We start from the raw sequence: 116,819 nt of genomic DNA, 5'->3' as shown, positions 1-116,819 counted from the left end.
CCAATAATGTCGATTTCCGTCCACACAAACCCTAATCCGAGTTATCACTATCGAATTTAGCGCTACTCCTCTCGTCTGGGAGGAGTTCCGAAATCAATTTAAGGAGCCGTTAAACTCGATATTAATGACAACGTCGTGTGAACGGGTACAGTGTTAAATCGGTATATTGGCCATTAAACCGATTTAAAGTCGCAGTGTAGACCTGGCCTGTTATTAAAAATAGTGCCACTGCACCAGTGCTGACCAATGGAAACAAAATTTTCCAGGCCAAACAAGGCCCAGTCTTGTTCAAACTGTAAGAATGTTTGCTTTTGTGTATGAAAAAACAGTCGTGAATGTTTCACACAGATCTACTTATAGCTGTATGATAATAAAAACATAATGAAGCAATCTGTTACCTTTGGACTTGTAGTTTGTCTACTCAAAAAGTAGATTAATACCCTGCTAAGCAGATGGGCAATGATATTATTGCTTACTTGTGTTTGATAATACATATGTTTATCAAAATCACTTTAATTTCAAGGTCCTTTAGTGGTAAAAGTCAAGTTATCATCAATGCTTGTAAGTGAAGGTACAAATTGTTGGATTCAGTTTCTAACCTATCCTGACTACATTTTCCCGTCTATTACTTTACCAGATATGGACTATAATAGCAGAACTGATATCGTACTGAAATGATATTGACTGATATCTCGCTGTGCCAGGAGATGTACGCTGTATTTTTTTTATCTTTGTTAACTATTGCCTTGTGAACCTGATCTCCTTTTGAAAGAAGAAAAAAAACATTCAGCTTTATCGTCATCTGTGAATAATTCCTATACCCTGCGTAAATACTTATAAACAATTGACATCTACTGATAACATCCTTAGCTATAATATCAATAGCTAAAATATTATTATTGGACTTGTTTACCAATAATGTTTTGACCAAAATAATTGTTCTATAAGGAATTTTTTTAAAAATGAGACTTCTCTTTTCCTACATTCATCTTTGTTCAATTCTACGTATAGAAGATGTTATCAGCAATATTAAAATCATTTAATTAAATACTCCACAAAACTGTTAAGGGTATGTCGACACAGCAAATAAAAGGTGTGTTCTTAACTCAGACTAACTAAGCAGTTTTAGCTAACTTGGGTTAAAACAGCAGTGAAGACACAGAACCTCCACTTTTAACTCACATTAGCAGTTTGAGCTAATGCCTACATGGAGTTAGGGTTGAACTCAAGCTGCTAACCTGATCTAAAGGCCAGGTAGCTGTGTTTTCACTGCTATTTTAACTCCAGTTATTTGCAGCATAGACCTACCAAGAGTAAAGGTTGCTCAAGGCTATTACCAATTGAGCCAACATTAATATCTATGCCAATCTCAACTCATTCAGTCAAGACACCCTAACATTCAATGACTGCTGATTCCACAACAGCCTCCTCCTTCATTCCAGTGTGTAAGCAAGCACAATCCACATCTTCACTTACTCACTATCACACTCAGCCACATAATCCTAACAACAACCTCCAACAACGCCAGGTCATTTATGTGTTTTAATGTTCAACCAGCATGTTCTAGAATTTACCGAGACATGATTCTGTCTGTATGAGTATGGAGAATATATCTAAATCTCACGGAGGCTGGAGTTAGGCTGTGTGATTAAGTGAAATTGTGATGAATGGTGGAGGTCTGAAGGCCACTACAGTAGAAAAGATGAACGGGATTCCACCGTATTTCCTATTATCTTCTGGTTTATGGTGTTAGATAGAATTTTAAAAGCCCAAAGTGTTTTTTTCCCTTCATTGCTGACTGAAAAATTAAATGCAGACTAATCCATAGCTGTTTTCAGGCACCCTGCTGCCTAGCCCAGTGTGTCCAAGTGGCTAAAACAGTGGACTAGGACACAAGAGTTTGGATTCTACTCTGTTCTTTGTCATGGGTCTGCTGTATGACTTTGAGCCCTGTACCTCAGTTTCTCCATCTGTATAATGGAGATAATGATATTTATCTACTTTGTAAAGTTGCCATCTACTGATGAAACATACTGTAGAAGAGCTTTATTATTAATTATTAATTATTATTATTATTATTAATGAATCCCACCTGTTGTAATCCTTTTCTCCTGTAGTAACTGACTCCTAGCTTTATATCAGTTGCTCTTCTCCTCTAAGCTCCGCAGTTGCTCAATAAGCAGAAGAAAAACTAAGCACCAGTTTAAACATAAGAAACAACAGGTCTGGTTCTGCTCTCACTTACACCTGGGAGAAGTAGGAGTGACTCCACTCATGTCAGTGGAGTTGCAATGGCTGGAAGTTCTGAATCAAGCCAACCTTTTTGCAGCTCTGTCCATGCTATGGACAACTTTGTGTCCAACCATTCTTGTCCAACACTGCAAAACTAGTTAATATTTTACCCAGGGAGTGGAAGATTAGAATGATAAATTTGTAGCCCAGGTCCCTAATTAAGATACCATCTAAATTGTGCCATTAGTGAGCTGTCAGGACATATCAGCAGATATCCCATACAGCCCTTCCACTTGCTATCTGAGTTCAAGGCTAACCCTGATGCTCAGCGCAGGGGACATAGGACCAGCATGATCACGAGATACTTTTTGCACATGCTTTTTCTCCAGTGACCTTGGCAGCAATCAAGTGTAGGAAAGGGCAAGAGATGCAGCAGTCTCAGCTGGGGAGGGAGTAGGAGACTGCAAATTGAAGAAACTTGTATTACTAGACTCTAGACAATTTTTAAATTTTCTTTAAAAATATGCCGAGGGCTAAATGAAAGACTGGGAGACCAATCTGCCCCAAAGAGCAACCATGCCCTATTCTCCTAACCGCCCCTTGTTACAAGAGGAATGTTTCATTTAGCACTATGCAGCGTGGTAGCTACAAGATGGGTGAGGTAATATCTTTTATTCTTTATCTGTGAAGAAGAGCCTGTGTAAGTGCACAAGCTTGTCTCTCTCACCAATAGAAGTTGGTCCGATAAAAGATATTACCTCCCCCACCTAGTCTCTCATTTGGCTCTCACCCCACATAGGCCTGTTTTGTTCACTTGTCTATGATGGTTTATCACTCACTTGCAGAGACGAGTGAATAATTCCCAATGAGTGACGTATCGAATGCATTGCACCTCTCCATTTGCAAATTGTCCATGAGCAAATCTATTTGCTGTTTGAACTTTTTCACCAAATATGTCATTTTTATCTATGGAAAAGGGCCTTGCAGTTTTTGACTTTTTTTAAAAAAAAATCAAAACAAATAAATTAATCACTTCAGTGGCTAATTTTTTGTCTGAAGCTCATTCACTCACCTAACAGTGCTGTAGCCACATTGTCCCATCTACGGCATAAACACAAAGGGACGTTAGATCCCTATCAGCTCTGGCACCACTAGACTTATAGTGCAGCTAGGCCCTAAAACATTTTGCTCAAAAAGTACGTCATATTACAAATCCTTCTTTCCATATGAAATGAGTGAATTTCTCACCAAGGTTCTGATACCAGCCTCTCCAAGTTCTAGTGTCCAAAACGGGAATGCAAGTTAATTTTTGTACCCAATAAAGATAAGTTATCAAGCAAGAGTTAATTTGCTAATTAAGATAATATCTCAATTGCCCTATGGCACAGCTCACTGACTGTGTGGAACAGTCCAGAAAACTGAAAAAAACCCTGTCAGCCAGCAACCCAATCAGATTCTGTGCCATGCCTCTCAGGAGGTGCAGAGAAACAGAGGAGCAGGTGGAGAGAAGATGGCTGCAAACTCTCTTGGCTACTGCCTACTGCTAGGCTGCTCTCTGGGCGGCATGGCCTTTGCACAAACTAAAGCAGCCCTAGATACTACTCTCATTGAGGGCAGCCTTACCTGCTTCCCTCTGAGCTGTTCTACAGCCCTCTCCTGCTTTCAGCATACTCCTGCCTCATTCCCAGCCAGCACCCAGGGGCCGTATCCAAGAGCAGCGTAGGGCTGTCTATGTTGGCCCTGCTCCACTGGAGATATTCCCCAGAGGGTTGCTGCAGCCCCTTCATGCCACTGAAGCAGAGTAAAGTGGCTGGAGCAGAGCCTAGAATCCATCTCAAGGCCTTTTCTTCAAGGTTCATTCTTGAGAACGAGAGGGTGGCATCTGCAACAAGAATGAAAACCACTTGAAAACCATATAATAGACAGAAAACGGCCCAGCATGGGGTTCACCCCAGCTCTGCAACCCAATAGTGTGGAGCCTGTCTTCCCAAAGTCATTCTCCCTTGCAAGCAGCTAGTCTTATAGCCCTTTCCCCTGAGCATATGTGGACGGGCTGGGGGAAACTGAGCTAGAGTTAACTCCTTAGAGACCAAAACACCACTATTCCCACCTCAAACTTGGGTTCAAAGTTAACTGGAGCATCCTTACATCAGACTGGCCTGGAGAAAGCCTGGTTTTGTGGTTAAAGCTCCACACGAGGACTCAGGAATAGAACTGGTTAAAAACTGGGAACATATTTTACAAAAGAATTGGCCCTATTTTGTGTTGAAATATTTTGAAATTCAAAAAATTTCAACCCAGCTCCACCCAAGGGGAGCTCTGGGCTCAATTCCCTGCTCTGCCACAAACTTGCTGAGTGATCTTGGGAAGGTCACTTCTCTCTGGGCCGCAGCTCCTCGTCTGTAAAAGGAGGGTAACAATGCACTCCTTGTCTGCCTGGCTCTTTAGATTGCTAAACTCTGTGAGACCAGGGCTGTTTGTATAGCACCTACCACAATGGAGTTTGGATCTCATTTGAGGCCACTGCTGTAATATTAAACAATCAATGGTGATGTTGCATTCAGGATGGGGAGAGGCTGCCCAGCGCAGCACTCAGGTAAGCCCACCCTATGGCAGAGATTAGGACAGCGCTGGGTAAATATGTAATAAAATATGTAACACTAGTAACAGTGTGATAGTCTGAGCACAGGGCCAGGATAAGCACCTACAGACTCAGCAGTTACAGGGAAATCTCATTTTTTGGCCCTTGAGTGGAAGCAAGTATTAAAGTGAAAGTAGATTTAATGAGCTAATGGTGGGCTATTAGTAGGTTTCAGGGGGGCCACCAAACAGGCCCACATTAGACTTGCTGGGGCCCAGGGTAGAAAGGTGAAGCACCACTCCATGGGGCTGAAGCCCAGGGCCCTGAGCCCCACCACCTGGAGTTGAAGCCAAAGTCTGAGCAATGTAGCTTCGCGGGAGCCCCTGTGGCGTGGGGCCCCAGGCAGTTGCACTACTTGTACCCTAACAACAGCCCTGATTTTTATATGCAGAAAAGCCATTATTGTGGCACAGGTGGGCCCTGGAGTTTTTATAGCATGTTGGGGAGGAGGGGGGAGACTCAGAAAGAAAAAGGTTGAGAACCCCTGCTGTAAAGCACTTTTTGAAGAGACCTCATAATACCTTAGACAAACCTATCTAAGGAAACTAAAACACCAACCCTCTCCAATGTAGCTTGGGCAGCACCGGAGCTGTGTTATAGAGCACTAAGAATAAAGAGATGATCTGAACAGGGGAAGGCAATGGCCCAGATAGTAGGCTTCCAATTTTAATCAGACCTAACTGCAAGAGTCAGTGCTTTGGGGTAATGAATATCATAGCATTTATCCTAGCAGAAGACATACAGGGTTAGAATATCAGTGATATCTAGATGGTTGTTGTGGCTGCTTTTGCCTGCTGATTTCAGAGATTTTCTATCAAACCCACTGGAATCCCAGATTACGTGGAGCCTTTTCAGGGAGTGGCTTGACATAGTTATTTATAGGTTTAGCCAAAAGCAGATAATATAGGAGAGTTTGCTAACAAAGAAATGTGGGAAAGGCACATTTAGAAACAAGCCATCGTATCAGACCTTCTTACTGTGTCACAAAAGTAAAGCATCTTCTCTGGCTATAGATTATAAGAACAAATTCTGCACATGCTGGAGTCATTCTCCCTGATTGTTTTACAAGCAAGCATTTAAGTAGAACTTATCCTAAGTCCTGCATAGCTACGTGAAGCTCTCATTGTCGTTAGCCTAGGCACAATATGAATACCATATTTTACATGAGTGAATAACAAATAAGAATTGCATTTATCAGGAACTACTTCAACTTGGTGTATATCACACCCTTGACACTCAAACTAGGTTGGTTTTAGAGGGTACTTGACAAGTACAGCCCAAGAACTAATCCCAATAAAAAGCCTAATATTAAATTTGAGTCCTAACCTTAGCTACAGACTTAACCTTACCCCATTCTCCAGGTTGCCCTGAACCATCCTCCCAGCATGAACTACAGCCACAGCAGGAGGCCAAATACATCACCAAAGCAGAAAGCATTCAAATGGTCACAGATTCCATGGGTTTGCGCCTGTGTCACAAATACTGAGCCTTTGGTTGTAGATTCAATTTATTTTAATGGGACCATCCTTTTGTTCTGTGTTTGTACAGCCCCTAGCACCACGTGGTCCTGGTCCAGGACTAGGGCTCATAGATACTATGCTAATACAAATAATTAAAACACAAAGCTACTCTTGAATAGTGTAGCGAGGCGGTGGGATCCCCACAGCCCCGCGGAGGGACAGCCCTTCCCCAACCCCACTGTGGGCGGAGCCACTGGGTCCTGCACCCGCCCCTCAGAGGTCACGGCGCAGACCCGGAAGTATAAAAGCAGACCTGCACAGCTCAGTAGGAGCCCAGCCACCGCCAGGACCAGACGTCTGCGGCCGCTGCCAGCTGGAGCTCACACCCGGCCAGCCGAGCCTGCCTCGCACCCGCTACCCCGAGGACGACTGGCCGAGCCTGCCACGCGCCTGCTACCCCGAGGACGACTGGCCGAGCCTGCCACGCGCCAACCACCCCGAGGAAGGGCCGAGCCTGTCTCACGCCCGCTACCCCGAGGACGACTGGCCGAGCCTGACCCATGCCAACCACCCCGAGGAAGGGCCAAGCCTGCCTCTTGCCCGCTATCCCGAGGAAGAGCCTAGCCTGCCTCTGGCCAGCTACCCCGAGGAGCTGCTGAACCCACCCTCGCACACTTACCCAGAGGAGCTGATGATGTTTGAGACCGCCGGTGACGCTGCAACGATTCAGGTACCTGACGAGGGGGAGAGCGGAAGTAGCCTGGGGGCAGCCGACCCCAGTCTGGCTGCAACACTGCCAGAACCAATATCAGTGTGTTGCGGCCAGGATCCCCACTGACAGCAGCGAGTTTCTGCCGCTGCTAGGGCCCCGGGCTGGGACGCAGTGGAGTGGGAGGGCCTGCGTCCCCCCTGCCACCCTTCCAAGGGTGGCAGACTCCCCTGCCTGAGGGCCTGAGCCTACTGACACTGTGTCTGTTGCCCCGCCCTGACCGAGGGCTGGGCGGGAGACTATTGGTAGCGAGGTGGTGGGATCCCCCACAGCCCCGCTGAGGGACAAAGCGCGGCCGGGCCGCACTACAAATAGACTTAGTCCCAGACTGAGTCATGGGAACAAAGAGGGCACCTCTTTCAGGTTAGCAATGAATGTGATGCAGATAGGATAACCTAGACACTACGTACCCCCATTTAAAGATGGGGAGGGAATTAATCTCTTCTCTATGCTCCCTTTTCACCTACATAGATCTTGGTGTAGAATCCATTCCAGGCCACATCAGGCAATTGCTTACACCCCATCCATTCTCCAGGGCTGCAATAACCCAGAGTTAGAGCCCTACCAAATTCATGGCCATGAAAAATGCATCGCGGACCATGACAGCTGGTCTTTTGTGTGCTTTTATCCTACAGTATACAGATTTCATGGGGGAGACCAACTTTCTCAAACTGGGGGTCCTGACCCAAAAGGGAGTGGCGGAGGGGAAACACAAGGTTATTTTAAGGGGGTCACAATATTGCCACCTGCCTTCAGAGCTGGGCAGTTAGAGAGCGGTGGCCAGGGCTGGCTCTAGGTTTTTTGCCACCCAAGCGAAAAAAATAAGGCACCCAAACTGCCGAAGCGAAAAAAAAAAAGCCCAGAATGCCGCCCCTGATATTGTGCCACCCCAAGCATGTGCTTGGTTTCCTGGTGCCTAGAACCAGCCCAGAAGGTGACTACTGGCCAGGATCCCAGCTCTGAAGGCAGCACCGCTGCCAGCAACAGTGCAGAAATGAGGGTAACAGCACTGCAACCCCCCCTACAATAACTTTGCAACCCCACACCTCCTTTTGGATCAGGACCCCTTAGGGTGACCAGATAGCAAGTGTGAAAAATTGGGACGGGGGTGGGGGGTAAGAGGTGCCTATATAAGAAAAAGCCCCAAATATTGGGACTGTCCCTATAAAATTGGGACATCTGGTCACCTTAGGACCCCTACAATACTGTGTCATTTCAGATTTAAAAAGCTGAAATCATGAAATTTACAATTTTTAAAATCCTATGACTGTGAAATTAACCAAAATGGACTGTGAATGGCTGCTCTAACCCACACTGGGGGCAAACCAGCCCATTCCAGGTTAATGGAAGCATATTGCCTCCCCCCTTGGTCCATGTAGCATGCTCTGTGCCAGCACAGAGATCAACTCCCCTGTAAGACTTTGGAACTGTTTTCACCACAACTAGGAGACCAAAGTTCAAAAATATGAACCTTAGAGAACTGTAAATGCTTGGATGAGTCACGCTTTCCTTACAGGAAAGTTTTGTAATAGAACAGAGCTCTGCAGTTGTTTGACTATAACCCTGTGCTGTGGCTGCCGTGCAGCACATCTATTCTGAATGAGGAGTAAGGGTTCATATTTCCAAACAGTGACCTCCAGTTGCGGTTGCTCAACTTGAGACACTAGGACCCAATTTCCACAGGGGCCAAGCACCCACTGAAGTAAATAGGAGCTGTGAGTGCTCAGTACCTCTGAACTATCAGGCCCAATGTCAAGTTGAGGTTCCAAAAACTGACATGCATTAACCAGCCCCAGGGGTGCAAAAATAACGAGTCAGGCCATGAAGTATCATGAGGTTGGCTTAAGTATAATGAGATTTTAAAACTAAGCGGGTTATTTTTGTGCATCTTGTTGTTTAGCCTTCAGGTATCATATGTTCAAGCTGTGCTCCAGAACCATGAGGGCTAGAAACTTTTTTTTTTTTTTGGGGAGGGGGGGAGGAGCAATGAAAAGTAAATTGTGATGGTCTCATAATGCTTCAACTCTAGGAACTGGGGATTTAAGTAAAAACACCAAATATCACAAAACTTTCAATAAAATTGTGAGAGCTGGCACCTCTGGTATGTCTATAATTATTTAAGGTTTCTGGCAACCAAGGCCTGATTTAAACAAAATCTCACACAGCAAGTCAAGGGCAAAGTAGGGAATAGAACTTGAAAGTGCTGATCCCCAGTCAATGCGCTAACCATTAAACCACATTCCCTTAACAGTCTCCCATGTGTATTAATTTTTTGTTTTCATGTGTTTTACATCAGACTGTGGTCAGGCCCCAGTTCTAACCTCCCATCAAAGGTCAGTTAGGGCTTATGTGAAGCCAAAGAAAATCATTCCTTCTTAGAAACCCATCATTTACTTGCCTGAAATGCCCTCTCTCTGCCTCTGGGATGGCTTCTCAGATAAACCAACATACACAGAAAAATAAAATGCCATTCAGCACCTAAACTGGCTTTCCAGGATCTACCCACTGACACTCTCCACACTTTTGAAGAAATGGAAAGCAGCATTCTTTGCCTACAGGGGCGGCCTCCTGGCCCCAGCACTCAAAGAGCATGCTTGGGGCGGCATGCCAGGGGGGGGGTGCTCTGCTGGTCGACGGGAGGGCAGCAGGCGGCTCCGGTGAACCTCCTGCAGACGTGCCTGTGGACAGTCCACTGGTCCCGCAGCTCCAGTGGACCTCCCGCAGGCGTCCCGAAGCCGCAGGGCCAGTGGATCGTCCGCAGCCACGTCTGCGGGAGGTCCACTGAAGCCGCGGGACCGGCGACTGCATGCCGCCATGCTTGGGGTGGCGAAATGGCTAGAGCTGCCCCTGTTTGCCTAGGAGGTTGCCCTCTGTAGATAGGCCTCATTAGTAATAAAACACAGCTACCTGGGCTCCAGAGGGGTTCACCTTTCTCCTCTCAGCTCCCTGAAAACCCTCCTGAGGTCTAGCTGCTCCTGGAGCCTGTCTAGGCCAATGCTGTGTCCCTTCATTAAGGAAGTTGAGGCACAGGTGTCCGATGACTAAGTAGAACCCCTTTGTGGCCTTGAAGAGTCATGGAGCCCCTATAGGTATGTCTACACTGCAGATGGGAGCGAGTCTCCTAGTCCAGATAGACAGACTCAAGCTAGCACACTAAAAATAGCAGCATGGACATTGCAGCTCGAGCTGTAGCTTAGGACCTCAAAACTAGAAGGCTGGGTGGGCTTCAGAACACAACATAACATCCACCCCGTTAATTTTAGCCCATTAGTTTGAGTTCCACTCCTGTGATTCTGTCAACACAGGCTGGATGGCTCCCTCCCAGTTGCAGTGTAGATATACCCAGAGATTTCAGGTTAGCAATTTGCTGTCAACATTTTAACACAGTATCCCTCAAAAATGTTGCGCAGCAGGCAGTGGTACATACCCTCTCTGCAGGTGGAGCTGGGGAGGTACTTAGGTTGAAGTGTTTCTACTGTTCCCCATTATTGCTGACAAGTCCAGCATTTTTCTGCTGCTGAACTGGACTCATCCTTCTACCTGGTTTGCCCAGTGACATCACAATCCAGGGCTTGTGACAAGTGTCAAAGGGATGGCATCTGCTGGAATTTGGTATGGCTGCTTCACATGATATATTCTATTCTCACATCACCTGAACTGGCCTATTGACAACATATAGAGCCATTGCCAGGAGGGTAGAGTCTGAGTTGTAGAAATTAAGACTAGCCAAATTGGGGCCAGATTATTAACAATCATTTAGGCGAAAAGGCCAAGATTTTCAAACACAACAATGTTCTAACAAGTGATTCAGGGTGCCTCCATTTTTGGCAGCCAAACTTGAGACACCTGAAAGGGGCCTGATTTTCAGAAAGCGCAGAAACCCTCTGAAAGAAAGGCCCCTTTAAAACATCACAAGCTCAGCACCCAACCTTACCCATAGCTCTTGACCTCTAGAGAATGTCAAAGACTTCTCCCCCTGCTGGTACACCCCCTCGTGGTTGGGACAGCATAGCAGGCTCTTTCTCCATTGAGCACCTAACAGCTGCTCCAGCCCTGCCATGGTCTCTCTTCCAGTAACTCAGCCAGGTCAGCATCTAGTTGCACCCCTTCCAGGATAACAAGAAGTCCAACAGATAAATGTCCATTCTCTCCATCCAGCCCACAGTCCTTAATCTAGGCCCAGTGGGTCATATACTCCTTCCTCTGGGCTTCCTCCCATCCCTTCCCTTCCCTTCCCTTCTTAGGGGCTTATGCCACCTCACCAATGGCAGACAGGAGAACCCAGGTTCACCCTCAACACTGGATTCCAGTCAGGGACCCTAAGACAGACAGTCAAGATTCAATCCCTTGCTGCCATGTTCCTAGACTTATTCCTATCAAGCTTGCAAGTAGGGCTCTCCCACAGCTTCTTCAAGCTTACCCTTCCCACAGGGGCTTGGATTCACAGGACTCTCCTCTCAAATCCCCCAATAAATCCCAGAATAAGAGTATTAACTTACCCCTCCCCCATTCTCCTTAGGCTTGACTTTGCATCCCTCTTTCAGCCCCCAGTGGAACACCTCCAGGACATATTCCCCTCTCTTATCCCAGAGAGACACTGTAAAACTCCTTCCAGACTTTGTGAGCTACACTTCCTTTCTTTATAGTAACCCTATCTCCTCTCCCAACTGGGATTCATCAGTAATTGGACCTGGCCAATCCTCCAGGTGCAACCAGGTACCTTCATTGAGAGTTCACCTCCAATTAACCTTTTTTGTGCCAGTGTGGTGTAAACCCCCATCACACTTTCCAACAGTCTAGCAGTTTTCTTTCAACTCAACAACTACCACCTGCAAAGGTCCAAAAAGGGAAATGTTTTGCAGGGTGCTTTTGACAACCAGACCTTATTTCACTGTGGTTTGTACCAAAGCCTTTTCTGATGTTTCAGACAGCACAGTGATTTCCTCCAGAAGCCTTCAATTGATGGGCACCATCTTGTATAAGCTATAGGACACGTTAAGACTCTGTAAAGATCTGGAGGACCCCTAGACACAATTCTCAGAAAGATGACAGACCTATTCCAATAGGAGCAAGGGAGTTCACAAATGAAGTAGTTATTATATTGCATCTTAGAGTGAGGGTTTGAAAATATGGGAAAGTTTTGTCACTGTTATAGTTAAAGCTACAAGACACAATCACTTTGCAAACTCCATTTCATCTGGATTAACGTGCTTTAGATTAGCAAGTCATTGAGACAGAACACATGCTATAGGACTGGCTGGTCTCAGATAGATAGATATATAACACAACAAAGATTAACATTCCTGCCCTTTCTTTCACATTTTTAGAGAGTCTGTCTGAATACCTCAGTGCTTCGCAAAAGGCAAACAAAAAACAGAGTGAATGGCTCTAGGCATACCCAAAATCCAGACATCTGAAATGTTCCATTATGGCTTACACTTTCTTGCTGAAACCAGAGTGTTGTACAGTGCTTTCAACACCTACTGGTGATCAACTGCACATCCAAAACCTACCTGAGACAATGAGGGAAAGGTTTAATTAAGCATTTTTATGTCTCCACATTGAAATATACAAATGCAGATCGAGCAGTCAGATACACCAACCATAATCTTTTGTATTTTTCAGAAGCACATGGCTATTTGATCTATTTTTGTTACCCCTATGTATCCCCATTTCATATAGTCCAGGAAAACAACAAACTATTGTACCTCGGTACAATGAAGCCTCCAAACTAACTTCTATCTTGAGGAAGATATTTAAAATGAAGATAAGTTTATATGGTAAGAAAAATTTTAAAAATCATGTTTTTTCCAAAGCATTAAATTCAAGGGGTGCGTTCCACTTGAAATCTGGTCAGTTTCCAAAAGTTAGTTTAAAGGAGTTTCAGGTGCTGCATCTGTCCCTGAAAAAACCCCTGCTGATTTTGGTGGCTTTACAGAGATATTTTGCTATCTTTAAATGTTTTTCTCTCCACTGGTACAGCGTGAAAGACCCACACAAATACCAGAAAAGTAACTGACTGTTCACGGGACAGTGAAATGCACAAAGTCAGCAAACTTCTCTAATCTGCTTCACGTATAGGCATTTGATGGGTTACTCGAGGCAACAGTAGATTAAAAAAAAAATCACACAGCTGTAGAAACTGCCAGCTGCGGACTTGTCTGGAGAACCTGCTTGATTCTTTAGGCTGCTCTACTCACCACTGTGCTCTTACAGGCCTGATCCAAGGTCCACTGAAGCCAAAGAAAATACTTCCCTTGACTGCAATGGACTCTGGATCTGCTGCATCAGTTCTGCCTGTGGCATCTCTAATTCTGGCATTTCTAACAGGATCTGTGTGAAACTAGATTCTCAGCTGCAGAGAAAGGATCAAAAGATATGAAAGGATCAATCCATATCTCACAAATATGGCAGTGTGTATCATTTGCAGGAATTGCATATTCCCATAGCGCTGAGTCAGACTCACTTGATAAAGCACAGCCTTCTCTATCTGGGCCTCCTCTCTGAAACCTGTGCTCTCAGAAACAGCATCTGTTCCAGCTTCTTAGACCAAGTCTAGCTTCCTCAACGCCAGCCAGATCAACAGGGCATGGGAGGATTAAGGCCCTTTCAGACAAATGTAATTCAAGTGTACAGTATTGAACCAAGTAAACAATGCACACATTCAGCTCCGCACCCCGTGACAAACCTTATAGTGCATGATTTTACCTTAAAATACCTTAGTTCTTCTGTGCCCTGCTGAGCTAGTTGAGTGGCTGGGAAGGGGAGTTGTAGGACAGTCTTTGAATTGACACTCATACTGTAAGTGCTTGTGGGCTGCAGTGCGTATGGTTTTCTTTGTAAGAAAGGCTTGAAGCATAAGACTTAAAAGTGTCACATTTTTGTAAGACATGATTTATCATTGAATGTAAGAGCCTGAATCTCCTTTCACTTACACTAGTGTAAATAGAGCAACCACACTGAATTTAGTGGAGTTACACCATGTAACACCCAGTGCAAGAGGAAAATCAGGCCCTGAGATTCTAGGGTAAAAAGAGCTTTAATCCTAGTGGGCATGCAGAGTCAGCAGACTTTGGGAAACCTGAAGGACATCCTTCGCATGCAAGCTCAAAAGCATGTATGCATTTTAGCTCATAAAGACTGTGGTCTAGCTTCCCAAAGGCCATCCCATTACCTCATATTAGGGTATCAGATCCGCTGGCTTACAATGTAAACTTAAGGTCCCCAAGACATTCTGATAACCAAGGCAATATTGTAATTTGAAAAACAAGTTTGTTTTAACATTAACTCCCTCATCCACTTTCTCGTAAAGCTACAGGCAGCAATGATCAAATAATGGAGCTCTGTTTAGCTTCACAGGGGATCATGCAAACCTTTTCTTTTTTGTCACCAGATATGGAATTCACCTGGGTTGTTTACTTGTTTTGAATTTAATGCATCAAAAACCTCAAAGTGAAACTTAATTGGAACAGCTGAGAGTCCCCCGGCTGTGTGTTTGTTAAAACAAGAGCAGAGTGACAATCATATGATAATTATATATATCTTACACTAGCATCCAAAATCTGAAAGAATAATAAGAGAAACTCAAGACAATTAGAAGAATCTAGATGAGCAGCTTGGTTCTTTCCCATCTCTATAATTCCCTGTCTTCCTAAATTCTGATTTTTCTCATTCTTCATTCATTCCTACTGATCACAGCTCTTTTTGTTGCTGTAAAGCACTCACCCACAAATGTTCAGTACAATGAGTCCTTTCACGGGGAGGCGTTATCTTAGCATACCATATGCCCAATGGCAACATATATCAGCTTTATCTTTTCCACTCAGAGACGAAGTGAAAAGTCTAATGACCACTATGCAAACTGGCTTGATTTGGAATGGGACGTTTACACAATGGTTCTCGTATCGCCCATTGCAACGAGTTAGCATCAACACTTACTGCATGTATCCCCAGAGGCAATAACCTTTATTTATTAGGAGCAATCTGTTCCCCATGCTATTGCTGGTATCATGTGACAAACAGCAAGGAGGAAAAAGAAAGATTGATGGCATAACAGGATGACAGCCCAAGAGAGAGGGACAAAAAGCATGGTGATATGGTGCATAACACCAGTGCCATGGAGGGCTCCAACCGCTAAGCTAAAAATGTGGCTTCTAATCACTGTTCTCTCCTCTCTCGTTCTCCGTTCGGCTGTGGAGGAAATTGCTCTTGAGGAGGGGATACCTTGTTCAAAGTACCAGGTGGCTTTCAACCTTTCATGCTACGAGTTTGTGAGACTCCCACGCACTTTCACGAGTGCCCAGAGCTGGTGTGAGAGAGGAGGGGGGCACCTCGTTTTTATTGAAAATGAGGAAACTCAACAGTTCTTGCAGAACCATATCTCCGAGGACAGGGAGTGGTGGATAGGACTGACCTCAAGTTCCCTTCTGAATGAAACTGCAGAAGGTAGGTGATCTCAAAAGAGAAATAATGCCTTCTTTTAAGTTAGGTTGCAACTTGAAAAAGCTACTACATCGCTGTAGTAATGCAAGGAAACCCAACTGTAGGGTTCTGCTGATGAGTGACTCTTGTTCTAGTATTGTCAAAGGACATCTAGGGGCATATACCAATGTATTACAGAGCTGCTTCTATTATGAGAGGCATCATGACCCTCTGGACCAGGAGGCAGGGGCTCAGGGTTTTATTCCCAGCTCTGCTACTGACCTGATGTGTGACCTTGGACAAGTCACTTCACCTCTTTGCACTTCTTGTCCCCCTCCCATTCTTTGCCTGCCTTGTGTATTTTGACTGTAAACTCCTTGGGGCAGAGACTGTCTTCTATGATGTATTTGTACAGTGAGTAGCCCAGTAGGGCCCAGATCTTTGGCTGGGGCCACCAGATGCTATTGCAATACATATAACTACTACTGTTATATGGACCCTATCTGGAAGACCTTACTGAGGTCCTCTTCAAGTTGATGGCCCATTTTAAACACACTTACATATCCACACTCATGTAGACAAGACCGTCTCATACACAAGGCAGGACCTAATTTAATGGCTAGGGCAGGAAACTGTAAGCGAGGAAACCGGGTTTTTACTCATAGCTCTGTTACTGATTTTCTGTGTGACCTGGGATAAAGTCATTTTATCTCTCTCTGCCTTAGTTTTCCCATCTGTATATTGGGGATGGAACAATATTTAATATCTACTGTCCCAAAAGCTGTAGGAATGTTATGCATTTAAGAGAAGGAAAAACCAATGTCCTGTTTGTTTTCTGCTTAACTTATCTCAAATGCTTTATCAAAGGACTGCAGGGTTGTTCATCAGTCGTAATAATGGGCTAAATCCTGCTCTCTGTAACTCCAGTGTAAATCCATTGTAGACTTGCTCTATACTACAAAGTTAGAGAATGGAGTTAGCCCAGATTTTCACTGGTATAGCAGAGCAGAATTTTGCCCTTTTTTATAGATATGTATACACACAATATACGCATATATACACACAAACAAGGTAACAGAATGAAATGTAAGGGCTTATGATATGCAGGCAATCAAATTAGATAATCAAATGGCCCTTCTAGCTTAAACTCAATGAATTTATAAATGAATATATATGATCCAGTACCTAAATGCGATGCAAAAGGATACATTTCCTTAATGAACATCACTGAGATGTGGAAGACTCTGTTATGAAAGGTGCTAGGCATTGAAAAATACAATTTTAGATGAATACACCCAGAGTCCCTTTCCAGGTCTTCATCTCCCCTCTTCCAATGGTGCAAGCCGAGCTCTGTAATGTACGAACAATAAATTCCATAGGCTTTTCAGGAACAGGGTGACCAGATAGCAAGTGTGAAAAATTAGGATGGGGGTGAGGGGGTAATAAGCACCTATATAAGAGAAATCCCTGAATATCAGTACTGTCCCCATAAAATGGGGATCCGATCACCCTATTCAGGAACTGCAGATGAGCATTTCCATCAAAATGCGGTTACAAATAAGTTTGTCTGACAAATAGTGGTGTTTCTCCCCTCAATCATGTTTATGAGAATGTATTCTTATTTAAATGGTGATATAATAGACTAGAATTCCCAGTCCACCTTATGTGTCCATAGACCCCTGGGACATAGGGATTGGCACAGGCTGAGGGGTGCGTTTTTGTGGGTATCCTATGTTAAAATGTTGGAAGCACCTCACTGTTAATATTATTATAATTCTAATCCCAGGACAATTATTGCAGTGGCTTGGATTTCCATAGGCTCAATACTTGCTCAGGAGGAAAACCTGAATCTCTGTCAGAACCACATGCCTACATTACTCCAGCATAAGCCCTGAGAGGCTATATAATGTTGGTGCCATCTGTCTCATGACAATGGGCTTGATCCTAGCACCGTGACTTGGGCAAAACTGCCGCTGGTGTCAGTGGGAGATTTGTCTGAGTAAGGACTGCAGGACTCGCCTTACAGCTGTGCTTCTCACTGACAATAGCCCACGTCTCCCACAAGGCGTGGCTCGAGCCTCTTCGTTGGCACTCACTACTTGGAGTGACTGTTCCCCTCTCCTCATATGTGTTGGGTTCTGGGTTCTTTTTTGTGATACCTGGTCTCTCCCCCCAAGGGGACCTCCTCATTGGTCTGAGACACAAAAGGGTGCTGTCTCTTGGGAAACTGAATAAGTTGCCACTGCTGGCAAGGTGTATAAAACCCAATATACAGGAAACAACAAAGTACATCAACACAAACCCCAGCAAAGAAATGCCACCAACCAACAGTATAACAAAGGGGAATTTTACCGGAAGCAGGAAATTAGGATCTGGGGAAGGAAAGCGTTAGGGTTAATTAACAAGTACTAAAAACATCACCAAATTTCTCACCTTCCACCTCTTCCTAACCCCCATCTGCCTCCCTGGCACCTTCCCAGGCAGATGGTATGTTGAGGGATTGCTGCAGCACTGTGAATGTTGGCTGGCTTTAAAAAAGGATTCTCTTACAGTATCTTTGCCTCTGGTTGGAGCAAGGGCCTCTCCTGGCTCCCCAGGCTGCACTCCTGTGTAGGGGGACCACATCTGTTAGATGGAGAAAAACCACAAATAAATAAGGTCCAGTGCTTTATTTTAAGGGATATTTTAGGGAAACGCCATTTCCCTTAGCTGCGCATATCACAGATTTTTCTCTCAAGTGTACATTTCTACTGCCCTTAAGTACATAATGCAATTATCATGCTTCAATTTAATGTTTAAAATGGTACTTACAATACATATCAATAAATCTCAAAATCAGTGACAGGTGGTCACCCTCAAAGGGACAAAGCAATGAAATAAGGGATGGTCCCTTAATATAAGGGATGGTTGCTCAACCTGCTCGGCTGGCTCTCGGTAGCCGAGTCGGGTTTCTGCCTCTCAATGCTGGTCTCTGCAGGGCTGGAACTGCCTGACCCATGCGCTCGACCCTACAGAAGTTCAAAGACTCCCTTTGTGGGGTAGGGGTGTTAATCAGAGACTGACTCTAAACTGTTCTTCTTCTCTCTGAGCTGCTCCCAAACTCCAAATTGAAACTAAAACATGCCTTTATGTGTCCGAGTCAGGCCCTCCTCTCCCAGAGCAGCTGAGCAGCCCTGACTCAGCACTGGCCCAGCAAACTGCTTGACCCTATTACCTCTCTACTGACCTAAGCAGGAGTTTCCAGTCCATTCTGTCCCAAATCCAGACTCTAGTAGCCTTGATTGTTGTAGTCTAGACTCTGGAGGCTCAGTCCAGAGTTCCAGGAGCTGGCAAACTCCAAGTGACGGTTACAGACATTTTCAATGTGGTTTACTTTGTTCACAGGATCATTGATTTGGCTGGACACTTCAAATATAAGCTACAGCAACTGGCATGAGGATCAGCCATCTCTCTTAGCCAATTGTGGATACATCCTGAAGAACTCTGGCTATAAATGGGGCATGACAGAAAACTGCAGTCAGGAGTTTGACTTCATTTGTGAATTTGGTAAGATGCACAGCAGATGGTGCTAGAACTGAGCATGCTGTATTTCAGGCAATGTTTAAATTACCCAGGATTTGTTAAAAGTCATCATTCAGTGAATAAATATCAAGCTTATTTAAAAAAAAAAACAGAAAACCCAGGCAGCTGTCCCCTTTGCCTATCTGCTGGCAAAGGGAAAAATCCAGAGAGGGGTGGAGCACCAGAGTCAATGGGAGTTGTGGGTACTCAGCACTTTGATGGTTCAGGTTCTAATCGCGACAAAGGAAGTGGTTGTTATATGACATGGATCTTGATTGCAACGAGGGGCAAGGATAGGACTACTAAAGTCATTTCCACATGTGCCCAAAGCCAAGAATAGAAGCAGGTTCCAGAGATGAAAGGCCACTGCATTCACTCACTATGCAACTAGTGACTGCTTAATTCAGACTCTGAACTCCTAGGAGCACAGGAGTAACTGGAAACCATTATCTGAGCACATTCCTCTTGTCTTCTCTCAAATCACATCTGCTGTATGGCACTGCAGCCTGCAGTTTCCCCTAAGGTAAGGAGAGGGATTAGAACCTGTAGTTCTCTCTGGCTCTCCAGCAGGAGACCAAACAAATGCAGACTGTGGTGCCTAACCTTACCACCCAGGTAAGTCCTGGCTGGGATCAAGCAGCCATGGAATGGAGTGCTGACTATACTAGTTCCTCCAACATATACTCCCACATATAAGGAGAATTTGTGCTTCTCATCGGTTTCATGTAAGTGAGGGATTTTAAGCTGCTCTTTTGCATAAACTTGAGCTAAGGTCACGGGCATCTTAATATTATTCAAGATAGTTTAGTCCAAAGCAAACTGCAAGGAGTTAGGGGGGGATCTCACAAAACTGGGTGACTGGGCAACAAAATGGCAGATTAAAATTCAATGTTGATAAACGCAAAGTAAGGATATTGGAAAAAATAACCCCAACTATACACATATAATGATGGGTTCTAAATTAGCTGTTAGCACCCAAGAAAGAGTTCTTGGAGTCCCTGTGGATAGTTGTCTGAATACTTCTGTTCGGGGCACAGCAATGGGCAAAAAGGCTACCAAAATGTTAGGAACAATTAGGAATGGGACAGAAAATAAGACAGAAAATATCAGAATGCCACTATATAAATCCATGGTGCAGCCACACTTTGAATACTGTGTCCATTTCTGGTTGCCCCATCTCCAAAGGATTTAATGGAACTGGAAAAAGTTCAGAGAAGTGCAGCGAAGACAATCAAGGTTATGGAACGGCTATAAAGGGGAGACTAAGGAAGATTAGGGCTGTTCTACTTAATAAAAGAGATGACTAAGGGGGGTGGATTATGATACAGGTCTATAAAATCATGAATGGTGTGAAGAAAATGAGTAGAGAAGTGTTATTTATCCTTTCGCACACTACAAAAATGTGGGGTCACCTGAGGAAATTAATAAGCAGCAAGTTTAATACAAACAAGAGGAAGTACTTTTTCACACAACGCATAACTAACCTGTGGAACTCATTGCCATGGAATGTTGTGATGGCCAAAAGCATGACCAGATTTTAAAAAGAACTGGATACATTCATGGAGGATAGGTCCATCAATGGCAAATAGCCAAGATGGCCAGCAGTTCAACCCTATGTTTAGGGCAACCCTAAACTTCTAACTATCAGAAACCGGGAAGATAGGGGTGGATCACTTCAGAAGTGCCCTGTTCAGTACACTCCCCCTGAAGCTCTGGTTTGGGTCACTGTCAGAGACAGAATATTGGACAAGATGGGCTGACTAACACAGCAGCTCTTTTGCAGCAGAGTCTGGTTGCAGATTGACTAATATACATGAATCCAGTGTTCCAGCAGAGGCTGCTACAAACTCTAGCAACCCTCCTGCCCTGCTCCACTATCAAATACAGTATTTTATGTATTTAACATTAAAAAGGAAATTTTTCTTTACAACCAGAATTATCACCCTTCTCTTTGGAAGGAGGTCAGCATTCACTATGATAGGGCCTAATCCAAAGCTCTTTAAAATTTTAAATTGATTTTGCTGCAATGGGGTTCGGATCAGACCTTTAATGAGCAATATTAGAGTTGATACAGATTAATAACAATGGCTTCCATTACATTATTTTTTCATTAACCCTAAAATGAAGTATAGAAACTCCTGGCATCAATCAACCATTTCAGAGATTGATCCAAATCACTGACTTGTCTTTAATATCTCCAGTCCATATCCACCAAGGCACAAATAAACTTCACTAATAGTTAGAGCAGGGGAGTGGGAGAGAAGACTAGGTTCTTGTACCAGTTCTGCATGCTGTGAGTCTGATCCAGTGTCCCAGGAGGTCAATGGCAGTCTTTTCATTGGCTTCACTGTGTGTTGACTTGAGCCCTATGTGATCTTTAGCAGCTCACATAACCTCATTGTGCGTCAGTTTGCCCATGTGTAAAATGGGAATCGCAGTATTTACCACCCCCTCACAGGGCTATTGTGAGGGTTGAATCATATTTCTAATATGCTTGGAATCTTCAGCGTGAATGTCTAGGAGGTCTGACAAACTAATCTATATGCTCAGATACCAGGGCCGGCTCTAGCCATCAGCAAGCCAAGCATGTGCTTAGGGTGGCACAATTTCAGGGGCAGAATTTTTTTATTTTTTTTTGCTTAGGGAGGCAAAAAACCTAGAATTGGCCCTGTCAGATACAATGTGTAAAAGCACAGATAGATAGATGGCCTTGTAACTAAGCTTTCCTCCCTTCTGTTGTTCTTCCCAGAACTTTTCATGCTTCTCTATCTGCGGTTAAAGCTTCACAGACCTTGTGGGATTTATTCTTTCCTTTTTCGCTGTTAAATGCATAATAAACCATAGCACTATACTATAGTCAAAATACACATTTCTAAACAGATTTTGAACGGATAATGTTACTCAATTAATCTAACTTTTTTTAAGCATAAATGCCATGCAGAACTTGTTGAGGGAGCAGTTATAATGACAACCTTCTTTGTGGAAGGAAAAGAACAACCAAAAAAAAAAAAACCAGCAGATAATAGCCCCAACTAGAATTTAACAGCAAATTATGTTACAAGCTTATTTAGACTGCTCTAATCTGTAATCTGGTCATGTTGCTATAGATACAGCGAGGCTTAGATTTAGCCATTAAATAAGGATAGCACACAATTACCACAGTGTGCACACACTGGCGCTGCTAATCAAGGCTTTCAAATGGAACAGTCACAGTTGCCATTGGAGAATGATGTACTTAAATCTGGGGTAACTAAAGCAATTTTCTTCTGAGGCTCCCGTAAGTGACACCAAGGGTTTTCAGGCATTTTCTTTCTTAAATAAGTTCAGGTCACTGGAAGAATCCTAGACAGTTAGCAGCTTGCCCCTCAAAGAATAAGATACGTGTGTTTAGGGGCATGATCCTCAGGGGCAGCTCTGGCTTTTTTGCAGCCCCAAGCAAAAAAAGAAAAACAACCTGCAGTGTGGCTGGAGCAGCAAAGCAGAGGGGAAAAAAAAACCCTGCAGGGCAGTCGGAGCCAGGATGCAGGGGGACTCCCTGCACTGCAGATGTGCCCCGGTCCAGCGGAGGGGAGGAAGAGGGAGCAGGGGGGAGAGAGAGAAGGGGGGCGGCCAGGGCTTCAGTGGAGTGCTCGCCACGTGGCCTGACCACCGCATCGCCTGCCGGGTGGGCTCCGCGCTGCTCTGGTTGAAGGGGAGGGAAGGATGTGGGCTGTCGGGCTTGCTGCAGACCTGGCACTGGCTGGGGCAGACAGAGCACACAGCCAGCTCCCAGCAGGGCGCTCCCTTCCGTGCTACCGCCCCCTACAGGGCAGCCAGATTGGCGACCCCAAAAAAAAACAGCAGCCGTACCGCCCTAGGATTGGGCGGAATGCCGCCCCGTAGAATCTGCCGCCCCAAGCATGAGCTTGCTCAGCTGGTGCCTGGAGCTGGCCCTGATGATCCTGCTATGCTTACTCACCCACACAATCCCACTGAAGTCAATGGGACTTCACATGTGAGTAAGGGGTGCTCCCATGAGTAGACTACAGCCAAGCCCCCTATTGAATAAGTAGGCTCTTCTCCTGGGCAAGTTCCTGAGCCTAAAGCAGATCACACATTACCTAGGGGCGGTTTCTGATCTTACAAGTAGCCTGAATCCTTTAAGTATTGCTGGTCAAAACTTTTAAATGAAAAAATTTTGAATGAATTTATTTTCAATGTTCTTCATTTTGAATTCCTTTTTAATTTTTTCAAGAAATTAAGTCTGTAAAAATGTTCTTCTTTTGCTTTTCAAAACAAAAAAAAGATGTTTTTTGTTCTTTGCCCCCCTTCTGTTTTCTTCTCATTTTCCCCATTTTCTTCTTCTTTTTCTTTAGTTGTTGTTATTGTTCTACTAGGTGAGAAGAAAAAAGGGAGAGAAAGGGGGAAAACCACAAAAACTGAAAATTTTTGGTTTACTTTTTTTTGTAAAAAAAAAAAAATATATTCAGTAAAATGAACCCAAAACAAAAGGCACTATTCATTAAAAACATTGATGAAAAATTACAGACAACTTTACCTTTTTGTTTTCCATTCTAGTGTCATTTAAACTTGTTTTTTTTCAATACACACACTCAGTAGAGCCTTCCACACCTTACTTCCTTCAAGTCGCAAATACAGTTTTTTGCTCATTCTAACAGGTGTTGAGGAGCCAGCATGCTAACAGTTGAGACTAAAGCAAGAGCTGATCAAAAAAGGAGGAGGGAACTGCAGTTTCCCCCCAAAAAATCCCCCCCTTTTTTTCAGAAACTCATTCTTAAACATTTCAACCGGCTCTGCAGTTGTTTAAAAATGGAGATAGTTTCATGAAAATTCCATCTGAATTCTCCTGTTTTTTTTAAAATGTTGAAATGTTGTCAAAATTTCAATTTTTTTTAAAAAAACACTTCAAAATAACTTTAGTTGAGACCCACCTTCAAGAATCACCATGGGGGGCGGGGTCTCATTTCCTAGGCAGGATAAGACCACACAGATTCCTGGTAGGGGCGAAGCTGTTCCTAGTCCCTGTGGAAGAGGATGCACTGTATATCCTTGTCTGAGATGACATCTGCTCTTCCATTCCCATCAGAATCTGGCCAGAGCATTGCTTGTGATAACTTCAATGCCACCATGCAATGTGGATCAGGAGAAGTCATTCAGATTGGTGACAGTTTCTATGGGCGGAAGACCCCTCACTACTGTGTATTGGAGACTCCCCTCCAGCTTGATATGGAAGAGGATTGTAGCTGGACCAGTGTCAAGGATGAAGTAGCAGGTAAATATTCATTGCAGGATTTGTCAGAGTTCTACAGTAAGCACTACAATGTGTGGTACCTAAAACAACGTACCTTGCTTTATGTCTGTGGATGTTCATGGGTCAAATTCTGCTCTCAGTAACACCTGTGCAAGGCCAGAGCTGAGTTTTACATTAGTGCCACTGACAGCAGAATTTGGCCCATTACTGGCAAATAAAAACTACATATACTCCAGCTTGATTCTAGCTGCCTTCTTGTACATAGCCCATTGTCCAATGGTTAGGCCACTAATCTAGGACTTGGGAGATCTGGAGTCATGTCCCTATTCTGCCAGAGACTTCCTGAGTGACCTTGGGCAAGTCACGTGACTTCTCTGTGCTTCAGTTTCCCATTTGTAAAGTGGGGATGATAACAATACTTTTCTGCCTCACTGGGGTGTTGTGAGGATAAATACACTAAATATGGTGAAGTGCTTTATGTTGTACTGATGAAAAAGCTTTATACAGAAGGTAGGTGTTATTACTATTCAGCTACGCACTTCTTACGTTTTTAGTTTTATTCATTTTTTCACAGCATGATCAAAAGCTTTCACTCTCATTTCATTGCAGTTTTCTCATCAGTAGAGTTTAGGTTCATGCCTTGTTCATTCTTTCAATCAGACTAGGAATTTATGGAACACATTTAACTGTTTATTGCTAAGGCAGAGCCTAGTGACGGTTGAAGTGAAACCTCATGGAAGAAAAGTACTTGCAGGTGAAAAAGACTGGTATTTATCCACCAGATTTTAGGCTACAAAGTTTTCTGTTCACTTGGGACTTTATTCATCCATTGTTCCCTTTGCACAAATCCTATTAAAGTCAATTTCTTCCCACATTTCTCTTGTCTCTCTGGCATGGAACCTGCACAATATCATTGACTTTAATTCATTATTTCATCCTTATGTTTATCTTTCCATCCTATTTAGTTATCATGTCAATTTCATCTATTAAACACCTAAAAATTATAATGTTTATATATATATAAAATTTATAATTGACATAACCATAAATTCAATGCACATCCTAGTTCCTTCCACTTTTGTAATAGTCATAAGTTGTTGGGTTTTTTTGCTGGTCTCCATTCAAAGCATGACTGATTCAAAAAATCATGTAGCTTGTCTGATCATCTGTTCCTGCCCCTCTTTTCCCCATTTTTCCATTTTGCTCAGAAATTCATGGCATGAAAATGCCCTTTTTTACTTCAATACCCACCTTTTCTTTGAGTTGTTGTGAAATTTAAAGTTTGGTACTTTAATCTATCAAATGTCAGTGCACATGAGACTGTGATGCCTTCCAGGGCAGTGTCACGGACTCCAGGCATGCCAGGTGGCATCAGATGGGACATTCTTTGGAGATCCTTGTCCTACATTGGGGAGCTACTTGTCTGTTCAATATCACTGCATGGAAGGTAAGTATTAAAGTTGTAGCCATAGTGCCCATATTGTATGATGTTTTAACATTGTGACGGTGACATAGCTCCTTAAAATAGTTTTAGAAGTTAGAGATAGGTCTGAACCAAGAATATCAGACTTGGATCTGAAATTCCAGTGTCTGAGAAGGTTCAGATCCAGCATTCAGGTTGGGATCCATCACACAGAGAAAGCCCCAAGTGGAGAAGTTCAGGTCCAGATCAAAATTTCTCCCAAATATCAGGGGTTCCAGCTGTACTGTTCCAAGTTCAGGTCCAACGTTAAAGACAGACATTTGCTTTCTTTTATAATTTAATTTTATGTGTGTGAGTGAACTCAGTACTTGTGAAAGATGCTGGCATGTAAGCAGTGGAGATTCTAATGTATCCACACTTAACCTTTCTGCCAATGGCATTGGCAGCAACAAGGGCCAGATCCTTATTTTAGGGGATTTTCAATAATTCCTTCATTTTTGGTTCAAACTCTCATCCAGTAATCTGGAAACCTAAACCACTCTGGAGCCTTTGCTAAGCAAATCTGTACTCACTCACAAGCACAGAGATTTAAACAAATGAATTTTATTGGGGGGAAGAGAAAAAGAAAGGCCAAGTTGAACTAGGACAAATATTTCCAGTTCAATACCTTCCACCACCATTTACCTCGGGGTGCATAAATCACAGTCCCAAACGAATTAGACCATGAATGGCTGATGCAGTTTGTTCTACCCTCCCAGCCTCCCATTTCAGTTCTTTGGTCCCCAGCTTCCTCACTCTTGGTTTGTGATTCCAAGAGTCCAGGAGGACAATCAGGGTCCCTGTTTCATAGGCAGCTCTCTGATTTCAGCAGCTAGGACAGGGAGACGTCACCAGAGTCACTAGGCTGACAGACTGTTGCTATGAATTCCTCTGTTCTCACTGTAGTGCTGTAAGTGCAACTCCTCTCACTCTGCTGCTCTTTTGTTGCAAGCTGTGACCTGCGGGTGAATCCAAATGCTGCTTTGCTCTGCCTGCTGCTCATGTGACAAAAACTGCTGCAGGGCTCTGACCTCTACTTGCCAGTGGCTAGACAACTGGAAGCCTCTGGTGAGCTCTGCTCCCCTAACGCAATTACTGCTCTTAGCTCGGCTCTTCTAGATATAAGGGGACCAGTGATGTTATGAACCCCTCAGAATCCCTACCACCCAGGAACAATGCATGTTCTTTGCCCTTTCTCTCTGGCTTTGTCCAGGGCCTTTTACCCGACTAGAGTTGCCAACTATGACTGAAGCTATTCCAGCTATTTTCCCCCAATATGACATGATGCTATTTTCTTAAAATAGCCTATCAATCCTATCCCGGATTGCTTTCCCTAGTCACCAAGAGATTGATACCGATTCCAGGAGATTCCAGGCCAATTCTGGAGCATTGTCATCCTATACCCACTTCAGCCAACATCACTTTCATCAGGATGACCTCATACTCAGGCTTTGCCCAGGCTTTGCCCGGGGGGTTCCCAACAGGGTAATCTCAAAAATATGGTCCCAAGTACAAAACTTAGTCAAATTATATATCCCAGTGTCCCCAAACTACTTGCAGTTAATATGTAAATAAGATACTGCCTCTCACAGTTGACTCCCCTTGCTCTCCAGTAGATGACAGCAGAGAACAGAGTTGATATTTAAATGAGGTACTGCCTCATTTAAACTCTCCTTGCTCTCCAGCAGATGCCATCAGAGAGCTCACTCAGTTACCTCCCATCTCTGGTCAGCGTCAAGCCGCAGGGCTTACACAGAGAATAGGTGTAGCTGACGCAGTAAAGAGCACAAATAGCCTCAAAACTGCCTCAACAAAGAGGTTCAGCTGTGACAAAGAAGGGCCACTCCTAAATTTCCATGGCCCATTCAATCCTTGGTCTCTCTGCTAAGAAGTTATCAGTTAGTGTGACATAGACACTTGTCCCCTCAGAACTGAAATGAGTCTACCAAACAGCCCTCAGATAGTGCTGAACCGGGCTGGAGTAGGACCAGTGATCCAGAGGTGAATCTATAACCTACTACCATTGCCCTGAGCTATGCAGTCCCCCCCATGTTTTTTCCCTTCAGCTCCGTATTCTCAAGGAAGGCTAGGCTGGAACAGTGAAACACACTCTGGCAAAGGACATGGCTAAATACAGATTAATTCATAAGAAGAGTGTGCTTAACAAGAAAGGTCACGCCAGATAACAGCTGGATAGGCAGGGGTGGCTCCAGGCCCCAGCACACCAAGCACGTGCTTGGGGCAGCAAGCCGCAGGGGGCGCTCTGCCAGCTCTGCGAGGGCGGCAGGCAGGCTGCCTTCCGCAGCTTGCAGCTTCGGTGGACCTCCTCCAGGCGTCCCAAAACCGTGGGACCAGCTGACCCTCCGCAGGCAAACAGCTGGAGTCAGCCTTCCTGCCATGCTTGGGGCAGCAAAATCCCTAGAGCTGCTCCTGTGTATAGGGCTTTGAATAAATATATATGACTAGGAATCTCAAGTATGTGCAAAACACTCAAGAGTACAATGTTTCAACAGGAATCATGACAAGCAAACCCAGGGAAAAATCAACTTGGTACTTCATGTCTTTAATTCCCTCGATTGTCTTAACAAGGCAGAATTTATCGAGCAACTGTGCTTCAACTAAGTCCAGATGCGAACAATATATGAAAACAAGTTTGCAATGAGCAGGTGATGACGCTGTTCTCTGTGCATTATGTTTTACAGGTTTGCAACTGGCCGTGACTGAGACGTGCTTTAGCTTTGAAAATATTACAGTTTCTCTGAAATGGCTACTCTCTCCCTATTCTGGCAACCTTTCCTGTATCATTAGCACTGGAGATGGACACACTATTGATCCCTATTACCCTCAAACGTAAGATGAAGCTTTTATACATGATTTTACAGAAAGGCTAAGGATTTTTTAGTTTTAGAGGTTTGGGGGGTATTTTGTGTTTCAAGTTGCTTAAAATGAGATGCTGTAAACAAAGCAGTGACAAGACATGCAGGCAAGATGGGTGGATTTTGCTGTAATTTGCTTTGAAATTGTTAAAAGCAGCAATGCCTATTCTATCAAGCTGCCAGCCATGATCTTTCATCTGCTTAGTATGAGTGAATTCCTTTTCCTTCTAGTGGACGTTAATTTAGATTCTGTACACACAAAATTACTGAGAAACTTGCTGCCCTTCTAAGGAGAAACTGCCAAGGAGCTTAAAGCTAATATCTTGGGGGTTTTTCAGAGTATTTTTCCATAACTGATATTACTGAAAATGGTTCCATGGTGCTTTGTTTATCTTTATTTTATTCTAATTCCATGAAAACTTGGATTCTTCATTGCTGACAATTTTAAATCAATACTGGATGTTTTCTTAAAGGTTATCCTCTAGGAATTATTTTGGAGAAATTCAGTGGCTGGGGTTATACAGGAGGTCAGACTAGAAGGTCACAATGGTCCCTTCTGGCTTTGGAAACTATGAACTTTTTCTTTTAACCACCAAATATTTTTCTGCAGTATTTGAAAATCACACTTTGCTGCACTGTTCTAGTGCAGGGAAATCCAGAGAGGGAATCAGCTTAAAAACTCATCCATCTACTTATGTAATCCAAGATGAGTGAAATGAAAAATCAAAGAGCAGAAAGGGCAAAAAGTAAAGTGGCTGTTAAACATCCTTTCAGTGTTAATAGCTTAAGATGTTATTAATGACACAGGTAAAGAGCTTTATAAAACAACCCAGTATTATTTTGAGTTTGACTGTGTCTCAGCAAGTGAATATTATTTTTGTTACCTCATTCCTTCAAACCCCACCTAACTGGGTTTGTCTGTTTCTGTCACCTCTTGTGTCCTGTTTGACACCTAGACTGGACATGCTCTAGGGCAGGGATCATCTCCTATGGCCTTGTCTTACTCAGAAAAAGTGATCCAGCTGAGGTTGTGCTTAACCCATCTCAGCTAACTCACGTTAGCTAAGTCCTATCTAAACTTAACGTTTTTCATAGTCAAGATAAGACCTTTGTTATGTGTCTATACAATGCCTAATGTAATATGGCCCTGACCTTTGATTAAGCTTCCTAGGTGGTACTGTAATAAATAAATAGTTAATAAATAATTGTCCCAGGGATATTTATTTGCATTCCATGGTTTATCTCACCTCCTTATTCTGCTGTGGGCATTGAGCAGGGCTAGACAGCATGGGGAGAGATTTTCAGAAGCCCTTAAGGGAAGTAATTGAGACTTGTGATCCTAAACCCCTTAGGTGCTTTGGAGTATTTCCCCTATGTTGTTACAAAACCCAGTGGCTGCAGGAGCCTTTTCTATAGTAGCGTGCCTACCATTGATGCTGCTAGTAGAGCTGCACCAGTGTTAACAATGAGAAGACATTTTCGCCAACAAATTCAAACTGTCATGAGTAGGACATGGACAGTCTGAGCTAGTGGTTGGAGCAGGAGTTCGGAGCCAGGTCAGATACCAGAGATCAGATTCTGAGATATACCAGAGGGCAGACTGACAGTCAAGAGGCCGGCAAGGTCAGGTTACCAGGAGATCAGAGTCAGGCAATAGGAGTAGGTAGCACGAGGGAAGCAGTCCGGAGGGCATTCACTTGCATGGACAACTTCCTGTTCATGGTTTAAATAGAAGCAGGGAACCAATCAGGACCCGCAGTGTTCCACCAATCAGCTCTCAGGACTGGAGTCCTCTGCTGGAGTCCAGCTTCTAGTTCTGAGGACTTGTTAGCAAGTCACTGGGTGGCAGGTTGGAACTTACTGGTGCCTGTGGACTGGGCTTTGAGACCTGCAGTCCCTGACACAAACATAGATAAGACCATGCTTAGGGAGAGGAAAATAGGCCAGCACTGGGATGATCTTGCACGATGCTGAGTATCCTCTGCTCCCACTGACTTTAGCAGTAGGTTAAATGGGGATGAAAAATTAGGAGGGAAGAAATGTAGCGTGATCATCCTTGACATACCATGTTATGACATATGAGCTGGGGACAGGGAGACAAACTTAAACCTGGAATAATACACAAGCAAAATAGGAATCAGTGTGATTGCAGGAGATAATCTCCCTTAGAGCCATAATTCAGGAATGGTGGCCATTGCTTTCAGATCGTACAGCTATAAACCTCTCAGTGCAACCTTCCATGACTATTGGATGTCCCCTTTGCATTTTAAGCTTGTCCAGCAATGTGACACACCAGTATACCTCTCCTGGAGAGTTTACTGTCTTTGTGGAATGCACAACCAGTGAGTGGCACGTTACAGCACAAAAACTGGTGACGGTTCAGGATAAGATGGATCAGCTCAGCATTACTGGGTGCTACAGCAAGTATGAATCAGGAAACAGTTCTCACTGCAGGACCCTGTATGGGGAGATGTTATGGATCCAAGCTGAACTCAATGGAGGTGAGAGTAATCAGTTTGCACGGTTGAGTAGCAGGTTCAGCGGGCACAGGCAGAATCTCCACTAAGCAAATGTGTATTTCTTTAAATGAAAGCTTTCACTAAATGTTAACTTTCTCAAACTAACTTCGTCCCATCCCTGCGCTAGGAAGTCTATGTTATAGCTTCTGCAACACTTCAGATGTGAGCACAACCCTTTTTCTCTTCTGGATATGTCTGACAATCAAGGAGCACACAGGCCTAAAGAATACACCCTGCTCTTATTGGCACTGTGTTTAACAATTAGAGCAGGGGCACTGGGAGACCCATCCCTTGGTTTCTAGCTCTGCACAGACTCGTTCTGTGACCCTGAGCAAGTCACATAACCTGGCTGTGCCTCAACTGCCCATCTGCATAAAAAATATAGCAATATTGACTTACCTCAGATGGAGATTGTTAGGATTAATTCATATTTGTAAAACATTCTGAGAACTTTGCTCTCAAGGTTCTCAGCTAACTTACATCAGCATACAGCCACTACAGTTATTAAATTGCTTGTGTGTGCACACTTGCCTCCTTGTGTCAGTGGTGCACATCCTCACCAGGAGCACTTGTATGGACTGTATTGTCAGTGTGGGGCAAAGCTGCTAAATAACTGCAAAGCATGATAACTATATATTAGAGCTGAATGAATAATTCATTACAAATCATTTATTAGATGAATTTGTCACAAATAGACTGATTTTTTTCAAATGTATTTGTTATTCAAAATTATTTACAGAATAATTTCTATAGACAGTTCTTGGTCTGCAGCTTGTGTTGAACATTTTAAACAATCAATATTCATGCTGTTTTGATTGGACACATAGTGCTTCATACTGCCAGGGAGCCAGGTGAATGTTCTGGCTCCAATCCAGCAAGGCACATAAGCATGTGCTTAACTTTAAGCACAAGTCCCATTGAAGTCAACAGGGATACTCAGAGCCTTAAAGTTAAGCATGTACTTAGGTGCTTTGCTGAATCAGGGCCAAAGTGCTCAGCACCTTGTAGGACCATGTCCCATGACATGTCTCTAGTCCTTGACTGGGTGATCAGAACTCTTAGAATAAGGTTTCTGGTCTGCATGCTCATGATTAAGAATTCAATATTATTTGCTTGAATTTTGTTGTTTTCACTGACATTCCTTCCTTCATTTGTTAGAATATTCATAAAAAGCAAACACAAAAGGGGCACAAAAACAGATGAAGTGAATGAATCTAAAAATTGAGATGAATGTTTGCAGAACATTGTTGCAATAGTTGCCTGGCTCAGTTATATGCACCTGAATGTGACAAGGAACAGGTAGAGTTGGATGATCTGTGACCAAGTTCTGAAATCCTACTTTCCAGGTACTGGAGTGACCTACACTGTAACAGCTGACAATACAACTCTGATTGAATCCAGCGCAAAGGAAGGAATTGTCCCTCACAATCTGACGCTTGATGGTACCTCTCAGCAGCTGATTGGCCCAGGGGTGCATCAACTGGAAATTCTGGCGACCAGCAACACAACAACATCCGAGATTTCTGAAAGCATTGCTGTTCATTTAGTTGAACCTATATCTGGTCTTCAGGCTGCATTAGCCTCCCACACACTGGAAATGGGAAAAGACCTGAAGATAAATGTCTCTGTGGCTCATGGTGTACCAGATAAGCTGAAGTTTGAGGTGGTCGGGTCTAATGAAACTTACTCTCATCAGAAAGACAGCCCTAAAGGAAAATCTAGAATATATAGTATTCCTGTTCATACTGAAGGTACAACTCCCTAGCATGTTACTTTTTCCCATACACAAAGAGTCTGAATTATTTTTTTTTTACTTTAGATTAAGGAAAGCAAGAAAGAATAAAAGTCAAATCTCCATGCGAGAGAGCAGTGTCTGTATCTTCTTTGAAACAGGCTGCAGCAATTCTGAGAACAAAATAGCTGCTGTTTCTGCACACAGACTGAGTTCAGATAGACTCAAAGGTGTCCTACATAGAAAACACGAGCATCACAGTTTCAGAGCTATATAGGCCACATAGCAGATACTGTATTTTTTTCTCTCCTTTAATATTTCTTTGTAATGCTTGTTGTGTGTCTGTAAGAAGGATGGGACATGCAGCTTGCTGTGCCCTCTGTGTGCCAGCTGTGCGGTTACATATTTTCTGTTTTCACTTCTTTGATTCAAGCAATTATTTTTGTGCAGCCTAAACGCTCAGGGCCAGTTCTACACTAGTGTGACTCCAATGATTTGATTGGTGTCAGGTCAATGCAAACTTGGTATAAAAAGTGGAGAACTGGGCCTTCAGTCTTTTATTTTTCTAAAAGCAGCAGAGAATCCTGTGGCACCTTATATACTAACAGACGTTTTGGAGCATGAGCTTTCATGGTGAATACCCACTTCGTCGGATGCATGTAGTGGAAGTTTCCAGGGCAGGTATTATATGCTGAGCAAGCAACTAGAGTAACAAAGTTAGTTCAATCAGGAGATGAGGCCCTGTTCTAGCAGCTGGAGTGTGAAAACCAAGAGAGAGAAACGGTTCTGTAGTTGAAGCCATTCACAGTACTACACGAATCAGTTCAACTACAAAACCAGTTTCTCCTCTTGGTTTTCACACTCAGCTGCTAGAACAGCCTCATCCCCCTGATGAACTAACTCGTTCCTCTAGCTGGCGTGCTACATATATATACCTGCCCTGGAAACTTCCACTACATGCATCCGACGAAGGGGTATTCACCCACGAAAGCTCATGCTCCAAAATGTCTGTTAGTCTATAAGGTGCCACAGGATTCTCTGCTGCTTTTACAGATCCAGACTAACACGGCTACCCCTCTGATACTTATTTTTCTAACAAATACAAGATCTGACACTTAGCAGCTATGTATGCCCATGAGCATTAGTGCATGGTAATGACCAGAGCTGGGATTTCTGGTATTGCAAGACATTTTATACCAGGCTTCGTACCATGACAGTGGTAGCACAACTTTCAAACTCTTGATGTGAGACACTGCGGTTAAAGTGTTCTGTCTGGTACCTGGAGTTTGGAGAGGGCCCCACAATATCTGCAAGGCAACTGAGGGGCACACACTGTGCAAGTACGTTTCGCTGAGAGGGTGGAGGGACAGTCCTAACAGACTCGGAGCGAGACTTGAGTCAGAAGCCACATTGTCTGGATGGAGTTGCTCTGATGTGGGCCGTCTTGGGCTGGCAATCACACTGGAAGGTTGTGTGTTGGCCCTGACTCCAGCTATTCTATCTCCCAGGTGGAGATATTGTGAAAAGCTGCAAGCGTAACCCTCTCCCACTCACTGTGGTGCTCTTTCTGGGCCACACAGAGAGGTTGATAAGCCTGCCAGAGGTTGGCAAACAGTAGATTTTGCCTTTTAGCTCAGGCAGGTGAAGCTCATGCTTTTAGATTCAGAGGTCACAGGTTCAATTCCCACTGCTGCTGACTTACCCAGAGTCAGGGTGTAACAGAACCCTAAAGCCTGGTGGAGTTTGTGACCCAGTGAAGTTCAGTTTGAAGGCAGGCAGGTTACACTGTTCCTGGATGTAACAATACCATGGGATAGTAGGTGCTCAGCTGTTTTCTGGGTCTGGAATAGGTATAAATAAAACTGTAGTTGGAGGCTCAGAAGAGAGACAGAAGAAAGAGTTCTTTCCTCTGGAGCGAATTTGACTGAATTTTATTGGCCAGTAATCATAATTCTTGTAAAATCCCAAGAGCTAAATGATCAAATAACCCCTAAATAACGTATTTTAAAGGCATAGTTTATTCCAGTATTGCCTAGTAATTCACAAAGGAGGAAGAGGATTGCCTCATGAAGTCCTGGAACACAAAGTCGGATTTTATGACTCAAACATGTAGATCCAGTGCACTGCTGCTGCTAATGCCCAATCTACCTTTGGTACCCTGTCCTTCCTAGGTACATTTGTGGTCAAGGTGCTGGCTATGAATGCCTTCTCGAACATGAGTCTGGAGATTGGGAGCATCACCGTATTGGCCAACAATTCTCTTGAAGAAGGTAATAATGCTTACTTACCATTGCTGTTTGCAATCATATTCTGTGACCCTTTACAATAAATCAGTTCACTGCACTGAGTGTTTACATGGTCTGTATATAGGACTCTAATAATTGCTTCCCTCCTGAGCCAGTGCTGATAATCCTCTTGGACACTCTGGGGAAAGATATCAGAGCCTACATATATACTAATTGACTCTCTTGCTGCTTATCTCAGTAGAGAGGCAAGAGACTGACGAGGCATGGAGAAGGAAAAACATGCTCCTCACCCAGCACAGGTGTCCCCTTGTATAGGGGAGGAGGCAGACTGGCTATGGAAGCTGGCATTGCTCGTTCTGTTATTGTCTCATTCAGCCCCAGTTGCACTACAGAACCATTGGAAGTTTTGCCACTGACTTCAATAGAGCAGGATCAAGCCCTATATAAGAAAATGGACGTCCAAGGACTGTCCATTATGTACCTCTTAGCAGCTCTCAATTCAATTTTAAAAATCCTTTAAAAAAAACAAAACAGTAGCTTCTTATTACTGTTGCCTAATGAAGAGAGCTACCCTGGCTTTGAAGTGGTCCCAGGTTGGGGTCTCTCTGCACAAGGTTACATATTGCACATGTGCTGTTTGTGCTAGAAAGAATTAGCTACAGATGTGGCCTGGGAAATTCCTCCAGATGTTGTGTAATACCTGAATCTCAGCATAACGTAAACCGCTGTTGACAAAGAACATGCTGCTAGATAGCTCAAGTTGCAGCTACATTCCTACTAGTGTAAAGATAGTGATACACTTGATCCAATGAACTAACGGGTTATTGTAATAACACTGAGCCCTTAATTTCCACTGCTCTTTCTCAAATTGTCTTTGCACCCCCACTTAAGCTGCAAGCTCTTTGGGGCAGGGACGGTCTTTTTGGTCAATATTTGTACTTAGCACAATGGGATCCTGGTTCATCATTAGGACTCCTATGCACCATGGTAATACAAATAAAATTCTGATTTTTATTTCACTTGCACCAGTTTAACTCCATCAACCTCAGTGAATTTACTCCTGATTTACCCCACTGTAAGTGAGAAGAGAAGCAGGACCCTCCTCTTTATATTAGTTGCTTGTTGTTATTATTTTGACCATTGCAACATTTCTGCTTATCATAACCTGGTAGTTTGATTCCTGTAACCCTGACTTTCAAACAGATTGCAGGCAAATCATGATTTATTTAAGTCATAATGCTGAGTCACTGCTGTCTGGCAGCCTCACAAATGGCAGTAAAACATTCTGTTATCTTCTTTATATTTAACAGATTCGTCTCAGAACAGAGGCAAATCCAAAGCAAACATCCGAAAGACAAATGTGAGTATTGTTCAAAAGGTATAACCTGAGGTGGAAAAGCTAAGAAATACCTCTTGGTTGTTAAAGTACTGCCTGAAGAACATTTGCAACACACATAATTATGGACTCGATTTTTCATGTTGCTGAGTACCATCAACTCCTGTTGACTTTATTGGGGTTAAGAATATAAGAACAGCCATACTGGGTCAGACCAAAGGTCCATCTAGCCCAGTATCCTGTCTTCCGACAATGGCCAATGCCAGGTGCCCCAGAGGCAATGAACAGAACAGGTTATCATCAAGTGATCCATCCCATCGCCCATTCCCAGCTTCTGGCAAACAGAGTCTAGGGACACCATCCCTGCCCATCCTGGCAAATAGTCATTGATGGACCTATACTTCATGAATTTATCTAGTTTTTTTTAACCCTGTTATAGTCTTGCCCTTCACAACATCCTCTGGCAAGGAATTCCACAGGTTGACAGTGTGTTGTGTGAAAAAAATACTTCCTTTTGTTTGTGTTAAGTTTGCTGCCTATTAATTTCATTTGGTGACCCCTAGTTCTTGTGGTATGAGAAGGAGTAAATAACACTTCCTTATTTACTTTCTCCACACCAGTCATGGTTTTATAGACCTCTATCATATCCCAGTCTTGTTAATCTCTCCTCATATGGCAGCCATTCCATACCCCTAATCATTTTTGTTACCCTTTTCTGAACCTTTTCCAATTCCAATATATCTTTTTTGAGATGTGCTGACCACATCTGCACACAGTCTTCAAGATGTGGGCATACCATGGGTTTATATAGAAGTAATATATTTTCTGTCTTATTATCTATCCCTTTCTTAATGATTCCCAACATTCTGTTTGCTTTTTTGACTGCTGCTGAACACTGAGTGGATGTTTTCAGAGAACTATCCACAATGATTCCAAGATCTCTTTCTTGAGTGGTAACAGCTAATTTAGAGATGATCATTTTATATGTATAGTTGGAATTATATTTTCCAATGTGCATTACTTTGCATTTATCAACATTAAATTTCATCTGCCATTTTGTTGCTCAGTCACCCAATTCTGAGAGATCCTTTTGTAGCTCTTTTCAGTTTGCCTGGGACTTAACTATCTTGAGTAGTTTTGTATCATCTGCAAATTTTGCCACCTCACAGTTTACACCTTTTTCCAGATCATTTATGAATATGTTATGGTCCCGCCTCCGAAATGACTCCCCCGACAGAGGCGGCAGAAGGTCCAGCCACCGCAGTCGCCGCCCCCAGAAGGTTAGCACCCTAGGCAACCGCCTAGGTCGCCTAATGGGTTGCGCCGGCCCTGCCTGGGGGATACCACTATTTACCTCTCTCCAATCTGAAAACTGACCATTTATTCCTACCCTTTGTTTCCTGTTACCAATCCATGAGAGAACCTTCCCTCTTATCCCATCACTGCGTAGTTTGCTTAAGAGTCTTCAGTGAGGGACCTTGTCAAAGGCTTTCTGAAAATCTAAATACACTATATCCACTGGATCCCCCTGTGCACATGCTTGTTGACTCCCTCAAAGAATTCTAGTAGATTGGTGAGACATGATTTCCCTTTAGAAAACATGTTGACTATTCCCCAACAAAATTATGTTCATCTATGTGTCTGACAATTTTGTTTTTATTCTTTACTGTAGTTTCAGTTGAGATGCTTAGCATATCACATGATTAACACAGAATCCACACTTCATGTCTTTGAGGCAAAATACAGTTTTTAGATCTCTTCTACAGCTCTTAGTAAAAGCCAGCCAATAAAAATAAACAGACTACAAAACTCATTTCTCCCAATGATCAATCCTACTTGGACTGAAATCCTCTTACAGTTTTTTAAAAAGTCAACTAATTTTTTTTAAATCCAGCTTCTGAGAAGATATTCATTAAATAGAATGTCCCAAATTTATTTTTAATGCCTTTTTACATTGTTTCTAAAGGTTTTTCTGCTCCCCTGTTGATATTTATAAGGGTCTTTTCAGCAAAGAAGAAGCTAACAGTCTATTGAGAGTAAAGGATGAAATTGACGATACCCTAAGTGCAGTCAAACCCACAATATTAAAGGAACTGTAAAAACTAATTAAAAATAATGGTTTTGTTTTCTTTGCAGTGTAATAATCTTAAGAGTTACTTGTAACTATAGCAAGTACAGAATTTCACACGGAAATGATTTTCAAGACAACAGTGTCCCTTCAAAACAGGCTTCACTCAAAACAGAAACTATGTCAGAACAGGAGACATTACTCATCTTTATGGCTAGAGCCCTTATGTGTCAGAATGCTGAGAAACAGAAAAGCACATCATTATTCATGTGACACCTATTCTAAGAGGAAGAATTGTCTGGTGGTTCCAAGCACAAGACTAGGAGTTGTGACATCTGGGTTCTGGTCTCAGATCTCCTATAGTCTTTTGTATGGCCATGGACAAACCTCAGAGGGGTAGCCGTGTTAGTCTGGATCTGTAAAAGCAGCAAAGAATCCTGCGGCACCTTATAGACTAACAGATGTTTTGGAGCTTGAGCTTTCGTGGGTGAATTCACCCACGAAAGCTCATGCTTCAAAACATCTGTTAGTCTATAAGGTGCCACAGGATTCTTTGCTGCTTTCATGGACAAACCATTATTTAAGCTGATTTTGGGCCCTGATTTTTTTAGCCCTGGCTCTCTCTGCTAATAGCACACCACAAATCTTTTTCTTATTCATTATAAAATAATGAAAGGTTAGACATCTGTTCACACACATTGCTGCTCTAATTGGTACTCTCACTTCTTGTTTAGGATGACAAAAGGAAAAATAAAATATACATTAAACCTAGTCGCCATGTGGATCCGTTCACAACCGTTACCCTTGACTGGCCAGATGACAATGATAATTCTACCTTCACCTGGGCATGTGGTATGTGCAGTGCATGTTTTGATTTTTTCCTACCATTAGCTAGCTGCCTGATGGTAAACTCCCCATCATACTGGATGTGCTGTGCCAGACTGACTGTAAGAGGGTATAGACCCCGCCTGGCTTTTAAAAAAAGCTACATGCTCATTGTACAGTCAAAATATCACCCTTCATGCTAATTCCACACCACTACTACATGGTCCGCAGTCTAATCTTCTTCCTCGCGATGGCTGCTCCTCGAGCTCCTTCTCTCAGGATGTGTATCCCCAACCCAGATCCCCCTCCACCATGGATCTACTTCCATGTTCAGAGTCTTATGAGCCAGCAGTAATTAACTGGCAGCTCCCAGCCGAGTTCCAGTGCCTGACAGCAGAGGGTGTCGGTGCTGCCAGAGTATCATATCCCCTTTTTACACTGAGGAGAAGCAGGCCTGCTGTATCTGAAGCTGGGAGAGGCTTCTATTTTTCAGCAGCAATGGAAAAGCATTCAGGGTTTAAAACTGGACCAGGACTCTGGAGATCTGGGTTCTTTCCACTGCCACTGTGCAGGTGGGCCACTCTAGTTAAGTCACTTCACCTCTCTGTGCCTCAGTTTCCCCATCTGTGAAATAGGGATAAAGAAGCTCACCTCCTTTGTGAAGCATTTTGAGATCTATGTCTGAAAATCACTACAGAAGAGCCAGATATTATTGCCAACATTAAAAAGGAAATGTCTGTGCAGGGGCTTGCTGGCCTGGGTGGCAGGAATGTGTACAGCATCAAGTAATTCCCACTGACCAGAGCATGGCACAGATCCCACCTGCCTGCCTGCCCCCGCCAAACTCAGCGGTGACCCTGCAGGTGATAGTCAGAAGCCCTGGAAAAGAAGAGAAGCAGGATGAGCAATGTCTGTATGTGACTGCCAGACAAGAACTGCGCCCAGAAATCAGGTCTGCCTTGGAACCACAGTACTTATTTCCCATTCTTATTGCTACATTTCCTCCTGCAGCCACTGAAATCAATGAGAGTAATGTGCTGATTTTCATCGAGGCCTATCTGCATCTTTAGGCACCTCAATACCTTTGAAAATATGGCCCTTAGGAGCCTGAGTTTCATGAGACTTAGGCCTGGTCTATGCTTCAGACTTAGGTGGATGTAAGCTGCCTTATGTTGACCCAACTGTTAGTATCTACACTAAAACGCAGCTCCCCCCGATGTAACTCGCCCAGTACACTGACTTCATAACTCCACCTCCGCAAGAGGCATAACACTGAGGTCGATGTATTCAGGTTGACCAGTGACAATATAGACACTGCGTTGCTTACATAGACTGTAGCTGCCTTTCAAAAACCATCCCACAGTGCCCCACACCGGCAGTTAAATTGGTGCAAGCGCTCCTGGTTAGGCTGTGCACCGCAGACAAGAGGAGCATAGTGTGGACACGTAAAACCAATTCAATTACTGCAGGGGCTGTGCTTCATTGTAACTTAGGTTGATGTAATTTTGTAGTGTAGACTTGCAAAATTTTGTATTGTAAACTTAGTCTTCTAAGGCCTGGTCGACACCTAAAACTTAGGTCGACTCAGGTACATTGGTCAGAGGTGTGAATTTAAGCCAATATAAGCCCCAGTGTAGACACTGCTAGGTTGAGGGAAGAATTCTTCCACTGACCCAGCAACCACCTCTCAACAGGGTGGATTTAGTACATCAACAGAAACCCCTGTTCTGTCACTGTAGCAAGTGTCAACCCCTCAGCTGTGCTACTGTAGCATGTGTAGTGTAGACACATCCTCAGTACCTCTGCTCCTTTTGAAAATAGGACATAGGCTCCAAAGTCACTTGGGAGTTTTTCAAAATGTTGCTGTTTGTGACTTCTATGTACCACCTGCCTCGTAACTCATGAGTTCTTCAGATTACAACCAAAAGATGGAATAAATCGAGTGGGCTTTTAGCTGGGAGTACTGTCATCTGTTGGTGCATAACTATTGTCTTGCCTTCCTTCTAGGTGTGAGACAAACTGCAAGCTAGTGAATGTCACTGCAGAAGTTGTTTTGAGAGCCACCATGCAGGAAGACTCCCAGACTGTACAGTATAATTGGTATTTAGATAACACATTCCAGTCAAAGGTGAGATGAGTGGGTTGGTCAGGAATGCTGCACCCACAAAAAATAAACACCCAGATTGAAAGGAAGCCCTTTGAGGTAAGGGTGGGGGGTGTCTCCCTAGGTACCTTAAAGACATTTGCTGCCAGTGGAGATAATCATGATAATTGCATGTGTAAAAGCAGGCACACAGTTGCACATACATTTTTCACACAGATTTCCAACCTTGTCGTGTATATTCAGGTGGACGAATGTTTCACCAAATATCATTCATTCTTTGTCACTATTAGTGCACTGTATAGCCATGTATCATAGCGGGAAAAACTCCTGCTGATGTCAGCCGGTATGTTTTTTGAATAAAGGCTTCAGGACTGGGTCTATAGACAATGTAGCATACAGAACTCTCTGGATGGAAATCACAGTAAACAGCCTCTTCTGCTTTGTTAATTTTCCTGTTGCATTTTCCAGCCTCCCTCCCTCCCTTCAGTCTGTAGTCTGAAGGGTTTCCAACAGAGCTCCTTGACTTTGCTTCAGAGCAACAGATCTACATTGGTATTGAACAGCTCCTTTCTGCAGGCACACGGAGAAGCATTTCGGATTAAAGTAACAGGTGGGGAAAGCCAGAGTTCGAAAACTCCACTGAGATACAATCTCTTTGCAATGTGGAGACATCGTACATAGTAGGAGAAGAAACATCTTAAAGGACAAATACGCTGTTAAATAATTTGATACACTAAGTGCCATTATGTTTACAGTGACCTTTTTCTTAATTTTGCCAGACTATGATGTATAGTTTGGTACCCACACACCCACACACACAAAGCACAGAGTAGAGGTGTGGCAAAGCTGCGACTGAAACTCGTCCCTGGGGGCTATATGTGGTATTGCAATAGCTGTGCCTCTGTTTGTCCCATGCTTTCTGTGGCCGATTTCAGCCATTGGTGTGATCTGGCCTTCCTGCCAAACCAGGTAACAGAGTCCAACTCTTCTCAGGGTCTCAGAGTGCTTCACTTCATGTCCACCAGAATGTAACAAAATAACTGAGTCTTCAGCCCATCTGGGCTCTGCTGGTCGTCTTCTTCTTTTCAAACCATCTCAACATCAGCCCCAGGTCCTGGATTTCACGCTCACCACCGAAGGTGGTCACACTCTACCTCCACCCATGGTTTCAGGCAGGCTGCAGTCCCTGATCAGCCCCTATCTCCAGTCAGGCTTCCAGCTCAGCCTTCAAGAGAAAGCTCTCGGCTACCGTTCCTCTTCTGGCAGACCTTTGCTTCTTCCCTTGTGAAGACCCATCCCATCCCTAGCTGTGTTTGACCACCAGTTGGGCAAGATCCCCTTTCAGGCAGGAATGCTGGAACAATTTGTATAGTGGAGGTGCTGAGAACCATTGAACAAAACTGTAATTCCTGTATATGATGGAAATCACTTCAATTTGTATGGTGCAGCCTGGTAGGTTAAATGGACTCTCAGGCCACTTTAACCCTTTTGTCTCTTGTACACCCCACACAAGCAGTAATTTGAGATGAGTGAGGGCTTGTCTATATGAACACTTAGTTTGTGGCAAATTGGGGGTGGGGGGGAATCTACCCCACAATAGCATACTATGCACCAGGGGTCTATGTGGACTCTGCTGCCATGTGCTAAAAGTACTCTAGTGCACTTTAGCTTACTCCCATTTCAAAGCGGAGTAGTGCCCAGCCGCAAGGTCCTTACAGACACTTAGTTCCCAGTAGGCTGGTGCGGGGTAGATTTACACTCTAGCTTGTCACAAACTAAGTGTTCAAAAAGACAAGCCCTGATTAAACAACCCTAATCCAAGATGATGTTAATCATCTGATTTAGACACATCTGGAAATGGCCCTATGATGAATATTCAATTTTATAATCCAGCTTCTCTTTACAAGGGGAATAAAACCATGTTTGTATAGTGCTGTCTATGCTATAGATTAGCCTATGAAGGTAACTCAGCTCTGGTTAGACAACATTGCCGCTCCCAGAGCCTGAACAAACTGCATCATTATTAGCGTACGATGCTCAGTGCTGCTGAAAGTCATCAGATGATCATCACTGGTGTTTTCCCTCTGAACTTTCCAGCAATGACTCAGCATGAATATGGCGATGAAACCTACATTGTCAGCATGGTGCCCTCACCAGTGGTCCCAGTCTGTGCTGTATCTCCCAAGGAGGGATCGGTGCTCACCAGCTTCACAATCTCCTGCAGTACTGCCTGCTCGGAGGACTCCTGCCCCCCTGCACACAGCAGTCTGTTCACGTACTGCTTCTACCTGAAATCAGGTAAGTTCTGGGGCTGGTTTGTTTGAATGGCAGCTTCGCTGTGTGTGCACCCAGCCTTGTACTTCCATCACTAACAAGAACACAGGCGTAACCCACTTCTGCTGCTGGCCAGATAATAACTGGCCGGATTCTCATACCCTCCACTTGGACAGAGTAGCCTCTTGTTCTGTACATAAGGTTGTTCACTTTAAACTTGTGGAGTAAGATGCAGCCCTTGCTCAACCTGGCCCTATGACAGCGGAAAGAAAAAACAGGTATGAACAGAGCATATATGTATAAGAGGGCCATGACCTTTATGATAGGTTCCCTTTAGAAACTGCAGGAGGTTTTTAAAGGATCCTTTTAAGGATTGTGGAATGACCTTAGGCAAGGAATCTGAATTTAAGGGTCATTATCAATTTTTCTCCAGAGGAGCTATTTTAATTTTGCAAATCAAAGCAAAGAGACATGACTCCATGGTGATAATTACAGGCCCAATCCTGCACAGTGCTGAGTGCCTCTTTGGAGGAAGCTGAGCTGTTCAGTGGGGTATGATGAGTAACACTGTCTTTCCTCTTTCAGGCTCCCTCCTGAACTGTGGCCCACATCCTGAACTCCTGTCGGTTTATCTTCCCCTTGGAGAAGAGGAAAATAACTTTGTTTTACATGTTACAATTACTGTCAGCAATAACTTTGGTGACACAGTTCAGACTGATGCTATTGTCAAGGTACACGGAAAAATCGTTTCCCTTCTAGGCCTCTCACTGTCAATAGCTAAACCTGTGATTCTGGGGAATTGGCCATCTTCCAGAGCCTCCTCTCCCCATTTTATACCTATTACTCCCCTGTGCTCCACAGCCACCATCCTCCATCCTTCTGACCAAGGAGGACTAGACAAGCTTCCTTGTAGAATCCCATGAGCAGCCAGCAGTTTCTTCCCTCACAGTTTGTTCAGGCCAGAATTTAGGGATACAGTGAATAGCACAGGCTATGTATAGTTAGTCCGGAAGTTAAAAAAACCAGAGAAATACCAGAACCTGTCTCCAGGGGGCCCAATAATAAATCTTCATACTTATTAAAAGAATGTGCACCACTGCTTCATCAGTGTTACTCACCAGAGTTACTCATCACTCCTCTGATTTCAATGGCATCATACTGGAGTAAGACTGAAGTACTGCAAAGGTGAATTGGGCCCTCTCTCTCTTTTCTATCATGAAGGATACCACTACCTATCAGTATCTGTCTTCAGTCAGTCAGGTGGACCAAACCAGATGCATCTCTAGACGAGACTAACTGTTTTGTAAGTTAAGAGTTGGAAACTTTTGATCAAAACATTTTTTCAGATGAAAACAGAAATGTTTTTTTAAATAAATGTTTCTGCAAACATTGTTTTCTTTTTCCTGGGTGGTTCTAAAGATGGTTGGAAAATTTCATTGGAAAAACAAGATCCCTTAAAACAGGAGGAACAGTTTCTTGATTAGCTCTCATTACGAACATCGCTAGAACAGTAATAGAGGCTGTGAAAGGGTAATAATACCAGTAGGCAGCAGTAACAAGGCTGTGGGCACGTCTAATTGCATCATCAGGTTCGACGTGAAGATATGAACCCTGGGAACCAGACCCTGCAGGCCACTCTAGCTGAGAAAGCAAATGCCATCTTAAAAGAAGGATACAACAGCATGTCCCTGTTCCAGCTGTATAAGTCAATGTCTTCAGTCCTTAATCAGGAGAGCCAGGGAAAGACCTTTAATGCATCTCTGCAGACCGACACCCGAAGGGAGGTCAGCCATCTGGTTTATTTTCTTACAGTACAATGATGCATTTTCCATATTCTGTAAAGCTCATGGACGATTTCTTGAGTAGCTCCAAGGGCTGACAAACCTCCTTCCAAAGTCAATGGGAGTTGTAGGTTCTCAGTATCTCTCAGGATTTGGGCCAGCATTTGCCATAGGTTTCAGCTAGAAAGAAGCAGCTATTCATTTCTCACCACTGGCCTTTCTGAGTCATTGACTTTTCACCCCTTTCATATCAACATTCTCCCTCTTGGCTATTCCAGCACCACCTCCCTGAGTGCTGCTCATGGCACTGCATTTACCCAGAGACTGACTGCGGGCAGCCAGTCCCTACTAAAGCTAGGGCACTGGCCCACCAGCAGCCAGTGGGGGATGCTCAAAAGAGGGGAAATATCTTCCCTTCCCTACCCCAGATCCCTTAGAAATAAGAGCATTCCTTCTGTGATTCTCCAAACCCTCTCCCCCTGGGCTGAGGTAGTAGAGTCCCAACATCTGTCTTGATTCTGCAATCCCTAAGTAAAATCGCATGCTAAAAACATCATTCATGTTGAATTTAGTGGGGATCTCTCAAGGGTGAGAGTATGGCTGGAGCAGGGAACTGAGGGTCAGGACTCCTGCATCCTATTCCCAGCTTGGCCACTATTTGTGGACTGGACCTGTTTGCCTGTGTGTGTTACACACCTCACAGCAGTGGGATGAGGCTCAATTCAGGTGTGATATGAAGCTCAATGAAATGTTTCCACTGCCTTGAGCTCCTCAGAGGGAAAGAGGCTAGAGAAGTACAATGTATGCTGAATTCATCAGCTATGATTTGTTGTTCTTCTGAGCCAATCGTCTGCAATTCTGCTTTCAGTGGAGGTGGTATTTATATACTAAGGCCTATACATTCATCCCAATAGGTAGGAATTCACACAAGCTTTCATTACTGTTAATGGATGTTATGTGTGTAAATTCCGTGTCTCAGAGTGACAAAATATCCCTGTGATTATACAGTCAATAGCTACGGAAAGTGGTAATTTGCAAGTAGAGCTAATGCTAGCTTGAATTATCCATCCTGGGAAGCTTGTTTCTGCCATTAGATCTATAGCAAACTTAGACTGTCAATATCCAGCAGTATTTACATTTACATTCTCAATTAACATCTTTGTTCCTGTCTCTAATTATCTCCTTTTATCCCAAGCTGAGAGAGCTGATGCTGACAACTCTGTCTGCTGTTAATGTAACATCAATACAGACTGCTCTTAAGATGTCAGAGGTACTGAAAGAAACCACTTACAGGAGTGAAGAGCTCTCTTCCTCAGCACAGGTAAGCAGAGCTTTGATCCACATCTCCACCCACAGAACCACACCCCCTGGCCCTCGGAGAGCATCACTATTTGCAGTAGCTCATTCTTTATTTAATGTTTCAGAGAGCAGAGATTGTGCCAGGAGACAGTATTGTCTAGAGTGGGAGACGGGGAATCGGGACTCCTGGGTTCTATTCCTGGCTCTGCCACTAACTCAGTGACCAAGCTATAAAATAGGTATAATAATACTTAGCTGTTTCACAGGTGGGGTAATTCATTCATGCCTATAAAGCACTTTGAGATCCTAGGATTAAAGGTATTGCTATATAAGTGCAAAGCTGAGTTATTCCAAAATCCATTTGGCTTCATGCTTGTAACTTCCTGGCATTTGCTTTACTGTCATGTACGTGCTCCCACTGAACTAAATGTTACAAGCAGCTTTCCACAAGAGGAGTTTCACAGCAGCAGTACCTGGGCATAGCTGTTCAGCTTTACCATAATTGCTAGGAGGCCCTGAACGTTACTTGAACAACATTATATAATCAGTAGATGGTGCTGTTTGTTTCATGGCTCATCCCAGTGTTTCTTGCGCTGCGCTGTTATGGAAGCAAGTCAATGGGGAATGGACAGAATAATTCTTTTGCAGGCTGGGTCTTCCCAGCACACTAGCAATAAAAAAAAACAGTTTCTCCTGATTTCTGAGATGGTTTCACATGCAGCCAGGAAATGATGCTGGAGTATTTCAGCAATGGCTAGTAACCGTAGTCAAGACAAAAATGTAGCTCAGTCAGATTCATGAGCAGAAGGTTAAGATTGAAGCTGTTGGGGTCGCAGATCTCAGGGATAGGCAGTGGCTGCACTGTGTAGTAAAATTTGCAAAGCCCGTTGACCACTCTGGGCCTGGCTCCTGCCAGTGTAATTATTACCTTGGTTTCATGATCACAAAATAATCAGTGTCTATACTTAGGCATAAAGGGGAAATGCACAACACCCTTCTATCTTCACATGAAGCACAGACCATGGAGAAAAAAATTGAAATACATTAATTACATACATTTAACAATATAGTAGCATTGCTTGGATACTGTGACAGGGACACTCATCTCTCGTGGATGCCTCCTGTCAGCTGCGTGGGATGCTGCAATCCTATTTCTCCCCCACTCTGGGCACCCCCATAGGTTGTTCACCTCACTAGGGGGGTCTTTAGTGGCTCAGCCCTCCAGCCAAGTCACACAGTCCAACAGTGAATGGACCCCTAATGGTAGCAAAGAGTTCAGCACACTGTCTGCCCTCACCAGTGTCTTCAGCCCTTTCTCAGGGCCCTTTTAAATCCTGCCTTGCACTTGGGCTTCCCAACAGAGCCTTGTCTCCTTCTTGGTTCTTAAGCCACTTTGCTAGAGGGCCAGTGGAGGGGACCTGGGCTTGCTAGCCCAGGGGTCTTAGTCAGAGCAGCCCTGTATGGCTTCCCTCAGTTTGCTGCTGCTACTCCCTGGGCCTTTTCCCCTGTAGCCCCTTTCTCTTCACCCTGACATCAGGCCTGGATGTCTCAACTCCTCTTCCTCCTTGCTGAATGCAAGTACCACCAGAACCCATCTTGTGGTTCTCGCGTGTGCTCCTGTGACCAGGAAGGGGCATCCTTTCTTGATTCTCCAGTTCCAGCCAGGAACTAACCTGCTTAACCTCTGCAGCTCCTTTTATCTGAGCCTGGTGGGCTTTGATTGGCTCCTTCTATTCAGCCTTTCTAGGCAGGCCTAAAAGAAACACCTTTGTTGCTCCTTCTTGGAGCAGTGTGTGGTAGGACTGCAGGGCCTCCAGCAGGGGGCCCCAAAAGCCCAGGTACACCCCGTTACACATACAATACACCATGGAATAGTCCATCTGTCTTTCTGGCTCCCGCCACCCTCAGACCTGAGCACTTGTAACTAGCCAGGGGCTCAGTCTTACACTGTTGAAGTCAATGGGAGTCTTGTTACCAATGGGGGTAAGGTTGTACCGATGTTCTCAAGTTAGGCAACTGCCTATAAAACATGTCAAACTGTTACAGTTGCCTGGATTGTTCTGCCAGCTCATAGCATCAGGTCCTGATCCTGAAGGGTGCTGAGCACCCTACACTTCCGTTGGGCACAATGGAAGTTGAGCGCTTCCAGGTGTTGCTCAGCATCTTTTAGGATTGGGCCTGAAGGGCCAGGCTGTGATATTCTCTCTCTCACTGAGCAGTTACTTAGGGTGTAAACTGTGTGGGGCAGGGAACACCTATTTGTACAGCATCTATCACAGTGGGTCCTCGTCCATGACCAGGCACGATGGTAATACAAAAACATAACAACTGTAAAAATACCTTTCTCTGCAAATAGCCCCATCAGACTATTCATGTTATATAGCGAGAAGAGTGGCTCATTTTAACACCACACACACACATAACTATTTCCCCTTATCGCCTGTTCAGGTGGAAGCCAGTAACTCTCTCAAAGATGTCAGTGAGTTCTTACTCACTGTAAGCACAGAGGACAGTGAGGATTATCAGAAGCGAAAGGACGCAGCCGGCTACCTGTTCAACGCAGTGAGCAATGTGCTCACAGCTTCCATACAAAATGGGACAGAGGATGCTTCATCATCAGAGGTTGGACAGGTTGTTTTCATGTGGTTCAGTTTCTAATATACAGTGCATGTGTGTCTGCCTGGTATGGAAGATAAAAAAGCCCTTCTGACTTGTGCATGTTTGAAAGTGGCGTTGCTTAGAGCGCACTGGGGAGCTACAGGTGCGAAGGGGTTAGGCTGAACATCAAGGTAAATAGAATGGGGAGATTTTGTTAGATTATAGAATAGTCTCCTAAGGGAAGAGATAGCAGCCTCTTAAAACTTTACTTGAGATATTTGAAAACAGACTGGCTAGAGTAATATATTACAGAATATACTGTAAGGAGTAATATTTCCCCTAGTGGATAAATTAGATCATCTACTGTAATAGGATTCTTCCATTTCTGATTCTATCCCTCCCTACTGAACCATATCCTGAGGAAGTTACATGTGCTCAGCGCGTCTGAGACTTTAACTCCACTGTCTTCATCAAGGGAGTAAACTGAAATCAGTTACCTTACTTGAACCTTCTGAAAAGCTTCCATCTGATTTTCTGTTCAGATTTATGTGGTATGGGTTTTTCATACTTCTATGTGAATTATTACAAATACCTTTGTAAGCATTTTAATTCCATCACTGTGAGTAGGGTATGATATTAATCTAATTCGAGAGGTGAGGATATGAATACCTTAGAACAGGGACAGCGCAGGGTATTCAGTATAGAACACGAATATGTTAATGGGATGCTGAAGATACTAATTTTGACAGAAGAGAGACAAAGTGATCTGATGACCAACTTAAGGGGCCAGAGTTGGCTAGTGGCTAGAGCACAGGCTTAGCAATCAAAAGATCTACATTCTAATCCCAGGTCTGACACTGGTCTACTGTGTGATCTCCAGACAATTTCAGTTAAACTCTCTATGCTGCAGTTTTTCCATTTGTAAATTAGGGATCATAATACTCCCCCGGCCCAGGGTGGTACGAAGGGTAAGCAATCGGGCCCTGATTCAACAAGGTATATAAGCATGCGCATTAAGCACAGAATACTCCCTTTGAAGTCATGTACAAAAGAGACTATTCACATATTTTGGCATAAGTAACTTCTGAATCACAGCCATAAAGTTTGTGGTGCTTTGAGATCTTTGGACAAAGTAGTGCATTATAAGATTATAATTACTATTATAATATTTAATTTATTCACTGTATGCATTGCTCTCATGAGAATTATGGATATGGTCTACACCAAGATACCCTTTTCATGCTTTCATAATAGACTGACCTTTAAATCACCTATCTATCATTTTGCACTATTCCATCACTTTGGTATCGGAGCACCTGACACTTCATTCTTTCATTCACAAATAGTACTTTTCCAATTTCTCAGCAGACACTAAGGCTTGTTAATTATTTCTTACAGTCATTTTATTGCTTATAATAACTTTAATTGAGGTTACCAAGATTATCACCCAGTCTTCTGCCTTAAAAAGAAACACTGAAAATTAGAACTAGGGAAGCATGGTTATAAATTCAGACAAATCACAAATGGAAATTAATGCAAAGAATGTGTTCCCTGCTCTTTTCAAATAAGAAGTGCATATCAGGAGGCTCCTTGTCCTTTCCAGAGTTTGGTCTCACACCAGCTGTTGGACACAGTTGAAAACCTGCAAAGCACACTCCTGATTGGGAAACTGCCAGATGATGAACCAGTGGTATTGGTCGCTCCCTCTGTCGCAATGTACATAAACAGGTAACAGTCAGCACATTTCAGTTATGGCCTGTCGTTCTACATGCCTTACAATCTCCAGTCATTCTCAAGGAAAATATCTATCATTTTCTCATTAAATGGAGTCACCCACCCAAATGTTATACAGATGGTAACAAATCCATAGGTGCTGTGATGTTGTAACTGGTGATCCATTGTAAAAACAATTTTAACTCCAACTAATTTCAGTAAGACTAGGCTGAAAATTCTCATATATGATCTGTAGCAAGAGAACGATTCTCTGGGATTACATAGGTCAAGCATCATCCTCTTAAATTTGTAGATACATGGAAAACACTTGCTGTGAAAGGCTAATTTTTCTTTCTTTTTCAATGTTTGCTGATGCTGCTATAAGTAAAAAATTGTGACAGGTTTGGGCAGAAGAAAATGTGAGTTCTCAGGTCATAAAATCATCCCCAAATCAGTTTACTTAGAGCATGATTTTCAACTATGCAGATCACACTTGACATGCAATTGCTCATCTAATTTGTGCAGATGCAACAATAGTGCATAGAAATCAAGTATTTGTTCATGTAAATGGACATTTAGATGCACTTGCCCCTCCCAATTCACAATATGAGTATAACTGCAAGCCAAATTAAGTGCGCAAGTGCAGATGCAAATTTTTTAAAAATCATGTCCTTTAATTATTCATTACCAGTGGCATGCAGAGCATTACAGAGAGCAGAGACTGGTTCTGAAGTATTTGCCAGAGGAGTTAGAAATGGTTCTCCAGCCCAGTTACACTCACTCAGCCAGGAAGCCTTTTTGGATGTAACATCAACTACACTTAGCAACCCTGCACTGTGCTATTAATACTTCTGTCTTTGTCTCCATCTGTTCTTATTTTCTCTGCTTGTGTCTGACCGCAATTCTGGACAGGTTACAAACAGACAGCATGGATGGCACATCCATTAACATCTCTGATTCCAGCTCAGCCAGCTTTATTCTCCCCTCTGCCTCCTCTCTCAGTGTCTCAGGAGACAGTGATGAGACTGTGGATATAAGGGTAAGTGACTGTTATCTGACTTGACGTATTCGATAAACTCATTAATTCTCTTGCTCTAATGAGTTTGGAGCCTTTTCTCCTTTCATAATGATCGCACTGGCACATGTGGTATCCTGGTTCTTGGCCTTCCAATTATGTCAGCAAATTCATGTGGAATTTATCAGGCCAGAGGAGCCTTTTCCTTTTCTGACTGCATGGGATTTGGTGCAGGTAGTTGAAGGGAACTGGGAGCTTACTGGAAAGGCATCTCCCATCACAGTCCTTGCCTGATTCACTGCTCTCTCAGCTGCCCACAGCAATGGACTCAATTGATAACTCTAACTCCATTCACCGTTTGGTTGCATTCACTGTCACGAGGAGTCAGCTGATCACAGTGTCTCTACCATTATTTAACCAGCAAGCCTGAAACATTATTTTCCCCAAACAACATATGAGTCAGTTGGAGCTACTCAGATCTTGTAGGAAACAACAGGGCCCCAGATTTCCTGCCAGTTGGGTGTCTTCCATTGTCTGATCTAGGACACACTCTATTCCCTAGTACATTTTTGTCTTATTATGATATTTTTATATTCCTCTTTCTCAGGGTCTCCCGGGCTGATTCAAAACAGTTGTCCTGGCAAAATCCTATACACCGTTGTAGTCTAAGTGTCTCCTTCCAATTCCCCCTCTCTATTTCAGCTCTGTTAAGTTATGATCCCAAACTTACTAACATCAGTGGAAACACTCCCATTGTCTTCACGGGCTTTGGATGTCCCGTCTTTTTTCCCCTGCATCTGTACTCATAACTCTAACATACTCTGATATGCACCTCAGGCAATAGATTTATGAATGCTGTCAACTCCAGTAATTTCAGGAGAGGCACAACAATTTGACTTTGATAGAATAACTCTGGATTAACACTGGTGTGACTGAATTTGGCCCCAGATATCTAAATCAGTGGTTCTCAACCAGAGTACACATACCCCTGGGGGAACGCAGAGGTCTTCTAGAGAGTACATCAACTCATCTAGATATTTGGCTAGTTTTACAACAGACTACATAAAAAGCACTAGTGAAGTCAGTACAAACTAAAATTTCATACAGAAAATGACGTTTATACAGCTCTATATACTATACACTGAAATGTAAGTACAACATTTATATTCAAATTTACTTATTTTATCATTATATGGTAAAAATGAGAAAGTAAGCAATTTTTCAATAATAGTGTGCTGTCACACTGTTGGATTTTTATGTCTGATTTTGTAAGCAAGTAGTTTTTAAGTGAGGTGACACTTGGGGGTACACAAGACAAATCAGACTCCTGAAAAGAGTACAATAGTCTGGAAAGGTTGAGAGCCCCTGATCTAAATGACCCATGAAAAGAATTACATATGAATGGAAAGTAATTGCTGCATGCTAGAGATACATTAGAGATGGGTCTGAGCTTCAGTATTTATATGCAGATCACATTCCAAACTTTCCCACAATGTAAGGTCTGGGATTGGTCCATTATTGAGACGAGGCCAGCTTCAAACTTGGATCTGGAGCCAAACTTCCCTGAAGTCCAGGGTTGTTTGACTCTTGGGTTTGGTTCTGACTTCATCTCTAATCTACATGGAAAACTAAAAATTGTGACTGTAATAAAGTATCTTGTACAACTCAAACGCTGCTTGTCATTCATGTCTCGCTGTAGATGGTGAGTTTTGCAGTGAATCCCTTTTCCTTAAGTGACACCAGTTTTGAGATCAGTGGAACCGTGGGAGGCCTAAGTCTTACCAGTGTTGATGGATTGGTCATACCAGTTAATGAACTCACTGAAAACATTGAGGTAAATCTAATCCTCTCTCTCAGTGTGAACTGGAGTCTGATTAGATCCTTGGGTGGCAGGTGCTCTATAAATGTCAGTTGTGTTATCATCATCATCTCCTCTCCAAGTAGCAAGCTCAGTAGAGAAATGGTAATGTTGTATTTATTCTCAACACACAAAGAGAGAGCATGGTGCATGCACATGCTAGGAAGGACTACATATGGTTTGCAGGATGAACACAATAAGCACCTCTTTCACAAGGTCTATGTGTGGGGCCCGAAAGTGCATCTTGCTTCTACAAGTGATTCAGCCTTTCCTTCTCCTTTATCATGTGGATGAACAAGAAGAAACATGAGAATCCTACTGGCTAAGGAAGATGGCTGCTGGCTATGGTCAGCCTGAAACACACTGTGATGTCTAAATAATAAAATCATCATAATCCTGCCTCAGGGTAGGGCAATGAACTTCATGACCTCTTAAGGCCCCTTCCAGCCCTACATTTCTCTGATTCTCTCATCTCAATATTGCATGCTCATATTACTATCTCCTAGGCCTCCTAGCCCATGTGTAAAATCATTAAACTAATGCCTAAATCATTCAACAATGAATCTACATATCAATTGTGTTTCAGGATGACCATAATCTCAACTCCTTAGATTTAGCAGGTATCTATATTGTTACTCATCTGGAAAACATAGTCTGGAATCATTTTGATGAGTAGCATGCCATTCATTTCCTAAAAACTCACATATGGAACACTTGCAAATGTACTTCAAGCCTGCCCACATTCCTCCTTAACCCATGTATCCAATCACCATAGAGCTTTGAGATGAACCAACATAGAATTGATATGGACTTTTCAGAAGCTTGTTCTAAGTATCAAGCAAATTGCATTTGAGCAGGCATACAATAGGAAATCTTATTTATGGTAGCTGTCCACCAGGATGGATTTGCTTGGGAATACTTTCCCTCTAGTATGTTTTGAAAGAAGAAATTAGAGGGTTTTTAGAAATAAATCCCATAAAATGTGCTTTGATCTTAGCATGTAGCTGCATCGTGTTACTATGTAATAGGATCCAGGCACTGTCATACGTTTTTAGGAATGAATGTCTGTATGTTCAAATATAGATAATGCTGCCAAGATTTTCAGCACCTCAGGAAAACAGGAGCCTGTTGAATCTGGGCAATTTTAGTGCTCTCCAAGTCAATGTCACCTCAGAAAATACATCTCTAGTGATCCACCTGGAAACTGAACAGGATATTCCACTAATACTGTACTTGGGATATGGCTGCCACCCAAATGAGACTAACTATGATATGAAATCTCATCTGCCCCTTAAGAAAAACACTGGAGGTAAGATCATTTACCAGGGGCATTTGATTCTGAGCACTTTAGGCTCATCTACAAACTACATGAGTACCCTTAACTTACACTTTCCAATAGAAGCTGATCACACTCAATATGAGCTCTTAGGCCCAGTTCCACAAAAGTACTTAAGCTCCTAACTTTCACTGATTCAAATGGAAATTAGGATCCTAAACACCTTTGTGGATCTGGGCCTTAATTCTCATATATAGTGCTGTCATCCAAATTTTTTACAGATGAGAACAAACATAAATTGTAGAGATGAGCTCAAGCTCAGAAGTTTGGATGTGTAAATGGCAATGAACCTCCTCAAAGTTTGAAAGTTCCAATCTGTGTCCTGGTTCAGGTCATCTCTAGTAAACACTATGCAAACAGAAGCAAAGAACGGGTGCTTTGAATAATTAACCTTATTAAATTAACCAGAATAAAAACCTATACTGATAGTTGTTCTGATAACTTTTCTGTTATTCTATTTTATTTTATTTATTGTAATGTATACAATATATCTGTGTATTGCTGAAACAAATTCATTCTTACATAGCCTTCAACTAAAATATTTCTGTTCAAGATAAGTCAAACACATGGGTTCTTAGCCCAGAAGAACTCATTTTTGGAGAAGGGACTTACTATCTCACGATGGAACAAGACATGGAAATGGATTCTACAGCCAACAGTAATCTAACCATAGCTGTCTCTTCCTTTGTATCCCAGTGTGTGTTCTGGGATGAGCTTCGGGGCAACTGGAATAGCTATGGGTGCCATGTAAGTAGAGACAAGCAGAAGAATGTTGCCATGGATCTTTCCTCAATACATTTCAAAGCCAGCCTAGGTAACAATAACATTTGGTAAAACAAATGAACATGTTTCTTTGAATTCTTGATAACACCATGAAACAAGACCAGTTTGGGATGGGAGAAGGTCATAAAGCTCAGGTTAGTCCAATATAAAGTGGAACTTAGATAAGTTTTCTCTAGGACATGCTTCTAAGAGGAGAAGTGGTTGAAGCATTTTGAATGGATTATGTTTAGTACTATAATACCAACTTCTGCTTAGGTCTTAGAGTCACTGTCCTCTACTGGATTTTATAGGATCTGCTCACATATAACAATTCTTCACACCGAGCTTTCCGGTTTCTTTAGCTTGCTAGGTAAGTAAGCTGTACTTTGAAGCTGAAGGTTGAGAAAGTTGTGAACATGATCGTTCTTTGGCTTTCAGGTAGGTCCAAAAACAACCCCCAGCAGCACCCAGTGTCTCTGCAACCACCTGACCTTCTTTGGGAGCACCTTCTTTGTCACGCCCAACACCATTGATGTCAGCAAAACAGCGGAGCTTTTTGGCACATTTGTGGACAACCCCGTGGTAGTGACAACTGTGGGCTGTATCTTTCTTGTGTATGTGCTGGTGGCTATTTGGGCTAGAAGGAAAGACATTCAGGATGATGCCAAAGTAAGCATTGTGCTAACAGATAGTGTGATAGGAAGTATTTCCCATCTGTCTGGCCTGCTCTGCTGTGATCACATTAATGTAGCCACTTAGGACACAGTGAGTGGTCAGTCCCCTTTGGAGCTGATGCCACTAATTCTCCATAAAGGGAATGGATGATCCAAGAGTGATTAAAGATCTTGCATTGAATTGTGTAATTTCTGTGTAATGTTTTTGTCATCTTCAGTGTGTTCCCGGCAGTATACATGAAGAAGGAGGGAGTCTAAGGTTTTAGTGGTTTGTTTTCATTAAACTTTTACATCAAGAATATAACACAAGACTGAGTTTATCACTCAGGGTGTTCCCAAATGCTGTGATCTCTGTCTTTCTCTAGCCTACTTCTAGACATAGCCAAAAAATTGAATGGGACACAAAAACAGTTTTTGTCTTAATATTTCATGGAAAATTTTGGCTTACTGCAGATATTTAAATACTGAAAAATTTGGGGGTTTGGCCAATATATCTCAGCTTTCAAACATTCATCTTTTCAACAACAAAAATAAGCATTTTCCATGGAAAGTAGACTTTTTTTTGCAAAAAAAATTGTCATAAACCTAGTTTTTAATCAAAAAAACAATTTTGACAGAAAATTTTCTACCAGCCCTACCTACTTCCCCTTGCCTCCATACTTCCTGCTAGGTAAATGCAGTGTCCACAAGATGGCACCATGCCACTTTTCCCATCCAGGAGCCCAGAGAAACCCATGCTCCTGGCACTGTTACTATTTTACCATCCATAGGATTCTCCCGATGGTATTGTCTCTCTCTCTCCAGGTGAAGATCACAGTGTTGAAGGATAATGACCCCTTTGCTCAGTATCGTTATCTTGTGACAGTTTTTACAGGGCACCGTCGAGGGGCAGCCACAACCTCCAAGGTACTGATGGAATTACAGATGTGTTGGTATCTTCTGAATGTTTAATAGACCATTAGCATATACAGCTCCAGCTTCAGAAATATTTGTCACATCAGGAAACTGACCTTGTCATATGTAAACCTAACATCTAAGGGAGGCAGCAGGCTACCAAAGAGAGCTTTGGCTCCTCCAAGGGAAAGAGCAAGTAATGAGGTGTCTGGGAAGGGGACCTCTGGATCTGGGCAGCAGAGGTAACAGCAGCAGTATGCTGTGCCTGGCTCTGCTACCCACAGTGTGATGAGGAATGGGAAAGTCCAGAGGATTCACTGGGCATGATTACATCTGCAGCCTCATTCACTCTGCTGCAAAACAGGCCGAATGAATGAAGCTCTCCCTACATGCACAACAACGAAAGAGCAGTTGCTTTTATGTTACTCAGCAGCTGCAGCAGCTTCCATTACACTCAGTTCATAGGATCTGGCAAGCCTGTCATGACACCCTGCCAACTGTTGGCCAATGCCTGAGCTCCTGACTCAGTTTTCACTGAGTCTCTGTGCAGGGCAGCTTGGCTTCAGTGGGAATTTGCCAGAACAGAGACTCAGTAAGGAGTTCAGTATTGGGACCCAATACAAAGTACCCGTGTTCAAGTCATGAATGCAAACAAATAGTGCCAGGCTGTCAATTATCAATTCACTCATCCGGTACGTCTTTCAGGTGACTCTCACCCTTTACGGCCTCGAAGGAGAGAGTGAACCGCACCACCTGACTGACCCTGACACACCAGTCTTTGAGCGTGGAGGAGTGGATATTTTCTTGCTCTGTACCCTGTTTCCTCTTGGGGAACTGCAGCGTATCCGACTGTGGCATGATAATTCAGGAGACAGCCCATCCTGGTAAGCAAGGGGAGAGGCTATGAGGAGACAGAAGAATATCCTTTCTGATACCACTTTTCCCTTCTGTTGCACTTGTAAAACATTCATGTAGTTATCCACATCCCCACCCTAGGAAGTTGGAATGTGTTATCTCCATTTTCCAGATGAAGCAGCTAAGTCACAGATAGGCTAAGGGTCACAGTCTGACACCCATACTCTCCACGAGTTGCACTTACAGTGACCTGAATTCCATAGCATCTTCCACATATGAGTTAGTTCTTTATTTTTATGGCACAGGTATGTGAATCGTGTGCTGGTCCATGACCTGGCTCAGGATCAAAAATGGTATTTCCTCTGTAACTCTTGGCTGGCCATTGATGTTGGAGAGTGTGTTCTAGACAAAGTGTTCCCAGTTGCTACTGAGCAGGACATGAAGCAGTTCAGGTAACTTCAGCCTTGCATTCCTGTTGGTTATTCACAGCAATCCATTTGAAAAAAGAAGGGATGCAAAGAGGGCCTAACCCTCATTAACTTCAATGAGGGTCTCAGCCTTGACCTCAACTGACTTTAGACCAGAGCCAGAGGACTGCTAAGCTGCATCTGACTGTTAAACTTTGGTATTACTGCTCTGAGGAGAGGGGAGAAAGACAATTCAAAGTACCCAATACAAACCCTAGCACCAAATCCGCTTTACTATGTATTTTCCCTGACAGATTAATAGAAATTGCTTTTGATGTGTTTGGTCCTCACCCTACAATTACAGGAACAGGAACTACATTTTAGGCCTCTGCAAAAGGCATTGGTCTCGTGGATGCATTTTGGGGGACCCGGCTATATCCAGTGCTAACACGACCATCTCACACAACCCAAACAATGAGAATCCTGTTGAGTATCATCTCATTATTATTTAACATCTGTATTGTAGGAGCACTTAGAGATGTCAGTCAGCACGGGGCCCCAAACTGAGCTCTATTTCCCCCTCTTAGACTCATAGACTTTAAGGTCAGAAGGGACCATTGTGAGCTTCTAGTCTGACCTCCTGCAGAGCGCAGGCCACAGAATCTCACCCACCCTCTCCTGTAACAACCCCCTGACCTCTGAGCTATTGAAGTCCTCAATTTGTGGTTTAAAGACTTCAAGCACTTCCCTGCTTCCCCCTCCTTCTTCCCAGTAACCTGTTTTTCATGAAGACTTCCAAGGGTTTCCAGGATGGGCACATCTGGTATTCAATTTTCAACCGCTCCCCACGAAGCACCTTCACACGAGCCCAGAGAGTATCATGCTGCTTCTCCCTGCTGCTCTGCACCATGCTGACCAGCATCATGTTCTGGGGGGTGCCGAAGGACCCAGCTGAGCAGAAAATGGACTTAGGTAACTGTGAGTGACTGCTCGGGCTAAGCAAGGGGGAAGGGGAAACAAGGAGCCAGGAAGCAGTTTCCGTGGGGATCACTCAGCAACAAGGTTTTTCCACAGGCGAGGGGCTCTAAGTCTGACATTTTCACTTTGCTCTGGGACTATTTTTACCCTTCCTCTCTGCCTGATGGCAGGTAAGATCGAGTTCACATGGCAGGAGGTGATGATCGGCTTTGAGAGCTCCCTCCTCATGTTCCCCATCAACCTGCTCATCGTGCAGATCTTCAGGAACATCCGACCCAAGGTGACCAAGGAGCAGGAGAAGAAACTAGGGAAGAGTGGCCGAGTGTCTCCAAACCTGCCCCCTCCCCCTCAGGCAATCCAGAGCATCACACTCACCCCTGAGGCTGTGATAAAGGCAAGTCCCTCTGCGCACAACCTCTTACAAGGAAATAGCTGAGAGTACTGATCTGTCCCAAGGGTGTACAAAATACATTGCACGGCTCCCTCCTGGTGGGTGTACGCATCAGTATGAACTCACTGTTTATTGTGTGTGGCAAGAAAGTACTATTTTGTCCAGATGTGCTTCATAATTCCTTAAGTAATAAGCCAAACATTCACCAAGGGGTGTCCCTCTGTTAGAGGCCCTCTTGATTCTGGGGGATGGAGTTAAAGAATGAGGGGTACTTAGCTAGGTTACCATCATCCGGGTCAAATTCTCCATGTAGGGGACTCTCACTGATTTCATGTACCTCCCTAAGCAGATATTGAGCCTTACAGGTATGTACTGAGGGACTAATATCATTGTGTTGTGTGGTCACAGTCTAACATCAAGGAAATGGATAACATTGTCCTCATGATACAACTAACAAAACAAGACATACATGTAGTCATGTTGCTTAATGCACAACTGGAAGGTGCTCTAGTCCTATCATGATGAATATGGTATTAAAATCTATATAGAATAGAAAAGACTTCCCAGCCCAGGTGAATTGTATGTATTTTCACATCCTGAAAGCTTACATTGTTGGACTTAAACCTGTCAGATCAGGACTGTCCCATGAGACTGTCTAAATCTGTGAGAGTTGAAGACCTTATCCACGCTGGGACAGCACTGTAGCTTCAGAATCAGTGCAAAACCCATTGTAGATGTGGTGCACCAGTGAAGCTTATCTTGGTTTCAAACTACATTAGAGTAAGTAACCAGAGCCACTAGGTGACTGCCATGCTGTTGCTGCATCTTCCAGGATATTAGGAGAATTGCCAATTCACTGTTTAAGACCCTGAAGACTCCGCTACCATCCTCAGAAACAGACCTTGGAAAATCTACTGACATCAACACACTGTTGGCTTTGGTTGAGGACATCATCTGCCAGCAGAACAGAGCTGGGCAAGAGTTTTATGATGAGAGTAAAAAGAAGGATGATCCTATTATCATCACACTAGGGTCTGTAGATATACAAGGTAAGTTAAGAAAAGCCTTACTGAAATGCCTGTAAGTGAACCCACCGCAATCACTAGATATGAACGCCACTCTTACTTCATTTTGAGTTTAGGACAGTTCAGTGAAAACACCATGTTTCCTTTGCTGTAGAGTGAATGGTGGCTCTCTACTCTCCTGCTTTTAAAACCAATGCAGGCTTTTCAGTGTTTACGACGAGTCAGTGTCCACGTAGCATAAAGATCCTCATGTCTCAGTGTTTCCATAACCATGTTGTCCTCTCCCTCATCCTTCCTCTCCCTGTGCTATTGTCCTCTCCAGTTCCAACTCAGGGATTGATTCTGCCACCTGGGCTCATGTTAAATGTTACCTTAGTCTGTAAATTGCCCCATTGATTGCAATCCCATCTTGCCATTGGCTTTTTTAATAGATTTATGCAGTTACAGACTGCTATGGTAGCCTATGAACAAGGATGTTTGGTCTTGTTGGACTCATCTGTTGAAGTTCTGAGGTCATTGTCATAAAATGTTGTTTGCCATGTGTGAGGAGAATGCTACTGCTATGCTTGTTGTATAAGTTATGAAAGCTATATTATTAGTATTAGCAGTCACCATAGATGGGTATGTCACCTTCAGAGTAATTCCCTGCCCTGAATCCTAAACCCTGATTCTGCCACTCTTATTCACGCTTTATTCCACGAGCAGCCTAATTTATTTCCCTTTTTCCCCTCTTCCCCATTTCCCTGGAGAAAAAACAAGAAGCCCAACTCCAGAGAAAGGAATGGGTGAAAGGCTGAAACACAATGACTACAACCGCTACTTGTACATGCAACTCCAGCACGTAGAGATGGAGTTGGAATTACTGGGACCTCACAAATTCCAGAAGGCTCAGAGTTACATCCAAGCTGTTAGGCAGGTCCAGCACATGAAAGGCCTCCTGGAAAGACACCTCTGCTCTTCAGGATCTATCAGTGAGAGGTAACAATCACCCACATCATTGGTATACATAGAGGCGGGTCACTGGTTCAAATCCAGCCCAAACTGGTGGTGATTGAAAGTCATTACCAGCTGATGACTCCTTGATAATTATATAATTATTCTTGGAGGAGCAGCAAGGGAATTTCAATGGAATGAATACTGCATACTGGGGCAACTCATCACTCTTGTTTATACATTTATGCCTCCAAAACTAAATGTTCTAATGTAGTAAAACATTATAGTAAAGAGCTGAGGACAAGCTCTGAGCTCCGAAGTGCTCAAGAGTCTGTAAAAGAATGGATGTGTGGGAACCTGTTAAACAACAAAGACAGAAATGGGTCAGAAAAATCTGATTTTTAAGTAGGAAGTATTCAACAATATAGTGATGCTGCTCTTCATGGGCTCTATAGGGGCATCCAACAGCCACAGTATAGTGATGGGTCTGTCAGCATCTACATTAGAAATCCTATTATTCTGGGGTTTTAGAAATAAAGCCCATAAAATGTGCGTTGATCTTATATCTGTATACCTGTTTGTATCTGTATACCTGTTATTTGTGAGCCTGTATTCTCCACTACCCAGATACTATTTGTATCATTGTATCTGTCAAAATAATTGGAAAATAGTTAATAGTATTTAAAATCTGACTTTCACATAAGATGTTTCTTAGCTCTGTTAAGTCCAGAGTTTGCTGTTTTGGTTTGCTTCTGTCTCACCAGTAAGATGACTCTCTCATGATGGTTGACTCTCTCCAGGTGCTCCCCTACTCCAAGTTTCTCTGGGGATGGCAAGAAAGGTTCCTCTTTCAAAGGCTTGCCCTGGTGGTTTGTTTTCATTGGCTGGTTCCTCATAGCTGCCACCAGTGGTGTGTCCGGATTCTTCACCATGCTTTACGGGCTACATTATGGCAAAGATAACTCCATCAAGTGGCTGATTTCCATGGCCATCTCCTTCTTTGAAAGTCTCTTCATCACACAGCCCTTAAAAGTAAGGTCACTATCAATACAATACATTGGCTAGGGAAAGGCTGATCCTGCAGCCCCCTCAGGCACATCACTCTCATTGAAGTGAACTTGAGTTTTACATTCAAAAGGACTGCAGTACAGAGCTCTTAAGCAAGAGATCCTTCCTGTAAGTTAAGAGTTTCATTACAGTTGAGTTATAATGGCGTGTTGATTTCTCTTGGCAGGATTCTTATTCCTGTTTGCTTCATTTCACCTCATTTTGTCTTATTTTGATAGCTCCCAAGCTGATGAAAGTTCCCAGTGGGAAAGGTATGGCCAGAGGGCAAAACCAATCACAATTAGTGAGATTCACACAGCATCTTGGGGTCCATTCTCATTCTGATTTCTTGTTCATGGAATTAGCCTGTGTTTATAGAGCAAATTAAAAGGCAAGATTCTCCTCCCCAATCTCCAGTGCATGGATCAGAGACGAGCATTTACGGCAAGGTCTAGACCTCTCCTCATGCAGAATGTGCAGACTCTGAATGAGTAGCTAATGTTTTCCAGGTGTTGGGATTTGCTGCTTTCTTTGCTTTGGTTCTGAAGAAAGTGGAGCATGAAGATGAGGAAAACACTGATGTTGATGAGTCTCTGTCTGCACCAGGTAATTGTGTGTCAGATGTAAAACACCTGAGGACTAATTAATGAATGTGAAATACTCATCTGAGACTTTGAAGTGCTTTATTCATGCATACGGTCAGGGTAGACAAAGGTGACCAACCATCTGTAACCTTTGTCTGCTCCTGATCCCTAGGCCTGCTGCTTTAATTTACACCAGCTAATAACAACACAGGCCAGGGATCACTGGAGTGCCCAGGGGATTTAGCTACATAACTTCCCCTGACCATGTCTCCAACATGCCCTCTAGATTGTGGGTGGGGGTGAAGGGAGGCAGCTACATTGGATCTGTTAGTTTGCGATTTCCCCATGCTTGAGGAATTCTCAGGTGCCCCATTAGGGCAGCTTTAGGGCCCTTTTGCATCTTTAGAGCATAAAGATCTATAGGAGTACAGAAAATCTGCTGCAGGCACAATGAAAAGGAGAGCATAAAACCTGATCATATGTTTACTTAGGAAGAAACGCTACATAGCATGTAACAGGGAGGCCACAAAACCAGAAAAGGAAAATCCTTGGATCTAAAAGAACTGTCCATCCCCATGTGTCTTTCTTCTATATCTCAGCACACACCCCTTTGACCTAGCACTGTTGTGAGATTGCCCTTGTATCTGGATTGGTATAATACTATTATCTGCGACTCGTCTGATTTCAGGAGTCTGATGTCAGACCCTTGTTCCCACCATCACTTGCTCTGTCCCCTGTCAGAAGTGGGAATGAACCATGTTCTCATTCTTAGTAGTAGTAGTCCAAGAACCGTGAATGGGTCCTGCTGCTATGGCTGATTGCTGTTGCCTCCCACACTCTCATCTGCATGCCGCAAACTTCAGCAACTGTGTTACAGTTTCAATATCCAAGGAACAGAATTCAGAAGAAGGGAATAATATTTAGCAGACTAGCTGAAAACGTAGAAACTAAAATAATGGAGTAGGATTTCAGAGGGATGCAAATATGAAGAAACCAATTTAAATGATCCGGCTCTCATCCAAAGTATAAAAAACAAAATTGCATATGGAAAAAAGAATGCACAGGGAATGCACACAGCTTTCCAGTTCCAAACACAATGCAATTTACATTAGTGCTAGGCTAACTTCCCAGTGTTTTATATCATGGATTGTTTTGCAACAACCTTTACAACAACTCCACAACTTAATGAAAATGGATAAATTCGGCACAGTGTGATATGCTACACTTTTCACTAGATTTTGTAAACTCTGGCCCGAAAAAATATCAATAAAACCCAGCTTCTCTCTTAGAGAAGTTCCCTCCATGGTCTTCCTTGCCATTATACACAACTCCTTAGTTTACTATTGATTTAACTTCTTAGCTGCTGTTCTACCCAAGATGGAACTGATGTGCTACAGTTTCCATAATACAACTGGTGGCTTATGTGGCCTTAATACCCTTTATTTAAATGTATTGTAGTCAATGGGAGGTCCATTGTCCAGTATGCAGAGTACTGCCTTAATACTACAACTCGCTACCACAGTTCTCAGGCTTCTGACAGGCACCTTTTACTGGACAGGCTCTGACGAGTCTTTAGGGCACCTCCATCTGCCTAAGTAGGAGGCCCAGCGACACAAACTGGGTTACATAGTCTCTTTATGTTGATGAGGACGGGGCTCTTGGCTGTTACTCCCCTAGTCCCTTTGGCTACTCTCAGATTCTCTAATCTCAAAAGGGGACAAGGATATAGGCACCAGCTGCCTACTTGGCCTGCCAGACCTATCTTACCCAGCCAGTACATCAGAGTTGCTGTCTCCTTGTAAGCACAAGGCCGGGGCAGAGAGGGAGGCTGGTAAATGACCTTCCCAAGGGCAGATCCCCCCAAAAGCTTCCAGGAGTCTCCTCTGTGAGCTGTAGAACCACCCTGGACTCTCTCCTAGAGCTGCTCTGCTGCTGCTGGGAATTTCCCATTTTTAAGATCTTATTCCACCTTTCAGATGTATTGGATCATGAGCTTTCACGGGTGAATACTCACTTCGTCGGCCCACAAAAGCTCATGCTCCAATACGTCTGTTAGTCTATAAGGTGCCACAGGACTCTCTGCTGCTATTCCACCCTTGACATGATTGACAGGGCTGAGGGGCAAGGCCAGCCTTCCCCAAGGCAACTCTGTAACCCCTTCCATCACTGAGCAGGGTTTAGATACCCCATCACACTCCCTCCCCAATATATCACAAGCAAGACATCCCAGCAAGGAGTCATGGACCTGCCAAACTGGTAGAATCAAGGAAGTGGTGCTATTCCCCAGAGAGAGGGGCTTTGTGTTTGATTTGCTGTTTTCTTTCAGCCTGATCTTAAGAGGCCAGCAAGATCTAGGCCTGCTTTAATTTATTCACCAAGTGGAGAAGGGGGGTTCAGTGGATAGAGTAAGCAGTTTTCACCAGGGAAATTGCCTTTTGCAGTAGCAATTGCACCAACCCTCTTACAAAGGGTATGTCAGTTTCCAGCACTGGACTGGACATCTGCCAGGCTTCCCTGTATCTTTCTGAAGTGTAAATCCTGCTGCCTGTGATCAGCCCTGCAAGCTGTGCGCAGGTCATTCCCCATTGTGTTGGGATCTATTTTTATCTCTCTCTTCATCTGAATCTTCTTTTTCCCCTTCTCACAACCCAGGCGGGTGTTAAATCATTTATGGTTCTTGATATTTGTAGCCTGTTTGAGCTAAAACCCTCGGTTCCTTGTCCTAGCTAGTCGGTAAGTCTCCATTATTTTCCATTTTCTGGATGTTCAGCCTTTGCTGCTAGACTTAGTTATACATGTATAGATATACCGTGCATGTAGGTACCATATGTACATACGCTGTGGGCCAGAGTGGGGGGGCAGATCCTCAGTGGGTGGAAATTCTCTTAGCTCAGTGAACTCTGATGGGACTGTGACAATTTACATCCATGAGAGTCTGTCCCATGTGGCTTTATCATTCACTGCTGTGTGAGATGGGAGTGGGGGGACACCGCACTCTTGGCAGTTTACAGAGGCACTGCGGGAGTGTACGCAGGAATTGCAATGGCAGAATCTGCTGGCCTGTGCTGAAAGGGGCTGGGACCAAGGCCCCAACCTTCCCAGCTATCTTTGAAGCCTCTGGTCCTGCTGCTAATCCCTGCCCCACTGTATTAACTGCACAGGGCACAAAGACTGGGGACATGCTGCCTACCCACTACCTCTGTGGGCTGGCAGACAGAGCCATTTCCTTTCTGGCTGTTCTATCTCCTCCTTCCCTTTGTTCCTATTTGTCACTGGTAAAAATATTTTTTTCTCTTTTTTGCTCTTCTGCATGTTTTTTGCTGACTTTTCTCTCTCCCCCACTCACCAGAAGGCTTCATGCTGCTGGGCATTGGATCTGTTGGGGTAGGGCGTCCTTTGGAGCCACCCAAGGCCGGGCTGAGAGCCAGGGAAGCAGAGAAGAGAAGCCTGGACTTTTGAGTTGTGGCCTGAGCCTGCAGCCCTATGTTTATAAGCTACCCCCACAGCCATCTACATAAGGGGCACAGTGGGAGTGGAGAGGGAAAGTCAGCAGCTTTCAGACTGGTCACGTTACCTGCAGAAGTAGCAGCATGTGGATCTGGTAGTTTTCCCCCCAGCACTGATCCTTTCCTCAGCCCTTCACTTCCATTGTCCTTTGAACTAGTCTGTTGCCCCAGCCCAGGGCTGCTCTCCTCTCCCCCACCCCCGATGAGAAACCCTTTATAACTAGAAATGTTTCCCTGAAATGGTTGGGGTGCCCTAGAAATAAAAAGCAGGGCTTGGAGGAGCTGCTGACATGTTGACTTTTATTGTTCTTTTACATAGGCAACTCAAACCCTTTATTTGGAGCTCGAAGGGATAGCAGAAGCAACATCTATCAGCCACCCCCTGCCACAGACATTCAGAGAATGAAGAACAATCATATCAAGGAGCAGAAAGCCTTTGCCTTAATCAGAGAAATCCTGGGTCTGCAATCTGCCCACAAATGATCATCTTGTTTTAGTGACAAAGTTCTTTCATGTGTTTGCAAATCAGTGCTAATATTATCCTGCTGGACTCCTTGGGTGGGGAAGGGAGAGCTTTACACAGACATACCTATTGAATATATGGATTGTAAATAGTGAATTCAGAGGGTGAAAACAATAATGTGGTAATAGCTGGAGGTGCCAGTGGGGCTAAAGGTGGGTTTTCTGAGGAAGGGGCAAACACGGCTTGCTTGTATTCTAAGAGAACAGGCCAGAGGAGTGTGAGAGTTTGTGGAAAAGGCAGAGGGAGAGGATGAAGATTAGTCGCTGGGAGAAGGTGGGTTTGCTCCTTCCTGTGAGCAAGAATTACCCATAGTTAATATCCTAGGCTTCATTCTTGCTCCCTCTGAAGGCAAAGAAAAAAAATTGCCTTGACTTCACTGAGAATATCTTTGAGCCTCAGGTCCTTCTTATAGCCTGAGTTACTGCTGGTGTCCTACCCATTTGCCTGTTCTTTTCTTGAACCCTACTCAGATTCTGACTGATGTGATGGGGGAAAGAGACACCAGTCTATGCCAACCCATGTAAATTCAGCACTGATCTGATGTAGTCCAGAGAGAAACATTTTGCCAGACATCTTCTTAGCCTAATACTAAGTGATAATAGCAATAATTGTCATGTTGCTCTGTAGACAACCAAACAATCTCAGTTCTAACCTAAAAGAATGTTTGCTGTTCTTTCCAGCCTACTTGGGATTTTTATGGATGTTACTGTTGGTTGCCTATGGACAAAGAGATCCCAATTCCTACTACCTGAACAAGCACATTGAAAGCAGCTTTACGGATGGGTTTCGGGATATCTACTCTTATCAGGACTTCTTCACATGGGCAAAAACTACCTTAGTCAACAAGTTATATGGCTCATATCAAGGTGCAGAGTTCTGACTGGATTTCACATTGTTTGACTTGGCATTCAAAACTCTGACTTTTGTGCATGCCCCCAACTTGTTCATGTGCCTTTGGCTTCTGGGGAGGGACATTAGGGTGCAAGTCTGGTGAACTGATGATTTACACACATTAGTGTCATCCGGTATATTACCTATTAGCTGATCAATATCTGCATAGCTGAATGGATACAACTCAGACAGTGCATTAAAAACCACAATAGGCCAAATTCATCTCTGGTGTAACTCTACATAATCTGCATCTAGTGTTGTACTAAAATATGCCTGGTGGTTGTTCCATGATCTTCTGTCATTTAAAACAAGGCCAAACATCTAGATGGCAGCAGGAGTTAGTGATACTACCAGCTTTCCCTCCAGATCTGTGCTTATGGCTTAGGCCACCAATGAATACAAGTATTAGGGAGCAGATGAGAACCCCATCAGGGCAAATCCCAAAACATAAATTTAGCCCATTTTTGGTGCTCAGAAGTGTCTCTGTGCTATTGAAGTGCATTGGCAGAGTTGTGTGTAGGGTAACTCTGATACAATAGACCAAGATTTGTGAGCTCTAGGTTCTATTCCCGGTGCTTACCTATGGGGTGACTTTAGACAAGTTGCTTCCCCTCTCTGACCCTCAGTTGTATAATGGGGATAATGATACTGACTGCATGTGAAATACTTTGACATCTATGGATGAAAAGTTCTATGTAAGAATTAGCTCTTATTATTACAATATGCCTGACTCAAACCAGGACAATTAATCCTTTGTTTTCTTGAGAATTAAATAAAACAAAGCCAATGTGAATTTAAGAAACAGAATCTAATAATAAACAAGACAAAAAATATTTCAGTGAGGAATAAATGGGAGTTGAGACTATATTGATTATTGAGCTTGACATAATATCAACATTGACTCTTTTACATACCTCTTTTAGGCTTCATTACAGATGGCAACTCCAAGTTGGTAGGCAGTGCCCGAATTCGTCAAGTGAGAGTGAAGGGGAACACCTGCCCGATAGCTCCCAAATTGCAAGGCTCGGTCCAAGAATGCCATGCTTCGTATTCTCCCCAAGCAGAAGACACGTCAGACTATGGGGAACACTGGAATATCTCAGCCTTCGATAACTCCTCTGAGTTGAGTTCTGCATGGCAATATCAGAGCCAGTCCAAACTTAGAGGGCATCCAGTGTGGGGCAAACTTGCCATCTATAGGGGAGGAGGATATGTGGTTCACTTAGGAACTGATCCAAAAAATGCAACCAGGTAGCATTTTTATTGTGTTTGGGTTTTGCTTCTGTTGTGGTTTTGATTTGATTCATGTTTTATGTCTATTGTCACCTTGTGTTACATCACGTATTAACCAAAATCCAATCCAGGATTATAACCTGATTTTCTAAGATTAGAACTATGTGCATGTACATAGAGACCAGATTTACACTAGCAATTATCACACAATCAAAAAAATTAGAACTGGAAAAGACCTAGTACTTCCTCCCAGTCAGTGCAACATTACTCCTCTTCCACACACTCCAGTTTTTGGTCTACTTTTCAATACCTAAAGCAATAGGTTTTCTACCTCTTCCCTTTACAGATCATTTCATAGTTTAACTGAGTGCCATTGTTAGGAAATACTTCAGCCTAAATCTTCCCCTGCTCATGTTCATCCCATTAATCTTAACAAGATCTTCTTGGTCAATCTTAAACTTTTCATCTCCCTCCTCAGTGTTTATGCTCTGCAGATGATTGCAGAAATCATATCCACCATCTAGCCACAGTTTGTTTCCTGTAATGGACAATTCACTCCACTATCTTCTGTGGTTGTGAATAAAAACAGAGATTGCTTCTAGGAATGAAGCAATAGAAAATGGAGGCCTTGGGAGTTTGAGGCTTGGAGACAAGGGACCTGTGTATTACCAACAAAAAATAGTATCCACCATAGAATATCAAGGTTGGAAGGAACCTCAGGAGATTCTCTAGTCCAACTCCCTCTTCAAAGCAGAATCAATCCCCAGGCAGATTTTTGCCTGAGATCCCTAAATGGCTCCCTTAAAGATTGAAGTGACAACCCTGGGTTTAGGAGACCAATGCTCAAATCACTGAACTATCCCTCCCCCTAGTGTTGGAAACCCAAGTGTACCTATTTACCTACAGATAAATTAGATGTTGTTGGAGATAGCTGCATAGGAACTTACCCAGCCTGGCATAGCAAAAGCTAACTGATCGAGCCAGTATCTTGGATTCAATACTAGCCAACACCTGAAGCTTCATAGGAGAGTAAAAGCACTAGACTAATTGTCCAGTGTAGACCATAGAGGGACAGAGAAATTCCTCAGTTTGGACCCACACATCAGGTGTCCTTTGAAAGTCCCTGCCTCTTGTCCCCACTTTCTGTATGTAGTTTCCAAACAATCCTACCCCTTGTGTAACACCACACACCTCTAATATGAGTCAAAAGTGATTAGTCAGTCTCTCTTTTGTGCACTCTTTGGCAGAATTCTCCAATATCTCTTCAACAACATCTGGCTGGACACCTTCACAAGAGCAGTGTTTGTTGAATTTACAGTCTACAATGCCAACGTGAACCTGTTCTGTATTGTAAGCCTGATGTTTGAAACAAATGCATTAGGTAAGAGCCCACTTTCAATTCTAGCACTTTCAGCTCTTGCACTGCAGTACACAACAAGCAACAGAGTTAGGGAGGCGTTTTCAAGAGAAGAGAGCTGAACACAGCTTTATTTTTTCAGGGGCCTTCTTCACGCATGCAGAACTGCAGAGCATCCGGCTCTACCCCTACACAGATGGTCTGCACATCTTTGTTGTTGCAGCAGAAGTGATTTATTTCCTATTTATCATCTACTATATGATAGCACAGGTAAGACCCAGCAGAAGCTTCAGTTGCCATGTGTCACTGGATCCGATTCTGATCTCAACGACAAGGGTTTTACATCAGTGTAATTCAAGCCACTTCATTGGTGTTGCTCCTGACACAGGTGCTGGAATTAGGTGTGCTGGGGGTGCAGAAATACCCCCTGGAAGTGGTTTCCATTATATTCAGGGTTTACAGTTTGGTTGAAAGGCTCTTTGCACCCCCACTATACAAATTGTTCCAGCCCCTTGCCAGCGTGAGGTCTGAATCAGATCCTGTACCTTTAATAAATAAAGGAAAGGGGGGATTTCTCTTGACTGGAGTGCATGCTGGGAAGGAGGTAACTAGAGAACAGCACAAGAACTGGTTGAGCAGATGTGCAGGGGTCTCTTCTTGTGCAGAGGGGACCCTCAATCCCAAATATTGGACTGAACTGTTTGTAGCTCCAGGAAGAGCTGGGGCTGGATCAGCAGCTTTAGCAAAAATGAATGGAATCAAAGATTGTTAGAGTGACATGGCAGTGATATATTTGATCTATCCTACTCCCTTTATACAGTCATATTGCTGAGATTCTTGCCAAGGGCTGTTGAAAGTGAAACTCCTGTTTTTACAGGCAAAGCTCATGAGGGCTCTGAAATGGAGGTATTTCCACAGCAAGTGGAACTTGCTAGAGCTGGCTATTATACTGATTAGCTGGAGCACCCTATCAGTATTTGTGAAGAGGACAATCCTGGGGGCACGTGATATCAGCTACTACCAGCATCACAAGGATGAGTAAATGTTCCATGACTGCCTCTCTCTGCTTTAGCTAGTACCTCCCTTGTTTTCCCAGCACCTCCGCTGCCTGAGATATGTGCTCTCCAGAAGTAGCTAATATTTACTGGTGGATGACATGAATCTGTATGGCTGTATTATGTAATCCATGTAAGGATTTTAGGACTTGGATTTATGTCAGTGACAGGAATTAAAGCTACCTCACTTGGGGAAATGCTGAAGGACAGCAGGCTTTAACACCACCTTCCCTAACATGGGGTATATGAAACTGATGGGTCTTGCTGGTGCAGGCCCTGTATGAGTATCACCTGCCTTACCCTCATCTCACTGCAGCTACCCTGGGTAGGTACATGGCTACTGTTTAAGAGCTCAGAGCAGAGCCAGACACAGCAATATCCTAAGACAGAAATTAACAAGCCAGTCACAACAGAGAAGAATTCAACAGGCCCATGCAGATTTGAGACACCTTTGTGGTGTGCTGTTGCAAAACAGAGTAACAAAGATAATAAATACACAGCCCCTTTAAGCACCAAAACACAAACATAACTGGCTTCTCTCAAAGCCAAGCTATTGTAGCATGCTTACTTCAGCCAAGAACGTCCCCCAAGCGGTCCTGCTCCAGCCTTATTGCTAGAAACCCCTCCCCCTTTCACTGATAGATTTATTACCCAAGTTCCTGCAGCACAATCTTCATATAGAATTTGCAGAGCATTAGTTATTTCTCCACAGCTGGCCCAGCCTTGCTATCCTGCAGACCTAGGAGGAAACCAGGGTCCCTTTCAGAGCAAGATTGTAAACTCCTTCCCCGTCAATCTCCAGAAAGGGTCTATGCACCCTATTACACTACCCAACAGTAAACTCTAAGCATTTGCTTTAGGTGCCTGTTACTCCAGGATTTACTGAGTAAGAACTTCCTGCCCTGACTGAGTATTAGAAGTACTCAGGCTTTAGTCTGTACCTCAGATAGGCCAGCCAACTCAGATGTAAAGCATCACCATGCACAAGAGACTCTTGTGTGAGGAGGGGAGAGGAGTTAGGAGCAACACCTGAGTAAGAACCTGAATTAACTTTGCAGTGAAGACAAACCCTGACTGACCAGTGCTGCCAGCATGCTCGTTAATCACAGTGCACAGAAATGTTCTGAAAGCTTTTCATGCATTGTTTATTAATCTTTTCTCATAGGTGTGTAAGTTTCAATGAAACAGCAACAGCTGATGCAGCTCTTGGCTACTTAATTGCTTTCCTGGTGCTTCTCTCTACTGTGAAATTGTGGCATCTCCTGAGGCTCAACCCTAAACTAAACATGATCACCTCCACCTTGAGGAGGGCTTGGGGTGACATCTCTGGATTTATCACTGTTATTTTAATCATGTTCCTGGCCTATTCCATTGCTGTAAGTATCTTTATGGTTCTTGTTTGCAATCTGCTAGTTGCAGATAATATGAATAATTTCTGAATAGTGAAAACAAAGTGGCTCTGAAATGTAAGATGAAAAAGCTGTCCAACTAGATCTTGGGTGAATAGTTGGATGGCTGCAATATGCTGCGGGAGGATCCACTCTCCAGCATATGAGTGGCAAGTTAAAATATCCACTTATCTGCTCTTTTGCAAACTGAAATGAAGTTCAACAAACATGATAAAAAAATATAGATTTCCTGTGCATGGTGAATGTGTGTCAAAGAGCAAAGTACAGAAATATAGTTGGGGGGCAAAGATCGTACAGGACAACTAAACAGGGGAGACTGATTGACTGACAGTACCAGATATGATATGGTCTGGAACATGTAAAACAAACATAGGGAAGATTTTTTGGGTTCCTGCCCATTGCTGGTTCTACAGGAATAAAGTTCATTATTATGTAAATATACTAGTTTATTCAATCAGGTTAATGAATTACAGCACTATGGGTATTTGTTTTATTTGAAACACTGTATGTATATTACCATGGGATATGGAACAGATATGTTCAATCTGGCACTGAAAAGATTAGGTAATAATTAGAACTTCTCCAAAATAGCAATAAACCCCATCTAAACAGTAATCTCAAAGAAGGATAAAGCACTGAACTGGAACTCGGACCAGGGTTCAATTTCCAGCTCTGCCACAGACTTCCTGTGTGGCCTTGGCCACACCAGTTAATCCCTCTGTGCCTCAGTTCCTCATCTGTAGAATGGAGAACACAGGTCCAGTTTCTCATCTACTTACACTATAAATTCTTTAAACTAAGACCCCCTTTTACTAAGTACGTGAACACCCAGCACAGTAGGGTACCATTGGAAAATAAATCTCCTGCAACAGAAACAAACTATTTGCATCTTCTCTTATAAATAGAAAATAATGCATTACAGTAGCATCCAAAATGTACTCTGTACTGTACAGGCACAGAGGAAGATGTGGTTCCTACCCTCTAAGATTTTGCAATCTTGGTTCATTAACAAATTAATTGGAGAGACATAACTAAACATTCTCCACTTCCTTCCCTATGCTGCTCTATAGTCCTGCTGTGTATTAAACACCAGAGGTGACTGCATTTCAATGACAGCTGAAGTGGTGTGTGTACATACTTTGTAGAATATTTTGAGATCTTTCAAGAAGGCACCATTGATCTGATATTGATAAATGCTGTGCACTCACAAGACCACTTGAAGCTAATAGGAGCTGTAGGTGCTCAGCATTGCTGAAAAATCAGGTTTTTATTGCAGTTATGACCATCCATCACTTGCTTCCTTGCTACTGAAGGAAACCCAAAAAGCTGGTTCCCCCATTCTCTCCCCTGCAAACACTCCTGTTATTGACAGAGGAAGTTAGGAATTGAGTAAGGTGACTTGTTTGATAGGTCCATTACTTTGTATGTGGATCATGACCCAAGCCCCAATCATCGAAGGAGATGTAACTCACAGATCCTAGGTTCTTGCCTACTCCATGTAACTTTGATGTCAGACCCTAAATGGATAACAAACCCTTGTGATTATGATGCAAGATCTGCCTTCTTTCCTTTGCAGACAAATTTGATATTTGGCTGGAAGCTGCACTCCTACAAAACCCTCTTTGATTCAGCAGAGACAATGGTCAGCCTTCAGCTGGGAATCTTCAACTATGAGGAGGTACCAAATCTATCCTTCAGAGATTTATTTGCATTGTGGTAGCACCTAGGCCAATAACTATCTTTTGTACAAAGACAGCACACACAAAAAAGACAGCTCTGTGGGGCAGAAACTAAGCTGCTTTTATTTTCAGACAAATAAAATGAAAAACTAAACCACAAAATCATGTTATGATTTTTTATACTGAGGGCTCAATCCAACTCCCATTCAAGTCACTGAGAGTCTGAGTTCAATGGGAAGTGGATCAGAGCTATAAAAGCAGCCATATGGTTTCAAAGTGATTTTAAACTAAAGAAAATGAAATATGAAAAAATAGTAAAGGCTCCAGGAAAGAGAGCACAGTGTGTGTCTTGTCTGTAACATGCTACATTTGTGCTGCTTTGCAAAATGACAGCTGCCACTGCAGACAGCAGACATCTAGAAATGTACAGGTGTAAAAGACAAAAAACACCTAGCCTCCTAAAAGTTTATTAAAAAACCCACCACTTTAAATATTAACTTTAATACAAATTCATAGAGGCAGACCTGAACTCAAATCAGACCTGAGCAGTCCCAGAATTTGGCAAAGTAAGGGTACAAAAAGCCAGATCAGAATTTTATAACTGTGGCAAAGTACCTTTTTCTCCTCAGCAGGCTCAGTCCTCTTTAGCTTTGGAGATATAGGCTTGGGCAAGGCAAATCCTTATAGGTAGCACAGGGTCTAGCTATTCCCTCCTCAGTCAATCCCTTGTACTTGTTTTCCTTCCCTTCTGAGGAGGGAGGGAGTGCAATCTATCTATCTGGGTTTGGTGTCTTGCTGCACCTAATCTACTAGTAGCTTCTCTTATTCCCCCCTTCAGGGGAGGGTTTAAAAAGGTCTCAAGCAGTTGGAGCCCTCTGAACCTAGTTAGTTCCCTGGTAACCCCTTTTCCAGCTGAACCTTATTTCCCCGTGGTTCTCCCTCCTCAGTGGATAGGGAGAGGCCTTTTAACCCCCTGGGACTAATTCCCCCCAGTAGCTGTTTGTCCTGGGTTTACCACATAACTGACACTCATTATTATTTCTATCCTCACCAAAATGTGTGGTGGTAGGTGCTTATCCCTGTCCCACAGAGATTACAAGACAGCGGAGACATGACTTAACAAGGAGAAAACAAGACAATAGTGAGGAGCTGGAGTGGGATGGGGCAATAGCAATAAGAATACAAAGTTACTCAGTGAAAGTAGCACGCAGTTTAGTGGAGTCAAGAGAGTGGGACTGTTTTAATGACTAAGTGGATGTTTTATGTAGCTAATTTTATGTAGAAATTGCAGCAGCAGTGGGGTTTCTGATAAACAACAGATGATCTTATTTGAAAAGAAAAAGTGCAGCTCTGAAATGTATTCACAACTGCAGAAAAGCAGATAACTCAGTGGGGCATTGTGAAACTAGTTTGAGAAATCAACACAGCTACATTTGAATGTTTTCCCTTTCTAGTAGAAACTCAAAGAAAGAACATTGCTTCTGACAATCTCGAGTTCTGCCTGCTGAACTCAAATCCAGATAGTACAGATAACGCTACTTCATTTTTAATAAAACATTGAATATTTGATGCTTTAAAGAGAGAAGTGCTTAATGCTCTCAGGCAGCAAAAAGGGAGACTTTTGATTAGTGTTAGACACGAGTCTGATTTGAAAAGCTCAACTTGCCTGCTTTATATCTGGGAGCACTTTCTCATCAAGCAATGAGAAAGAGACTAGGGTGAAATATATTTCATACCCTATTCTCTATTTCATTTAAACCCTCTTGAACCCTTCATTAAGACACATACTCAGGTTTTAAATAGCCACCTTTCCTGCCAGCAATGCAAAATTATTGTATGATTTATCTAGACAACAGACATTACTATCAGTAGTCTATATGCACTACCTGAACCACAGACCAACCATCTTCTTGGGGCGGCTATATACGTACACCTTCTGCTCTCCAAGGGGAGTTGTGTTTGCACAATAAGGGACAAATGTAATGTCTGGATTTTTAATACATTTTTAACTCCCTGATCTTCCAAGAAATATTCTTCCATGTTACAACTTTTTTTAGCCAATTCTTTTGTGGATTAAATTAGTTCCTCTTTGTCATCTTTTGTGGGCTTCTCTTTGTTTGGTACTGAAGGTTACTTTGTAATCACATGATAGCTTCAAAACTTGTCTGTGTGGTGCTAATCTCTGTGACTCTTCACCTTTGACATAGTTATCTTGTACATGCCAGCCTGTCCTTGTATGAAATATTTGTCAATCAATAAATATTTGCCCAGGCCTGCAAACAGTTACTATCATGTGTTATATTTGCTACTGTGAGAAATCTCATTGAAGCATTGTAAGCATGAATCCCAGTAGTAAGTGTTTGCAGATGTTCCTTAGCCTAAAAGGAAAAAAAACAAGTCTATTTCACATATAGCACATTTTCAAAAGGAATTAAACTTGTATATACAGTCAATACAGGCAAAAGCTCATGCTTTTCTTGTGGACTGTTTGAAAAATTAGTTTAGCAGAAGATTGGATGGTTCAGAGGACTGACAATGGGCTTGAAAGGTATCTCACCTCTTGGTCCTAGGTTCAAATCCTCACTCCCAGGTTGCCACTTATGAAAAATTGTTGCTAACTGACTCCTATTTCATAGTTCTGATTAAATGAGTTTGGTGGGTCTCAGTACAGGCTCACTTTTACAAGTGTCCATGTCACTATAATTAGCCTCAGCAAAGAGGCCAATGACTGAATACATATGGAGGCTGACCTGTCCTTTCACTGCAGGGGCAGACTGTCAGGAATGTATGGTGAAGCTTGCACTGCCTGTGCTGTTTTGTTCTAGGGATAAGCAGAAGCCTTTGGTCTCCAGGTCTGTCAAGCTGACACCTTCATAATCACTAAATTCACACACATTTAAAAAACAAAAGAAAGCATGGCCCATAATACATACGGATGCATCACATGCATGAAAGCATGTTCTATCAACTCTGATGTATAGTAGTACATCATAGCATGAAAATCACTCCTGGAGAGAGAAGAAACCTATTGTATACTCTATCAACAACTTGGATGCCTTCTTCAGGGTTTTAAGTTGACCCTGTTCCCAACAGTTTTCTTCTATAATAAAAAACATAATGCCGTATTTTATTTATTCTCCAGGTCTTGGACTATAATCCAATTTTGGGCTCCTTCTTAATTGGATCCTGTATCATTTTCATGACATTTGTGGTGCTCAATCTGTTCATTTCAGTGATTCTGGTTGCTTTTAGTGAGGAACAGAAACATTATCAGGTAAGTTCATCTAAATTGTTTTATTATTTAATATTTACATTACAGTAGCACACAGTGGCCTTAATCTGGATTGCGATATTTTACTGTGCTGCACAAACACTGATGAGGACACAGTGCCTGCTTTTAAGAGCTTACAATCTATTCCAATTAAACACATTTTAGCTTTTGTAAAGTTACACTGCTCTTTTCAATTCAAAAAATCAGATTTTCTAAGTCAGCCTAAATTTTATTAATAGAAATACATACACTCTTAAAACTTGTGCACACAAGTCAGGTAAGCACCCAGCTGCCCACTTTTTGTGCATTAATCTTAGTTTTATCTGTAATTTCTATTATATGCACCTACACCAAATCCAGCAATTTCAGTTTAGGTTGAAATCCACTGAAGTCCCTGGCAAAGCTTCCTTCTGAGATACCGATATTGTGGTATGAAATTCTTTGATACTATACATGAAGGCCGTGATTAATCTGTTGTATTGTATATAAAACCAAGGGAATGGAAAACAGAACAGATTGTTAATGTAAGCACTAGATGCATGTATGCAACTTCCACTCACTTTACTAGGAGTTATAGACATGCATCTATGGGAACTGTCGGGTGTATAGCTAGCTGATGAATTTCTGACCCTACTGAAGTCAGTGGCAAAACTCCCATGGACTTGAGTGGAGCCAGATTTTCACCCAGCATGTTGCAACAGGCTGATTTTTCTTTTTTTGAAGTGATGGTGATATTCTGCCTCATTCACTTGAATCCATGTTTGTTCTACCTACAGTATTTACATTCTCTACGTGTAACCTTGGCCCAAATGAAGCAAATGGTAGTTTGCCATTTATGTCAATGGAGCCAAGACTTCGCTCCATTTATTTAAACTACCAATCCATACACAGCTACATCAGCATGGGGCTTTATTTTTGTCATATTTTTAGGCTTCAGAAGAAGAAGAGATTGTTGATCTAATGCTGATGAAAATTTTCAGTTTCCTTGGGATTAAATGCAAAAAGGAAGAGAAGCTGACCAATGTTGACCAACTGAAAGAAGCTGCTAGCACTTGACAACCATAATGACCAATTGCTTTCTGTAAAGTCTTTCCCTCAATCCATTTTAAACTACAGCTGCTGTGGCTGGACTTAGATATTATGGCTCCTATGTGTAAAGTGGTGTCATCTGCAGAGCTGTGACATAAACAGGAATATGTTCAATAATAAAATCTTGTGTTGTGTGATGTTATGGGATATTATCTGTGAACTAACAAATCTAGAGTAATGTGTCCAAATATGTATATTGTCTTATAATTTCTGTAAATGTACTGTCATGTATTTAATAAATGCTAAATGTTCACTGCAAAGTTTATCTAAATTATTTGATCATAAAATCACCAAGCGATAGGGTCCTACTTATTCAGTCTGTGATTTAAATGTCTTAGAAGGAATGCGCATTTAAAATTCAGCATCTCTCTTTGCATATTCAACATGGGCCACATCATCACAACAACCAGGTCATGCAGGGGAGTACTAAGTAACGTCTCTTTCCCTGGAGCCATTATAGCTTGGGGACTAATAGAGATCTTTCAAGAGACAAGGTGAGTGAGGTAATATCGTTTATTGGATAAGTATCTGTTGGATAGTACTTCCCACCTTGTCTCTCTAATATCCTGGAATCAACAGGGCTCCTACAACACTGCATACAACACAGATCTTTGTTTTTGGGGGGAAGTGGGGTACTTAAGGATCGTCAGACTTAATGGCCTTACAGCTTGTGGATAACAGCTTCAGTCTGAGTCATTGTTTTCCCGAGTATCACTGAATCCCCACTGACTAAGGCTGTGTCTACACTGCCACTTTCAGCACTAAAACTTTAGTCGTTCAGGCATATAAAAAAAACACCCTAAAGGACAAAAGTTTTAGCACTGAAAAGTGTCAGTATAGACAGCGCTTTATCACCAGGAGCGATAAAGCAACCGCCCCTCATTTGGGATGGTTACTTTTTATCGCCAGGGGAGCTCTGCCCACGTCATATCACAGAAACACCCCCTCTCCCCCTCATATGTTATGAGTAACAAGTAACATCTGAGTCTATAAAAGTATGGTAAGTAAAGAATAGCACGTGACATGGGGTACAGCGGGTGCTATGAGTTAACCACACACCTCAGGTGCACAGGAAGGCACAAAGGCCAGCTCCTGAGAAGAGCAGTTAGGCCAGGTCTACACTAGGAAATTAGGCTGGTGTAACTTTGTTGCTCAGGGGTGTGAAAAATCCACTGCCCTGAGCGAGGCAGTTAAACCAACCTCACTTCTGGTGTAGACAGCACTAGGTCGACGGGAGAATTCACCCATCAACCTAGCCACTGCCTCTTGGGAAGGTGGATTACCTACACCAACAGGAGAATCCCTCCCGTCGGCAAAGTAGAGTCTTCACTGAAGCACTACAGCGGCACAGCTGCAGCATTTTAAATGTAGACAAGCTTTTGGTTTACATCACTTGTGCTTCTAGTAAATTAGTCCACTCTAAAAAATGGCAAAGCTAACTTTTAGAGGCAAATTTCCAGAAAACTTCCTGAATTGTTCTCACCAAATTTGCAAGCAAATCCATACTGAACAACCCACAGGGACACGGTTACCTGATTCACATGAGCAAATGACATGCTTCTGAATAGGCCTTTTGAAAAGGTTGCCTTCAAAATAATAATAATAAATTATGTGGGCTGTTGGTCAATCCAATTGCTCCTCAGTCTTGCCCCTTTCCTAGCTCTCTGTTATAATAATAAAATCACAGTGTTGTTAGTGTGACATACACATCTTTGCATCTTTTAAGCTTTGAAAAAGTCATTACTAGCTACCTTCATTATTTTATTGCTGTTGTTATTGCATAACAATATGAGTCATATTCTCCGATTGATTTTGTGCACAAACTAAGCTAGTAAGAAGTTACCACCAGCTTTCCTTCCATAGGTAGATTCTGAACAGAGTACAATGGACACTCACAGTCAGAAACATACAGCCAATGAAAGTGAAAATATTCAGTGCCATGCTAAAGTGGTTATACAGAATTTTAAATGAACGTTTTTCCACTCAGTAAGTGGCAATCATGTCTCCTTATGAGCATGCTATTGCAATAGTGTCCAGAGGCCCCATTAAAAGATCATGGCCCAACTGCATGAGGTGCTGAACACAAATATAAGTAAGAGTAGTAGCCCCAGAGAGCTTGCAATCTAAGTATAAAACAAGAGATTACAGATAAATAAAAGGGGGGAGGGAGAGGGGAGACAACAAGAGAAAAGACAGTTATAAGTGCCTCCACTGGTGCAAGCTGCTGAGGGACAGGTTTGGAAGGTGTATGGCAGGAAACACCAGTCATCCGGTCCTCCCACACTACTGAGGGGGATTCTAGCCAAGCACTTTCTTCAAACAGTGAAGAAAACGGAATATTATATCCATATAACAGAGAAAAAAGCCCTCTACAGACGAATAGGTTCTGCAGGGGATTAGCCCCTCTGGATATCATGTCTTTACCGTACTGGTGATGCCCATCATTTTTGTTGTTATTATATTGCTCTCTAAGTCCCTGATTCCACAATGAGAACCATGCAGACGGTTCCCTGGACCTACATGGAGCACAATTTCTGCCTGAGCACATCTCCTCTGATAGTATGTTATCTGGTGAACTCTACTGAGGATCTCAGCTGCCTTCAGACATGTCTTTTCACATACTGAATCATGGCTACAAATATGGGAAGACATTTATGAGAGCAGATAGCAGAAAATAACATAAGAGCCAATGGAGGGAAGCTGAAGATAGACAAATTCAAACTAGAAATAAGGCACAAATAAATGAGGGTAATTAACTATTGGAACAATTTTTCTACAGATACGGTAGATTCTCCATCATTTAAATCAACACTGGAGATCTTTCTAAAAGATATGCTGTAGCTCAAACTAGGGTGACCAGACGTCCTGATAAAATCAAGACTGTCTCGATATTTGGGTGGTTGTCCCGCGTCCCGATGTTTGGTCAGGACTCAATGTGTCTGGATATTTCGCTCCGCCGACAGCATTGGTGTTTTGGGTTTGTTTTGGCTTTGCAGCAGACCCCCTCCCATTGTCCTGATATTTTCTTCATCTCATTTGGTCACCCTAGCTCAAACAGAAGTTATAGGCTTGATACAGAAATTACTGGGTGAGGTTTTATGGCTCTCTCCTGCCTACATACCTTCCCCTTCCTCCCAGTCCCACACTCACTCCCCAGTTCTAGCCTCACCCCACCTCCTCCTTCTCCCATTACAGTCCCCCTCCCTCTCTCAGAGTCCCCTCACACCCACTCCCCAGTTGTCCTCCTCCTACAGCCCCCCTACGCCCACACCACTCCCCAATCACAGCTTTCCCCCCTCAGAGCCCCCTCACATCCACTCCCCAGTTCTGTCCTCCTCCCACAGCCCCCCACGCCCACACCACTCTCCCATCACAACCCCCTGCCCCCTCTCTCTCAGAGCCCCCTCACACCCACTCCCCAGTTCTGTCCTCCTGCCACAGCCCCCCTACACCCACACCACTCTCCCATCACAACCCCCCGCCCCCTCTCTTTCAGAGCCCCCTCACACCCACTCCCCACTTCTGTCCTCCTCCCGCAGCCCCCCTACACCCACACCACTCTCCCATCACAACCCCCTCGCCCCCTCTCTCTCAGATCCCCCTCACACCCACTCCCCAGTTCTGTCCTCCTCTCGCAGCCCCCCTACGCCCACACCACTCTGCCATCACAACCCCCCGCCCCCTCTCTCTCAGAGCCCCCTCACACCCACTCCCCAGTTCTGTCCTCCTCCCGCAGCCCCCCTACGCACACACGATTCTTCCATTAACCTCACTACTGCCACACAGGCAGGTGGATTACCTACGCCCCCTGCGATTAGCCACCTCACACCCACTCCCCAGTTCTGTCCTCCTCCCGCAGCCCCCCTACGCACACACCATTCTCCCATCACAACCCCCAGAGATTTATAGCAGTTATAGTCACCCAGATTTTATTATACTGATTGCTCTCCATCAGGTTTTCCAAAGTATGGTGACCCTTGCACTCACCTCTCTCCTGGTGCGATGGGAGAAGAGACTCTCCAAGGGCACCCCCTGCTGACCATTCTGGGGAAAAGCAGCAGTTGAAATTCCAGGGGAAGCTAGGTTTTCCAGGCTCTATAGAGAGAGACCATTCTAAACGTTAAAGTGTATTACCAGCATGCAAAACCTTAAATCAGAGTGAATAAATGAAGACTCAGCACACCACTTCTGAAAGGTTTCAGAAGTAGCAGCCGTCAACCCCTCCCCATTCTGTCCTCCTGCACGCCCCCCACGCCCACACCACCTCATCACAGGCTTTTCCCCCTAGATCCCCCTCACACCCACTCCCCAGTTCTGTCCTCCTCCCGCAGCCCCCTACCGCCAGCCACACCACATTCTCCATTCAACATCCCCCCCCCGAGGCCCCCTCCACACCCATTCCCCCATGTATGTCCTCCCTCCCGCAGCCCCCACGCCCACACCACTCTCCATTCACCTCCCCCCCAGAGCCCCCTCACACCCACTTCCCCAGTTCTAATGTCCTCCTTCCCACAGCCCCCCCTACACCCACACCACTTCTCCCATCACATCCCCCCCAGTAGGCCCTCACAACCCACTCACCGTTCTGTCCTCCTCCCACAGCCCTTCCCACACCCACACACACTCTTTTCCATCACACCCCCACCCTCCCCTTCAGAGCCCCCTCACACCCCACTTCCCACATTCTGTCCTCCTGCCACAGCCCCCCCACGCCCACACCACTCTCTCTATTCACAGCTTCCCCCCTCAGATCCCCCCTCACACCCACTCCCAAGTTCTGTCCTCCTCCCGCAGCCCCCCTACCCACACCACTCTCCCATCACATCCCCCCCCCCCCACCGAGCCCCCTCACACCCACTCCCCAGTTTGTCCTCCTCCCGCAGCCCCCTACGCCCACACCACTCTCCCATCACATCCCCCCCCCCGAGCCCCCTCACACCCACTCCCCAGTTGTCCTCACTCCCGCAGCCCCCCTTACGCCACACCACTCTCCCGCATCACAGCTTCCCCCCCCTCAGAGGCCCCCTCACACCCACTCCCCAGTTCTGTCCCTCCTCCCACCAGCCCCCCTACACCCACACCACTCTCCCATCACATCCCCCCCCAGAGCCCCCTCACACCCACTCCCCAGTTGTCCTCCTCCGCAGCCCCTACGCCCACACCACTCTCCATCACCAGCTTCCCCCCTCAGGCCCCCTCACACCCACTCCCCAGCTTTCCTTACCCTCCCTCATGCCCCCGCGCCCCGCCTTCCCACACGTTACCCGAGGGCGGATCGCGTCTGGTTAGTCCCCCTCGGCTCCGCCCGCGGGGTCGGGCTCAGAGCGTCTGGGGACAGCTGCGGGGGCCGGTGTGCGCCGCGGGCTCGGGCGGCTATGGCGGCGTTGCGAGCGCTTCGGAGAGGCTGGGGGTCAGCCTGGCTCCGCGCTGCCCCGGCCGCTGCGGCCTCCCTCATTTCGCTCCGGACGGGGCTGGCCGCAAGCTCAGCCTCTCGGCCCCGGAGGCCTGGGCACCAGCGCGCTGCTGTGCTCGGGTGAGTCCTGGCCCGGGCAGCCGGGGATGGGAGCCAGCGGAGGGCGAGCTGCGGCCGGGCCCACATGGCGGGGAGGCGGGCAGAGGGCTGGAGGAGGGGCCCCGGTGCGTCATGGTGGCCAGTCCTCAGGGGCCTGGGCGTTGTTGGCGGCAGGCGCAGGGGGGCCTCCGAGTGCATGGAGGGGCCGGTTGCATGCGAGCTTTAGGGGCTGGCGTTGTGGAGCGTGGCGCTTGGCGCACGCAGGAGCGGGAGCTGCTGCTGCCTGGAGTGTGGTGCCCCTACCCTGTTACTTTTCGTTGGCACCGAGCTGTGTCCGATGGATGGTGTTTAAACACGGGTTGGCACCATGCATCTGAAAGAAGTGAGCTGTAGCTCGCGCTGAAATACATTTGTTAGTCTCTAAGTGCGGCAAGTGACTCCTGTCCTTTTTGCCGGGTGAGACTTTAACACGGCTGCTACTTCTGAAACCTTTCAGAAGTGGTGTGCTGAGTCTTCATTTATTCACTCTGATTTAAGGTTTTGCATGCTGGTAATACACTTTAACGTTTAGAATGGTCTCTCTCTATATAAGTCTATAATATATCACTCAACTATTGTTGTATGTAAAGTAAATAAGGCTTTTAAAATGTTTAAGAAGCTTCATTTTAAATGAAGTTAAAATGCAGAGCCCCCTGGACTGGTGGCCAGGACCCAGGCAGTGTGAGTGCCACTGAAAATCAGCTTGCGTACCGACTTCAGCACCCATGCCATGGGTTGCCTACCCCTGGTTTAACATCTCGGGAGAGCGTGGCTTACGGTGGTAGTTTCCAGCCTTTTTTTCCTGGGTAAACCCCGGAAAGTTTTCAAAGGGAGGTGGGGACCCTTTTGGTAATCTCAGGCATAGTCTGCAGACCCCCATTTGAAACCCACGGCTGAGAGGAAAGGGGAAGGGTCCTGTTCTAAATGGCAAAGCGGGGAGCCTAATCCTGAACGCCTGACTCCCACTCTCTGAACGCTAGAAAACTGCCTGATTCATTAATCTGCAGAAAAGGGGATTTATGCCTAAAAATCATGCATTTTTAAAGACGTAACTTTTAGTGACACACAAAATGGGATGGAGTCAAGTTAGCAAATCATGTTCCACTGTGTGTAGCCTGGTTTAAAAACAACACAACACATTTTGCAAAATGGACAGTGAGCCATTATTTTGGTCACCGATGCTTTCTCTGTAGTAGTAAACATCTCACCTGTTTTTATCAATGGGTAATGCTGCAGTGGGGCTACTACAGGTACAAGTACTAGGTAGACATGGTGCAGCCATTTTCATCACTATGGCATAATCCGACCTCTTGTTAGCACTGCTACCCAAGTGACCACGCGGTACTTCTTGCTGATGTTAGTGTGCTCGAGACCTTACATGGTTTTACTTTACTATGCATAGTGTACTATAGAAGTTTAAATGTATACCTGATCTAAAAGAAGGCGTTGGTAGGCTTTTTTGTAGACACAGGCACTGAACATTATTACATATTCACTGATAGCTGTCATATTCGTATAGGAAAAGATGACTGATTAGGCACTGATCCTGCAATTCTTACTCAAAGTAGATCAGGGATTGGCAACCTCTGGCATGCAGCTCCCCAGGGTAAGCACCCTGGCAGGCCGGGCCAGTTTGTTTACCTGCCACGTCTGCGATTGGCCGAAACTGCGGACGCGTCAGGTAAACAAACTGGCTCGGCCCACCAGGGTGCGTACCCTGGTGATTCACGTGCCAGAGGTTGCTGATCCCTGATGTAGATCCATAGAGCCATCTAGGAGGTGTCAACAGGTGAAGCTTGGATGATGCACCAGTCAATGTAATTACAAGTTTAAGGTGGATGAATCATTAGACTTTCCTCTCAATGGACTATGTGAATTTAGGTATGAATGAGCTTTATGCAGGCACATTCCCAAGAGTACGGAAGTCCACTTGCATGGAGCTACTTGCAGGATCAGGACCCTGAACCCTCTCTACTTTAGGGAACTTGGACCAGTGTAACTATACTGATGTAGCTATGCTGTACACTTGTTAGCCAAATGGGCTCGTTCTCCCCGGAGCTAGTCAATTACTCCAATTACTCACACTGATATGAACACCTACTGTAGATGTGCTGTACTGGGGCAAAACTGGGCTTGCAGCAGTGTGACTTACACCACTTGTGCCTAATGTAGGACAGTTACTTTGTCTTGAAAGACAAAACAATGGGATATGTTTCTCCTTTTGATTTGGTTTACCATGCAGAAAAGGATTTCTGGCAAATAGTGTATTACTTATGAAGTTCTTAATCAAAAGCAGGCTTCTAGTTTAAGGGTACTTGCAAAGATGTTATACTGCTGTGTAACTGTGAGAATGTTTTGAAGTCTTGAGCTTCCATTACTGATCCATTTATTAACTCTTAAGAAAAGACCAGTACCAAAAAAGAAATCAGAAATCAATAAATAATGTCCTAGACAAAAGAGATGCAGAAAAAGGAGGAGGTGGGAAGGGATGTGATGACAGGTTTATAAGAGCAGTGACCTCCAGGTACTGAATTTCCTGGCAGTTAATAGCTAGCTGGGTTAAGGGCCTGAGGTATTCCATGGTGCCTCCTTGTTCCATGTAAATAGTGGGAAAAAATGGCTTTTTCATTAGTCACTCCTTGCTTAATTACAAGAGTGATTCTTGAATGATCTCTCATCATGTCAGTCTTTCTAATATATGGGGCATTTCTTCTGTAGATATATCCTGTATGTAATAATTAAACCACACACTTCTTTACAGAAAAAAAAATGAGTATCTATATGCCATTGCTGTTTGTGATGGTTGGCTCAGGTTTTTCTCACTTTTAGGGCATGTCTACACAGGGATGCTTAGGAAAGTTAAGCTGAATTAACTGAAGATATGAATTTAAAATGAAGCAGTTAAAGCCAAAGCAAATTCACTTTGGAAGTGAATTAAGCTGAACAGAACAAAGGCCTCTTTAATTCCCAATGAGCTCATCCACCTGGGTTTAACAAACTTTAAATTCACGCCTCAGCTAATTCAGTGTCATTTTCCTGAGTCCCCCTGTAGACATGCCTAGAGTTTTCAGTAATAATGAACTGTAGTAAAGCAGATCACTTAGTTAATCTCAGGTTTTTGTTGTGTTCAACATTTAAATGTTCTTGAGACCATTCCAAGCAAGGTTATTTATGAAATCTCTCTACTGTTATATGAATTTAGAATGTTTGTTGCCATAGTGGACTACAAGGGTTTTTTCTTTTCTTTTTGATGTGCTATAAAGAGCAATTTACAGACTGTTCCAACAGTTCAAAGAAAGTTTTTTAAATTTTGCTTTATAATCAAATTTTATATATGCTTGTGTATCTTCATGATGAGTTAGTGGCTGTCTCGTGTATGTGAAATACATAACGTTTGTGTTCAGCTAGGGCTTGAGATCTGCTTTGATCATTTGTCTTCATGGGTCCTGGAATTGCAACTTTAAAATTAGGGGTTTACAGCAATATAGTTGAGCTGCAGTCCAGGAGCCCAGCAAGTTGATAACAAAAAATGCTGAGTTTCTTCAGGCAGGGGTTTACAAGATAGGGAAAACTTTGAGGTAGTATAGTGGGGATTCTGTAGGGGGCCAGTGGCTGAAATTTCATCCTACAGGAGAAGCCAAAAACACAGGGAGGATCTTGGAGTCAAAAAGGAAAGCCAGATAGGAACATGAATTGCCTGGCCAGACTGAATTGCTATGGCACAGATCATACAGAAAGTTTGGTTTCATAAAGTCTTTTCCAGTTGTCAGAACAGTCCATGTCTGATTGGGCACGTAGTGAGTCAGGGTGAAGAAAAAGTACAAAATTCCCCCACTGCTGCTGTTCATTCCCCTCATTCCCAAATGTGGCAGATGGGGGGAATAGATGAGTAGAGGGGAAAAGGAGCAGACTGGAAGTTGAAGGAATAGGATGGGGACCTGTTAAGAAGAGGTTGGGGATTAAAGGTCATGGAGAAGAGAGGTTTTCAAATGGGATTCCAAGAGGGAGAATTAAGTATGAAGAGGTAGGGCATCTGGAACATCAGCATGGAAAGAGGTGCACTCAGGAGAGAAACAGAGTAGTATTTGTACAATACATATGGAAGTATGAGTGAGAATTGCTGCGAAGTGATCAAACTTTAACTGGGTCTTCTATATAATTGTCTATTAAGAACACAGTTCTCTGGTGACCCTGCAGTAGTTGCACAACAATTATATAAATGTCCCAGAAGCTGATCCTGCAACCCGTATTCCTGTGGGGTAATCCTTACTTGCATGAGTAGTCTGATTAACTGTAATGAGCATAGGGTGCAGAATCATGCCTCTTATCTGGATTTGCAGAATGAAATGAATTAGTAAAATATGGACAGTGGGGGGGATTCAGTGATCTTATTTCCATTGTTTTAAAACAAAGTGTGAATTGTTGCAATAACGAATAAGTGGAAAATAAATGTACTTAAAAACCATTATGGTTGAGTTTCTGCAAGTCGAAATAGTTTTTCTGCAAAGGGGTAGTATGACATATCCATATTATCTAAGAAAGTTCAAATATAGTGCATTGCATGAGGCACTGTTAAAGTTGCAGTGTTACAGAAATGTCGTTAGGGCTGGCTTTAATGGGAATAATGTGGAGAATTGGCATAATAAACAATTCTGAATTTGAGGGAGAAACCTTGTAAAGTTGTGTTGGACACACATAACAATGAATCAAATTCTTAAACTGTTATTTTAATTAATAGTACAGTCTCTTTTCCAACTAAATCCCATCTGGTGGCGCTTCATGCTCCACACTTTGAGCTGGTAGCTTTAAATATCATTTCCTATGGCATATTTAGATTGTCCAGGGCCAGATTTTGCCATTTGTGATCAGGCCCCTACTGTGTCACTAAAGATGTAAATCAGGCCGTCTCTCTTTGTAATGGATCTAAATGCTTCTGCAATTCACACTTGCTAGTTATATATTTTGGCATCTAAAGCAAAATGATGCGATTCTGATGCACATTTCAACACCTCACATATGGTCTGTGTTAATATAAAACATAATAGCAGCACTTACAAAAAGTGCCCCAAACATGCAGTTCTTACCATAGCTGAACAATAATGTTCAAAGCCAAACTCAAGAGAAAACAGTGTTTAGAACTGCCAGTATATTAGAGTATTTATAGAAGTAAAATGTCATATTTTCTGAGATATCAAATCTGTTTCATTTTAGCCCGCAAATTCACAGACAAGCATGAGTGGATATCAGTTGAAAATGGTATTGGGACTGTAGGAATCAGCAATTTTGCACAGGTATTGATTTTTTTTTGTTGTCCTTCAATATTTACTTGTACATTCCTGCTCTTGTCCTTGAACTTTGGATTGTTACCCTGTCCTTTCATTATTTTTATTGCATATACTGTACACTTGAAGCATATTATGGGCTTAGATCTCAAACTCTTTCTAAAATACATTATACCGCTTCAGCATTGGTGGGTAATTTTTTGATCATGTTAGTTCTTCATTGGATTGACTTAGACTTGATGAGCATCTTAGTTGTTAAATCAGAACAATAACAAATCAGATGTATTACTCTTACTGTTTTAATCTTGTTTTTTACTTTCTTTATAGGAACATTAGACAGCATGAGGAAATTATTGCATTGTACATGTTTAGGTCAAATTTTGCTCTTAGTTTTATCCTTTTGATTTAAGTGGAGTTGTGAACAGGAATAGGACTTGGTGCAGAGAGTCTGTAATGTGTGAGATACTCATTAGCATCCTCATCTGTGATGCTTACCAAAGATATTGGACTATTAGCTTTCAAATCCTTGGTTGGGGTATTTTTCTAACTTTAGTCCCCGTTTTGACTGGTTATTTGGATGCTAGTTAAAGATGTGCATTAAAAACAGAAAATCCAAAGAAACGTGCCTAAACCTGGTAACAACCAAATGTGGGGCATTGATGTACAATATATGGGACAATGTCAGAAGCTCTGAGTGTCGTGGGATTCGTGTTCTTTAGGATAAATAGCCTTTCTGTAATTTCAGCTTTCTGAATGTGTAAATAACATCAATTATCATAAAAGATCCCTAGGTTTGTGTGGAGTAGAGATAAATTTGGGTCTTAAAGGGCTTGACCCTGCTCCGTTGAACTCAATGGCATAAATCTCAGTCACTCAAATGGCCCAAAGCCAGTCAACTGATGAGTACTGTGTACTAGGCAATGAGTAAATTGTCTGCATTGGGTAGACTAGGACTCAAATATTGCATGGTCTTTCAAAGGACAGAAACAGTAAATGCTTCATGCTTTGGGGATCAAATCTTAGTTCCCTGCCATCATTGGGAGTTTTGCTGTTAGGACCCATATTGGTTCTGTAAAGATCAACAAGAGTTCTGTCACATCGTGCCTGGAGGAATGATTATGTAATTCTTTCTCATGGATTCATAACACAGCTGTAAGCTTATTAAAACCCTAATATAGGAACACATCTTGCAATTTAGAGAGTATGAGAAGGTAACTAGTTTGCAAATTGTGCATCAAAAAACATGATTCCTGTTAAGTGTGCAGCCTTTGAGTGGGATGGGCACCAACATTAAGCAGAGGAATATAATTTTAGTCTAATCAGTTGTGTAGTTACAACCTTAAATCTCTCCTCCACATGCTCATTTAGCTTTTCCTAGTGTATATTCCTGATGCATTTGGTTTGTTTTTAGGAAGCATTAGGAGACATTGTTTATTGTAGTCTTCCAGAAATTGGGACAAAGTTGAACAAACAAGGTAAGTATTTTTATTTCAAGCTGTTAAACTATTGCTATAACAATTCTTAAGTTTTAATCTAAATTAACGTAATTATGCCACTTCCTCAATTTTTTCATATAGTTAAACATTGTTTGTTTGATGTTACCCTCGGATCCTGTCATATTTAATTTCATTTATATGGTTGCATATAAAATATGGATTGTTCACATTTTTAAGAGGCTAAAAGCCTTATTTCTTAAACTCTGAATGTTAGAACAGAGCAAATAGGGTTCTCAGATCTTGCTTAATAGGAGAACCTGCCTTTCAAATTGTAAAAAGACACTTAAAACCAGTTGTTTAATTTAAATGTTTGCTTAAATTTTTAATTATACAAATTTAAATAGAATTGCTACAATAAACTTTTAAAATTGTACAATTTTCCATATTGTGATTTGACAACCTGCCAGTGCTTCTAGGTGACTTATTTGTTACAGTTTTGCAAGGTACTTTTTGGTTGTAGCATTAATCAACACAGCAGCTGATGTGGTGCTTTACAAATTCGAAGCTTTGTACAAACCTTGACCCTCTGGCAAGTTACCAGAGCTGGAATTAGATTTTGATAGTTTCCAGATTCCAGTTCCATGCTTGGCCCATGCTGCTTCTCAGTAATTTAATTATGCATTATTAAATTATAAAGAGTGTAATAACTTGTAAATCACTACAAAAGAGTGAGTGTTAGCAAGCAGGAGGAGGCTTTTCCTTTGTTTTCATAAGGAGTGCTGGTGTTCTGGTACACGTTCTAAAAATCATTCAGGCCTAAACATAAATAATCCACCATGGACTACAGATGCAGGAAATTGCAAAACAAGATTACAAAAGAGGTAAAGCAGCAGGACCTCTATTCTGAAATCCTTGTAGTGTAAAATGTCTGCAGCAGACTATTTTAGCCACACTGTCTACAGAAGGGCCCGAATGTCAAATGTTGGAGAAAGGCCCTTTGCTTTTGGGCTTCTAATTAACAAACTCAAAATTTTTGTTTTACTTTCTAGTGAGTAAATTCATTCCTCCTAGTTCCTATCTGGTCCACCATCTCGAATGGTGATTCTGCACTGTGCACATCTTAATTCCAAACTCTCGGACCCATTACATTCTGTGCTCATACCGACCTGCTGTTCTGACAATTCCATGTTCCTCCAGCCTATTTCTCATTTCATTACAGTGTACGGCTGTTTTCATTAACATTTTGCCACCTGTCATTTTAATAACTGTATAAAAATATGGAAAAGGGGTGAGCAATTCACTGGTACCCACTTCTTGATTTTGAATACTAAGGGATTTGTTCTTCACCAAGTGCATGTACATTAGCTCCTGATGGTGTTTCTGAAAAAGTGCACTCTTAGGCCTTGTCTACACTACCAAGTTTGGTCGGCAAAGGTTATGTCGCTTTAATTAAAACCGCTGTTGCATGTCAACGCTATGCTCCTTGTGTCAGCAGAGTGCATCCACGCTAGCAGCTCTTGCATTGATACAGAAAGCAGTTCACTGTGGTAGTTATTTAATGTGCAAGTGGCTGCAGGATACTTTCGGGAGGGTTTGCAATGCCTGATGGGGAAGGTGTAGCATCACATGATGCACGTTTCTCAGTCGCATGGTTCTATGGGCATCCTAGTAGATTTTCAGCCATTTTTCAACTGAAGTGTAGGGGGAGGGAGAGACGACAGGTTGACCGACCTAGCCTGAGGCGGGGGGGGAGGGGGAGGGACCCCCCACGTCAGTCCCTGGCTCTGTTCTGCGCAGCAGTCTCTCCCCAAGCAGCCCACTCTGCCAGCCTGCCTGCCTTGGTTCTGAGATTCCCTCCCTACAGCCTTCTTAGCTGCTGGGAGTGGAATGCTGAGCAGCTCTGTAAGCTCTCTGTGCTGAGGAATGTCAAAGCAGCACAGTAGTCCCGCTCCCCGCAGCAAGCCCCTGTGTTCCTACTGCAGGACAGAGCAGGAGCAATCCTCTAATGATCTGCTCTCTGTTCCCAGAGCAGCAAGCTCAGCTGTCAGATATCCAGAGCTTTGAAAAGAGAGGGGCACATGCCTGCAGGGCATCAGAGATCAAAGGAGTGAACAGAGTGGTCACATGGCAGGCATTGTGGGATACTGGCAGAAGCAAACACAACACAAATAGCAGTGTCTACACTGATGCTTTATCGCTTTAACTTTTCCACAAAAAGCTTTATGCCTCTCACTGGGGTGGTTTTATTTTGTCAGCACAACAGCAGAGTTTTGCTGCCAAAAGTAGCTTTGCAGTGTGTACAGCTCTTGAGTTTTGTTGGCAAAAGGCAGCTTTTGCCAACCAAACTTTGTAGTGTAGACAAGGCCTCAGTGTGTTAGGAAATCAGAGTTCATGAGACTAATGCTTTGACAATTTCACAAGCAGATTACTTGAGGTAATGGCTAGTTAGCAACTACTCAGAATTTGTATTTATACTCTGCAGCAAAGGGCTGGATGTGGCCCCTGTTCGCTGGTCAGAAGTTTTGTTGTAAAGCATTGTAAATAGGCTTGGCAGAATTCAATTTTTGTTTTTTATATTTGACAGATAATACTGATGTTTAAACATTTTTTTATTTGATCTATTCAGTTTTGCACAATTACACAATTCTGGGCTTCAAGGTTTTTTATGTTTATCAATTTATTTGTAGAATTGCAGAAAATTATGGGGGCGAGTCAAAGGTAGCTATTTAGTGCCAGTAGATATCCTTCTAATAAGAAATCTAGTAAGTTCTCAAGGTCTATCTTACATTTTAGTTACCAATGAAAATATTTTTTTGTTTGTGTGCAATGAAATCAATGTTTACTGACATTTATTGAAAAAAATTGAATTCTTCCAAGTCTAATTGTCAGTAAGGCAACAGCCCCCAGGATGAGCTAAGTGACAAATTCCCATCCTTTGTGCAGTAGCAGGTAATGTTATCCCTTGACTGCCCCTTCATCCAGAGTACATAGTTCAAAAAGAAATTTCAAACTTGAAGCCTCTAGTCATTGTAATGAAACCAGGGCCTTATCTTCAGCCTGTGTGAAAGTCTCATCCTTTCTTTCTTGTTTAGTTTCCAGAGACTTAGCAGGGCTGGGTCATCTTTAAAAGCTTTGTCTACAAAAGTAAATCATCAATGCCTTTTCCTTTTTTTTTTTTTTTTAACACAATCCTATATTTCAGATGAGTTTGGTGCTCTGGAAAGTGTGAAGGCTGCTAGTGAACTCTATTCTCCTCTCACGGGAGAAGTAACTGAAATTAATGCCAGCCTAGCAGATAATCCAGGACTCGTCAATAAATCTTGTTATGAAGATGGTAAGGAGCTATTGTTTCACTTTCAAGGAGTAAACAGCACTTCTATGATTTAAGATCCAGATGGTGTTTCTATCACAAGCAGATCTTCTGTTGTCCATATCTCCAGTTTAATTATTTGGAATCTAAAAATGTGACATGGAGGGAACCTGGCCTAGTCTACACTACAGAGTTAAGTGGACATAAGGCAGCTTATATAGACTTAATTATGTCAGTGTCTTGCTGCCTTGCTCCTGCTGAGGTAAGTGCCATACTACACTGACATCATAACTCCACTTCCATGAGAGGCTTAGGGCTTATGTCGGGTAGTTAGGGCAACGCAGTGTCTGGACGCTGCATTACTTACATCAGTTGTTGGCTGTCATTCCTGTCAATTTCACAGCTTCCTGCTAGTCATGAAATTGACCAGAAAGGCTGGAAAGCTCCCTACTATGAACCCTGTACCCAGCCCAAGCTGTCACCTCAGGGCAGGTGGAGGTCCCCAGTTAGAGTCCGGGGGGACAGCCGGGCTCTTGGCAGAGAGCTCCACACTGAGCTGAGAGTCCGGGGGGTCACACTGCCCCTCTTAAGTCAGCAGAAATGCTTCTGGTGAGGGGACACACCAGTGGCAGAAGAAGGGTAGTGTGGACGTAAACAACTGCAGTAATACTTCAGTAGTTGTAAGTCCACTTAATGTAGGTCTACTTAAGTTTGTAGTGTAGACATGCCTCATGTCTCTGAACATCCTCTAATTCCAATAAACCCTATAGTATGAAATTGGTAAACATTTTAGTCCTGTCTTCACAGTAAATTGACGTGTTACTTACAACTTCCAGAAATGTTCAGCGCTATGTATACCGTGGTTGAGTTTAAATCTCCTTTTAGAGTGGTTATATTTCCTCCTTTAAGGTTAACAGATCTTAAAAGCATCTGAAAATTGTTTTGCGTTTTGGTTAGACAACCAAGCCCTTGAGTCCATTCCAGTTTTAAAGAGCTGTAGGTACGTGGGGGTGAACTTAGAGCATTATTTCCTCAATGTTTGGATTTCGATGCTTTTATTTTAATAGGTTTAATTAATTTTTTAAAAAATGTAATTTAATTTCTTATTTACAGGTTGGCTTATCAAGATGACTGTGGATAACCCTTCGGAACTTAATGAACTGATGAGTGAGGATGCGTATGAGAAATTTATAAAATCCATTGAGGACTGACCTGGAATGCTAAAATAAACCACTACAAAACACTTACTTCAGCGTAGTTTGTCATAGATTAGTGGTAAACAGGAGGTCTGACATTGGGCAGCTTGAAAAAATTGCATATTCCAGAAATTTTGGATAACATTTCAAGACAAATATGCTGCCTCTGAATCGTGTTGTACTAAAGAGCAATCCTGTGACAATCAGAGGTTGCAGATAGGAAAAAAAAATGCTTAACATTTGCTCCTTGTTGCTAGTGATTTTTTTTAGCTTACTAAACTTAATTATGTAATTTTCAGAGTTTGGAGTGTCATCTAGAGTAAAATATTTTTAGTTCCTAAAAATACACACACAGTGTAGCATTGTAACATGCAACAGTCTTAACAGCAGTATGGTAACTGTGTTAGCTGTCCAAATACATTTATATAGCTAACAGGTTGTTGTGATACAAAAGCTGCATCAGGTTTCAGGTGTGCATAGCAATGTAATCTTTAAAAAGTTTAGTTTAGTTAAAATTTTCTACAGATATGTCTAGAGCCTTGCAGCAGACTAGATAACAGAAAATAAAAAATAACTGACTTTACCACTTACGTTTTTTGTTATTTTGTACTCCATGTACCAGAACCCATTTTACATATTTTTATAAAGTTTGGTATCCTGTTTGGAACTTGCAAGATTAACCTACCACTTGAACAAACTTGGGACTCAAAATACATGCAACCCTTCAAAGGCTCAGGATCTGTATATTCTAACTATGCATTTGCGTGCTAGAATGACTAATCTTATTCTGACACATACGTGATAGAAATGCAGCCCTCTCTAATGCTTTAACACTATCTCATGCCCTTCAGCCAAAACCATGATGGGTTAAGAGAAGCTGAAGTTTCAGTAAGAGGCCAGCTATGCCTATTATGTATACAAACTGAAGGATAAGTCCAATGTACTTAAAAAAAAAAAACAAAAAAAAAAAACTGATTTAGGATTGGAGGATGGGATAGATGCAAGTGATGTGAAGGAATGATAAGTTTTTGAGATGTGAGAAAAGGATACAAGCGCAATTCGATTGCTGGAAATTACCTGTATACTGCGCTCTTCATACAAGTTCTAGAGCTGTTTGGATTTCATTGTTTTTCTCTAATTCTTGTGCAGAAAGCATTATTTACTTCTATTAAAAATCATGTTAAAGTTCAATATCTATCAGCTGATGGTTAGGAAACAGCAGGTTCTACCTATTTTTTAATGTGACTCAATTGGGAAATGGTTGCTTTGATCAGATGCGAATGTTCAGGATCGTGTGTGACATCCTCTTGTGTACTGAAGAAAAGCCACTTGGGGACTACAGAAATGTCAAGCTTTTGGATAAGTGGGTAGGGAGTGCCATCATACGGAGATTAGTAACTGTTTAAAATGTATTCAGCTGCAGTAGTACCACTTGTTATAGCCAGTACTGCAAGGTGGCCAACAATGACAGGAGTTGTGCAGCCTGAGCCTAATATAAGTAGGCTGTGAAACATAGTATGTGACCTCCAAGTGTTAATTTGCCATGTCACAATATGCTGAGTATATTATTATGAAGGGGTCTTGCTTGGGTGTACTACTGCTCTTGTTCCTGGAGTTCTGCAGTAAAGTCCTTCCACTATGTAACCAGTCTCTTGCTGGTGTTCATACTTCAGTGCCCCCTTAGGGATGGCACTGGCAGTGAAGTCTCTTTCATTCAGATAGACAATTGTCTTGTATCTGACTCTCATAACCTTTTAGCCCTGTATTAGAAGGGCTGTCCTAGGAGGCTGGATCTAAAATTCTATACTTAAAACCTTTTTAGGTGATCCAGATGCCAAAAAGCAAGCTTCCTGATTCTTGACTGCATCATCTTCAGCACATCTTAGTATAAAGTCAAGAAGTTTGTCAAGAATAGGGACCCTCTTACAGCCAGAGAAAGAATCCACATAGTCCATATGTTTCCATACCTCAAACTACAGCTTGTAAGGACTGTTGCTGTCTTTCTTGTAGATCTGTAATGACTTTATAGAAAATTCTGTCCAAGAATCATGCCTTTGAAATAGTAACACAGTGACAGACAATACTATCAACAGGTATGTGAATTCAGGAGTGCCTAAGACCTACTTTTTAGGAACTATTTGTTTTAAGCTTTCAAGTAAGTGAGAGATAATGCTATTAAAGCCAATTGCTCTGAAATAAGTCATTTCCAGTAATATATGGAAATGATATAATGTCCTGTTTCCATGCAAAAAGAACAGGAGTACTTTTGGCACCTTAGAGACTAACAAATTTATTTGAGCATAAGCTTTCGTGGGCTATAGCCCACTTCATCGGCTGCATAGAATGGAACATATTGCAAGGAGATATATATACACATCCAGAGAACATGAAAAGGTGGGAGTTGCCCTACCAACTCTAAGAGGCTTATTAAGAGAAAAAACTAGCCCATTACATTCAAGTTCAGCAGTTTCTGTTTTTGAAGCTTTTCTGCTGCAAAATTGCCACCTTTTAGTCTGTTACTGAGTGACCAGAGAGGTCATGTAACTATCCTTGAAAGAGGTTCTAGCTGGCAAACTACTATTTTATAGTTCATCCTTGTTTACCTGGGATTTTTAGTGTCTCCTGACTTTTCTTTCAGCGTGAACTGCAGTCACTGAGATGTCATATAGTGGCTTGATCACCTATCTGGGACTAAGGCATTCTATATTCTAATCCTCGCTGCTTGGCTGACTGTGTGACCTTGGGTAGTTCATTTAATCTTTAGGCTTCAGTCTCACCATTTCTAAAATGGAACTACACACACAAAGATATTGTGAGGATAATTTAATAGATGTTGTCAGAGTCCTTTAAAAATTAAAAAGCAATTATGCAAATAAGTGTAACAATTGGGTGTCAATGGGCCTACCTCATTGTTAACCCAAATCCGTAACAGTCATAACCCATGTACTAATGCAAGGTTTTGCATAAAAATGGAGGGCAGAGAGGAAGGACAGAATAAAGTAATTCTGAAATATATGGCTTATCAGGAATTACTAACAAGAAGGGAATCTATTCTGGGATACAAATTTCCCTTCTCTTTTCGGCTTTCCATAATTGGGAAGAAACATGCTATCATGTTTTGTGAATATAACATCAAGTGTTCTGTTATAGGGGTGTCACATTTAGAAAACAATAAAAAATTACATTCAGCAGTTTATAGCCAAAGTGTATATACAGTAGGATACTAAAGTATAGTATTATATAAGAGTGAGAGATGGAAGAAAGCCATTACATTGTCCAGACTATCCTGCTGCCAGTACAATATGTCCATTGCCTTGTCTAGGTTAATATTATATAACTCTAGAGAATCCAATACTTCCTTTGAAAGACTAGCTAAAATTCCTAAATGGCTTTAGTAATAGGAAATTTCTGGACAGAATAGACATGTTGGCTAAGTACATAACACTGTTAGAGCATAGTAATACTGTAGGTGTCACTTTGAAAGCTGTGCCTTGGAATACGTAAACTATAAGTACGTATACAGGTCTGACTCTCTTGGCTTGTCTGGAAATAGTCAATAAGCCAGATTTCTCCAGGCGAGCTTTCTGAGAAACTTAGGTACACTTATCTTAGTGAAGTAGACTTCATAAAGCACTGATCTGACCAAAATGGAGGCAGGGAGAGAGATGACTAGTGTTGGAGCTGTCAGCACAATCTGATTTTTTTTCATAGTGTCTAATTCCTTAAAAAGTATTTTATATATATATTTATTCAACTCTTCACCAAATCAGAGAGTGTCCTACTAAAAAAAAGTCATTTTTACTCAGAGTATTATAGGACCACTAGAAAAAAATTGTTGATCACACAGTTAGATCTAGGATATAATCCTGCTCCTGTTGAAATCTAGGAATTTACCATTTACATCAATGGAAACAAGATCACTCCTATTCTGTACAGCAGTGTTCCCTGGAACGTTCTCTACCATTCTCCAGGCGTTAGGAAGCACAAAGTCCTGGGATTTTCTGACAAGCTGCCCAGTCAATCCAATCTAAATCAAAGAGGAACAACAACAAATTAACAAGCTCTTGTTTGGCTATCTTTAATACAATTCCTTGCATGCTCACATATTCAGGCTCCATGGTGAACTTCCTTTTAACTGCATTATGTAATAATTCCAATATATAGTTATATCCCTGTGTATTTTTATCTCTATTTACCCTGCATTTTGCTCTTTGACATGAGAAATTCATACCACAGAACAGTTTTCTTCCACTTTTTTTTTTTTTTTTTTTAAAAAGGGCTGTGTAGGGCATATGTTTATAAATGTATATATTCAACCTTCACATAACAAAGTTGTCATAAACCAAAGAAGCAAGGAACTATTGCTTAGCTACTTCAATAGTTTTAGAACAGAAGGTGCTCTTGCATACAATATGATCAGTAATAATTGGGCCCATTGTGCTGAGTCAAGTGCAACAACTTGTAGGCACAAATATACACCAGTCACCAGGATGTGCAACAGGAGTGAAAATTGAACTTTCATCTCCCAAACTGTGACCTAGGAAAATCAGTTCTACTAGCTCAGAACACGGAAGGGCAGATACGAATAAATCTGACATTCCATCCACTAGAGGGCAATTGTGATTTATACGCAAACCAGTAGATTATGAAAGGATGGTTGATTTGCAGCCACAAAGATTTTGCAAGTTTTTAGTCTAAAGCTTCCTTTCCTACTTCAAAATAGTGATTTGAAAATAATAATAAACACACAACAGTAGAAAGACAGACCAAATACCACTGGTGGAAGGTGACATAAAAAAGGCTTATTCATTATAAAAAGGCAAAATTCCAGTTCATGTTCCTTGGAGGATCATTTTCACAACCCCAGCCATTCTTCAGGTTGTAAAATATGGCTGCCAATGTATAATTTTGCCCATTTTCTTTATGGAAGCTCCACTGGAAAACATGCATAATTGGAACCTGAAGCTCCTGTGCCTTTAGTAATGCAGGTTTGTCATGTACACGCAAAACTTTTCTAAACCAGAAGACCGCAGCTTTCACAGCCATCGGGATCCTTGGCAAAGATGCCACCTTCTTTCTCCTTCCCCTTTCAGTTCTATTTATAGTCTTATTTGCAGGTGGGATCTCCACTAAGAACAAACATTGTTATCCAAAGAATACAAAACACAATTTTCAGGCTCCAGTTGGCCATGATAAACACTTTCTATACCTATTGACTGTTGATCAGTCTCATAACTTTTCTAAGGACATTTTACATTATCAGAGCAGCTATTTTTTAAAGTCCATGAAGATGTCCAGTTTTCAGTTTTGCTCTTTGGTGCTGAATTCTGGGCCACAGCAGCAAATGAAAATTTATTGGAGGTGCTTTGATTCACACTTAGAAATTCAGAGTGAGTGGTAAATGAAGAAAAATTCTCAGAACATACTTCGGCTGAATCAGCCTCCTTGTGTTTAGCAGGCTGGCCCCGCACTGGGACTGAGAGAGTTAACCCTTCCCTGCTGGCAGAGAAAGCCATGCCCCTGAGTCTCTGCTGGACATGCTCCCACCGGGAGTCAAGCATAAAAGCCTGCAGAACTAGTTAGACAGGGCTGGTGGCTGGGGAAGGGGGATGTCTAGTGGAAGCTCCAGCCCAGGAGCAGTTGCAACCTGACTGGAGGGAGATGAGGAGCCAGGAAGCAGGCCCAGAGACTGGCAGCTGTTAGAACCCCAGGGAGCGCCAGGTGCTGAGGAACCTGGTATCACATGGATTGCTACCTTTAGAGAACTGGTAGGAAGTGACCCAGGGAAAGGAAGGGAGTGGTATCTACCACCACTCTGAGGGCAGCGTGTTGCAGTAGGATTCCCCACTGACCTGTGGTGGACCATGCTGTCACTGGGTCAGAGCCCTGTGAAGGTGGGTGGGCCCTGGGCTCCGCTACCAAGGGGTCTTTAACCCCCTGCCCCCTTTGTGACAACATAGTTTGCTGACCCCTCTCTCACCCCAGAGGGGATAGATGGACTCTGGCTGCTGGGCCATGCTATCCCCTGAGAGGAAGAGGATTTAGAGACATTCTGGCCATTAGGCCACACTGCTTTAGGAGCATGCTATAGAGACTCTGGTTGCTAGGTTGCACTAGCCTGCCAGGAGAAGAAAGTGTAGAGAGGCTCTGGCTATTGGGTCCCACTGCTTTAGGAGCACACTATAGGGACTCCAGCCGCTAGGCTGCACTATCCTACCAGGGGAAGTGGATTTAGAGGGACTGTGGCTATTGGGCCATACAGCCCTAACTACCAGGGAATTAGTAAGACTGACATAGATGCAAGGAGGCGGGGTTAACCTCTCCCCCCCCTTGAAGCAAAGGGGTTGATGAGGTACAAAACCTGCCAAACTCCTGAAGAGACAAAGATAGCTCCAGATCTGTTTGGAGTCAAATGAGGGTAGAAGTACCTGAAAAACACGGAGAATAAAAATGTGCTCATTTGATAAGTTAAGGCATTTTACCTTCCTGCATGATTTCTTAATCTTTACAGCAGGGGTAGGCAACCTGCGGCACGCAAGCTGATTTTCAGTGGCACTCATACTGCCCGGATCCTGGCCACCCGGTGGGGGGGTCTGCATTTGAATTTTAAATGAAGCTTCTTAAACATTTTAAAAGCCTTATTTACTTTACATAATACAATAGTTTAGTTATATATTATAGACTTATTGAAAGAGACCTTCTAAAAACGTTAAAATGTATTACTGGCACGTGAAACCTTAAATTAGAGTGAATAAATGAAGATGCTGCCCACCACTTCTGAAAGGTTGCCAACCCCTGCTTTACAGTGCAGGGTTAAGTATCCAAGCATTATTTGCCCTTCATTCACTGTTCCACTGTCACAGTTGACATGTACCTTTCTGAGTCCAGGTATGAAATCAGTCAGAGACATACGGCATTTATTTTTTTACCCTTAAAATATTTTTCTTTACTTTTAATCAGATGGGTGCAAAACAGTCACCAGAGTCTGAAGAGCATATGAGAGTCACTTCTGACATTACTTGAACTCACCTTGTCTAATATCCTGGGACTGACACAGCTACAACTACACTGCAAACTGCTGGCATTGTCATTACTTAAACAGGCTGCTGGGATGTAGTCAAGTGTGATAAAGTCTGTGTCCTCTCCCTCATGGCTCGCTTAGCCTGCATTATAAAAGTCATGAGCTTGCTCCCAGACATTGGTAGCCAGAATGACAACTTCCTAAGCTACCAGCTGAGCCAGAACTCAACATTTCTTTAATGAAATGCACGTTGAAAAAGGATGATCCTGTGATTAAAGTACAGGACTGGAAATCAGGATATCTGTCAATTGCCTACTGTATCATGGCTTCATGTGTAATCTTTAGCAAGTTACTTAGCCTCCTAGTTCCTCTAAAAAATGCAACAACAATACTTCCCTACCTTGCATGGTTTTATTAATGTCTGTAAAATGTTTAAGATCCTTGGATTGATAAATCTATGCATGGATTATTATCAGAGAAAAAACATCCATTCAGCAGTGTGACATTCAGCAGTGTGAAACTAAGCTAAAATAATAATAATGCTCTGCAGCTCTGTAACATCTTGTACCTGGAGATCTGAAAGTACTTTACAAACACTTATTAATTAAGTTTCAAAGCGCCTGGGAGGTAGGTGACTTGATATTAATTTTACAAATTAGGAAACTGGCATAACACAGAGACTGTGACTCCATAGTCATACAAGCAGAGTCCCAACTCACAGTTCCCTGATCTAACCACTAAACTTGTAATTATTTTTCTATAATTATAGACTTCATAAAGTTCATCCACTGAATTGTATTTTTGCTGCATTAATTTAATTCATCTCTATGGATTATCTTTGTAAATAATTTTTCTACATGCTGTAATAATGGTGTGTTCTGGGTAAGATTAATCTCTTTTTAACCGAGGGCATTTTTGAAAACATCTCTGGTTACACTCTTTAGTACCTCTATGGCACTCACTATAGATCTCTAAATAACATTCCTGAGCAAAATAGACTTTTGGTGAAAGAATCTCACCCTAGAGGTTGGATCATTTCAGTAGTGCTATGTGTATATAGTTTGTAAAACACTTTAGATTCCCTCAGGATGTAAGGCTCTATACAAATGTATGAACTATTATCATTCACTGCTGAGGAAACACTATCATACTCCAGCAACAGAATTATTAAAAATTAATGTTGCATCTACAGTACAGAAAAATGAAATCAGGTTTGCATGATAGTATTCCTTTTGAGAGCTAATGCTGTAATATTTACCCATTCACAATTGTTTTTAATTTGTCATCAGACATGGATGCAAAACATATTCAGTACCAGCTTCACTGTCAAATTAAATTAGTAGTAAGACAATTACTTAAGCAACTCTGATTACTGAGCTACAACGATGGCACATCTCCATTTCTTAAACACAGCATGTGTGCAGGGCTGGCCTTACCCTGAGGCAAACTGAGGCAGCCGCCTCTAGTGCCAGACTCTGAGGGGGCGCCACTAGGACCCAGAGCGTAGAAAATTGTCTGCTGCGGGTGCATATGTATTCTCTCTGCTCTAGATGCACAGAGATGGTGGAGTGCTGTGCTGGAGGAAGGAGGGCACAAGAGACGTAACAGACAGGCAGGAGAAAAGGTGAGGGGGAATAACAGAGCTGCAGAGAGAGAGAGGAGGAGGAACCTCTTATGCACCTCCCTACCACCCCTAGGAGCCTGGACTGATTAACAGCAGCTTCTCAGGGAGCATCCTGTTTCCTCTGCTTCCTGAACCCACTTGAGGAGAACAGGCAGTCAACTGAAGTAGTAGGAGCCAGTTAGGCCCTTAAGATGCTGATATCTTCCTCACTCAGCCCCTGCTACCAGCCTGCTTATTTGTCCCTTCAATTGAGTGTTGAGAGCACTATATAGCTGGCACAGAACAGCAGTCATGAGTGAAAGAAGAAAATGCCCCTCTGGGGGCAGCATTCGAAAAAGAAAGCAAGCAAAAGGAGCTTTTTCTATCTAAGCAGGAAGGAGCTCTCCTGAGATACATAGACACAAATGTTCACGGTGAGCCTTCTGGCCCCAGTGAGGATGTGAGTGGTGAGGAGATGGCCTGATCTTCCAGTTAGTCAGAGTGCAGGTGACCTGGCAGCTACTGCAGCATCCATATCTCCATCTCAAATGGATGTAACCATGCACATTCCTGAAGAAAGTGTAGAGATCAGAGAAGAGTGTGGTGGATGGGCACAAGAGTGAAACAGCTGCTGCTGAGTTTAGTTCCTTAGTTCTAGATGATCCAGGACTGTGGACCACTTGAGCAGTAGCCTGAGGGACTTCCTTGTACTGCATGGGCCACAGCAAAGTGAAAAACTTCATGTTCCCAAGAGAAATGCAAAATAGAAGTTTCCATCCAACACATTACTGCGTGAAATCCCCAATGGTGAAGAAAGTGGAGAGGCCATGGCTTATGTACTCAAAACCCCAGAATGCTGCATACTGTTTTTGTTGCAAACTTCTTCCAGTCTAAATGTTCCAGCCACATTGGTTCTCTACAGGAACAAAGGACTGGAAAAATCTGGCTAGAAATCTGGCATGCCATGAGAAGGCAGCAAATCACCAGAGAGCATTCCATAGGTGGAAAGAGCTTGAGATGAGACTAAGGTTAAAGGCCACCATAGATGATCAGCATCAAGAGAAGATTGCATCAGAGTCTTTTACTTGCAAATGTTCTGAAAAGGCTCATTGCCATTGTGAGAATGCTTGCTACCCAAACCTAGCACTGCGTGGCACTTCAGATCAGCTGTATTGCCAAACAATGGAAACTTCCTTAAAATTGTGGAGCTGATGGCTGAGTTTGATGCTGTACTCCAGGAGCATCTAAGAAGAGTCACCACCAAGAAATGTACACACACCACTACCTTGAAAAACAATCAAAATGAGATCATACAGTTACTGGCAACAAAAGTCAAACAGAAGATTGTGGCAGATCTGAAGTCAGCAAGATATTACTCTGTTATTCTGGACTGCCACACCTGACATCAGCCATACAGGAACAAATGACTTTAATGGGTGCGTTTTGTAACAACAACAGAACTAGTGAAAATGTCCCTGCAATGGTGACTGTCAGGTTGTGAGCAGTCAGCCTGCACCCCAAACCCTGCTTTGCCTCCAGCATTTATAATGGTGTTAAATATGTAAAAAAGTGTTTTTAATGTATAAGGGAGGTTGCACTCAGAGGCTTGCTGTGTGAAAGGGGTCACCAGTACAAAAATCTGAGAACCCCTGGGCTATGGGAAAGAGCCTAGTACAGTGCCGTTGAACCACCACTTGCAGTCCTTGAGGCAACAAAATTTGGCTGCTGAGGGCAACTGTGTTAAGAAGAAAATTTGTATTTGATTATGAATTGAAAATATGTTCTCTCAGCTGTGACTTACTTAAAAATGAAATATTTGTATCAGCTTAATCACTATAGGGAGGAGGTAGAGGACAGACAGTATCTTCCTATCTGTCTCTCATCTTCCCTGCAGCCATATAAGCAGCTCCGGTGTGAGCCAGAAGTGCATTATCAGCTCCTATCCCTTCCCTATTTTAGCTGCTCTGGCTGCCTGCTGCTTTGCAAGAAAGGGGGAACAGTAGCTCTGCTTGCACCATAGCCTGCTCCCTTACTAGGCTGTGGGAGCCCCTGCAAAACAGGATGGAGATCAATTGGATCTGCCTGAGTCTGAAGGAAAGTTTAATAAGGATGTCTTGTTGACCTTGATATATCTGGAGCAATGGAACAACTGGACAAAGCAAAGTCATACCTACAGTCTCACCAGTCAGATGAGGGATTTCAAAACGTTCTGAAGAGTGCACAGAAGTTGGCAGAGGAACTTCATACTGAAGCTATTTTCCCACCCATTCAAGAATACAAGAGTCACCGAAGAAGACGACATTTTGATGAGGCGGCACAGGATAATCCCACAAGAGACCCCAAACAGCAATTCAAAGTTAAATTCTTTAACCAGGTGCTAGATTGTGCAATACAGTCAGCTGAAGAACGTTCCATGCAGCTCAAGGAACATATTTGGGATGTCGTAAGATATTCAAAAACTCCTCACTATACCTGAAGAAGAACTATACCAGCAACTGCAGGGCACTAGAGACAGCACTGAGACATGATGACATGCATGATATTGATGCGAGTGATTTAAGTGATGAACTGAAAGCCCTTTCAAGATACATTTCAGCAGGATCAACTCCAAAGGCTGTTCTGGAATATGTGCACGGATAAGATGACCACCCTCTTTCCATATGCTTTTGTTGCTCTGTGCATACATCTAACACTTCCTGTAACAGTTGCCAGTGGAGAACGCAGCTTCTCCCAGCTGAAGTTAATAAAAACAAATCAGCACAGATCTGAGACAACAGGGAGAGGACTCCAGGGAAGGGAACTGTACATTGAAGATGGCTGAATACTTGTTAATCTGGGGGGAATGTTGCTATCTAGTTCCAAGTAATTTAGCCCAGATATCACAGGACAAGGAAGCCTTAAATTTACAGGTTTCTTTATTTTATAAATCTGTGGAGAAAAATGATGAATTTCAAAAGAAGAGATGGTAGTGGTGAAGGAGGTGGAAGGACACAATAGATAATTTGCTCTGCGGTTTGATCCACTGCAGGTGCAGAACTAGGTTGTATCACTGCTAGAACTATAGCCAGGTGAATCCAGGATCAGCCCTACCTTCAACCTTATTGAACAACTGCTGTGGGTCACATAGGACAGTTGAGAATTCAGCAATGTTACAAAACATGCAGTTGCCAAGATTGTATAACAGCTGCTTTGGGAACAGACAAGTACCCGCTGTCAAAGAACCATGGAGGATGGAAAAACTGATAAGTTCAGGGTCTCCTATAAAAGACTTTCAGATTGATGTCCACAAGCTTGAATTGGAGAGAAGGAACATGGAAGCTGAGGAGTTTTTCTGTTTGGTTCTTTCTTCACTGGAACATCATAAGACTGCAAGTTCAGTTCCTGCAGATTGGGAAAAGTCTGAGGTGGCATCATGTATAAAGAGGGGAGAAGTGAGTAGAAGTACAGAGGTTATTTTACGCCTGTATACATCAGTGGTGAAACCAAAAATTGAATACTATGTCTAGTTATTATACAAAGGAATAAAAATTAGAGATGGTGCAGCAAAGAGCCACAAAAATCATTCAGGGGCTGGAAAAAAATGCCTTATAGTGAGAAACTTAGAGAGCTCAATGTTTAGATTATCAAAAAGAATATCAAGAGGTGATTTGATCCCAGTGTCTAAGTACCTTCATTGGGAGAAAATACTAGGCACGAAAAGGGCTCTCTAATACAGCAGAGAAAGATACAACAAAAAACAATCACCAGAAGTTAAAGCCTGACAAATTAAAAATAAGGCACATATTTTAATTGTAAAGATGATTAACCGTTGGAACAGACTGCTAGGGAAGTGACAGATTCTCCATCTCTTGATAGCTTCAGAGCAAGACTAGATGCTGTTCTGGAAGACATGCTTTAGTCAAACACAAGGAACTGGGCTCAGTAAAGGATAACTAGGTGAAATTCTATGGACTGTGTTATACAGGACAGACTAGATGATCTGATGACCCTTTGGGCCTCAGAATCTGAACATTAACTAGCAGTCGAAAGTTAAAGAAGGAATCTGCAACATAATGTGCCAAATTTGAAGTTTGTATATTTAATTTTCAAGATATATTTATGTTCATCTTCACTTAATGTCCTTGTTCAGATTTAGTCCTTGTATTGCTATCATTTGTTATCCTAATATATACAGTTCTTTCCTGGTTTCCCAATCATGTATACTGAGCAGGATGGTAATGTTTTGTTCCTGCATATATAACTTATCTTCTGGCTTCTAACATGTTCCACTATCCTGGAGGAACTGTCCTTGGTGGGAGAGAATATTCAGTGATATTTAGGTTTGGTTAATTTCCCTAACAGTATCAGTGTAATGGTGTTGGGCCCCTGGGCTATAATGGTGCTGGCTCTGTTCAAGTATTCAACATCATTTGTTATCAGACCATTTTCTTGTACATTTGTTTACTGTCTTTAGTCAGGACATGGAATGTGTTTTACTTACAGATATATTTTCATACAGATACAGAACTTGATTTAGATTATTTTCTAACTATGAAAATGATTCCGCAAACTCAGAGGGTGATTCTGTATTTCTTATATCAGAGAAGTAGTCTTGCACAAGAATTCCCCATATGTAGGGGATTGTCATGGATTTGCCACAGAAGCTCCTAAACCACTACTCCACCTTCCAGCCAATGCTGGGTTTGAAATTTGGAAAAAGGATTAAGACTGAGACATTCCTATGCCCTGGAAATCCCTGGCTGTTATAACAGCCCCCTAATGTGTGCTGTTGACAGGCTGTGGTAAAGCCTCCTGTCCCAGATCTGGACTTTAGCGTCCAAAATCTGGGTGCTTACCTGAAACTCCCCCAAGCTCACTACCTGCTTGGATATTTTCTCGCTGCCACCAACTAGGACTAGGGTTCCTAGTACCGTCCCGCCCAGTCACCCAAACTCCCCTGGGGGACCCTCACAAGACCCAGCACCTGGTCTCCCTCTCTCTCCAGCTTCCCCCCTCCCTGGGTTAGCCGGTCGAACAGACGTTCACTCTTTGGAAACAACCGGAGAGGCAATCTAAGCTGTCCCGAGGCTATGCATCACAGCTAATCACGCTGCACACAAGGATCACCCTCTCCGTCTCGTAGCAGTAACTAGAGAAAAACTTCAACACCAAGAGAACAGCAGATATTCTTTTCTCTTTCCCCGTACCTGCTCTTCCCTGAATACAATAGAAAATAGCGCCCACAGCCTGGCTTTTCCTTGCCCTTGCCTCACTAGGAACAGAAACTCCCCACCAGTTTCAAAAAGAACTTTATCAGAAAAAGAAAGAATACAAAACAATAATCTTGCATTAGAATACTCATATACAGGCTCTGCTTATAAGAAATAACAGAATAAAACAGAGTCTGATTTAAAAGATAGCTCCGATTAAACCAGTCCAGCAAATCAACCTACAGTAAATACAACACAAAGCTCATCATAGCCCAAATTACTTTGCTTTCCTTTTACTACAGATGTTTAGGGAGAAACTTGAGATAGATGGAGTTAGAAGAAAACTTGTACCATAGCCGAGGAGAACAACAAAAGCCCCGAGTAAAATTCCCGCCCGGACTTTCAAACAATCCGTTCTCTGAGTGGTCCTCTGGTCGGGTGTTTGGTTCTCTTTGTTCCCCCTTTACAGGAAAAAGAAAATTAACCCTTACTTTACCTATCTACTTATGACACAGGCCCAGCCCAGAGCAGCCTCAGGCTCAAAGTCATATTTGCAGAGCTCCCTTCTCAGCTATACTAAGTGCTTCTCAGCTGCAAGCTAAAAGCTGGGCAACTGTATTGATTCTTTGTTACTATGACAAAAGGTGTCATTCTTATATCAGATTAATATTTTGTCTTGATTATATGGTGTGTTTTGAATGACTGTAATTCAAAACATTCACAGGGAATGTTTTTTTCACTTCTCCATGGACTCCCATAGATTTGTCATCTCTAATAAATATCTCCTCCTGTGTTAATACACATTTTCTGCTCCCTCATGCTATATGGATTTTAGCTGATTTCCCTGACAACAATCACTCAAGTGTCTCCGGTCATGTCAGCCAATCAGGATTGTGAGTGCAGATTGGTTATGGCAGCGGTTCTCTACCTGGGGGTCGGGACCCCTCAGGGGGTCATGAGGTTATTACATGGGGGTTGTGAGCAGTCAGCCTGCACCCCAAACCCTGCTTTGCCTCCAGCATTTATAATGGTGTTAAATATGTAAAAAAGTGTTTTTAATGTATAAGGGAGGTTGCACTCAGAGGCTTGCTGTGTGAAAGGGGTCACCAGTACAAAAATCTGAGAACCCCTGGGCTATGGGAAAGAGCCTAGTACAGTGCCGTTGAACCACCACTTGCAGTCCTTGAGGCAACAAAATTTGGCTGCTGAGGGCAACTGTGTTAAGAAGAAAATTTGTATTTGATTATGAATTGAAAATATGTTCTCTCAGCTGTGACTTACTTAAAAATGAAATATTTGTATCAGCTTAATCACTATAGGGAGGAGGTAGAGGACAGACAGTATCTTCCTATCTGTCTCTCATCTTCCCTGCAGCCATATAAGCAGCTCCGGTGTGAGCCAGAAGTGCATTATCAGCTCCTATCCCTTCCCTATTTTAGCTGCTCTGGCTGCCTGCTGCTTTGCAAGAAAGGGGGAACAGTAGCTCTGCTTGCACCATAGCCTGCTCCCTTACTAGGCTGTGGGAGCCCCTGCAAAACAGGATGGAGATCAATTGGATCTGCCTGAGTCTGAAGGAAAGTTTAATAAGGATGTCTCCCTTCCTCCAAACTACCACCAAAGGATTGCCCAGGAGAAGGCAGAAAGAGGAGAGACTGAGAACCAAAAAACAGGATAATCTCAAGTAATAGACTTGCGGTGCAATGCAGGGAAAGGGAGACAATCAATTCTCTACCCTACAGCATTACTTGTAACCCCTTCACCTTTCTGAAATAATAGATTGGCCCTTCCGGCTGAAATTGGACCCCGCTGCTCTAGATCATGAACACATTAACTCTAATTTCTCTCTGCTTGGTAAAGCTAATTTTTCCTTTCCTAAATATAAGGTCAAGATAGTGAAAAACACATTTAACAACAGATTTTTGTGGCTCTCAGTCTGACCACAAAAAGCGATGTTAAGAGATGGACTCACTAGTAACCACACTCCATGGGAGTGTTTCAGTCTAATATGTGTGTGTTTGAAATGATGCTGATTTCATCTAGAAGACAACAATCTAATTTGTACCTAGTGTTGGAAAAATCTTTTCCATACGGAACTCAGTAAATCTTTGCACTTCTTTTAGAACCATGTAGACATGACTTATTCTTCAAAATACAGCAAACCATGTCTACTGGAATGTTACCTAAATCAACCAGACATTAAAAGATTGAGCAATTGTAACTTGCCTGGATATACAACTACAGAGTTTTATGAAACAGCAAACAGGTTAATGGGAAAGGAACCAGAATGCCGATGCATTATTTAAGAGAGGACAGAGCCTGTGGGCTCTTAACAATTCATAGCAGTAGCATGTAACTGATAGAAGCCTTAAAGCAAGAGGAAAGAGTCTGACAATTTAGTTTCCTGGGCAAACTAAAATATCCAGAGGTTCCATCCTATAAACACTTGTAGATAGTCCTTATCACTAGCATCATCGTACTGACTTTATTGAGACTACCTGCCTAAGTCAGGATTTCAAAAATTGGATTTACCCCCAGAATGCAGGATACTCTTCATTTAAAAAAACAAAAACAAACACCTGTAGAATTATAAACTCTGAAACTTTATCATTTAAATGCTATCATTGTAATCCAAATATTGGGAATTCAAATATTCTGCTTGTTTTAAGAATTTGCTTTAGAATTATTTAAAAAGTAGAAGAGAAATTACTTTTGAACCAGAATCATTTTCACTAATGTGATATACTGTAATTTCCCTAAAATAAGCAATTTACACTAATGAGCATATTATATGACCAGTGACAATGGGAAATTTTGCATGAGATATGTTGTAGGCGACTTCTTTTTCCTTCCTGTAACTAAAGTATAATTTGGATTCATCTTATTATTCTGTGACCAATGGAATTTTCTCCCTAATGTATACTGTGCATATTACCATGATATCTGAGTGCTTTACATATTCTAAGTTATTTTAGCAAGAAGGAACTTTGTTTCACCCTATTGGTAATTTTGGCTAATAGTGACTTCTGCACTGATATTTTTCACGGATAAGAAAGTCACATAAAATATTTCAAATTCTATTTGTTTTTATTATCCTTGAGGTTGAGTACTTCTTTCACTCTCCCATCCCTTTGAGATAACACAGGACAAAATGATAATAAATCTATTAAGGTTCTCAGACAGATCTCTAACATTGAAACCTCATCAACTTTTTACTGGATATTATTTTGAGGTTTATAATAATAACTTTACATTTTCAATCTAAAACTATCTGAAAAAAATACTGACAAAATAAAACAGAACCGCCTGTGCTTCATGCCTTAGTAGTTCATGTTTTATTTAAGCATTGTATAGAGCTGGATGCTTGTGGTAATCTAGCCGTCCAGTCCCAGACCTGGACTTTAGTGTCCACCAGTCTGGTCCTGTCCCAAACCTGGACTTTTGCGTCCAAAATCTGGGGGCTTACCTGAAACTCCCCCAAGCTCACTACCAGCTTGGATATTCTCGCTGCCACCAGATCAGGAATTAATCTATGGGGCCTGATCCCCCCTTTCCTCCCTCTGGTGTCCCCAACCCTCCCTTGGTGGGACACCCAGATTCCCAATCCCTTGGATGCTAAAAGCAGGGAAAATAACCCCTTCCCCCTCCTTATCAGGCTTGCCTCGCGGCTAACCTGTGTGACCCAAGAAACCAGCTTTTCTGCTTCCCTCAGGACAATGGAGATGCAAAATACCCACAGCTGGGCTCTGCCACCCCCCTTGCTCCAGGAATGAGGGAAAAACTGTAACCACCAGAGAACAGAGAGAATTCTTCGTCTCTTTCCCCGTAGTCTGCTCTTTCCCTGGACCCAAATAGGAAAATAGCCCACAGCCTGGCTTTTCCCTTTGCCTCCCTAGGAAAAGAACTTTCACAAGGTTTAACAAGAAAACTTTATAGAAAAAAAGAAAGAAAATATAAAACAATCATCTTGCATTAAGAAACTCAATACAGGCTCTTGCTTATAAGAAAATATAAAGAAACAGTCTGATTTAAAAGATAGCCCAATTAAACCAGCACAACAAATTAACATACAGGTAAATACACCCCAAAGACCATCATAGCTGAATTACTTTGCGGTTCCTGGGTACTTACAGATGTTTAGAAGAAGTATTAGGAGAGAATTAGAAGAAGACTTGTTTCCTCATAGCTAAGAAAACAACAAAGACCCCGAGTATACAAATTCCCGCCCCTGACTTTAAACAATCCAGTTCTCTGATTGGTCCTCTGGTGAGGTGTTCGGTTACCCTTTTCAGGTAAAAGAAACTTAACCCTTACCTACCTATCCATTTATGACAATGCTAGACAAATTTCTTTTCAATTTTTTGCTTCAGTAGTATTAGAAGCTTTATCCTTTAAAGCAGAGAGGTAAGATGGGGAAATACTATTCTTTGTAAGAGAGATCTTCTACCCTAATATTTAAACAGTGGTATATTATGAAACTTCATGGAAGATCGCTGGGTTTAAGAATTTATAATTTATGCTAACAGTTTTCTGTTACTTTTAACAAAAAGATGAGAAGTAGATGAGATGATTGTGTTGGGAGGTGGGTTTTAGGATTATTAGGAACTGAGGAAAGGAGGAGCCTATACAGGAAGGCCGGTTTCCATCTAAACTAAACTGGAACCAGACTGCTGGCATATAAAATTAAAAAGGTCATAGGAGTTTTTATACTAAGGGCGGGGGGAAAGCTTATAGGTGTAGAAGAGCATATGGTTCAGATAGAGACTTCCCTTTAGGGGAGGATCTAGTAACTGGAAGTCTCTATATCCTAGTAAAGAGGAGAGGATAGAAGTTGATAAAGTAGAGGTAGGAATTGAAGAGAAACAGTCAAATGAAAGAATCCCATTCAATTAGATCACATAAAGGCAGACAACTTAATATTGACAAGTTTTGTAAGTGCTTTGATATTGACAAGTTTTGTATACAAATGCTAAACTAAGATGGGTAAACTTGAGGGACTGGTATTAAATGAACATATTGATGTAATAGGCATCGCAGAAGCTTGGTGGAATGATGATAATCAGTTGGATGTGTAATACCAGGGTAGTAAATATATAGGAATGAAGGAGTAGGTTGGGTTGGTGGGGGTGTGGCACCATACATCAAATATAGTCAATGAATCAAACTGTACCATAGAATCTCTATGGATAGACATTCATGCTTGAATAGTAAGAGTATAGCAGTAGGAATATATACCCACCACCTGACCAGGATAGTAATGGTGATTGTGAAATGCTTAGGGAGAGGAGAGAGGCTATAAAAATAGAAAACTCAATAATAAGGGTGGGGGGATTTCAATTACCCCATCGACTGGGTACATGTCACCTCAGGATAGGATGCAGAGATAAATTTTCTAGACAGCATTAATGACTGCTTCTTTGAGTGGCTAGTCCTGGAACTCAGAAGGGGAAAGGCAATTCTTGATTTAGTCCTAAGTGGTGCACAGGATCTGATCCAAGAGATGAATATAGCTGAACCACTTGGTAATAGCAACCATACAGTAATTAAATTTAACATCCTCATGGGGGGAGGAGAATACCAAAGAAGTCCACCACAGTAGCATTTAACTTCAAAAAGGGGAACTACACAAATGAGGAAGCTAGTTAAACAGAAATTAAAAGGAACAGTCACAACACTGAAATGCCTCAAGCTGCATGGAAACTTTTAATAGAGGCTCAAATTAAATGTATATTCCAATTTAAAAAAAAATAGTAAAAAGATGAAAAATGCCATCATGACCTAAAAAACAAGTAAGAGAGACAGTTAGAAGCAAAAAGACATCCTTTAAAAATTGGAAGTCAAACCCTAATGAGGAAAATAGAAAGGCACACGAACTCTGGCAAGTCAAGTGTTAACATAGAATTATGCAGGCCAAAAAAGAATTTGAAGAGCAACTAGCAAAAGACACAAAATCTAGGAGGCTATCGAATGTGATACCATTTTTAAAAAAATGATCCAGAGGCGATCCTGGCAATTACAGCCCAGTGAGCCTAACTTCAGTACTAGGAAAACTGATTGAAACTATAGTAAAGAATAGAATTAACAGAGATATAAATGAAGACAATTTGTTGGGGAAAAGTCAACATGACTTTTGTAAAGGGAAATCATGCCACACCAATCTATTAGAATTCTTTGAGAGGCCAACAATCATTTGGAAAAAAGACTGCGGCAGTGGACATAATGGTACTTGGACTTTGAGAGAGCCTTTGACAAGGTCCCTCACCAAAGGGTCTTAAGGAAAGTAAGTAGTCATGG

General features: G+C 42.8%; 2 protein-coding genes across 2 annotated transcripts; both read left to right on the top strand.

Moving 5' to 3' along the window:
- The first annotated feature begins 15,159 nt into the window (after positions 1-15,159).
- On the top strand, positions 15,160-80,087 carry LOC116819130 (polycystin-1-like protein 2). The gene is made up of 43 exons (XM_032770611.2): positions 15,160-15,547; positions 18,908-19,069; positions 24,171-24,356; positions 25,672-25,782; positions 28,500-28,647; positions 30,945-31,174; positions 32,539-32,943; positions 35,096-35,194; positions 36,481-36,530; positions 39,309-39,426; positions 40,144-40,351; positions 41,407-41,527; positions 41,972-42,113; positions 43,601-43,801; positions 44,363-44,508; positions 45,367-45,561; positions 46,754-46,879; positions 49,306-49,488; positions 51,059-51,183; positions 52,081-52,207; positions 53,883-54,017; positions 55,125-55,350; positions 55,931-56,124; positions 56,578-56,808; positions 57,618-57,719; positions 58,413-58,591; positions 58,868-59,014; positions 59,742-59,941; positions 60,118-60,341; positions 61,171-61,387; positions 62,113-62,341; positions 63,097-63,328; positions 63,853-63,949; positions 67,753-67,893; positions 68,637-68,822; positions 69,771-70,098; positions 71,328-71,461; positions 71,580-71,707; positions 72,315-72,475; positions 73,658-73,868; positions 75,478-75,579; positions 78,723-78,854; positions 79,782-80,087. Exons 1-43 carry the CDS (start codon positions 15,160-15,162, stop codon positions 79,905-79,907), a joined length of 7,533 nt encoding a protein of 2,510 aa, XP_032626502.2. The 3' UTR covers positions 79,908-80,087.
- Positions 80,088-85,313: 5,226 nt separating this feature from the next.
- On the top strand, positions 85,314-97,298 carry GCSH (glycine cleavage system protein H). The gene is given in 7 exon segments (XM_075073729.1): positions 85,314-85,339; positions 85,342-85,402; positions 85,405-85,473; positions 90,703-90,782; positions 92,185-92,248; positions 95,412-95,543; positions 96,633-97,298. Coding segments are annotated over 7 exon segments (528 nt in total). The 5' UTR covers positions 85,314-85,315; the 3' UTR covers positions 96,731-97,298.
- Positions 97,299-116,819: the final 19,521 nt, after the last annotated feature.

Source organism: Chelonoidis abingdonii, chromosome 19 (genome assembly GCF_003597395.2).
Source record: "Chelonoidis abingdonii isolate Lonesome George chromosome 19, CheloAbing_2.0, whole genome shotgun sequence".
Lineage (NCBI taxonomy): Eukaryota > Metazoa > Chordata > Testudines > Testudinidae > Chelonoidis > Chelonoidis abingdonii.
This window is presented reverse-complemented; position numbering and strand designations above follow the sequence as displayed.

Excerpts from the sequence above, each read along its gene's own strand:
- LOC116819130 (XM_032770611.2), top strand. The coding sequence starts at position 15,160 with ATGACAGCCCAAGAGAGAGGGACAAAAAGCATGGTGATATGGTGCATA. Across the intron at positions 31,175-32,538 it reads CCAAGCTGAACTCAATGGAG|GTACTGGAGTGACCTACACT; the intron begins GTGAGAGTAATC and ends CCTACTTTCCAG. Across the intron at positions 49,489-51,058 it reads CATCATCAGAGGTTGGACAG|AGTTTGGTCTCACACCAGCT; the intron begins GTTGTTTTCATG and ends TGTCCTTTCCAG.